At 42.1% G+C, this 144,179-nt stretch overlaps 1 protein-coding gene across 3 annotated transcripts; it reads right to left on the reverse strand.

Annotated features, from left to right (window-relative positions):
- Positions 1-3,856: 3,856 nt before the first annotated feature.
- On the reverse strand, positions 3,857-119,706 carry RECK (reversion inducing cysteine rich protein with kazal motifs). Of its 3 annotated transcripts, XM_056520738.1 has the most exons (21): positions 119,541-119,706; positions 92,635-92,690; positions 84,077-84,151; positions 74,105-74,141; positions 71,659-71,744; positions 70,004-70,051; positions 67,144-67,177; positions 64,768-64,965; positions 59,667-59,934; positions 57,716-57,895; positions 54,340-54,552; positions 40,182-40,318; positions 34,914-35,054; positions 31,830-32,009; positions 30,019-30,141; positions 25,461-25,632; positions 24,535-24,727; positions 13,545-13,755; positions 11,326-11,399; positions 8,891-9,046; positions 3,857-6,212 (listed from the first exon to the last, which is right to left on the reverse strand). In XM_056520738.1, the coding sequence occupies exons 1-21, from the start codon at positions 119,638-119,640 to the stop codon at positions 5,997-5,999; spliced, it is 2,898 nt and encodes a 965-aa protein (XP_056376713.1). In that variant the 5' UTR covers positions 119,641-119,706; the 3' UTR covers positions 3,857-5,996. The 3 variants fall into 3 exon arrangements, with proteins under 3 accessions (XP_056376713.1, XP_056376714.1, XP_056376715.1); XM_056520740.1 differs by lacking the exons at positions 3,857-6,212; positions 8,891-9,046; positions 11,326-11,399 and adding an exon at positions 24,397-24,449 and having other exon boundaries at positions 13,627-13,755; XM_056520739.1 differs by lacking the exons at positions 74,105-74,141; positions 84,077-84,151; positions 92,635-92,690; positions 119,541-119,706 and adding an exon at positions 73,802-73,876.
- Between the last annotated feature and the right edge of the window lie 24,473 nt (positions 119,707-144,179).

Consider the following 144,179-nt stretch of genomic DNA (forward strand, 5'->3'; position numbering starts at 1 on the left):
AGAACTATGCTTACACAGATTTTGTCACTGTAATCAAATACAATACTGCTTATAAAACAGGCCACGTGCATAGAAAAATCACATGCATATAAAATATATAGCAATTAAAATAAAAAAAAATAGAGGCTCTTATGCTAGCATATATTAAATGCAAAATGGCATTTACAATCTACAAAATTGCTAAAATACAAAATATATACAAGTTTACAAACATTTTGTAGTATAATGATTGTCATGTTATTGCTTTAATACTGTGTACTGTTTGTGAGTGTAAAACTCCACAACATATATAAAAACATACATAGTTAGTGTAAAATATTTATATATATATATATATATATATATATATATAAAATTCACATTGTAACAGCAGTTTGCGCTATGAAAATGTATCTTAGACCAAGTACTCACTATATTTTCATCCCGTTGAAAGGTGCTGTTTTTATTTTATAAGAAATGTACGGTTAAAACATGACACACTATATATATATATATATATATATATATATATATATATATATATATATATATATATATATAATTTATTTATTTTTGCAAAGGATGCATTTTTCAAACCCCTTGTTGACATCCACTGTACAGGTACAGTAGATGTGCGCTCAGGAAGTATGAAATGGGTTCAAGAAATAAGCCTCTTGCATACATGGTGGGTACTGGCTGTTATCAGCAGTCAACACTCGCCATCAGTTGCCATCAGTGAAGATCACTTAAAGGGGTACTCCGGTAGAAAACAATTTATTTTTATTTTTTAAATCAAATGGTGCCAGAAAGTTACACAGATTTGTAAATGACTTCTATTTAAAATCCTAATCCTTCCAGTATTTATAAGCTGCTGTATACTCTTTCTAAAATCCTTTTCTGTCTGATCACAGTGCTCTCTGCTGACACCTCTGTCCATGTCAGGAACTGTCCAGAGTACAAGCAAATTCCCATAGCAAACCTATCCTGCTCTGGACACTTCCTGACATGGACAGAGGTGTCAGCAGAGATCACTGTGGTCAGACTGCAGAGAACTCCAGAAAGAAATACAACTTCCTCAGGAGTATACAGCAGGTGATAAGTACTAGAAGGATTAAGATTTTAAACAGAAGTAATTTACAAATATATTTAACTTTGTGGCCCCATTTGATTTAAAAAAAAAATGTTTTCCATTGGAGTACCCCTTTAACTTCCTAGATGCTTTGGTTAATTGTGGTTAGATGGCAGGTGTTCAGGTTGTCATCCGTCCAATTATTTCCTCACCCCTGTGACCTAATCATGGTATGCCCAATAAGTTTTATGGCCTCTAGGGGCCTTCTCTAGGTCTCAATGACTGCTATGACAGGACTTCTATTAGAGAATTGGCTGTAATAGTAGATTAAGAGAATAGTACAATGGATACATGAAGTCATGAAGGAAACAAAAAATGTAATAAAAAAAGTTTTCAAAAATGTCCATATTAAAAACAGTACAAAAATGATATAAATTGGTTATCGCTGTAATCATACCAACCTGCAGAATAAAGGTCATGTTCTGTCATGTCATGTTAGCCACACTATGAATGGCATTATGACAAAAAAACACCAAATTCACAGATAATTTATTGGTTCTGCATTTTATAGTAAAATGAAGGGTACCATTAAGAAGTACAATTGGACCGACAAAAAACAAGCAAGAAACAGTGAAAACAAAGGAAAGGAACCTTTCAACGGGATGCAGAAATGTGGAGTGAACAGAGACTAAGCCTTTCCTAGATCATTCCAGAGCAAGCATGATTAATATAATTGTAATGTTCTTAAAGGGGTACTCCACCCCTAGACATCTTATCCCCTATCCAAAGGATAGGGGATAAGATGTCTGATCACGGGGGTCCCGCTGCTGGGGACCCCTGCAGTTTAGCATGCGGCACCCACCTGTTTCTTGTCTGGAAGCGCTGGAGGGTCTGGGTCACGACCACGTGAACGGAAGTCCGTGACGTCATGACTCCGCCCCCATGTGACGTCACGCCCCGTCCCCTCAATGCAAGTCTATGGGAGGGGATGCCCCCTCCCATAGACTTGCATTGAGGGGACGGGGCGTGACGTCACACAGGGCGGAGTCATGACGTCACGGGCTTCCGTTCCCGTGGTCGCGACCCAGAACCTCCATCGCTTCCGGACAACAGGTGGGTGCCGCATGCTATAATGCGATTTGGATAGGGGATAAGATGTCTAGGGGTGGAGTACCCCTTTAAATATCCCTCAAACATTGTTCTTAAATAGAACATACTGCATTTATAAATGCTGGTAAAAATCTAGTTTATTTAGTAAGGCACTTATATAATAATAATATAAAGCTACTTTATGTATAAATTACACATTTCTACTTGGTTTAACATAATGTCAATTCCTATTGCACTTTTCAATGTTATCTGGTACATTTGGTATTCCAATTTAAAATATTAAGAAACATTCCATATTATAAAGCCCATAATCCTAGTTTTACATATGAAATGTATCATAAATAAATTGGCCTGAGTTCTAAGAATAAAATGCTTCTTTGTTGTAACTCTCACAGACATGGAAAATGTCAAAATAAAGTACAAATTGACCTACTGACTTAGACTAAATGTACTTTATATCCAGGTAAACACATCCAAGGAAGGTACTGCATGCTTGGATAACTTTGCCTGAAGCCAAAAAGAATACCTATGGCTTCTCATAATAATGCAGATATATTAAAGAGGTACTGCAGCAAAAAGTAATCTGTCCCCTATCCACAGTATAGGGGATAAGTGTCAGATCGCGGGGTGCCCTGGCTCTCTGAGAGGAGTGCATGCTGGGGTCAGCACTCGCTCCATTCATTCTTTATGGGAGTGCCGAAGAGACTCGAGTGCTCCATTAATAGAAAAGAATGGAGCACGTGCTGTCACCAGCATGCGCTCTACTCAGAGAGCCTGGGCCAAGTGCATGAGATCGGGGGGTCTAGATGTGGGACCCCCTGTGATCAGACACTTATCCCCTATTCTGTGGATAGGGGATAAGTTAGTTTTTGCCGCAAACTTTACGTATGGTGGCTTCTAATTTGGGAATACATATAAAATGTTATGTTTTGGACATCTTATGTTTAAAAAGGGAACCGTCTAAAGAAAGGATCTTATTTCTACCAAAGCAGCCTTGGAGACTCATTCATGGATATAAAATGTATAGTCCAAAAATATGAATATATGAATGTATTTTCTACATAATAGGGATTATGCTACAGCACAAAATTAGATATTAGATATACGTTTATAGTTTTCTTATGCATAAGTGAACAAAAAGTACAATGACATTAAAGTATTTAAAGGGCACCCATCACCAGGACAGGTCCTTCTACATAAGCTAATTTATACAGTTACCCTAATAATACTTAATTGGTGGGTAGAACTGTGACCTCTAATGCGAAGTTCACACATTGCAGTGCTGCAACTAATTACTATTGCATTTTTGCCTTGAATGTCTGAAATAGCAATAATAAAATGTGCATACTACTGCAATTTACTGCATTAGCATAATCATGGTAAGGGTGCATTCACACAACGTTTTGTACATACGGGTGCCGGATCCGGCGGGGGGGAGGGGCAAACCGGGCTCTCCCGTACCCCGGCCGGATCAGCCCGTGATTCCATTTACTTTAATGACCCGACCGGAGTCAAACAATGACTCCGGTCGGCTCAGTTTTGACCCGTATGCGGTTTTGGACCGGACCTAAAACCGTAGTAAACTCCGGTCGGGTCATTAAAGTAAATGGAGTCACGGGCTGATCCGGCCGGGGTACGGGAGCGCCCGGTTTGCCCCTTCCCCCGCCGGATCCGGCACCCATATGTACAAAACGTGGTGTGAATGCACCCTAAAACAGCTATTTCAGACATTCACAGCAAAAATACATGCAGTAATTAGTCGCGGTACCGCAACGTGTGAACACTGCCTAATTAGCCTCCTAAAGTACCAATCAATGTTCTAGAAAACAGCTGGCTAAACTGATAGGCCCCTCCCCATAAGGACGCTCAGCTTTTTTTTGCATAGCCAAAATGCATTCTGTTTTTATAAAGTCTTAACTTTTCATCAAGAACATTTAAAAGGCCAATAATGGGTCCTCTTTGCCCCAATGCACAGATTAATACAGATGAGATTTTTTTTTTTTTAAGATACATAATTTAAATGTCTTATAATTAAACAAATAAAAAATATACATTGACAATGAGGTAACATCAAGAAATATTTGAATAAAAAAATAAATATAGGTAATAAAGTGTGCATAGAAATATCAGCGTAATGGTAAAAACAATATTCATCCATCCAGTATCTGGCAAAATACAAGATTTCCAAATTTATCACTTTTGGATTTTAGTCAGCAAATATTAAATTAAGGATACCTACATTTTTTTTTTCTATTGTGGATTGCAGTATAGAAAAAAAATATTTTGCTACTCAGAAACGATCAACAACGGGGCAAATGTTGTTAATAGATAGTATGGCTTTATTTTTATTATAAAGCTACCTTGATTCAACTGGACATAAAAATCTGATGGTTATTAACACTTGAACATCCAAAATAATCAGATTTGTAAACGGATACCTAACACTAGTATTGAATAAAAATGCTTCCAACATTAGAAAACGGCATGCTATTTTACTTGTATAAAAACATGTAAAACCCTTACTTTGTTTCAGCCGTTTATAAACAATATTCTCTCAATGTACTACAGACAATTAATAAAAGTAACATATCCTTCAATTGCATATTGTTGATGGATTCTGGGTAGCAACAAAAGTTTTTTCTCTAAATACCACAATACAAACAACATGATCAATAGAAAAACAGCATTAGGGTAGGGTCACACTTCGCATCATGTTTCATGCTGCGGATGTGCTGACGGCAGTCAGTACTGCGAGCTGTAGACACAGTGCCTGCTTGTAGCAGATGCACATCGGGAAATCCACCGCTATGAGCAGACACACAGAGCTACACAGCCACATCAGGGAGCTCACGCTTGTGACTGGCGTTGGAGCATCCGCAGTGTAAAATACAAAGCAAGATGCGCTACATGTGACCCTGTTGTAGGTATTGTGGTATAAGATATGACCCTACCCTTAAAGGAAGTCTGACAGCAGAACAGGGAGAGCACTGAAAACATACTTTGGCCTATGGTCGTGCAGGTTGCATGACTATGTTTTGATGCCCAGACCTACCATTATTCTAAGTGCCCAGAGCTTTTTTGCACTAAACAGTTGCCTCTCCTATCAACTCCCTAAAGGGGTACAGACACATGTTTGTCTCATTTACATTGAAAAATTCGGGGTCAATGATTTACCACAGGCAAATCCACAGGCAAGTTTTTCTTCATTGTGCAACCTGCAAGGTATGTTTACATTGCTCTCCCCCTCCTTTATATGGTGGTGTCAGCAGTTTCGAGTCTTCAGAACTACTGATAGATTCCTTTTAACTATAATGAGATTATTTTACAAAGATAAAAAAATATCTGCTGACTGTGGAACCAAAGCTATTCACAGGTGGATATGCTCTATAAAAGGGGTTGCCCAAAAGTAAAAAAAAAAAAACAGTAACAGCAAATCTTACAAAATCTTACTCGGTAAACCCCCCAACACTCTATTGCCAAACTTTTGATTGTCTCGCGCCAGTTTTTGTTAACTTTTTTGGAGTGATATACCATACTGGCATGTGACTGTTGCAGCCAATCAGTGGCCTTAGCGGAGATGCTTGAAGTACAGCATGTGGTTACTGAGGCTAGTGATTGGCTTCAAGCCACCATGTGACCTTAAATCGACCAGATCATCAGTCAGGAATTTAATGTAAAACTCCTTTTTTAAATTTAATCTTATTTTGTAACATTTGCTGCTGACCTTTTTTCATTTTTTATGTTTTTTTTTAATTCTTGGACATCCCTTTAAAAACTCTGGGACGTTAAGTAATATATATTTTTTACACTATAAACAATATTTTTAAATTACAGCATATCATACATTGCAGAGGACATGAAACAGAGTAATAAAGATATATATACATAAATAATACATATTACACATTATTCTATTACAGTTAGAAGGAATTGTTGGTGATATTTGAACCTCAGACGTGATGAGAGCTGATAATGGCACCTGGGAGGCCAGAGTCGGGCTGTCAGAATTAATAAGTGAATTTATCTTCTCTGCTTCTTTATTACATGCATCAATCTAAACAAAACAAAAGTACATGCTGAGAATTTAGATTCATCTTGTATTATAGAGTCATGAATAGGACTTAAAATATGCATATTTTTCTTAACATCTGTCTGCGCATCAATATTTGTTATGTAGTGTAAAAAGATCTTAGATAACTTTTTATAAATAATCAGAAAGCACTTGTTCTTATACATACAGGGTAACATTTGTTTTATTACTAGATATTTAATATAGAAAAACTATTATTCATATATTTTTGACAGCATTATAGATGAAACCAATGTATAACAGTATACGGGAGGGTTGGGAGACTGCCCTGGCCTGGGCTGTCTCCCGACCCTCCCAGATACTTCTATCCATGAATAACCCCTGGAATCCTTGCTTTTTGCATTACGACTCCTGTAACGAATATATCCGAGAGATAGGACTGCAGAATATCGCATCTGCAGCGGCAGAATGTTGCACCATGAACTTACAAGTAAGTCTCCTACTTCATTGCTAGAAGCCTGATGTTATAATCGCTATGTCATAGATAAACACTTGCAAAAATATTACGGCAAGTGGTAGTGGATTCCTCTGGACCACTGTGGAAGATGACGTGAGCCGTACCAGGGAGCGAAGTCTAAGGGGCCACTGGTTTTCACCAGAGCCCGCCGCAAAGCTGGATGTTCTGGATGTGCAGCAGGCAGCACCCAGGTGGCTACCCCTGGCACGACTCAACCACACAGGCTGCTAAGTGTATCCTGACTCAGGAGAGATGACACGTAGAGAGGCTGGCAGGAAGGCAGAACAGGCAGTACAGAAGCGTAGTTAGGACATAGCAAGGTCAGTAGGCTGGGGGCACAGGAGCGTACTCAGATCACAAGCGGAGTAGTCAGGAACACAGACTGCTTTCTCTGAGGCACTAGGCGCAAAGGTCCGGCAAGGGGGTGTGGGAGGTGATCACACTTATAGACAAGGCTCAGGTGAAAGCAACAATCAAGGGCGCACTGGCCCATTAAATTTTAAAGTACCGGTGCGCGTGCCCTAGGAGGCGGGGACACGCGCGCTGGTGATGCAAGACTACAGGAGGAACAGCAGATAGGGAAGGTGAGTGACGGCCCGAGATTCGCATGCGGGCACGAGCAGGGGAGCGCTCACGGCCAACGTGTCCGGCTAGAGCGCTAGGTGTAACAATAGAACATCTATTCTAGTCATTTTTTCATGTCCCTAATTCTCAAATAGTGCTGGTTATATAAAACATATGTACATTTATTTCCTAATTATATGACCTACGGGGATCCATATACTAATTAGCAGCAATTTGGGTTAATTTCCATCCCCTCTTGGAAGCGTGGGTGTTATGCATAATTTTTCTAGCAAACCTATATGAACTTGTATTCCAACTTTCACTACTAGTTGCTATTTTCCCCTTTAAAAATACAACTGTAAGAGAATTGGGAATTAATAAATATTTGGTTTATACATTAAAATTTACAATGTTTGGGTCCGTTTGCATCTGCAACAGAGGTTCTGCCACATTTGATAAAGAACAGATACCAAGCGGGACCCATTATAAATCAATGGGCTCCTTAAAAAGCCGGTGGTATCCATCGTGTAACATAGCTGGCTCTTCCTCTTGGTTTTCTGTTATTAACAACACAGGTGTAAACAGAGCATTACCGGTAAGGCTAGGTTCACACTGCTGTTGTGCTCCGCCCTGTTTAAAGGCTAGGTTCACACTGCTGTTGTGCTCCGCCCTGTTTAAAGGCTAGGTTTACACTGCTGTTGTGCTCCGCTCTGTTTAAGGTCCATCCAGTTCAGTTTTTATTTTTTGCTGACCGTTCGGAACACAACTAACACCGCTAGTAGCACACAGTGGTAGCACACAGACCACTAAACAGATAGATGGGATGGGAGGTATGTATCACTAAGGATTCTTGCCTCAGTGACATAAGACTGGAGTTTTGGTCCGGGTTTTGGCAGGTGACTGCAAATTCTGGAGATAAAGTCACTCCCATACTCCAGTTCTGGCGTGTGTTGGTGTCCTGAACCTGATCTCACAGGTGTGCGAGAACTGCCAGAGAGCAGAAGAGATAAGATGTTGTAAGGCAAGACCAGTTTGTCTCTGGTATGTTGATACACTGCACCAAAAAGATTTTTGGGACTGAACCGGCCAGGTTTTGGGTGAGACGCTTAGAAGTATATGTTTACTTAAAGAACGTTTAAGTTTTTATTATACTGCATACTATATGTATGCAGAAGCATACCTTTTGTTTGGCAACAGATCCAGGCAAAACCACCCCCACATGTGATGTCCAATAGCTGCATGATATCGCAGCAAAATCAGTCACGTCATGCAGCTATTGGACATCGTGTGTGGTCGTGGTTTTGCCCGCACACGATTATCGGCCCACAAAGGATTTTAGAAATCTCCCAATGGCCCTCGGTACAAAAAAAGTTTCCCCACCCCCTCTGTAAAGCATATCTCTATACTGTTAAAATGCCCCCTACTACAAATTAATACTACAATTTTTTTTTACTTAAAAGTGTTACTGTTTTAAAAAATAAAATTCATAAAAAAATATATATATATAGTCATGTCACAAGACATGTCAAATGTTTTGATTGGCCCAAGTCTCAGTGCTGAAACCCCCACCCAGATCTCAAGATGTAGGCAGGTGAAGCATAAAATAATGAGTTATTCTTACCTGTATTGGTTTTGTTTGATTGTCGACTGGCACGATAAGGACAATAATCTCTGATTCCACACTGAGGTATCCAAACACATCACACTGAGGTACAGATATGTGAAGTCTTATTTTCTGAAGTATGTCCAATATAAGAATAGGCCATTTTTTTGTTGCCTGTGAAAATTTATTTTTTATTCACTCTCAAATTTCAGACAAATATATCCTATTGTTTTCACACAGATAGATGGCACCAGAAGTGTCTGAAAGCGTAAATAAAATGCCCTTCCACCTGAGATGAACATGCACGTTTATGGGGGACTGAGCAAAGATAGATGCTGGTCATCGTTTGTTTGACCACGGTCTTGTGTCTGTGGCCTGGCTTTCATGCTTTTATAACAATATTTTGTAAATTACCAATCTCTCAGCTGAAAATAATATTCTGCATGCACAATACCATGGATTAATATGCTCACTCTAGTTTCTAAGGCCAGGTTCACATATATTTTTGGCACGTATTTTGGTATGTATTACACACCTAAAATACATGCCTTACAATGCTGCAATGTGTGCTTCCACTGTTTTCAAGGGGAATACGCAACACAGTTCACTCTGTGACCATGAAAAGAGGTGTTACCTACAAGAAGATATCTATCTGAATGCGGAACACATCTGTAGCAGCATACTTCTACATTCAGATAGATCCTATACATTCATCTTCTCATGGACATAGCTGTGCCTTGGCAGGTACCCCTTCCCCCTCTATTTCTATTATTCAACATGCACCGATCTAATGCTCAGGATCGTAGATATACAACATACTAATAAACAGACTTCAGATGATTTATAATGCCTTTAGAGAAGCTTTCTGGCACTTTCTTTTATTAATGGACAATCCTTAGGACCGGCCATCAATATCTGATTGTATCTTATGTGAATCCAGAAAGATACAAAAGGCGTTCTGCACTCACCGCTTCAATGCTGGCTATATGGCTTCCATCTCGGGCTGTTAATCCGGCACGGTTCCCAGGACGGCGTGGGGAGCTCAGAGGCGACTGCCGGCGGTTTCACGCATAGGAATGCGCTTCTTCCGGCCTCCAGAAGAAGCGCAATACTATGCGTGAAACCGCCGCCAGTCGCCTCTGAGCGCCCCACGCCGTCCTGGGAACCGTGCCGGATTAACAGCCCGAGATGGAAGCCGTATAGCCAGCATTGAAGCGGTGAGTGCAGAACGCCTTTTGTATCTTTCTGGATTCATATTAGTGATTGCTGTTCGTTTTGTTCTAGCACCGCCGCTGCTGAATTGTTTGTTAGTTACCTGTCCAGGTGCCATATTGTCCATCTTGAAGGTCTGCAGAGTAAGGTATCGGTGCCACTTGTTTCTATTATTTTTTATCTGATTGTATCTTGTTGATATGTACTGTTAAGCCATTTGTCAGTCCTGTGGCACCTGCAGCACATAGTGAACGCAGCAGAGAGCAGACAGCTCTGAAAGTTGTGTAGTGATTGCTGCAGTAACCTTGCACAGGCCCTACACAATGTGCAGTGCTATCTGCTTGAAGCCCTGTTCACTGAGTGTCGCAGGTGTCACACCTCCAGCAAACTGCTGATCAGCAAAGTGTCAAGTTAGGCATCAATAAAAAAAAAAAGAGCTGTCTGTCTAAGCCCATTTAGTCTGATACTACCCAGACCCATGTATGTAAGCTCATTCAGTGTTATAAGGCCCAGAGCCATGTATCTAAGCCCATTCAGTGTAATACTACCCAGAGTCATGTATCTAAGCCCATTCAGTGTAATACTACCCAGAGTCATGTATCTAAGTCATTTAGTGTGATGCTGCCAGAGCCATGTATGTAAGCCCATTCAGTATGCTACTGTTCGGGGCATTGTATTTAAGCCCATTCAGTGTGATGCTGCCCAGGGCCATGTATGTAAGCCCATTCAATATGATACTGCTCAGGGAATTGTATCTAAGCCCATTCAGTGTGATACTGCCCAGAGCTGTGTATTTGTTTTTATAAGTATATTGATAGATCAGTATAGATTATTGGGTTACATGAACATTAGTTAATATAAATATATAGATTTGTTTGCATAAAGTTTCTTCTAGGAGAAAAAAAAGGAAGAAATAATAAATATTTCTACCATTCTGAAGTAGTAGAAGCAGGCATACAGCTGCTTAGGCACTTACGATCATGTGACCACACAGTGCCGAGGAGGGATGAGCGTGTACACTAAGAGCAGTGTGGGAGGTGATGGGTGGGGAACATGTAAGTTAGAGGCGGTGATTTATCAAGGTGGCTACTAAACACGCAGGAAACAAGCAAGAGTACCCCACATTCTGGAAAATGCAATTATGAGCAATTTATACATTCTACATGTCAAAAATATGAAAAGCCTTAAAATTATTAGTGTATATTGTATCTATTTATTTCTACATGGAAATTAAACTGTACCTCAGCAAATCTGTCTAACTTTTCTTTGTCATACAAGATCCTTAGAACTCCAGCACACAAAGGACAGCATGCACCTGTATAGAAAACAGCAGTTCATAAATATTCAATAGAAATACAATTAAAGGAGTACTGTGGTGCTAAACTATTTTTTCCCCTATCCAGCGGTTGGACATCCCCTGTGATCTCCTGCCCAACACCCTGCTCTCCGCTCCATGCAAGGAGACTGTCGACCCTAGCATGAAGCTGTGGTCAACATGCCACCTTCGTTTTATCTTCGGCTTTCCTAAATGAATGGAGGTGGGAATGGAGGGGGAATGTCGGGCACTGCTTTGTGCGGATGGTCAACACCACTCCATTCATGGGGAGATCAGGGTGCTGGGCCGGAGATTGCGGTGGGGTCCCAGTGGTCAAACCCCCTGTGATCAGACACTTATTCCCTATCCTTTGGATAGGGGGAAAAAATTGTTTAGCACCATGATACTCCTTTAAATGCTTAACATCTTATGCTGCAATACATAATTTGATAAAGTACAAAATATACAGTGAAGGAAACAATTATGTGATCCCCTGATGATTTTGTACATTTGCCAACTGACAAAGAAATGATCAGTCTATAATTTTATGGTAGGTTTATTTGAACAGTGAGAGACAGAAAAAAAACTATATCAGGAAAAACACATTTTAAATAAGTTTCAAATTGATTTGAACCATTTGAATCCATATCAGTCAGCAGGATTTCCAGCTCCAAGGTATCTTTTATACAGGTAAAAAGCTTAGATTAGGAGCACTCTCTTTAGAGTGTGTTCATACACTCATGTATTTCATTGCAGTTATTAAATACAAGGACAGGAATGGATTTAAACAGAGCAGGAATTTTCTTTATACGTGTCCTACATTTACAACCTGTTTCTGGCTTTGTACTCATAAATTGCAATTAAAAACCTTAACATGTAAACAAAGCCAAAAGGGAGTGCTTCTAATCTCAGCTTGTTACCTGTATAAAAGACACCCACCTGTCCACAAAAGCAATCAAACAGATTCCAAACTCTCCACAATGGCCAAGACCGAAGAGCTGTCCAAGGATGTCTGGGACTAGATAGTAGATAGACCCACTTATAAAATTACTGTCAATCTCCCTCGGCCAGGGGCTCATGCAAGATCTCACCTCGTGGAGTTTCAATGATCATGAGAACGGTGAGGAATCAGCCCAGAACTACACAGGAGGATCTTATCAAAGATCTTAAGACAGTTGGGACCATGGTCACCAAGAAAATAATTGATAACACCCTACTCTGCAGAGCCTTCAAGGTCCCCCTGCTCAAGAAAGCACATGTACCTGTCTGAAGTTTGACAATTAACATCTGAACGATTCAGAGGAAAACTGGTTGAAAGTGTTGTAGTTAGATGAGACCAAAATTGAAGAGAATTGGAGGAGTAATGCTGCCTATAAACCCAAGAACACCATTATAACCATCAAACATGGAGGTGGAAACATTATGCTTTTTGGCATGTTTTTTTTTTTTACTAAGGAGACAGGACAACTTCACCCCATAGGGACGAGTGGAGGGGACATATACATAAACCTTGGGTGAAAAACTTTTTCCCTTAGCCAGGGTTCTGGTTGGATATTCCAGCATGACAATGACCCAAAAACACGACCAAGGCAACAAAGGAGTAGCTCAAGAAGAGGCACATTAAGGTCCAGGAGTGGCCTAGTCAATTTTCAGACCTTAATCTCATCTATGGAGGGAGCTGAAGGATTGAGTTGCCAAACATCAGCTTCAAAACTTTAACGACTTGGAGAGAATCTGCAAACCTGGTGGCCAACTACAAGAAACGTCTGACCTCTGTGATTGCCAACAAGGGTTTTGCCACCAAGTACTAAAGTCTTTCAAAGTTTTTCAAAGGGGAAAATACTTATTTTACGGCGTAAAATGCAAATCAATTTATAATTTGTGTTTTTCTGAATTAGGTTATTTTTGTAATTCTGTATCTCACTATTAAAATAAAACCTATCATTCAAATTATAAACTGATCGTTGCAAACATACAAAACATACTTTTTTCCTTTCACTTTACACATACTTCCAAGTTCAAATGATTACAAATGCTTTTTTTTTTTTTATATATATATATATTTGAATTCAAGAACAAAAAAATTATTGTTGACACTGTTTAATTGTCTGAAGGAAGTTTTGCACAACAAATACATGTACTTACCAGGAGGTATGACTGCTTTACAGCCAAACTTTGGCTTGGTAGGGCACTTAATGGAAGCACATTCTGAATGAAAACTGTTCTCTGAGAAAATCCCAACATCTTGACAGCTGCCATGATAATCCACAGCAACGCGGTCGGCATAAGCACTGCATACATTACTGTATGTTTCTCCATTGTGTCCACAGACTGGTTCCGTAGACTTGCAAAAATGCTATAAAATTTTAAATGATCTACAGTTAGATAATATTTTACATATTAGACTGTGGCAAACACCTGATGCATCTGAATTCTGAAATCATAAGAAAAATAAGACAAAGGCTCAAATTTATTAATGCTGTCCTCAATTTAGAAAGGATTAAACTAGATGTAACGGGCAGATACTGGGACAAATTTATCACAATGGGGGACACTGTATAATACATCTTTGGCACATCTTGCTAGACATATTTAACATTATTCTCTTTCTTACACCACCACTTGGCTGGCTTACTTTACACCAGTATTTTGCACCAAAGAATGGTCTCTTTCATTTACAAATATAGAGCATATTAACTTTCCTCCCTTTCAAGACACTTTTTGCACCTTATCCCCAGATTTAAAAAGTATGTAAAACAGAAAATAAACTTAATACATGCCATGCACAATTACTTAGGGCACAATTTGTGCCAGACAGTTGATGCATTTTCCCTGGATCTCTGCCTATACCCAGGCAGTTTACTTTTAATAAAGGCTGATAGGGTGAATCAACCAGCACACCCCAGTGACTCGAAGTCCCAATCCTTGCCAGTATTATAAGGCTAGTTCACACTACGGAATTTCCGCCTGCAATTCCGCTTTGAAATTTCAGGCAGAAATTCCGCTTGCTAAAATGTATAGTATAGTGAATGGGTTTCCGTTCACAAATTCACACTTCAGAATTTGTGAAGCGGAATTTGTGAATGGAAAATCGGCTTGGAAATTTCCGCCTGAAGAATGGCGTTGCTCATTCTTCAGGAGGAAATACTTGCGGAACACATTCCAGTCTATTGGAGACTGCAGTGTCCGCACTGTCCTAGCGCTGAATGATTCAGTTGGCGCTGGCCGCACTCAGAATCTCAAGGTGGAAATTTTCTGCCCGGAGATTTCGTAGTCTGAACCTAGCCTAACTATGATTTCTCTGAAATACCACAGCCTTTCAGAATGAATCATACACCTTTGTAACAAATGGGGCCTGTCATTGTTTCCTGCCGCCTATGCAGCAGGACTTGTTGAACTTGACTTGTTAATGGTTTCATCTATTCTTTACACACAAAAAAAAATCTCATGAACTGAGCCAGATAACATAAATGACAGAAATAAGCCGCACTCTTCATTCAATATAACTTGCTTAACACAAAAACAAGACTAGTAAAGCACCAGGCTGAGATGGTATAGATCCATGTTTGCATGTAATGCCCTGAAATTGATGGGCCATTGTGTCAAATTTTCTTTACGTGTTATTGTCAGTTAAAAAGTTTTGACATGTCATGTAGACATATCAAAAGATTTGACCAGTTAGGGTCTTTATATCTAGCAATCGGTGGGGGTATCAGCGGTGAGACCCAGATTGATCTTTTCACATGTCTGCGTGACGTATCGAATGATTAAGGTGACAGTGTTGCTTTATTATTTATTTTTATTTACAGCATACGGCTATGTTCACATCAGCATTGTGAAGCTCCTTTAGGGAGCTCCGTTACAACAGCTGATAACGGGGTTGGGACGGAACCAGAAAGATTCCATTCCCTTTAAATGGGGTCCATCGGGGTTCCATTAGATGCCCATTCTTTTACATGACTTTTGTGGACAAAAAAACTGACATGCCGTCTTTTTTTTCCCTGCTAAAGTCATGTTATTATAACTGAATCCGCCAAAGGAGCTCCATAACACTGATGTGAACCTAGCTAAAGAAGCACAGAATGTTTACATAGTTCAAACTATATCATTTTATAAGAGGAATACAGTAAATCTAATTCCAGGGGTTCATAAAAAACAGGCAGTGTCTAGTTAAAGATAGGTTTACATGTCTTTTTTAGGGCTGCCACACTGAAATGAGAAAAATGTATCAAGAAACAACTGAACAACTGTAAACGTCTGTGAATTCAATGTACAAACACTTGGTCCATCTCAACTACTGTTACGCCTAGCGCTCCGGGTCCCCGCTCCTCCCCGGAGCGCTCACGGCGCCTTTCTCCCTGCAGCTCCCCGGTCAGTCCCGCTGACCGGGAGCGCTGCACTGTCATGGCCGTTGGGGATGCGATTCGCACAGCGGGACGCGCCCGCTCGCGAATCGCATCCCAGGTCACTTACCCGTTCCCGTCTCCTGCTGTCATGTGCTGGCGCGCGCGGCTCCGCTCTCTAGGGCGCGCGCGCGCCAGCTCCCTGAGACTTAAAGGGCCAGTGCACCAATGATTGGTGCCTGGCCCAATTAGCTTAATTAGCTCCCACCTGTTCCCTGGCTATATCTGAGCTCCTCCCTTGCACTCCCTTGCCGGATCTTGTTGCCCTTGTGCCTAGTGAAAGCGTTTTGTGTGTCTAAAGCCTGTGTACCAGAACTTCTGCTATCCACCCTGACTACGAACCTTGCCGCCTGCCCCCGACCTTCTGCTACGTCCGACCTTGCTTCTGTCTACTCCCTTGTACCTCGCCTATCTTCAGCAGTCAGAGAGGTGAGCCGTTGCTAGTGGATACGACCTGGTCACTACCGCCGCAGCAAGACCATCCCGCTTTGCGGCGGGCTCTGGTGAAAACCAGTAGTGACTTAGAACCGGTCCACTAGCGCGGTCCTCGCCAATCCCTCTCTGGCACAGAGGATCCACTACCTGCCAGCCGGCATCGTGACAACTACTCATGTAAACCAAATATTGTCCAATTAAGGATAGTGTATTAAATGCAGAATCACAGGGGAATTATAAACCAGGAATGTACTAACGGCTAGAAACATCATTATAAAGGATGTGCCTGGCTGAAATGTTGTATTCCTGGTTTACAACTCACCTCTGATTTTGCATTGAAAGCATGGGTGTAAATAAGTCCATTGCTTGATAGGGCTAGTCATAGGAATTCCAGAAATATTTTTTATATTTATTACTTTTTGTTATTTACAAATGAGGCTTAAAAGCCCAGATGTTCCCCAGCATGGTAAAATCTCAGGTAAGTGCAGCCCATGTCCTCTTTATTACCACCTACTGACCCGCTTGTATCCGCCTACTCTGTTTAATTGGGGAGAGAGATAAAAGACAGAAACGGTGCTAAAATAGTGCATAGTGGGCATAGGTCATATGGAAATTAACTTAGTTATGCTCACCTTAGTGTGTTGTGCGGGCAGGCATATCACTGCGCTTCAGGTATGCATGAGAGTCGGGAGGCAGCCGGCTGTCGGTCCCGCTATGCAAGCGGTGGGGTTGCAGATGTACTGTAGCGGACAAGGGTTAACCTGGCAGGGTTATCCAGATGTCCGGATGAAATTCCAACTTAATGGTTTGAGCGGCACACAACTGAAGAGTCACAGAGATGTGGTGATGAAACGGCCTTATTAGGTGCGCGGCACACAACTGAAGAGTCACAGAGATGTGGTGAAGAAACGGCCTTATTAGGTGCGCGGCACACAACTGAAGAGTCACAGAGATGTGGTGAAGAAACGGCTTTATTAGGTCCGCGGCACACAACTGAAGAGTCACAGAGATGTGGTGAAGAAACGGCTTTATAAGTTGCAGAAGAAGGTTGCACCTTCGAAATGTGTTGTTCTGCACCTAAAAAAGCCGTTTCTTCACCACATCTCTGTGACTTCTCGGTTGTGCGCCGTTCAAGCCACTAAGTCGGAATTTCGTCCAGACATCTGGATAACCCTGCCAGGTTAACCCTTGTCCGCTCCAGTACATCTACTCTGTTTAATTGAGATCGACTAGACAACATGGGCAGGACTTACATGGCAATGCGGGGGAATGCCAAATGGGCTTTTGAGCCTCATTTATATCTTGGTGCTGGAAAGGACTATGAAGATATAAGATATGCCCAGGATCCTGATCACTAGCTCTCTAGCCATGTGATTATTTATACCTATGTTTTGCAATGTCTTTTTCTTCACTTTCTAAATAAACTGCAACTGTGGGCTGTGATAGGTTGCGTTGGTTTATGTTTACCACTTTGCATATATTAGGCATCACAGGACAGTTCCTTACTCCCTTACAAGGCCTTTACTCCACCCCCACAGCATTATTAATGACCTCATCATACTTCTGGAAGGTTAATGCAGTATAAAGGTACTCGCCAGGGTTGCCCTCCTTCCCCCTCATCATTTTTGTTTTATGTGTTGAAACCCTAGCTATTCTGATTTGCAGATGATGTCCTTATGATTTTTACCCATCCCTTAAAGGGTAGCTCCCACCATCCTATTTTTTTTTTCTATCCCTGCCTATTGCACATCTATCCCTAACCCCCTCCCTGCTTTAAATTTTTATTTTTACTATATTAAAAATGCTTTTTGTCTGCCTGGCAGTGTGCTCACTACCAGGCAGACTTCCCCAGCAGGCACCACGTCACTCATGCCTGCTGGGGGGGACTTCCGCCCTTAGTTCCTCTACACAGGGTGCCTCCAGCTGTTTCATCACAACATCTATTGGCTGTCAGGGCATGCTGGGAGTTGTAGTATTGAAACAGCTGGAGGCACCCTGTGTAGATAAACTACTAGTTATATGCGGCGCTATCCTGTCCCCTCCGCAAATCTGACCACTGTCAATTTAATGGGGTATTCCAGGAAAAAACTTTTTTATATATCTCAACTTGCTCCAGAAAGTTAAACAGATTTGTAAATTACTTCTATTAAAAATCTTAATCCTTTCAGTACTTGTGAGCTTCTGCAGTTAAGGTTGTTCTTTTCTGTCTAAGTCCTCTCTGATGACACCTGTCTCGGGAAACGCCCAGTTTAGAAGAGGTTTGCTATGGGGATTTGCTTCTAAACTGGGCGTTTCCCGAGACAGGTGTCTTCAGAGAGAACTTAGACAGAAAAGAACAACCTTAACTGCAGAAGCTCATAAGTACTGAAAGGATTAAGATTTTTTAATAGAAGTAATTTACAAATCTGCTTTAACTTTCTGGAGCCAGTTGATATATAAAAAAAAGTTTTTTCCTGGATAACCCCTTTAAGCATTAATAACTTGGATTCTTTAACTCATAAATTTGATTCCGATTTAAGTTAGTGGCAAATCTTTGTCGATACTTGCATAATATTTTGGGAAAAAATGCCCAAATGTAATGAAAAATGTGAAAATGTTGCTTTTTTTTTTTTTACTTTGAAGCTCTCTGCTTGTAAGGAAAGTGGACATTCCAAATAAATTATACGTTGATTCACATATACAATATGTCTAGTTTGTGTTTGCATCATACAATCGACATGTTTTTACTTTTTGAAGACATTAGATTTTTCACAAAAATGTAAAAAATCTGAATTTTTCAGGGATCAGTTCAGTTTTGAAGTGAATTTTAGGGTCCTTGTTAGAAATAACCCATTATGAAAACTGAACCCCTTAAAGTATTCAAACTGACATTCAGAAAGTTGGTTAACCCTTTAGGTGTTTCACAGGAATAGCAGCAAAGTGGAGGAGAAAATTCAAAGTCTTAATTTTTTACACTAACATGTTCTTGTAGACTCATTTTTTTTTCATTTTTACGAGGGGTAAAAGGAGAAAAAGCCCACGAAATTTGTAACCTAATTTCTCTCGAGTAAGAAAATACCCCATATGTGGATGTAAAGTGCTCTGCTGGCGCACTACAGGGCTCAGAAGGGAAGGAGCGACAATGGGATTTTGGAGAGCGAATTTTGCTGAAATGGTTTTTGGGGAGCATGTCGCATTTAGGAAGCCACCATGGTGCCAGAACAGCAATAAAAAAAAACACATGGCACATTACTTGGGAAAATACACCCCTCAAGGAACCTAACAAGGGGTATAGTGAGCCTTAACACCCTACAGGTGATTGATTAACTTTTGTTAAAATGGGACCTGAAAATGAAAAGTTTGGCTTACTAAAATGCTGGTGTTACCTCTAATTTTTCATTTTCACAAGGGGTAATAGGTGAAAATGTCCCCAAAATTTGTAACCTTATTTCTCTCAAGTAAGAAAATACCTCATGTGTGGATGTAAAGTGCTCTGTGGGTGCACTAGAGGGATCAGAAGGGAAGGAGTGACATTGGGCTTTTGGAGTGCGAATTTTGCTGAAATGGTTTGGGGGGGGGGGCATGTCATATTTAAGAAGCCCACATGGTGCCAGAACAGCAAAAAGATAAAAAAAAAAACACATGGAACATTATTTGGGAAACTACACCCCTCAAGGAATGTAACAATGGATATAGTGAGCCTTTACGCCCCACAGGTGTTTGACGAATTTTCGCTAAAGTTGGACGTGAAAATAAAAATGTTAATAATTTTTTTACAAAAATGCTGGTGTTACTCCAATTTTTTATTTTTACATAGGAGAAAATAGACCCCCAAAATTTGTAACCCCATGTCTTCTGAGTATGGAAATACCCCATATGTGGATGTTAAGTGCTCTTCAGGCACACTACAAGGCTCAGAAGAGAAGGAGCGCCATTGGACTTTTGGAGATAGAATTTGGTTGGAACTGAAGTCGGGGGCCATGTGCGTATACAAAGCCCCTGTGCTGCCAGAACAGAGGACCCCCCCACACACATGTGACCACATTTTGGAAATGACACCTCTCACGGAATGTAACAAGGGGTGCAGTGAGCATTTACACCCCGCTGACGTTTGACAGATCTTTGGAACAGTGGCTGTGCAAATGAAAAATTTAATTTTTAATTTTCACGGATCACTGTTCAAAAAATTTGTCAGACACCTGTGGGGTGTAAATGCTCATTGCACCCCTTATTTCATTCCATGAGGTGTGTATTTTCCAAAATGGGGGGGGGTCCACTGGTCTGGCAGCATGTGGGCTTTGTAAATGCACATGGCCTTCAGTTCCAGCCAAAATCTCTCTTCAAAAGCCCAATGGCGCTCCTTCTCTTCTGAGACCTGTAGTGCGCCCGCAGAGCACTTTACATCCACATATGGGGTATTTCCATAGTCAGAAGAAATGGTGTTACAAATTTTGGGTGGATTTTTCTTCTATTACCCCTTGTGAAAATGAAAACATTGGGTTAACACCAGTATTTTAGTGAAAATCGAATTTTTCATTTTTACGTCCAACTAACTAGAATTTGTCAAACACCTGTGGGGTAAGGCTCACTCTACCCCTTGTTATGTTCCGTGAGGGGTGTTTCCAAAATGTCACATGTAAGTGTTTTTTTTTTGCGTTTATGTCAAAACCGCAGTAATCAGCCACCCCTGTGCAAATCACCAATTTAGGCCTCAAATGTACATGGTATGCTCTCACTCCTGAACCCTGTTTTGCGCCAACAGAGCACTTTACATCCACATATGGGGCATTTTCACTCTCAGGAGAAATTGCATTACAATTTTTATGGGTCTTTTTTTTCCTTTTACCTCTTGTGAAAATGGGGCAACACCAGCATGTTAGTGTAAAAAAATAATTTTTTTTACACTAACATGCTGGTGTAGACCCCAACTTTACCTTTTCATAAAGGGTAAAAGGAGAAAAAAAAAATAAAAATTGGAACGCAATTTCTCCAGAGTATGGAAATCTCATATATGGCCCTAAACTGTTGCCTTGAAATACGACAGGGCTCAGAAGTAAGAGAGAGCCATGCGCATTTGAGGCCTAAATTAGGGATTTGCATAGGGATGGTCATGGCAGTGTTCCACAAACAGGGTACCACTAGCTGTTGCAAAGCTCTGGAGGCTCCGTTTTGGAAACAGTGCCATATGAGGCGTTTTTCATTTTTTATGTGTGTGTGTGTGTGTGTGTGTGTGGGGGCAGTGTTAGAGTGTGTATATGTAGTGTTTAACTTTTTATTTAGTGTAGTGTTTTTAGGGGACATTCACATGGCGGGGGTTCACAGCGAGTTTCCCGCTGGGAGTTTGAGCTGTGGAAACTTTTCAGCTGCAGCTCAAACTCCCAGCGGGAAACTCTCGGTAAACCCCTGCCCGTGTGAATGTAACCTGTGCATTCACATGGGAGGGGGGAACCTCCAGCTGTTGCAAAAGCACAACTCCCAGCATGCATTGACAGACCGTGGGTGCTGGAAGTTGTAGTTATGCAACAGCTGGAGGCACACTAGTTGGGAAACACTGAGTTAGTCCAGACCAAAATTATAAATCACAGAACAGGACCTATTCTATTCTGTGATTTATAAAACCAGCTGTTGAAAAACTACAACTCCCAGCATGCATGGTCTGTCAGTGCATGCTGGGAGTTGTAGTTTTGCAACAACTGGAGGCAGACTGGTTGTGAAACACTGAGTTAGGTAACAATCCCTAACCCAATGTTTCGCAACCAGTGTGCCTTCAGCTATTGCAAAACTAAAACTCTCAGCATGCACTGACAGCTACAGGGCATGCTGGGAGCAACAGCTGGAGGCACAACTACAACTCTCAGCATGACCTTTGGCAGTCTGTGCATGCTGGGAGTTATATTTATGCAACAGCTGGAGGCACACTTTCATAGAAAAAATGTGCCTCTAGCTGTTGCATAACTACTCACAGCATGCACAGAAAGTCAAAGGGCATGCTGGGAGTTGTAGTTGTGCCTCCAGCTGTTGCAAAACTACAACTCCCAGCATGCCCTTTTGCTCTGCATGCTGGGAGTTTTTGCTAAGCCCTTTTCTCTGCATGCTGGGGCGGCGGGGTCCGGAACGGCAGAGTGCGGAGTGGCAGCAGCAGGATCCGACAGCAGCAGGAGGTGAGGCATGTGTGCCTCCTGCTGCTGTCGGATCCTGCTGCTGCCACTCCGCACTCTGCCGTTCCGGACCCCGCCGCCACCACTCTGGATCCTGCCGCTCCTCCGGACCAGCCGGTAAGGCGACCACCGCCGCCCCGCCGATCACCTGCTCCAGTGTCACCTCACTCCTGGTGAGCAAGGGTGATTGGTGCCGTCTCTGATAGCACCAATCACCGTTATTTTCCGGGTCACCGGTGACCCGATTGACCCAGAAAAGCAGTCATTCGCCGGTCAGAATTGATCGGCGAATCACGGCGATTGGCGACAAGGTGGGCTCTCAGGACCCCCCTGGGCGATATGCAGCCAACCCGGTCCGATCACCGTGTCCGGAGATGCGGTAATCAAGGAACGAAGCGCCGCAAATGTACGGCGCTGTGCGCTAAGTACCTCTTAACAGCACCGTACATTTACGGCGCTCGTCCTTAAGGGGTTAAAGGACCGATTTAATGTATTTACACTTGCTTAACTCTCCGACTGGTGGCCGCAGTGGTAACGCACAGAAATATGAACTGCTGGAAATTTGCATTGGGGTCTACGTTTTCGATCGATAAATAGAAGATCGTATGGAAACTCCCTTCTAAGGCCTCTATCTGTACTGCGTTTAAGGGTTTGGGGTGATAGTTGGTTCTCCTGGTTCCTCTTGATCCGATGGTTTATTTGCTGCACCTTTCACCCGGGGAAACAGTGCATAAAATTCCTATTCTATGCCCTTTTAGCTGCTTACCGTTGTTTTCAAAGTTCTGAAAGAGCGCTCGAAATGCGTCAGGATTGTTCAGACCATGTGAAGTGTGTGTTGCCATGCCGGTTTTAAGAGGATCTAAGAGGATATAAAGTTGGGAATTTCTTCAGTGCTGGATCGTTTTGTTCTTTTCTTCAGTGTACTGTACAGGACCCTGAAGAAGCTCCTGTCCTCTACATAGACAGTGATTTACAGCTTCCAGCAGATCTTTCTTTTATATGTAAGGACTTGCTTTATCTGATTAGTTATCTACTTGTTTTTCTTTAATCCTCATGTTTTCCTATTTTTGGATGACATTTGGGGCTTATGATCCAATTACCAGGTTTCCATAGAGTTAAAATCTCAACATACAATGGTTTTAACATAAAATGCTCATCCTGGAACCAATTAATATTGTAACATGAGGGACCACTTATAAATCTTTTGGATCCTGGAAAGACATGCTCTACAAAAAAGTAATACGAGCAGTGCAAAAAAAAACCTTAAAGTCACTAAATATTTGCAAATGCCAGAAAATGGGAATCCATGGGAATCCATGGTTACGTTAACCCTCCAACCCTGTCCCACTTCTTTAAAATGCATTTAAAGAAGTAAAACAAGTAGGTGTTTAAAAAAAAAATGTTTTAGATGTAGCTGCTGCAAAAGTAAACAACACATTAGTAGGCATAATAATCTACCAATGATAATCACTCACAAGGACATATGTCCAATGAGGAACAATGGTTATTTCAGGTATATTGTGCAGTTTGCAAAAGTACAGGTTTATATATTAATATAATGACATGGGTGCATATAGATAGTTAGTGTTGTGCTAAAGTTACAACTGCCTTTATCTTGTGAAGGTTTTCCGCTAATATTTTCATATTTTAAAGAACAGGTACTAAAACATATAATGAAAAATGAATTAATGTATTTTAGAATATATTATATGCAAAAAACTTCAGATTACTACTGAAAAATGCAGCATTTTTTCCACCACAACAATTACAAATATATAAATCAGCCACTACAATAGCCGCTTATGGGAAATTTACATAGCTTTACAGCTTTCAGAGGTCATCTGCACATGCAATCTGAAGTTAACTGCATTAAATTTACACATGGAAACAGACATCGTGCTAGAATCTCCTAAACTCAGCAATATATTTCTCATATGTATGGATGCGATTATGAGACAATGCGAACATATAACTGGATGGAGACATGATGGGGGTTGTTTTATGGTAACAAAAGTTCCTTACTTAAGAACTTAAGCACTCGTATCAGTGTCTGTTTCAGTGATATCCATTGCAGTCTTGGGAGAGAAAAAGCAATATGTAGTCAGAATCACTAAATACAATAGACTTTCATGAACTGTTATGTTAAATATATTATCTTACCTGACATGAGCCTTTATAGGACAGTTGTTTTCCCCTTTGATACAGCGTGCATATATTGGTGTGTTCTGTATTGTCACTGTCGCATACAGGGTCCCTCACATGCTCACACTTCAGCTGTCTCGGAACGCATTCATATTGAAGGCAGTCAAACTTTTCAAAGCTAGTCAGGCAAACTTGTCTTTTTGGAATACATCTGTAAGAAAAAAGTTTGTTTTTGCATGATAAATATCAAAGTCTTCAAAGTAAAAAAAAAAAAAACAAACACAAACAAACACAATAACTGTTCAATAAAAAAAAAAAAACAGATACACTATAATCAGGAAAAGAAAATGATGTTAGGAAAAAATAAAATAAAAAAATAAATAAAGCATATTCACCTGCCCTGATGCCCTTCTGCTGCCAATCTGACAACTCCCAGTCCCAGTTCTTCCTGCTTCTGATGACGTGCCAATCCTGCAGGAACTGCACCACTCAGCCTATCACTGTCTAAGATGGGTCACTGCCGTGGCCTATGATTGGCTGAGCAGGCAGTTCCTACAGGGATAGAGAGCGACAGGGTATTTGGGAAGGTGGGTAAGCTTTATTTTTTATTATTACAGCACCTAGGCCTTTTTAAAATAAATTTTGTCCGCGAACAACCCCTTCAAAGGGATTTATATATAATATAAAGAATAGGTGTATGCTTTTGGGCTGCTGAGTATACTTTTATATTTTATTTTTGTAGCATCTGGGGGTTTTTCTGAAAAAATAACATCCACACAGTCATTGAAGATATTGGCATAGGGATCTACATTTCTTACAATACAACTTCCTGAATGACGCCAACATATTTTGCAGTGCTGTACAGATATCATCAATCACATCAGACTCTCTCCCTAATAGCACTCACAATGTAATTTTTTATTTTTATTTTAACAACCATTTACCTTTGGTTTCTATGACAGGGGTTCGGATTACAAGGATCCTTTAAAGAACACTCTCCAAACTCAAATTGGTGGTCCAACAATCCCACACATCTTGCTATGCATGCACTTGGATATGTGCGTCCATTTTTTCCGCATACAGGAACAAATTTATCTGCACAATTGCAGGGCAATCCTAAAATATGAGATTCATAAAACATTGGTTAAATTACAAAACCATCTTGTCAACATAAGCATTAAATATTTTAAAGGTTTGCATGAGATCAGAAAAAGTCCTTATTCCCACCCATACTAGGCAGGGGTACTACAAACCTTTAACACTAATCAGACCTTAAAGTGTACCAGTCATTAACAAAAACTTTTTATATAATGCAGATAATACTATTTGTATATTTGTAATATACATTGGTAAAAAATACAGGAAGTGTGGGTGGACAAGCAGGGCTCTGTGCAGTGAGGACAAGCAGGGCTCTGTGCAGTGAGGACAAGCAGGGCTCTGTGCAGTGAGGACAAGCAGGGTTCTGTACACTGAGGACAAGCAGGGCTCTGTGCAGTGAGGACAAGCTGGGCTCTGTGCAGTGAGGACAAGCAGGGTTCTGTGCAGTGAGGACAAGCAGGGTTCTGTGCAGTGAGGACAAGCAGGGTTCTGTGCAGTGAGGACAAGCAGGGTTCTGTGCAATGAGGACAAGCAGAGTTCTGTGCAGTGAGGACAAGCAGGGTTCTGTGCAGTGAGGACAAGCAGGGTTCTGTGCAGTGAGGACAAGCAGTGTTCTGTGCACTGAGGACAGGCAGGGCTCTGTGCACTGATGACAAGCAGGGCTCTGTGCATGGAATACAAGCAGTGCTCTGTTCACTGAGAACAAGCAGGGTTCTGTGCACTGAGGACAAGCAGGGCTCTGTGCAGTGAGGACAAGCAGGGTTCTGTGCAGTGAGGACAAGCAGGGTTCTGTGCAGTGAGGAAAAGCGGGCTCTGTGCAGTGAGGATAAGCAGAGCTCTGTGCAGTGAGGACAAGCAGGGCTCTGTGCAGTGAGGACAAGCAGGGTTCTGTGCAGTGAGGAGAAGCAGGGCCCTGTGCACTGAGGACAAGCAGGGCTCTGTGCAGTGAGGACAAGTAGGGCTCTGTGCAGTGAGGACAAGCAGGGTTCTGTGCAGTGAGGACAAGCAGGGTTCTGTGCAGTGAGGAAAAGCGGGCTCTGTGCAGTGAGGATAAGCAGAGCTCTGTGCAGTGAGGACAAGCAGGGCTCTGTGCAGTGAGGACAAGCAGGGTTCTGTGCAGTGAGGAGAAGCAGGGCCCTGTGCACTGAGGACAAGCAGGGCTCTGTGCAGTGAGGACAAGTAGGGCTCTGTGCAGTGAGGACAAGCAGGGCTCTGTACAGTGAGGACAAGCAGGGCTCTGTACAGTGAGGAAAAGCAGGGCTCTGTGCACCGAGGACAAGCAGGGCTCTGGGCAGTGAGGACAAGCAGGGCTCTGGGCAGTGAGGCTCTGTGACATGCTCACAGCTCACACAGCAGGATGATTGACAAGCCAGGAATCTGCACAGAGCCCTACTTGTCCTGCCTTCGCTTCCTGTATTTGGACTCCTCATAGAGACAGCTATTTTTCACCCACAAATATACAAATTTTAAATCAATGTATATTACAAATATACATATAATAGTATTATCTACATTATATAAAATGTTTTTTGTGAACGACTAGTATACTTTAAAAAAGACAGAAGGAAAGAATGTGCACACCCTGAAGATATCTGGATTATGCAATATAAATTTTCATGAACATACCAAGAAACTCAACAAGCATTAAAAACCATGTATCATGACCCTGCTTAATAAATGCTAAATAAAGGCTACTCCATACAGGTACAAATGCCATAATAGGCCATGGGCAATCATGCATAAATACAGTTTTAGAGGGTAACAATTAAATACAACATCATTGCATGTGCTACAGAAATACAAAATATACCATATATCCCAATTAAATATAGATCCAAATATAATATACGATCAAATAAGTATGATGTAGTGCTATGCAGACGAAAACCTAGGAACCAAGTATAGAACAAACCTGCCTTACAACTTATCAATAATAGCTGCCCATGATGGCAAAAGCCACACGTATATGGTACCTATGGGTATGTTTTTATTACTATTTATATTGTTATTTTTTTTTTATTACTATATATATATATATATATATATATATATATACACACACACATACAAATGCCACTGTGGTTTTTGAGCAAAAGCAGAAGTGTATTCCAAAGGAATGGAAAATATAAAGAAATGACTTATAATTCTCCTTCCTAATGGATCCACTTTGGCTTAAAGGGGTTATCCAGGAAAAAATGTTTTTTATATATCAACTGGCTCCAGAAAGTTAAACAGATTTGTAAATTACTTCTATAAAAAAATCTTAATCATTTCAGTACTTATGAGCTGCTGAAGTTGAGTTGTTGTTTTCTGGCTAAGTGCTCTCTGATGACACGTGTCTCGGGAACCGCCCAGTTTAGAAGCAAATCCCCATAGCAAACCTCTTCTACTCTGTGCAGTTCCTGAGACAAGCAGAGATGTCAACAGAGAGCACTGTTGCCAGACAGAAAACAACTCAACTTCAGCAGCTGATAATTATTGAAAGGATTAAGATTTTTTAATAGAAGTAATTTACAAATCTGTTTAACTTTCTGGATCAGTTGATATAATTTTTTTTGTTTTTTTTCCTGGAATACCCCTTTAAAGACTGCAGTGGCAGTTTTTCAAAAAAACTCTGTAGAGTTACTTGGTGTTAATGCTATAATTTTGGGTACATGTTTACATAATAGTGATATTTTATTCACTATTTATTACATTTTTGGCAAGTTTATTTATTTATTTATTTATTTTTTATTGCATTCACGGTTTGCTTTAAAAAAAATGCCATAGTTTTATACGCTGGGTCGCTATGGGTGCAAAAATACGAAAGATGAATATATTCCTTGTTTTCTAAAAAAAAATATTTATAATGGGGAGGAAGAGGAATGTATATTCTCATTTATTATTTTTATTTATTGGGGGGGGTTGTGTATTTTTTGCTTTATTTTTACTTTATTGACCCCCTAGGGGACTAAACTTTGTCTTCTGAAGGCCTCTACGTCCCATGGCTTCCATCTGCTACTGTTGGTGAACAGAGTACCGTTCTCTTACCCTGTTTGATGCTGCAGTCACACTGACTTGTCTCCCTTGACTTTCCCTTACTGCTGTTCTCCACACTTTCCAATGGCGCATACCTGTTCTTAGCCCTTAAAGGAGTAGTCCAGTGGTGAACAACTTATCCCCTATCCAAAGGATAGGGGATAAGTTTGAGATCGCGGGGGGTCCGACCGCTGGGGCCCCCTGCGATCTCCTGTACAGAGCCCCGACAGCCCGCGGGAAGGGGGCGTGTCGACCTCCGCACGAAGCGGCGGCTGACACACCCCCTCAATACAACTCTATGGCAGAGCTGAAGCGCTGCCTTCGGCAATCTCCGGCTCTGCCATAGAGATGTATTGAGGGGGCGTGTCGGCCGCCGCTTCGTGCGGAGGTCGACACCCGCTATCTGGCCGGAGAGCCTGGCCCCCGTACGGAGAGATCGCAGGGGGCCCCATCGGTCGGACCCCCCGCAATCTCAAACTTATCCCCTATCCTTAGGATAGGGGATACGTTTTTCACCACTGGACTATCCCTTTAAGACCATAGCTGCAATGGCTCAAGATCTAGTAAGAGTAATGCTTGTAGCTTTATAAAAACTGTAATACTGGAACCTTCATATACGGTATAATAATGGTTATTTTAAATACCAGTCCCCAAAGGGGTACACCAGTGGAAAACATTTTTATTTCATTTTTTTTTAAATCAACTGGTGCCAGAAAGTTAAGCAGATTTGTAAATGACTTCTATAAAAAAATCTTAATCCTTCCAGTACTTAGCTGCTGTATATTACAGGGGAAGTTGAGTTGTTCTTTTCTGTCTGACCACAGTGCTCTCTGCTGACAGCTCTGTCTATGTCAGGAACTGTCTGGAACAGAAGAGGTTTGCTTCTACTTTGGACAGTTCCTGACATGGACAGAGGTGTCAGCAGAGAGCATTGTGGTCAGACAGAAAAGAACAACTCAACTTTCTCTGGAGCATACAGCAGCTGATAAGTACTGGAAGGATTCAGATTTTTTTAAATAGAAGTAATTTACAAATCTGTTTAACTTTCTGGAGCCAGTTGATATGAAAAAAATTTGTTTTCCACCGGAGTACCCCTTTAATGCTCACACCGTCTCCAGCTTCCATTCAACTTGTTTTTGGGGTGGCACTTTTTTTAGGGACATGCTTTACTCTTTTCAGACTTGTATAAAGGTCAGCAGGTTTTGGATATAGCATTTTTGATTACAACAGTTATCCATTTACTGAATTTTCAGTATATTTTTTAACTATGTTTTTTTATTATGATTTATTCTGTATTACACGCTTCTGTTATATTGATGGTTGTTTACTGTCTGTTCCTTCTGTTGTTTTTACTTTTAAATATAAAAATGTAACTTAAGTTCTTACCAGTAAACATGCTTCTATCACCATCAGAGCCTGGTTCATTTATACACTGACGTTTAGAACAGCGGACTTTACCGGCAACACACGAACAGCTATTACAGCCAACTTTGAAGGATGTTCCATGATCTATAAGACATTTAGACATTATGTAAATCTGCATGCTTATAATGGCAATACAAGACATAAAGGATTTCAGAATTATTAATGTTATCAATATTATTATAAATATTTACATGAATATATTTCTTTAAATGGGCACGGTCATTAAAACACATTTTTGCTATTGCACTCCTGTTGATAAATAACACATTCGTCTAATGTACTCTGTTTTAAAAAATGAAGTTTTCTATGTTTTATTTGTGTTTTAAAAAACTGCCACTAGGTGTCTTCCAACTTGTCCAGAGCACATTTCCCCCCATCTCTTGCATAGACTTTGGACTCTGCTGGCCTGGCAGAAGTCCAAAATCAGGAAATGCAGTCTGGAGTGCTGGGGAGGGGGGTGCAGCCTTTGCCAATCATAGTTCATCTCACACTGCACTGCTCTGGGCTGTGTGTAGCAGAGTGAGGGAGGAAGTTCTACCCTGTATTGCTTAAGATGATGTCACATCTCCTGGGGAACGCCCCATTACAATCTGTGAATCTGACTGAGCAGAAAATACAGAGCAATATCAAGGTAGAAAATTTAAAATAAAATAAAAATAAAGGCAGGGGGAGGTTTATCATGATGGGGGCAGTGATCTTGGAGGATTATACCATTTGAAAAAATCATGGCAGGTACTCTTTAAGGGCAGAATAATTTTTAATCGCAGTGGTCTCTAAGCTCTGGCTAGATTATGGCTATAGCCTTGGCTTTAAAATAAGACCAGGACTGCAGTACTAGCCATGAGCTAGAACAGTGTAAAGTGGAAGCTACATATACTTGCAGCTTATACTTCAGCCTATGCAAAAAAGGAGAGGAGAATAATTAAAGAACATTTTGGATTTGTTATCCTCTTGCTTGTCTTTAGATTTTCCTACAAAAAGGGTAACATGGGCCATTGTTCATGTGGCAAGGTGAGCAACTGCTCATAAAATTATTTAGTAGCCTAACTGGGCATTTATAGGCCCCCCTGCTGCCATGTGTTTCCTCCCTATGTCACCGCTGGGACCGCTGCCAGAGGTCCTCAACACGTGCGCCCCTGATGTCCTGGATGTGCGCGTGGCTCGACAAGACTTACCAGAGCGAGCGCTCACTCCCTCCGCGAGCACTGGCTCCTGTTGGCTGAAACCTCCGTGCGCCTATGCTGTGCTAGAAGCAGGGAGCGAGCGCTCACTCTGGTAAGTCATGCCAGGTCGTGCGTGTCCAGGACGACAGGGGTACATGTGCTGAGAACATCTGTCTCTCTGGCAGCGGTCGAGTTGTGACGTTTTCGGAGATCGCATGGGTCCCAGTGACCGGACACCCCCTCCCTCCCCCACTGGGGATCAGACATCTTATCCCTGTTTTACATTAGAGGATACCATAAAGTTGTTAGTGAACTTCTGACAATGTGCCATGTGTCTGCTCTAAAAAATATCTAAGTATTGGAATTTAGTATGAATATATATATTTTATTTTTTATTTTTATTTTTTTGTACACGTCATAAGTGTAAAAAATGCCCTGACTTCCAGAGGTGCAAATGTCCAAAATACCCTGGTAAATAAGGGGTTAAGTTTACATGATTTGTATACTGTATTTTAAAAGTGTCAGCTTAATATAAAGGACATTATCATTTTACATTTCAGTGTTAATCTGATATCTAGTGTAACTAAAAATCTGTTGTGTTGTACGTACTTTTGTGTTGCCCACCAACATTGCATGATATCTGATCAACACAACTCATTTCCATGCAGGATTCCAAAGTACCACTTTGTCTACAAGTGCAGATCTTATAGCAGCCCACTTTCCCTGAAGGAACTTGAATAAGGTCCCCTTGTCGTACAAGAAAGTCAGATGCTTCTCCCAACTTGCATCCTATGTGGAAAAGAACGCACACATCATAAAACTGATAAAGAAATGCTAAGAAACATCAGCGCATTAAACAAGATTTTGGAATCTATATATATAAAACTCAACGGCCTTCATTTACTGACAGGATTCCTACTCTTTTTGTCGGGTTTTGCGCCTAAATTCTGTCGTACAGACCATGCGACAGAATGTGCGACAGAAAAAACCCGACAATCAGAATCACTCAGAGTGAGAAAAAAAGGCCAACAAAATGGGCGTGGATTTCGGGAAAAGGGGCGTGTTCCCTACATTTCATCCAAAATCACTTGTCTTTTCTGAAAACCACTTTGAAAATCATGTGAATTTTCTGGGAAGAAAACCCTACACTTTAAAGTGGAGTAAATTAGTAAATACTATGGAAAAAAAAAGGTCGGAACAGAAAAAAACACAACAAAACCTACATTCCACTCTTAGTAAATCAGGGCCAATGTGTGTGTGTGTGTATGTATGTGTGTATGTTCCAGCATCACTTCCAAACCGCTAAAGATATTTTCATGAAACTTGGTACACGTTACTAATATGTCAACTACAAACATAGGCTAGATAAATTAACCCTTACGCACCCACATTTGCGACAGTTGGGGTTTTTGTTTAAAGTCCTATACAAGTCTATGGGAAATGTATGTTTCAGCATAACTTATTTTGATTAAACTCAGTACACAACGTGAAGGATGGGGTTTTTGTTTTAAAGTCCCATGCAAGTATATAGGACTTTCAGTTCCATACTACAAGCTCTGCTTGGCATCTCCTGGTGAGTGTATCAGTCTAGCCACACCCCATTTCACAAAGTCACACCCACCATTTAAGCCACACCCCTTTCTATTTTTCTACCCTGTTTGTGCATTGGTCCAGCTTGCAAGTTATGCCCACTTCCACAAAACCACATCTCCTTCTATTTTCACCCTACAATCTCTTCATCACAGCTCAGCCCCACCTGAGGACGGGATATGAGGTCGGGATATGAGGACAAGATATGAGGACTGATATGAGGTTGGGATATAAGGTTGGAATATGAGGAAGGGATATGAGGACAGGGTATGAGAGCAGGAGATAAGGAAGGCATTTGAGGATGGGATATGAGGTCTGGATATAAAGACAGGATATGAGGATGGGATATGAGAACAGGGTATGAGAGCAGGAGATAAGGATGGGATATGAGGATGGGATATGAGGTCGGGATATAAAGACAGGATATGAGAATGGGATATGAGGACAGGATATGAGGACGGGACATGAGGACGGGATATGAAAACAGAATATAAGGACGGGATATGAGGACAGGATATGGGGACAGGGTATGAGAGCAGGAGATAAGGATGGCATATGAGGATGGGATATAAGGACAGGATACGAGGTCGGGATATAAAGACAGGATATGAGAATGGGATATGAAGAGGGGACATGAGGACAGGATATGAAAACTGAATATAAGGTAGGGATATGATGACGGGAACATGAGGACGGGGACATAAGGACAGGATTTGAAAACAGAATATAAGGTCAGGATATGAGGTCGGAATATGATGTCGGGATATGAGGATGGGATATGAGGTCGGGAAATGAGGATGGGATATGAGGTTGGGGTATGAGGACGGGATATGAGGATGGGATATGAGGTTGGGGTATGAGGACGGGATATGAGGACAAGTACTTCCTCCTATGTTGCTTTTCCTCCACCACAAGGATTAGGTAGAAAAACCGGGCAACGCCGGGTACTCAACTAGTAAGAATTAAATAGCAAATATACATACCCCCCAATATATATAATCCCTTTTTCCCCCTAAAAAAAATTAAACAAAATAAAAATGAAAAACAAACATATTTGGAATCACGCATGGGTAAATGCCAAAATTACAGATTTTTTTAACACAACATGTCATGAAAATTTAACAAAAGTGATCAAAAAGTTCAAACAAAACAAAAATGGTACTGGTAAAAACTACAAATCACGGCGCAAACAAATAAAATATATATACTTTATTGCTTTGCGATAAATTGTATGTCAATATGTAAGGTGTCATTGTAAAGTATAATTAATCCTGCAAAAAATCGAGCCCTCATATGGCTCTGTGGTTGAAAAAAAGGGTTATGTCTTTTAAACGGTACTCTGGTGGAAAAAAGTTTTAAATCAACTGGTGCCAGAAAGTTAAACACATTTGTAAATTACTTCTATTTAAAATCCTAATTCTTTCAGTAATTATCAGCTGCTGTATACTACAGAGGAAGTTCTTTTCTTTTTGAATTTCTTTCCTGTCTGACCACAGTGCTCTCTGCTGACACCTCTGTCCATGTCAGGAACTGTCCAGAGCAGGATAGATTTACTATGGGGATTTGCTCCTACTCTGGACAGTTCCTAAAATGGACAGTGGTATAAGCAGAGAGCACTGTGGTCAGGCAGAAAAGAAATTCAAAAAGAAAAGAACTTCCTGTGGAGCATACAGCAGCTGATAAGTACTGGAAGGATTACAATTTTTAAATAGAATTAATTTACAAATCTGTCAAACTTTCTGGCATCAGTTGATTTAAAAAAATAGTTCTCCACCGGAGTACCCCTTTAAAAGGCCAGAGTAAAACATAAATATTAGTTATAGTCACCTCATCTTTCAAATAAACTGAATAAAAAAGTCATATCGACATCAAAATGCTGGTCAACCAACAAAAACAAGGCCTCCATTGTATTTATTTATTTTTTAAAGGATCTTTATTTTCAAAAAATAGGAAAATATAAAAAGTTTCTATTCTGGTGACAAAAAAAAGAAGACACATACATATTATGTGTCGCCATACTAATTACATATATTATACAGCCAATGTATTATAGTTTTATTATAATGAGGGACAAAAACGTTAAAATTGGCATTAATATGTTACCTTTTGTACAAACATATGGAAGGCATGGTTCTCCAGGAAGACATTCTTTTCGGTTTACCTCACATATATGATTAGCAGGACATGGATTTGGATTGCATGGATGAGTAACATCCTCAGTAATGTTGTCAAGTGGACTTGATCCTAAATTAATTAAGACAAAAACATAGTGATGAATATTGTTACTAGGCTAATCTAATGGTCATACTAATGTAATGGAAGCGACCAAAAAAAGGACCTTTCTTCAATGCAAATGAAAAGTTCTTCTACAAGAAATGATAAATAGTGGAGCTGGGTTTTCTCTTTTTTTTTTTTTTTTGATTAGCTACTACATTCTTTTTATTTTTGCTAAGGCTATTTGCTTACAGTATAGGCTATTATTAAATTACGGTACCATTTGATATGACCCTCCTAATGCAGCCTATATTTGCCATGATGCATTTGGCTTTATAAAATATTTATGTACAGTATTGTATTTATTCAATATTATGCCTTTTTTTTTTTTTTACTATAAATTATCTCTAGAGTATATGGAAAACCAATCTGTTTTCTATTTATATTAATATTGTTTGTATCTATGTTAAAGGAGTAGTGCAGAGAAAAATAATAATATAAGAATATATCCAAAGAACAGGGGATAAGTTATAGATGGGACCCCCGTGATCTCCTGAACGGGGCCCCGCAAGTCTGTGGTCAAAATAAAAATTTATATAAGTTATATAGATATGTTCATCATAACTCCACGGGGCATCAAAGCTGATTTGTTTCAAAATTGGACCCCCGCATTTAAACAGCCTTTGTAAATCCAGGTCCTGGTTTGTGCAGGGAACTGAGAGCTGAAAAAGACTACACAGACCATGAGCCCCTGCTGAGCAGGTCACATGGTTAGAGAAGCAGTGACTATATGAAGGAGGTGTCTGCAGCCTCAGCCAATCACTGCCCATCACATACTGAAGCACTCTCGGCTCTCTGAGAGCTGAGTGGAAGGGAGTGTGATACTGCAAAGTGACCTGTTGTCTACTATAGATGACATTCATCATGTGTGATAAGAACTACTGGACTTCCTGTGCGCCTGGAGGAACAGCTGAGAGAAACAAGCTATGTGCTCAGCAAAGGTTACATTTGTACAATACAAAGTTAAATAACTATAGCATGTACGGCTATATAAAAATTATTTCATTTGGCTGGAGTTCTCTTTTAAACACCTATTTATATTAAGCTATTGAATCTATAAGGAGAATACCTCTTTAAAGCTACCTAGGAGGAAGGAAGCAAACTATGTCTGCAACCCCCAGAGCTAACTAAGTTTATAGCTGAGCTACAAGTGCTGTTTTTTTTTTTTTTTTCTTCTCTATTGTATTGTTCCATCTGGACCACATTTTTTGGATCTGGATGTAAACCAGCGCTCTCCACAGCTTGCAGTGGATGATGGGAAAATAGTATCTATTAATGTATTGTCACGATTCGGCTTACGGGTAGTGGATCCGCTGTGTCAGCGAGGGATTGGCGTGGACCGTGCTAGTGGACCGGTTCTAAGAGGCTACTGGTTTTCACCAGAGCCCGCCGCAAAGCGGGATGGTCTTGCTGCGGCAGTAGCAACCAGGTCGTATCCACTAGCAACGGCTCAACCTCACTGACTGCTGAGAAGGCATGGGACAGAAGGACTAGGCAGAGGCAAGGTCAGACGTAGCAGAAGGTCGGGGGCAGGCGGCAAGGTTCGTAGTCAGGATGGATAGCAGAAGTTCAGGTACACAGGCTTTGGACACACTAAACGCTTTCACTGGCACAAGGCAACAAGATCCGGCAAGGGAGTGCATGGGAGGAGGTCAGATATAGTCTGGAGCAGGTGGAAGCCAATTAAGCTAATTGGGCCAGGCACCAATCAATGGTGCACTGGCCCTTTAAGTCTCAGAGAGCTGGCGCGCGCGCGCCCTAGAGAGCGGAGCCGCGCGCGCCAGCACATGACAGCAGGGGACCGGGACGGGTAAGTGACCTGGGATGCGATTCGCGAGCGGGCGCGTCCCGCTGTGCGAATCGCATCCCCAACGGCCATGACAGTGCAGCGCTCCCGGTCAGCGGGACTGACCGGGGAGCTGCAGGGAGAAAGACGCCGTGAGCGCTCCGGGGAGGAGCGGGGACCCGGAGCGCTAGGCGTAACATGTATGTGATATACTTCCCTGGCATATAGGTGTTGTGGTGGAACAGTGGTATACATCTACTGACAGTCAGTGTGAGTAAGGAAATCAGTATATAGACTCACCTACTTTTTCAGCAGAACTCTATATGTAAAGGGACATTTAGATGAACAAGGAGATCTTTTTGCCATTAGTTTGTGGGTGCATTGCACAGAATTTATACATGGGTTATACTATTTACTATTCTACTATGCAAATGTGGTATGGGGTGTGATGCAATGCAGATGGAATTACCCTAGGGGCAGATGCCATTAACCCCTTGTATACGTGACACCAGGGCATGGTTTATCCTTAATACCACCCAAAGGCATACAGCTGGATTCTGGGTTAGGCACGGGGGGGGGGATAATGACTCCAACGCCAAGTTACGGACAATGGTAGCTTTACTGAGGTTAGACAGGTGGAAAAGTCTATACAGTTCAGTCAGGCCCACGGAGGTGACCAGTGACTTCAGAGACCTTAAGGGCTTGCTAAGACTTGTAGTAGAGGTGGACAATTTAGTACAGGCCACGTTGACTAGATGAATGACTTTGATTTGATTTGACTGGTGACTGACAACACTGTGACTGCGGCTTACTTGCAGGTTTGTAGCTTGTGGCTGCAGACTGGACTTGAGGCCCCCTATGACTCTGGACACACACTTAGGCACGACTTGACTGGACCTCAGCAAAGAATAAGAGAGCGAGCAGAGGCTCCACCCAGGGCTTATATGGGGGAGGCTCTGGTGGGGTCCCATTGGTAACCCCTAAGTCACCTGGTCACTGATACCTCCTGGGTAACAATCACATGACAAATCACATGGAAAACAGTCTCTTAGATATAACCCTCTTACATATATAACATAGGGATTATATACAATTACAATAAACAGATGCAAGGGGGGAGGAGGGGGCAGGGAACACTGCAGGAGGCTGCCTGACAGGGCAGCAAGGGTACAGGGTAACACCTCCCGTACTGGGCCACCACACAAACAGAATTTACAACACTGGTATAAAAAAGTATGCAAGCAGGTACAGTATATACAGCGCATTCAGGAAGTCTTTAAGGGGTACTCCGCCCCTAGACATCTTTTCCCCTATCCAATGCTGCACACAGCATTCGTCTAGAGCATAGGGTGCAGCGCCGGAGGCCCGTGACATCATGGTCACGCCCTGCTCGTTACATCATTGCCACGCCTTCTCAATGCAGGTTTATGTGAGGGGGCGTGATGGCCGCCACACCCCCTCCCATAGATTTGCATTAAGGGGGCATGACCGTGACATTGCCAGTCATCCAGCATGGAGTTAGCTCTGTTCACCGGATGTCTGGGGTGCCGCAGCCGCAGGACCCACACGATCAGACATCTTATCCCCTATCCTTTGGATAGGGGATAAGATGTCTAGGGGTGGAGTACCCCTTTAAGATCCTTTTATTTCTTTCACATTTTGTTATGTTGCGGTTTTGTGCTAAAATAAAATAAAAAAATTACTTTTCCCCCAATCATTCTACACTCTACTTCATAATGACAAAGTGAAATTTGAATATTAGCAATTTTTCTAATTTATTGAGAAGGAAAAACTAAAATATTGCCTTGACATAAGTATTCACACCCTTTTCTCAGTACTTAGTGAGGCACCTTCGGCAAAAATTACAACATCCAATCTTCTTCGGTATGAAACCACAAGGTTAATTTACACCTGGATTTGGGGTATTTTTTTTTAATTTTCATTCTTCTTGCTCTGATATACATTGTCAGCTGTGAGACCTCATATAGACAGGGCTGTGTCTTTCCAAATCCTGTTCAGTCAACTGACTTTACCACAGGAGACGACTAAAAATTTTAAAACAAGAGGTATGGGAGACCCTCAGAACTAAATTTCAAGGGTCATGGCAAAGGGTCTGAATACCTACCTCCATGCTAAATTTTATTTTTTCATTTTTAATAATGTATCACAAATTTCTAAAATTCTGTTTTTACATTTACCGTATATACTCGAGTATAAGCTGACCCGAATATAAGCCGAGGACACAAATTTTACCCCGAAAACCCAGGAAAAGTTATTGACTCGACTATAAGCCTAGGGTGGGAAATACATCATCCCCCCATGTAATCATCCAGACCCCGTCATCATCCCCCCCTTCATCATGACCGCCTGTCAATCCCTTCATCAGTGGTCTTCAACCTGCGGATCTCCAGATGTTGCAAAACTACAACTCTCAGCATGCCCGGACCACTGCGGCCTTCGTCATCATCCAGACCCCCCCCCCCCCCCTTTTTTGTTTTGTACTCACCTCCCCTCGGCGGGAAGTTAGGGTGAGCTGGTCTGGGCCATCTATGCTGCAGGGACCGTCCGGGGGGGGGGGGGGGGGGAGGATTAGTCGTTGCGGGCTGTCCATTTTCACCGGGGGGCCTCTTCTCCATGCTTCGGGCCCGGCCCCGTACTAGTGGCGTTGCCTTGACGACGACGCCAGGGACGTTGCGCATGAACGTCCCTGTGCCTCGTCGTCAGGGCAACGTCACTAGTCCGGGGCCCGAAGCGCGGAGAAGAGGCCCCCCCCCTGGTGAAAATGGACAGTCCGCAACCACTAATCCTCCCCACCGGGACGGCCCCTGCAGCATAGATGGCCTGGACCAGCTCACCCTAACTTCCCGCCAAAAAGGGGGGGGGGTCTGGATGATGACGAAGGCCGCAGTGGTCTTCAACCTGAGGACCTCCAGAGGTTTCAAAACTACAACACCCAGCATGCCCGGGCATGCTGGGAGTTGTAGTTTTGCAACATCGGGAGGTCCGCTGGTTGAAGACCACTGATGAAGGGATTGACAGGTGGAGAGTTCACTCGAGTATAAGCCGAGGGGGGCGTTTTCAGCACGAAAAATCATGCTGAAAAACTTGGCGTACATACGGTACATTACAGGGTATTGAATGCAGGTTGATGGGGCAAACCTTTTTTTTTGGCACAGGGTTGCAACACAGCATAATGTAAAAAAAAAACTTACAGGGTTTGAAGGCTTTCCGAATGCACTGTATATATAGACAGCCCCTTACATTAGGTGTGTCACGTAGGATTTTATACAAAGGTTACTTGAGTGACTTACGGAGATATGTATCCAGTGGAATACAGTCATCTGAATCATCAGTGGATGAAAGCCGCTCACATATGCTTTCTGCAGTCTCGCTTTCTGGGAATTTACTATGGTCACCACACTTTCTCAGTATCTCAATACAATCTGTTCTTCAAGAAAAAAAAAAATGGAATGCAAAGTTAATTTCCATATGCACCAAAACTGTGATACATCCATCCATTATTTCTTTATACCTCGCAAGCAGATATTTTAGATATGCAGTGATATGTTTTCTTCAGATTTTTTCCAAGAAGCTGTATAAATATGTATGAAGTCAGCATACAGCAGAATATGTATGAAGTGATTGCAGACATGAGAATTTTATCCTTTACACCAGTGGTCTTCAACCTGCGGACCTCCAGATGTTGCAAAACTACAACTCCCAGCATGCCCGGACAGCCAACGGCTGTCCGGGCATGCTGGGAGTTGTAGTTTTGCAACATCTGGAGGTCCGCAGGTTGAAGACCACTGCTTTACACCTTTATGCTTCTATTGCCCCTTTATATTTTTAATCAATGCTCCCCAATTACAGTAGTTATGACCTATCCCAGGATTATTGCAGTGTCCCCAACTTTGGGAAGCACTGCTCTAGATGCTGTGGTCAATAGCAACCATGCATGTATACATTTATTGGACAGATGCTGCACCTGTCAGAACTCCATTGGCACCCCTATAAAAAAAATTTTAAGAGATATTTAAAAAAAATTCCCAATAAAAATTTTAATCACCATCCTTTCGCATTTTAAAAAAAAAAATGTAACAAAAAACAAACCTTTTTTGTTGTGACTGCCCTGTACAGAGAATACAGTAAACGAAAAAAAAAAGCAAAAATAGCAATTTCTCATCACATGACAGAAAAAAGGAAATTTTTAACACTTACCGTAAAATCTCTTTCTCAAAGGATCCATTGGGGGACACAGACTGTGGGTGTATGCTGCTGTCTCTAGGAGGTGTGACACTATGGCAACAAGAAAGTCGGCTCCTCCCAGAAGGATATACCCGCCTCCAGACCCTGAGCTAATCAGTTTTAGTACCAGAGCAATAGGAGAGGACCGACAGGTCAAGGAAAAAAGCAAAAAAAAAAAAACACGAACTGTCCGAGAACCAGAAGAAAAGATATAACTGAACCCACCCTCGGACAGAGAACCAAAGAGAAACCCAAAAGGGTGGGAGCTGTGTCCCCCAATGGATCCTTCGAGAAAGAGATTTTACGGTAAGTGTTAAAAAATCTCCTTTTTTCTATCGGCTCCATTGGGGGGACACAGACCGTGGGTAAGGAAACAGACAGGTGTACGGTGGGACCACCGCCATCTGCAACATCTTAAAGCCCAGAGTAGCATCAACTGATGCGAAGGTAAGAATCTGGAAGCACCTTGAGAAGAGTGCGAAGACGACCGCGCGGACGTCTTACAGAACTGCAAGGCTGAAGCCACGTAGCGGTGGGCCCAGGATGACCCGAAAAAAGGGTCGAATGAGCCAAACCCCAGAAGGGTGGATCTTCCACTTGCAGCGGTAAGCGCTCAAAAAAAGAGCAGACCGGATCCACCAAAAAAATGGTGGTCGTAGAAGCAAGTTGTCCTATACACTGACCTATACACCAAAGGAGAGAAGTCCGAACAGCCCTCGCCACAACCAGGTTGTGGAACAAACGCTCCCAGACGTGAGAAGAGACCGGACAAAGGACGGTAGGACGATGTTCTCATTGAGATGACAAAGTCAAAAACCATCTCAGGTAAGTAGGACGGACCATGACGGAAAACAACTTGTCCTGGTACACAACCAGGAAGGAAGAACGGCAGGAGAAAACCACCAGCTCTGACACCCTCCTAACAGAGGTAAGAGCAATAAGGAATGCCACCTTCCGGGGAAGGAGGCGAAGAAAAAATGTCCCTGAGAGGGTCAAAAGGAATGCCTTGCAGTGCACCTAAGACCAAATGTAAGTCTCAAGGGACTGATAAGGAGGGGCAGTTTGTGCCACTCCCAGAACCAGGTTCGGACATGAGAATTGAACGTTAGAGGACGTCGAATGGAAAAGACCGAACCTTGACCCATAAGGAAGCTGAAAGCCAACCCTTGGGCCAGCCCCGACTGGAAAGGGAAAGGGGTCGGGAAGGAAAACGGCGACTGGAGAAAAAGCTGAGTTGCACACCACCGGAAACAAGACCGCCAGGTATGGTGGTAAGTCTTTCAGAAGAAGGCTTGTGAACCCTCAGCATGGTGCGAACCACTTGGGAAGAGAAACCATGGGTCCCCAGAACCGCTGTCTCAATCGCCACACGGGCAAAAGCAGAGACGGTAAATAGGGTGGGACAGGAGACCTGAACTAGGAGGTCTGGACAATGGGGAAGGCACAGCGTTAAGGAGTCTGACCATGACACCGAACCACGGCTGGGCCACGAGAATGGTGGGAACGCCCTACTATGAGTTTCCTCAGAACCCCGAAAAGAGAGGAAGGGGAGGAAAAACAAACAAGGTAGGGCAACGCCCGACCACTAAACAGATAAGGTAGGGCAAAGCCCGACCAAGAGAGAGGAACGCTTCGGTTGTGGCGGAAAAATCAGAGGTCCACGCCAGGAGCGCCCCAGGGGTTGCAGATCACTGCAAACAACCCCAGATGTGGGGACCACTCGTCTTGGACGACTGAGGACCAACCGAGAAGACCACATCCCAGGGACGGCCGGAAAGAAGATAGCTGAGATGGCCGGAAACCTGAGTTCCGCCCAGAAGGGAAATACCCAAGAATCAAGCAAAGAAAAAATTGCCCTAGACCCCAACATGTTGAAGGGGAAAAAGGGGGCTTCTCGGGGGACCAAGGTCCCAGACCGGCCGGTCCCTGAAAAACACCTCCCCAGCCCGACAGACTGGCAGAGAGGGGCAGGAAGGAACGCCCCTGAAAAATCAGGGGGAAAACGAAGCCACCATAGAAGGGACTGACAAGACTGTCAAGAGCCAATGGAGACTTGTCCCACCGGAAGAGAATCAGCAGGTGGAAAAAAAGTCAGTGATGAAAGTGGGTAAATGGCACGGCCTCCACCAATCGACCCAGGACATACATGTAAAAGCGAATCAAAAACTGGAGCAGGGTGCCAAAGTCACCGGACTCTAGATAAGAGAGTCGGACGATTATTCGGCGGAGTCGAAAGCGGGCAGAGGCCGCGTCGAACTGGAGCCCCAGGAGAGGGTCGAACTTGTCCCGATAGACCATCCAACCAAAGTGAGACAAGGACTGGAGGTTGAGACCAAGATTCTCCAGGATCTGGGCCCTGGCTGGAGCTCTGATCAGGAGGTCGTCCAAGTCGGAGATCACGGAAACAACTGATGTCCGTATTAAAGGGCTATCACAGGCGCCAGGACTTGGAAAGGGTCCGAGGAGAAGTGGCCAGACCGAAATGGAGGGCCACAAAGGAAATGACCGTCCGGAAATGCAAAGCGGAGGTACCACTGATGACCGGGAAATAATGAGACGTGGAGGCAGGCACCTTTGATGTCCACCGAGAAGGGAAAACTCCACTTGAACAATGGGCGCCAGCACCAAATGGAGAGACTCCATTCGGAATGAGAAAGCAGAAGATGCTGGCTGAGATACTCGAGAACCAAGATTGGGCGAACAGAAACGCCTTTCTTGGGGACCACAAAGAGGTTGGAATAAACCTCGAAAACGTTCCTCTGAAGGAACCGGAACAATTACTCCCCGAATAAAAAAGAGCTGGAGCGTGACCCAAACTGCCTTCATTAGAGAGTGGGAAACAGAGGGTCCAGGAAAGAAAAAGGCAATCCCAAGGAAGGGAAGCAAATTCGATCCTGTATCCGTTGACTACCACATTCCTGACCAAGGGATCCTGAATGTGCGTCATCCAGGCATCCCGGAAGAGTAAGAGGTGACCAACCACTCAAGAAAAGGTCGGTGGGTGGGGCGACCCGTCAGGCCAAGGAAGGTCTGTGGGTGGGATGGGTCCGGAAGGGGGAAACCCTCTACCCATGAAGGTGCCAGGCTGGACCATTTGTTGGAACCAAAGGTCTGCAGGAACGGAAGGAGGAGGCTTCCGATGGAAAGTGGTTCTGCGAGCCTTATCCAGAGGTATAAGGAACTCTTACCGCCCGTCGCCACCCTTCTTGAAGGCTGTGTCGGCATTCAGGCTATAAGCCACATGGAGCGACGGAGGGCTACCAGGTAGCCTGTGGCAAAGGAAGCACAGTGGCTGCGCATGGGAGCAGAACACAGAAAAAACTCTGGCAGAGGAACATCGGAGAGCTAGTTCAGATAGATCCTCCGGAGGAATCCTGAATACTACCTGGCGGAGTTGGGAGACCATATTGAAAGGGCATCTGACACCCAGGCAGAAGCAAAAGCAGGAAGAAATAAGGGACCTGCTGTTTGAAAGGCAAATTTTGCCAAAGTCCCCACCTTTTTGTCCGCTGGATCCTGAAAGGCAGCCGCATCAGTCAACGGCAGGACAGTCGCCTTAGAGAGGCGGGAGACCGGTAGATCCACAGTTTGAGAGGAGGTCCACCAAGCAATGAGGTCCCTGGCGAGGGAATACCATGCTTGAACCTTCTTCATTTCCTGAAACTTCTTGTCAGGACGCCTCCAGGCGGATTCCAGCAGGACGTCAAATTCAGCGAGAAAGCTGAAAGTCTTGCGTGCCGGTCGGGTATGAATAAAGGAGACTTCTGGAGCTACGTCCGAAGTTCCTGGGTCCTTTAACTGGAAGGTGTCTCTTATGGCCGAAACCAATGAGTACACCACATCAGGCATATCCATGCGGTCCTCTGAGTTGGAGACCGAAGCCGAAACCTCATCCACAAGTTCTCCAGGTGAATGGGAACGAGGTGAGGCAGCCCTGGAAGAGGTCGGGCACAATGAAAGGTAACTTCTGGAGCCTCGTCCGAAGTTCCTGGGTCCTCTAGAAGGAAGGTGTCTTTTATGGTTGAATCCAATGAGTGCACCATGTCCGACATATCCATGCGGTCCTCTGAGTCAGAGGCCGAATCGGAAACTCCAACCACAAGTTCTCCAGGTGAATGGGGACGTGTGAGGTGGTCCTGGAAGAGGGAGAAACTGATCTGGTACGCGGGTCTGGAGAGCCAGAGCGGCGACCATAGGAGCGTCCTCCAGGGGAGCTACTAGCTGGAGTAACAGGGCGATGCCTGTGAGGGGAGCGCCCGTGCCTGCCAGGAGACTCGGGGGATGAGTCAGATGAAACATCCTTATGACGCTGCAAGAGCGTCAGTATAGGGGAGAGCGGGACCCTCTGGAGGGCTGGAGTAGGGAGGATCCCTCCAAAGGCAATCCCCACAGAACTGGAGCTCATCACAGGGGAGTCTGGGGAAGCAGTGTGTGGGTAGAACCAACGGCTTCAGCAGAACCATACATTCCAGGGATACAGCCCCTAAATGTGTAAAAAGTAACCTCCTGAGCTGTTTAGAGGGAGGAATCTGTCTGGGCATGGACACAAGTCTCACCCAGCAAGGGCATCCTGATTAGCCCTGAAAACCCCTCTGCGCGCACACAGTACCGATAACGCGCTCTGGGGAATGCCCGCCGGCCACGGGTCCGTAAGTCCGTACAGGGCCCGCAGTCAAAGTACATACGGCCGATAATGGCGCCCGCTCCCGGCCCCAAACACATATGTGAATGACAGGGGAAGGGAGCGGGCAAACATACCTCCGGCAGCCTCCGCTGCAGATAACAGCAATATGCAGCTGAAGCTGCATATTCAGAATAGTAAAAAACTACAGCCGCGGCTCGCAGGTGGGCGGGGCTTAAGACCGTGCGGAGCCCGCGGCTGATACATGAGGCCGGGAGATAATGGCGCCCGCACTCAGCTCTAAGCCCATATGCGGTCACATGTGCGAGCGCAATGGGAAGAGAGCGGGTGAAAACACAGTCGGCAGCATTTACACGCTGCCGACGGGAGGGAGAGACAGGCGCAAGATGCGGCTAAAACTGAAGCTGGCACTCGCAAGTGAAGTCGGCAGCTGCGGCTGCTGAGGGAGGGAGTTGGCCATGGTGCCTGAACAGTCCTCACACCAACGCACTGTCTGTTAATATTTGTTCCCTGTCTCTGCCTTATCCCTATATCTCTCTCTCCATATGTCCCCAAACCTGAAACTAAGAGAGGGCTGCAAGTCCCTCTTGAATAAGCCCCAAGACCACCATGAAGGGGTTGCCCTGGTAAAATAAAGAGTGGGCCAAAAACTAGGGGTCTCCAGAGGTTGCAAGTCCACACCTAAAAGGGGGAAATACTCACCTCAGTCTGAAGAACTTACCTCATGAAGTCTTCTCTATGAAGTCTTCAGTCAGCTTTAGTTACCTGCATCACGCCGGGCTACCAAGTGCGAGCGAGGCGAGCAGGGAGATAGGGTGACCCGGACCCATGAGGTACAAACCCAGGCGCTGACCGTTGGCGAGAGGGGGTGAACAGCGCATATACGCAATGTCTGTGTCCCCTTACTCGCAATGGGGAAACAGTGAGCCGCAGCTCCTGAGTCCCCACCTGAAAACATGAAAGAAAAAGAAACAAAAAAATCTAACACATTCCCTAACTAGGAAAATAATAAAACATAAGACCTGGTCTGGAGAGAATTCCAGACCGTGTCTACCTCCTTAGACACTGAGCTTAAACTGATTAGCTCAGGGCCTGGAGGCGGGTATATCCTGCTGGGAGGAGCCGACTTTCTTGTTGCCATAGTGTGTCACCTCCTAGAGACAACAGCATACACCCACGGTCTGTGTACCCCAATGGAGCCGATAGAGAAAATTTTATAAATAGGAACAAAAAGTCCCATGTACTTCAAAATATCACACAGACATGTCAAAAGTTAAAGGGGTACTCTGCCCTTAAAGGGGTATTCCACAGAAAACAAAAAATGTTTTTTCATTACAACTGGCTCCAGCTCTCAGTACTTAGCTGCTGAAGTTGAGTTGTTCTTTTCTGTCTGAAAACAGTGCTCTCTGCTGACACCTCTGTCTGCCTAAGTACTGGATGGATTAAAGGGGTTATCCAGGAAAAAAACTTTTTTTATATATCAACTGGCTCCAGAAAGTTAAACAGATTTGTAAATTACTTCTATAAAAAAATCTTAATCCTTTCAGTACTTATGAACTGCTGAATTTGAGTTGTTCTTTTCTGTCTAAGTGCTCTCTGATGACACCTGTCTTGGGAACTGTCCAGAGTAGAGGCAAGTCCACATAGCAAACCTCTTCTACTCTGTGCAGTTCCTTAGACAAGCAGAGATGTCAGCAGAGAGAACTGTTGCCAGACAGAAAAGAACAACTCAACTTCAGTAGCTGATAATTATTGGAAGGATTAAGATTTTTTAATAGAAGTAATTTACAAATCTGTTTAACTTTCTGGAGCCAGTTGATATATAAAAAGAAATGTTTTTCCTGGAATACCCCTTTAGGATTTTTTTAATAGAAGTAATCTCTAATCACAACATTAAAGTGACCAGGATTAAAAGTGATGTGACTCGCATTGCCCAACCGCATTACATTATATAAGCTGCTTAAAAGTTATAACTCATGTTCTGCTGGGTGCCAAATGTATTGCTCCTAGGATGAGGCCACAGGTGACCAGGATTACATTTTATCTGTTTTTTTCTTTTGTTTCTCTAGGACACATTAAAGGGGAACTCCAGTGGAAAACAAGTGGGAAACAAATGTTTTCAAATAAACTGGGGTAGAACAGTTAAACAGATTTGTAAATTACTTCGATTTAAAAATCTTAATCCTTCCAGTACTTATCAGCTGCTGTATACTACAGAGAAAATATAAAGGTCTTTCCAGTCTGGCAACAGTGCTCTCTGCTGACACCTCTCTGTGTCAGGAACTGTCCAGATTAGAAGCAAATCCCCATAAAAAACCTTTCCTGCTCTGGACAGTTCCTGACATGGACAGAGGTGTCAGTAGAGAGCACTGTTGTCAGACTGGAAAGAACTACACACATTTTTATCTGTAGTTTATCTGTAGTATACAGGAAGAGTTAAGATTTTTACATAACAAGTAATTTACAAATCTGTATAACTGTTACGCCGAGCGCTCCGGGTCCCTGCTCCTCCCCGGAGCGCTCACGGCGTCTCTCTCCCTGCAGCGCCCCGGTCAGACCCGCTGACCGGGAGCGCTGCACTGACATTGCCGGCGGGGATGCGATTCGCACAGCGGGACGCGCCCGCTCGCGAATCGCATCCCAAGTCACTTACCCGTCCCGGTCCCCGGTTGTCATGTGCTGGCGCGCGCGGCTCCGCTCTCTAGGGCGCGCGCGCGCCAGCTCTCTGAGACTTAAAGGGCCAGTGCACCAATGATTGGTGCCTGGCCCAATTAGCTTAATTGGCTTCCACCTGCTCCCTGGCTATATGACATCACTTCCCCTGCACTCCCTTGCCGGATCTTGTTGCCTTGTGCCAGTGAAAGCGTTTAGTGTTGTCCAAAGCCTGTGTTACCTGAACTCCTGCTATCCATCTTGACTACGAACCTTGCCGCCTGCCCCGACCTTCTGCTACGTCTGACCTTGCCTCTGCCTAGTCCTTCTGTCCCACGCCTTCTCAGCAGTCAGCGAGGTTGAGCCGTTGTTAGTGGATACGACCTGGTTGCTACTGCCGCAGCAAGACCATCCCGCTTTGCGGCGGGCTCTGGTGAACACCAGTAGCCTCTTAGAACCGGTCCACCAGCACGGTCCACGCCAATCCCTCGCTGACACAGTGGATCCACAACCTGTAAGCCGAATCGTGACAGTAGATCCGGCCATGGATCCCGCTGAGGTGCCGCTGCCAAGTCTCGCTGACCTTACCACGGTGGTCGCTCAGCAATCGCAGCAAATTGCCCAACAAGGACAGCAGCTGTCGCAGTTGACCGCCACGTTACAGCAACTTCTGCCTCTGCTACAGCAGCAACCATCTCCTCCGCCAGCTCCTGCACCTCCTCTGCAGCAAGTGGCCGCTCCTAGCCTCCGCTTGTCCCTGCCGGACAAATTTGATGGGGACTCTAGACTCTGCCGTGGATTTCTGTCTCAATGTTCCCTGCATATGGAGATGTTGTCGGACTTGATTCCTACAGAACGGTCTAAGGTGGCGTTCCTAGTGAGCCTTCTTTCAGGAAAGGCCTTGTCTTGGGCCACACCGCTCTGGGACCGCAATGATCCTGCCACAGCCACAGTCCAGTCCTTCTTCGCTGAAGTCCGTAGTGTCTTCGAGGAACCAGCCCGAGCTTCTTCTGCCGAGACTGCCCTGCTGAACCTGGTCCAGGGTAATTCTTCAGTGGGCGAGTACGCCATCCAATTTCGTACTCTTGCTTCCGAATTATCATGGAATAACGAGGCTCTCTGCACGACCTTTAAAAAAGGCCTATCCAGTAGCATCAAGGATGTGCTGGCCGCACAAGAGATTCCTGCCAACCTGCAAGAACTTATCCATTTGGCCACCCGCATTGACATGCGTTTTTCTGAGAGACATCAGGAGCTCCGCCAGGAAAAAGACTTAGATCTCTGGGCACCTCTCCCACAGTATCCTTTGCAATCTACGCCTGGGCCTCCCGCCGAGGAGGCCATGCAAGTGGATCGGTCTCGCCTGACCCAGGAAGAGACGAATCGCCGTAGGGAAGAAAATCTTTGTCTGTACTGTGCCAGTACCGAGCATTTCTTGGTGGATTGCCCTATTCGTCCTCCACGTCTAGGAAACGCACGCACGCACCCAGCTCACGTGGGTGTGGCGTCTCTTGGTTCAAAGTCTGCTTCTCCACGTCTCACGGTGCCCGTGCGGATTTCTCCTTCACCCAACTCCTCCCTGCTTGGACTCTGGTGCCTCTGGGAATTTTATTTTGGAGTCTTTGGTGAATAAATTCTGCATCCCGGTGACCCGTCTCGTCAATCCGCTCTACATTTCCGCGGTTAACGGAGTTAGATTGGATTGCACCGTGCGTTACCGCACAAAACCCCTCTTAATGTGCATTGGACTCCATCACGAAATGATTGAATTCTTCGTCCTTCCCAACTGCACCTCTGAGGTCCTCCTCGGTCTGCCATGGCTCCAGCTTCATTCTCCCACCCTTGACTGGACCACCAGGGAGATCAAGAACTGGGACTCTTCTTGCCATAAGAAATGCCTCTCCCCCCCTCCCAGTCCCGTCAGGCAAGCCTCAGTGCCTCCTCGTACACCTGGTCTCCCCAAGGCTTACCTGGACTGTGCCTTGCCTCCTCATGGCCCCCGTCCTGGTGACACCCTGTCCCGTGCCATGCTTCACCCCCTGCCCTCCCTCCCCATTCCCACTCCTGCTGTACGGCCTGCCTTTGAGGAAACCCTTCAATCACTCCCGTGTCCTCATCCCATGGGAAGCAGTTGCCGGACAAAGAAAGGGGGAGACCTAAGGGGGGGGGGTACTGTTACGCCGAGCACTCCGGGTCCCTGCTCCTCCCCGGAGCGCTCACGGCGTCTCTCTCCCTGCAGCAGCCCGGTCAGACCCGCTGACCGGGAGCGCTGCACTGACATTGCCGGCGGGGATGCGATTCGCACAGCGGGACGCGCCCGCTCGCGAATCGCATCCCAAGTCACTTACCCGTCCCGGTCCCCAGCTGTCATGTGCTGGCGCGCGCGGCTCCGCTCTCTAGGGCGCGCACGCGCCAGCTCTCTGAGACTTAAAGGGCCAGTGCACCAATGATTGGTGCCTGGCCCAATTAGCTTAATTGGCTTCCACCTGCTCCCTGGCTATATCACATCACTTCCCCTGCACTCCCTTGCCGGATCTTGTTGCCTTGTGCCAGTGAAAGCGTTTAGTGTTGTCCAAAGCCTGTGTTGCCTGAACTCCTGCTATCCATCTTGACTACGAACCTTGTCGCCTGCCCCGACCTTCTGCTACGTCTGACCTTGCCTCTGCCTAGTCCTTCTGCCCCACGCCTTCTCAGCAGTCAGCGAGGTTGAGCCGTTGTTAGTGGATACGACCTGGTTGCTACTGCCGCAGCAAGACCATCCCGCTTTGCGGCGGGCTCTGGTGAACACCAGTAGCCTCTTAGAACCGGTCCACCAGCACGGTCCACGCCAATCCCTCGCTGACACAGTGGATCCACAACCTGTAAGCCGAATCGTGACAATAACTTTTTGCCACCAGTTGATTAGAATTTTTTTTCCCCACTGGAGTTCCCATTTAATTCTGGGGCACCACTTAACCCACAGACACTATAGGGGTCATTAACTAATGTCATCTCAATTATTTTTTCTTGGGTTTTGCATCCCAAATCGTGTTACACGTTTTGTGCGTTATATTTTGCGTAAAAAAAATCCATCCAACTCTCCCAAAAGGGGCATGTCCCTGACAGTTTTGAAAAATCTCAACAAATTTACCACTGTTTCCACATAAAATGTGGTGAATTTGAGCTCTGGACTGCTTTTTTTATTTTTTTTTACAAAATTTGTAAAAAAAAAACTAAAGAAAAAGAAAACTCCACTCCACTTATAGTTAATCAGGACCTATATATACGCCACATTGAAATTCTCATATAAAATGGCAGTGTTTGGGATTAAGATGGCCATGTGCTTTATAATGGATGCCATATATACTTAAATGTATGCCAAGTATAAAGGATGAAACAAGCCATAAGAGGCCAAACTGATCACCTCTAAGGAGATACCCCCATGCTATTCATTACTGCCGGGGTCCAGCAGTAGCACCTTAGTACCATTATGGGTGAGTGAGGGTTTACAGTACGGGAGTTATGCAATATACTTTTAGGGACATCTAGCTACTATTTGTATATAGGCTACCACTTCACTATTGTTTCTCCTAAAGATTGTATATTTCATGTGTTTACTATTCTGTGCACGACTCATAAACCTTCCCTTATTGGTATATGTTATACGATTACTTTTATATGTTTTATACAAAACTTTGTATATCTTTGTATAATGAAAAATCTTCAATAAAACTTGTTGAACCATAATTCATTGTATTTAAATTTATTAACCTATGGTGTAAAACTGGTTTAACATTGTCTAGATCCTATGGCTGATGATATAGTCTATTACTATTGATATTGGTACATATGTTTTTAAGTTTAATATTTAATAAAGATGGTATTTTATTTTATTATACTAAAGGGGTACTCCACTGGAAAACATTGTTTTTTAAATCAACTGGTGCCAGAAAGTTAAACAGATTTGTAAATTACTTCTTTAAAAAAAAATAATAATAATCTTAATCCTTCCAGTACTTATCAGCTGCTGTATACTACAGAGGAAGTTCTTTTCTTTTTGAATCTCCTTTCTGTCTGACCACAGTGCTCTCTGCTGACACCTGCTGTCCATATCAGGAACTGTCTGGAGCAGGATAGGTTTGCTTTTGGGATTTGCTCCTACTCTGGATAGTTCCTAAAATGGACAGAGGTGTCAGCAGAGAGCACTGTGGTCAGGCAGAAAGGAAATTAAAAAAGAAAAGAACTTCCTCTGTAGTATACAGCAGCTGATAAGTACTGGAAGGATTAAGATTTTTTAATAGAAGTAATTTACAAATCTGTTTAACTTTCAGGCACCAGTTGATTGAAATTTTTTTCCCAGTGGATTACCCCTTTAAGATTATGGCTCATATTTTCTTGGTATATATCATTACTAGCATGGGTGTATCTTTTTGGTCCATTGTTTGCTATTAGTACATCTATGTGGATACTCTTAGTGATAAATACTGAGCAGCATAAATTGACCTGTTGGAGTCTATTGCTCTCTGCAGTATTTTGGAGTGTTGCTGGAACACACAGTTTTTTATGGGGTTGGGTGCAATGTGGCAAGGAATATTGGGACTGCACAAATAGGAAGGGGGAGGAGCTTGCAGACATTTTACAGTCGGAGAGTTTACAGCTTAGCTTTTGTCTTACCAGGGCTTGTTAAAATATGAAAGCTGTGATTGGTTGTTACGCAAAAAAACAGTACTAGGCCATTTTTGGGTATAGATATAGGATGGATTTTAGAGGAGGAGTAGAGAGGTAGTAATAGTAAGAAAAGAAAAGAAACCTCCCAGAGAAAAGAAACTTGAGAATTTGCGCCAAAACTTACAGACAACTTATATTACATAGCATAATTTTTTCTGTTAAAGGGGTTATCCAGTTTCAAAATCTCATTGTTATACACTATATTAGGGAATACAGGGTTACAGAGAGCAATTACCAAGAGCGTCTCAGGCGCTGAAGGACCCGTGCTGTCCTGCATTACACAGACAACTACCGTATATACTCGAGTATAAGCCGAGTTTTTCAGCACGATTTTTCGTGCTGAAAACACCCCCCTCGGCTTATACTCGAGTGAACTCTCTGCCCTCAGTGGTCTTCAACCTGCGGACCTCCAGAGGTTTCAAAACTAAAACTCCCAGCAAGGGAGTTGTAGTTTTGAAACATCTGGAGGTCCGCAGGTTGAAGACCACTGCGGCCTTCGACATCATCCAGATGACATAAGGGGATGATGACAGGCAGTGATGATGAAGGGGGGGTGGGATGATGACAGGCAGTGATGATGAAGGGGGGGTGGGATGATGACAGGCGGTGATGATAAAGGGGGGGATGAAGACAGGCGGTGATGATGAAGGGGGGATGATAACAGGGTGATGATGATGAGGTTGTTAATGACGGGGGTCTGGATGATGACAGGGGGGATGATGTATTTCCCACCCTAGGCTTATACTCGAGTCAATAACTTTTCCTGGGTTTTTGGGGTGAAATTATGGGGCCTCAGCTTATATTGGGGTCGGCTTATACTCGAGTATATACCTTAACCGATATGAATGGGCACAGTGTAATGCTTCACTTCTGTAGCGGCGCAGCAGGGAAAATAAACATTTAATGCCAGGTTGTCCCATAAATTATAACTGATCAAGGGGGACCCCAGAAGTGGGACACTTTTTGATCAGCTTATTGCCAAGGGGCCAATCTAACAAGTAGGGTTCGTATAAAGCAGAGAACCCCTTTGATTTTTGGTTGGAACCCACAAATCAATTGTATACCCTCCATTACTTATGAAAAGACATATAATAATAATCAGGAAACATATTAACATACTTATTTCATGGTTCTAACGCTGCAGCCTCAGCCCCTAGAGCCGTGGCACTTTTATTGGACTACACCTCTGCCTAGTAATTTGCATAGTAATTAACACCCCTTACTTGCAGATGATACTTCCTCTAGATTTACTATGACACGGTTTAATCTGGAGTGAGCAAGCAATTGCCTTCCACATTTCTGGATGACATTTCCTTATATCTAGAACAGGAATATTCATAAAAGGCATTTTAATGGTTCCTTTTTCCCACAACTTCATGTCATTCATTGCTCCTTGGTCTGATTGGGCATTACAGCTCCGAAATAATTCAGTTGGCCTAAAAAAAAGAATATGCAAAACAACATTAAATTTTATATATATATATATATATATATATATATATTTATATATTTATTTACTTTCAATAAAGTAAGTTTTTACTAACAGTAAATAGACATTGTTGTTTCAACAACATTGCACAGATCAGCTCGTACAAGCAAATATAATAAACTTTGTGATATATCTTATTAGACAAAAAATGCTTCCTTCCTTTGCACAGATTTTGATAAATCTACCCCATAGAACAGCTTATCCTTCACCTTAAATGATAGGTTCACTTTATCTATATATATAAAACTCAACTTGTGTGTGTATGTATATATATATATATATATATATATATATATATATATATGTATGTGTGTATGTTCCACAAAAACTTTCAAACGGCTAAAGATATTAACATGAAACTTGGCACACATGTTACTTATATGTCAACAACAAACATAGGATAGGTAATTTAACCCTTAACAACCCCCATTTGTGAGGGTCAGTTTTTTTTTTTTTTTTTAAGTCCCATGCAAATCAATGGGAAATGTATGTTCCCATCTAATTTCCGTTAGGCTGGAGCTATTTAATTACCTGGTCACATATAACGAGTCAGGATATGAGGACGGGATGGGAGGTCGGGATAGGAGGACAAGATAGGAGGACGGGATATGAGGACGGGAGAGGAGGTCTGGATAGGAGGTTGGGATAGGAGGTCGAGATAGGAGGACGGGATAGGAGGTCAAGATAGGAGGTCGAGATATGAGGACGGCAAAGGAGGTCAGGATAGGAGGACGGTATAGGAGGTTGAGATAGGAGGTCGAGATAGGAGGTCAGGATAGGAGGTCGGGATAGGAGCTCGAGATTGGAGGACGGGGTAGGAGGTCGGGATAGGAGGTCGAGATAGGAGGACGGGATAGGAGGTCGAGGACGGGATAGCAGGACGGGATAGGAGGTCGGGATAGGAGGTCGGGATAGGAGGACGGGATAGGAGGACGGGATAGGAGGACGGTATAGGAGGTCGGGACAGGAGATCGGGATAGGAGTTTGGGATGTGGGGTCAGGATATGACAACAATATATGAGGACTGCATATGAAGTCAAAAGCTTCCTCCTTTGTTTATTTTCCTCCCCAAAAAGGATTAGAAAGGAAAAACGGGGCAACGCTGGGTACTCAGCTAGTAATCTATATATATAAAACTCAACATGTGTGTGTGTGTGTGTATGTATGTATGTATGTATGTGTGTATGTTCCAGCATCACGTCCAAACGGCTAAAGATATTAACATGAAACTTGGCACACATGTTACTTATATGTCAGCAACAAACATAGGATAGGTGATTTAACCCTTACTCACCCCCATTTGCCAGGGGCGGGGTTTATGTTTAAAGTCCTATACAAGTCTATGGGAAATATATGTTACTGCATAACTTCCAAACGGCTGGAGATATTTCCATAATACTTGGTCACATGTTACTTATATGTCCACTTAAAATATAGGATAGTTAATTTAACCCTTAACTACCCCCATTTGTGAGGGTCGGGGTTTTTGTTTAAAGTCCCATGCAAACCAATGGGGAAATGTATGTTCCCACACACCTCACGTGCGGCTGGAGATATTTCAATACCTGGTACACATATTACAGGTCGGGATATGAGGACGGGATGGGAGGTCGGGATGGGAGGCCGGGATGGGAGGTCAGGATAGGAGGTCAGGATAGGAGGTCGGGAACGGAGGTCGGGATAGGAGGTCGGGATAGGAGGTCGAGATAGAAAGTCAGGATAGGAGGACGGGATACGAGGACGGAATAGGAGGTTGGGATAGGAGGTCGAGATAAGAGGACAGGATAGGAGGTCGGAGTAGGAGGTTGCGATAGGAGGTCGAGATAGGAGGACAGGATAGGAGGACGGGATAGGAGGACGGCATAGGAGGACGGGATAGGAGGACGGCATAGGAGGTCGGGATAGGAGGACGGGATAGGAGGTTGAGATAGGAGGTCGAGATAGGAGGTTGAAATAGGAGGATGGGATATGAGGACGGGATAGGAGGATGGCCTAGGAAGTCGGGATAGGAGTTCGAGATAGGAGGTTGAGATAGAAGGATGGGATAGGAGGACGGGATAGAAGGATGGGATAGGAGGACGGGATAGGAAGTCTGAATAGGAGGTCGAGATAGGAGGTCCAGATAGGAGGACGCGATAGGAGGATGGGATAGAAGGTCAGAATAGGAGGTCGGGATATGAGGATGAGATATAGGGTTGGGCTATGACAACAATATATGAGGACGGGATATGAAGTCAAAAGCTTCCTCTGTTGATTTTCCTCCACAACAAGGATTAGGAAGGAAAAACCGGGCAACGCCGGGTACTCAGCTAGTAATCTATATATATAAAACTCAACATGTGTGTGTGTGTGTGTGTATGTATGTGTATATGTATGTGTATATGTTCCAGCATCACATCCAAACGGCTAAAGATATTAACATGAAACTTGACACACATGTTACTTATATGTAAACAACAAACATAGGATAGGTAATTTAACCCTTACTCACCCCCATTTGCCAGGGTCGGGGTTTTTGTTTAAAGTCCCATACAAGTCTATGGGAAATATATGTTACTGCATAACTTCCAAACGGCTGGAGATATTTCGATAATACTTGGTCACATGTTACTTATATGTCCACTTAAAATATAGGATAGTTAATTTAACCCTTATCTAACCAAATTTGTGAGGGTCAGGGTTTTTGTTTAAAGTCCCATGCAAATCAATGGGAAATGTATGTTCCCACATAACTTCCGTACGGCTGGAGATATTTCAATACCTGGTACACATATTACAGGACAGGATAGGAGGACGGGATGGGAGGACGGTATAGGAGGACGGGATAGGAGGACAGAATTGGAGGACGGAATAGGAAGAAGGAATATGAGGACGGAATAGGAAGAAGGAATATGAGGACGGAATAGGAAGAAGGAATATGAGGACAGGTCGGGATAGGAGGTCGAGATAGGAGGACGGGATAGGAGGTCCAAAGCCCAGCTGCACAATGTAGAAGGGTCTTTTAAAACCAGTACCAAATGATATATTTGACATTTGTCACATAAAAAGTTGTCATCAAGGTGACACTTAAAAAAAAAAAAAAAAAAGATAATATTTAACAATAACTTTACCGGTTGTTAAAATTGGTACAGTATGTGAGATTCCGGCATCCCAGTTGACAAGGTTCTCGCACATCTGCTAGGCACGTTAACATTTGTGTCTCCATTGGATTGTATTCACATGAAAGATCAAACTCTTGCCAGTTCAGTGTGTTTCCCCAGCTTGTGTTATAAAGTTTTGTACACAAATCCCTGTAGTCAAGAGAAAATAATACAGTAAGTATTCTGTTAGTGGACACACACACTAAGCAACTTTGTTGCAGAAATTTCTTAGGAGTAAAAATTCATTCCTTCAAGCATGCGTGCGCATTTTCGCAAGGTCATTTAGACAGAAAAGTTGCAGAAATTTCTGCAACAAATTGGACACATGTGAATTCACCACTATGTATCAATCACATATTGCAAAGCTCTGTTCAGTCTGGGTGGTCACAGGAAAAAAAAATCTAATAATTATAACAACATTTTCTTTATCATACACAATTGGGATGTACAATGAAGAAAATAAGTATTTGATCCTCTGCTGATCTTGTTCATTTGCACACTGCCAAAGAAAAGATCAGACTATAATTATAATAGTCAGTTTATTTCAACAAAAACCAACCATTAAGATATTCTTTGGCAAGTTTCAGCTGGGCCTGTACATGTGCTTTCTTGAGCAGGAGGACCTTGCATGGAGCCCAGACTGAGACACACTGACATTTATTTTGTGTTTCTTTCATTTGCAAATAATTGCACCATCATTTGTAAACCTCTCACAGAGCTGGCGATTTTCTTGTACCCCATTCCAGCCTTATGCAGGTCTACAATCTTGTCCCTGACATCCTTGAACTGCTCTTTAGTCTTGGCCATGGTGGAGAGTTTGGGATCTGATTATTTAATTGCTTCTCTGGACAGGTGCCTTTTATATAAATAACAAATAAGCTTAGATTAGGAGCCTTCCCTTTAACCCCTTAATGACCACGAGCATATATTTACGCTCGTGGCCGGCTCCCGTTATGTGAAGCGCGCTCAGCTCCTTTATAACGGCAGCTTTATAACCTGCAGGTCCCGGTTGCTATCAGCAGCCAGGGCTCGTGGCTAATACCGGACATCGCCGATCGGGCTGATGACTGGTATTAACCCTTTAGACGCTGCAATCAAAGTGGACCGCAGCATATAAAATGGAAGAAAAGCGTTGGCGATTAGCTCAGTGGGCTGTTCGGGAACGCCACGGTGAAATTGCGGCATCCCGAACAGCTGAGAGGACGGCGGGAGGCTTCTTACCTTGTCTCCTGTTGTCTGATCATTGCTCTGCTGCTCCATTCCTGAGATCCAGGCTGGAGCAGCAGAGCACAGATAACACCGATCAATGCAATGCTATGGCATAGCATTGATCAGTGTCTGCAATCAAGGTATTGCATGTTATAGTCCCATATGGGGGCTATAACCTTTCAAAAAAAGTGTAAAAAAATAGTTAATAAATGTGATTTAACCCCTTCCCTAATAAAAGTTTGAATCACCCCCCTTTTCCCATTTAAAAATAGGGGATTAGATGTTTAGAGGCAGAGTACCCCTTTAAAGACATCCTGTTACATTGACCATCCTATCAAGTAGCAAGTGATGAAGCATAAGAAGCTCAATAGACTGATGTACAGATTTGTGATAAAAGTTTCAGTAGAACTTGTAATCTAGTCATTTACCTTGCTGCTGATTTCATCTTTGGAGTCCAGTGGGTGGCCTCATCAGTTATTGACAGCCTTCCTTGTATAAGTGTACATACAGAGATAGCTGTCAGGTACTGAATAGGACCACCCCCTGGACTCCTAATCCAGAACGAGCAGGAAACTTTCTACTGCAACTTTCCATACAAAGTTATATATCAATATTCTCAAGTCCTCCTGTTCTACAACATGATCCTGAAAGGTTAGACTGCATGTTCAAAATGAAAGGTTCCCTTTAAAATGGTCAAAACTCAGGAACTTACCGGCATAATGAAGAGTTTGCTTTTGAGCAGCAATGAAGTTTTGCACCATCCAGTCCTGTGGAAGGTTGATGAGCAATGGTGACCCCATTTTGGACCGACCTAGAACTCTCCAGGAAGCACTGCCAGAGTGGATCTTGAGGAAGAGGAGATTTTTTACACTCTCTAATAAGGTCTTCAACAATATCATGTTCAGATTTATTTGACATGAGAATCATTTTACAAGCATTTTGGCAGGCTTTTTCCTCAGCCCTGTCACAGCAGTGTACACCTAAAAAAAAACAACAAGGGTTCAGGATTATCATCACTAAAATTATTCGGTCTGCATAAAAATATGGTAAAAGATGGTAATAAATATGGAGGATTCAAGACTGGTTAAATACAATGATCTATCTTTTTATAGCACCAACCAAATCTGCAAGACTGCAGAATGCAATCATAAAATCTTAAAATACAATCTTAAAATTTTCAAAGACGATCACTATAGACATTAAATGAAGTGGAAATGTACACTCAACTACTCCTTCATTTACATTCCTGTTAGCTGCGATTATACGGCTGTTGATGCCAAAAATTTTGCCTCTGACTAAATTAGTTTAGTCAGAACCAAACCATATACAATTCCTTACAAGAGACAAGTACAGATCTCCTTGCACACTTCTCACACCTGTGCTCAGGTCCATTGGCACCGCCTCCGGCTTCATACAGATACTGGCAAAACAAACACTTGTCTGGCATCCAAGGTGTGGGAAAAACTTCTTGCTTTATTGATGGATCATATAAAAAAGAGGTGACAACAGGTACATAAAAACCTCTAACACGTTTCACGCTGTTAGCGCATAGGTCTATGAAACACTTTCAAGGTTTTTATGATTAAGCGCTAACAGCGAGAAACGCTTTAGAGGTTTTTATGTACCTGTTGCTACCTCTTTTTGATGTGATCTATCAATAAAACAATACGTTTTTTTCACACCTTGGATGGCGGTCAAGTGTTTGTTAAACGTTATACAATAGCCCTAAAATTTATAAGGTTGTCTAAGAGAGGAAAAAACCTAATAGAAAAGAAAAAGAGAGGACAGCGCCTTGTGTATTACCCAAGGTACCGTAGTCCCTGTTAGTGGCAGGGCAAAGCAGGCTCTGTAAGATGTCCGCTCACCTGACTACGGTGAAAATACGCATATCACCCCTATGGGGTCTGAAGAGATCCTCTAAGTTCAAACTGCTGGGCCCAAGGTGCTAATGGGTAGAAATGGACTTCTCCCATGTGGAACAAACAGACTTATGTAGAAATAAACCTTATCAACGGGCGCTGTTCAAACCTCCAAAAGAATCCAAGTAGAAGCCAAGTAGGGATAAAAGTGCTAGAAAACACTAGATTTATTAAATACCAATAAACGCATTTCAGAGGGTCAATCCTCCTTCCTCAGAATGGCAACTGCCATTCTGAGGAAGGAGGATTGACCCTCCAAAACGCGTCTATTGGTATTTAATAAACATAGTGCTTCCTAGCACTTTTATCCCTTCTTGGCTTCGACTTGGATTCTTCTGGAGGTCTGAACAGCGCCCATTGATAAGGTTTATTTCTACATAAGTCTGTAAGAAAGAAAAAAAAGCATCCAAGGTGTGTAAGGCTAGGTTTCCAGTAAATAATTTTTAATTTTTTTTGCAAAAACGTCAATAAAAACGTCCATTTCTGCCGCATGGCTTTTTTTGGTGAAAAAACGCTGCGGCCAGATGTTAGCTGCAAGTCAATAGGGAACTGCAAAATACCATATCCACTTGGTGTTTTTCAGTTTGCCATTTTTTTTTTTCATCCTTTTGGCGTTTTTCAGCGATTTTTGGCTCCTTGGCAGTTTTTCAAAAACGACCTCTTGTTGAGACTTTGGTGGGGTTTTTTTTCCGGAAAAATCTTGGTGTTTTCCTCCCATAGAAGTCTATGGGTGTGAAAAAAAAGCCAAGAAAAACGCCAAGTGGGTTTTAACTTTGGAGATACCTTTTTTGTAGGGTACCATTTAAAAAAAAGATACAGTAGTTATGGAAAAAATTGTATTTAACTAAATTTATATTTTTTATAATGACATTTTTATACATTTTTAAACAGGGATCAATTTATGTGGGCGGGCAGGGAACTAAAAATGTAGCAGACAATAATAAAAATGTTGAAAGGGGCCATTTAACTGTAAAAATATTATATATTTTTTAATAATTTTGTAAAACTTTTTATTAGTATTATATTTTAATAATGTGTCTCCAGACAGGGAGACTCCAGCTGTTGCTAAACAACAATTGGAGTTGTTGTTTTGCAACAATTGGAGGCTCTCTGTTTGGGAAGACATTGCATTTTGGGCGCTCTCCCAGGCGGAGGGCGACATAAATTTCCTAACCCATTTTTTGTGTTTCCTTTTTCTTCTCGTTTCAGATCCGTGTATGCAGAGGATTGCAGCGGATTAAGTGGATTACGGTGATGATCTAGATTTTTTTTCATTTAATAAAATGGTTAACGATGGCTATGGGGGAGTGTTTTTTAAAATAAAATAATTTTCCAATGTGTCGTTTTTTTTTAAATTGAATTTTCAAGCTTAGTAATGGAAGCCATCTTATTGACGGAATCTATTACTAAGCCGGGGCTTAGCGTGAGTCACAAAAACACTAGCACACACCTCCAATTATTACTCCCGTACCCACCGCCACAGGGGTGCCGGAAAGAGCCGGTACCAACAGGCCTGGAGCATCATAAATGGCGCTCCTGGGCCTAGGCGGTAACAGGCTGGTGTTATTTAGGCTGGGAAGGGCCAGTAACAATGGTGCTTGCCCACCCCGGTAACATCTGGCTGTTGCTGCTTGGTTGGTGTCTGGCTGAGAATAAAAATACTGGGAACCCTCTTCGTTTTTTTTTTTTTTTTTCATAAATAAAAAATGCATAGGGTTCCCCATATTTTTATTCTCAGCCAGATACCAACCAAGCAGCAACAGCCTGACCTCATCACTGTCTGGAAAGACACTGGCAGAACGGTCTGTTCACATTATACAATATGTACAATGTGAACAGAGCCTCATACTTACCACTCTGCCTCCTGTGTAGCTCCGCCCCCTAATGACATCATCACTAGGAGCGGGGCCACACGGACCCGGCACAGACAGGGACCGAGGAAGGTAAGCGGATCTCGTCTTCTGAATACACTATATACAGCTATCTATTGATAGCTGTATATACTGTATACCGCCCAAATTGGCTATAGGACCAGGGAGTCTTGTCAGTATAGTGACTGGATTCCCAGATCCTGTATAGTATACACGGGTACACTAAGCACCCCTGTATACTATATGGCCTTGGGAGGTAAGTAGTGATGCTGTACATCACTCCTGATCTCCTTACACTCTGTGGACCGGGCGCTCAGTTGTACCCTGACGGCCATGAAAAAATGCCAAAACGCACGAAAAAGCTGTAGCAGTTTTGCTGGCGTTTTTGAGGTGTAAAAAAAAAAAAAAAAACAAGTGGAAGCCTAGCCTTATACAGATAGGTCACCTAGGGTTGGCTCCAAGTACTTCTGAGCTGTTTTGAAGGCTAAGCTAATGTAACACTTATGGCTATAATATAAAATGGTACCTGATGTAACAGCTATTTTAGGAACACAATAAGTATAGTTTTTATACGTTTTAAAATGAAAAAAAAAAAGATCACTTTTGAACTGTGGTTGTGCAGTCCTGGTAGCAGTAGCATCAGGGGTGGTGAAGTGGTGGTAGTAGTAGCAGCACGAGTCAGCTGCAGGGGTGAAGTTAGTATTAGTCAGTCAGCACTAGCAATGGCTCACCAATGGATACCTGATTTATTTTAACAAACTTGAGTTTTGCCATATTTTTTGTGGATAATCTTGTACTGAGTACTGAGTCCAACGCCACCTACTGCACTGAATACCCTCTCTGAAGCTACACTGGAGGGTGTACAGGACCGTACACCCATGACAAACTGGAGTAGTTCTTGGGGTGCATTCACACCACGTTTTTGCAATACAGTTCCCGTATAAGTTTTCAATGTGAAAACCGTACAGAAACGTATTGAAAACCGTATGCATTGACTCTCCATTGAAAACCGTATGCCAAACGATTGCATCCGTTTTGCGTTTGTACGGTTTTGTCCATTTTTTTCCATACCTAAAACCGTAGCCTACAACAAACCGTATTAAACCGTATACGTTTTTTACATGGGAGTCAATAGGAACTGTACAGAACCATATGTGCGTACGGTTCCATTCGGTTTGCACCATACAGTTTTTGACTTTGCACAGTTTTTTTTTCTTTGAATTTCAATCAGACAAGTGAAACTTTATTCATAATGGAGTGAAAAGTTAAAAAACGTATACGTTTTTTTCTTAAAAAACAGAGGCAACCGGACATCATTTTTCAAACTTTATATGGTTTTTAACTGTATACAGGTAAAATGTGTACACACGCTTTGATACAGTTTAGTCCGGTTTTAAGGAATTCGTTTTTAATCAAAAACCTGATGCAGGAACTGTATGGCAAAAACGTGGTGTGAATGCAGCCTTACTAATGATCCAATCTGCTGACTAGAAGTCCATGGGGTTTGTGAGAAAGGGCACAGTCCAGGTATTACTCAACCTGATTGTTAAGATGATGGTGAACATCCCTACGCTGATGATATTTGTCAGGGCAGTCTATTGGATGTAAAAACTTTGTCATCCTGTAATCCAAAGTGAATTATCAGAAAGAAAAAAGAATTAAAAAAAGAAAAAGTAATTGGCTGCTGCTACCTGTTGAAGTGGTAGCAGTGGCAGAGGTGGTAGAGCATTGACTCAGTGAGGAGTGGAGAGTAGACTCTCCACCACCACATCCTTGGCCAGTGATTGGCTGAGCAGCAATTTCTGGTGCTATTCCAGTGGATAGGGGATAAGATAGTTTTCACTGGACAGCCCCTTTAAGTTACAGCCAGGCAATGCACTAAATAATTCATTTATTTTGCTCTATTCCTTTATGTGCAAAAAGTGCTGAATCATTTGTCTTTGCTATTAGAACTGTACCTAATGATTTCCTATCAAAAATACTTAACTGGTAAAAAGCGCAATTATACACAAGGTCAACTTACTATCACTCGCATTTCTCACTGGGTATGATTGCGTATAGTTATTTACACACTCCAGCAGCTGAGGACTGATGGACGCACAGTAATTTTCCACTGCTTTTATCTGTGATGGACCTGGAGATGAATCAGTTCGAAATATGGCTTGGCAGTATTCCCGACAGTTGGTGTGCCGACCAGCATAACTGCAGCAAACAGAGCCCACTGAAAAATAAAAGAAAAAAGTAACAATAAACTTTTAACCCATGACTTAAATGTCTAGATTTTTGAAATATGTACTATATAGTATACATATAAAGTCATTTCCTTTCCAGAAAATAAATTGTTGTTTAACCTTCAAATGCCCTGAAAATTGTATTCCAACAAAGTCTCTTCAGACTCGGGGAGTAGTGTGTTTCCTTAAGAGACTGCCTAACTGGCATATGGAGTCTTATAAGCCTTGCAGTGCTCCAAGGGAAAATAATATGCAAAGTAGCTCATTTTCAGAAAAAAAAACTTGCTCTACAGTGCCACCTAGTGAAGGTAGCTTCTTATACAATCAATGTCTGACCCTAAAGAGCTTTAAAGGGGTACTCTGGTGAAAACCTTTTTTCTTTTAAATCAACTGGCTCCGGATAGTTAAACAGATTTGTAAATTACTTCTATTAAAAAATCTTAATCCTTCCTGTACTTATTAGCTGCTGAATACTACAGAGGAAATTCTTTTCTTTTTGGAATGCTCTCAGATGACATCACGAGCATAGTGCTCTCTGCTGACGTTATTATAATAATAATAAGTCTTTATTTATTTATTGTTGTCCTTAGTGGGATTAAAAAGCTTTTTACATGTCCTAGAGACATGTCAAAAGTTTTGATCGGGAGGGTCTGAACACTCAGATCACTAGACCAATCACTAGATTAAAGGGGTATTCCAGGATTTTTTTTATTTGACTATGCTACAGGGGCTGTAAAGTTAGTGTAGTTCATAATATAGTGTCTGTACCTTTGTGTGACAGTTTTGTCACAATTCTTCCGTGATTTTCACCCCACTATCTATTTTTAACAGCATACAAAATGACTGTTGTCTCAGATTTTTCCAGGTTGCAATGTGGCCGAGACCTGACTCACTAGTCAGCTGATGACAGGGAGCCTGTCTACTTCAATGGGTGGAGCGATCGCTTGGTGGGAGAGAGATAAATCTGCAAGTAATGCAACAGTTGTAGGCACCCTGATTGAAAACCACAGGTCTTTTGTTTCAATGGATGGGGTGGCTGATGTGTGGGAGGGAGGAAAATGGAATTGTGGGATTTGTAGTCAAAAAAAGAAAAGTCAAACAGGAAACACAAGTTCACAAAAAGCTAGTCACAGTATTATGGTAATCTCACAACATAGCCATTTAGCCCCAAGACAAGCGCAGATCCTTCCTAAGAATGTCCATTACTGTCTGCCAGGTACGTACTAAAATCACCTTAAGGTGGAAAACCCCTTTAAGCCATGAGAAAAGCATGGCTAATTGAGACAATCCAATAGACTTACATTGTAAGTTTGTCTTACTTAGTGGGCCCTTCTCCTGGCTCATTCTAGCAGTCAGTCACTGGCCAGAAACTCAGACCCCGACCAATCAAAACTTTTGACATGTCTCTAGGACATGTCAAGAGTTTTTTTTTTTTTTAAGTGACGGTGCCCACTCCAGGCTGTTGTATTTTATGGTGGTTGGTCAAGTGTAGAGATCCCAGCATGGGTCAGGTGGAAAGAATTAACAATACCCTAGTCGAGTAAAACCCTATGTAAACCAGGATAAAGAAATAATAAAAGAAAATAGTGCAAAGTATATTTCCCTGAACTGTATTTCAGAACTAAAAACGGCAAAGTAAACACATTAAATAATATTATGGCTGCTCTTACACATTCTGGTTTTGGGATGCAGTTTTTTTGAATAAAACCTGGAGTGGATAAAAAAGGCCTGGGGAAGAGGTAGTATCTGTCTTTTATATTTGTCCCTTTATGATCCACACCTAGATTGGGCTTCAATATTGCATCACAAAAGCTGACTGAAGCCTGAACATGTAAGGTTTGGTTCAGTTATAATATTTTAGTCAACACAGAGAAAAATTGTAATGGAAAATCTGCACCTTTTTCAGTGTTTTGGACCCACTTGTGGTTTCCACTAAAATGCCGAACCAAATATTCTATTCACACGTACAGTATTCTGCGCAGATTTGATGTGCAGGATTTCAAGCTGTGTTCAGTGTACATTGAAATCTGCAGCAGAAAATCCTGCGCATCAAATCTGCACAGAATACTGTACGTGTCAATAGACCATAAAAGACTAAATATAAACCCAGCCATACACACACACACTTAAAAGCCACTACACAAATATATACATAAAAAAATACTTACTTTCATTCCTATTAACACAGCTCATTAGTGAATTCTAAAAAGAAAAAGAGAAACATTAGTTTTTTTCAAATTTCAATGTTTCATGAAGGCTCTGTTCACACTGCCTCTGAGCTCCTGGGTGTATGGCTGGGTTCAGTGTTTTTTATTTCATGCCAGAATAGTTTGCGTGTATTTTTGTTGTCATACACATAGGAAAGATGATGATCTCCTATCATATATAAATGGAATTGTTCAGGATTCATACGGACCCATTTAAAAACAAATCAATCATAGCAGTAAAGAGTTCCTAGTTATAATCACGCCCAGGGTGAAATAAAAAAAAAAAAATACTTACCTGCTGCCAATCCCTCATCACTGCTGTTTTAACAGTGCCAGGTTCCTGCCGCTCAACGTGCAGGAAATGGTCGCTCAGCCAGACTGACCCATCATTTTTAAGCTCCCAACTGAATAGTCACTAATAAAATTGCTCTCTTTTGTTGGTTTTAAACAGATATAATTATTGTCCAGCTTATCCCTTATAGATTATGCCATTACGTATTAGTTGGTGGGGATCTGACTGCCATTAACACAGATACTGCCATAACCACTAAGAAGAAAGGAGCAGAAGAGTCCTGTATGATCAGTGCACAAGAAACTGGAAGCTGCACTGTGATTTTCCTAACACATATAGCTACTGTCAGGAAAAGGACAGTTCACAGTAGATATTGCTGGAGCTTGTGGAGAGGAGTACATCACTAGACTTGAAGCATTAAGCTGGGTTCACACTACGTTTTGTCCATACGGGGACTGGATACGGCTGGGGAATGGGAAAACGGGGTGCTCCTGTATCCCAGCCGGACCTGGCCCCCATCTCACTCATTTGAATGAGCTGACCGGAGTCAGATAGCGACTCCTGTCGGCTCATTTTTGTGCCGTATCCAGTTTTCTGGCTGGACTGAAAACTGCAGCATACCACGGTTTTCAGTCCGTCCAGAAAACCGGATACGGGGCAAAAATGAGTCGCTATCTGACTCCGGTCAGCTCATTCAAATTAATGAGATGGGGTCCGGGTCCAGTACGGACAAAGTGTAGTGTGAACCCAGCCTTAAAGAGAAACTGACAGCAAAATTTGGGGGGAAACTGACAATAGTTATATTGTGGAGACACCTGTATATATGATCCTATATACTGGTGTCTCCTTTTATTGTAAATCTGCCTGTAGCTGCTGAAGAGTTTTCTCTAAGATCAGAAAGGGTCAGATTATTATAAGTCTTAGTGGACAGAATGAAAACCACAACTCTCTGGTACCTTCACCCCACTATTGGGAACTGCAGTATTAGTTTACCAAGTCGATATCTATACTTCCCAAATCTGAGCTGTGATCACATACGTACTGTTAAAAGCAGTAAGACATACAGCTATAACTTGCCCCAGGGGGGAAAAAAACACAAACTAGTGACAAGAAGGACTAGAGTAAAGAGGACCAGCTCCAGGAACCCTATTAACATTAACATCTTTGCTTAAACTGCTTCAGCCTAAAGCCTGTGTGTTCTACTGTTTATAAACTGTACTTCTTTTGTGAAGGAACTTGCTAAGTTGCTTGCTTGCTAAGAAACATGAGTTATTTTAAACAGAACCAATCAGCAGATTTTAGCATATATAATGCTTGACAATGCGTTATATATGCTAAAATCAGTATACTCACCATCCCCGGGGGATGTAAACTTCCCCAGCGGATGGTGACGATAACAATTTTTGTAACTTAATATCTTCACCATCCCTGGAGGCAAAAACTTCCCCAGGGGATGGTGAGGATAACAATGTTAGTATATATAACGCGTTGTTAAGCATTATGTATGCTAAAATCTACTGATTTGTTTCCTTTAAGTTCCAACAGTGTCTAACTCAATTATTGCAAACAACCATAAAAGGCATCCCAATAAAGCAGCACTTTTCCATAGGGTGTTCCCTGGAAAAACTAAAAGGTATCACATCTTTAGTGCAGCTCCCCATCACTGTGCAAGCCTATAGATTATAAGGAGCCCTGTGGAAGCCCTCAATCTATTGTGACAACTGAGATCTAAAACATTGCTGGTAGAGACTACTAGCCTCAGCCATCTCAAAGGCCATTCTCCTTTATACCACTTGCACTCCCTCTGGGTTTCCACATTGATGCAGGAGTGATCTGGTGAAAAATAACTTATCCCCTATTCAAGGATAGAGGATAAGTTATAGATTGTGGGGGGGTCCAACCGCTGGGGCCCCCCGCGATCTCCTGCATGGGGTCCGGGCAGTGGGCTGGAAGGGGGGAGCGTGCCGTACCCCACATGGAGTGCCGGCCGACACGCCCCTCCATGTGCCCCATAGAGATACATGGAGGGGGTGTGCCAGCCGTGGCTTCCTGCGGGGTACGGATGTCAGCTTCTGGCAAATTGCCGGGGCCCGTGCAGCAGATCGCGGGGGGTCCCAGCTCTTGGATAGGGGATAAGTTCTTTTTCACCAGACTACTCTCTTAAAACGTTCTCTCTTAGAATTGAATGTTCTCAACTTCCGTAATTCTATAAGAACAATTTTTTTGTTTATTATTTTTTTCAATGTAGAAAATAGCACTCAATACAACAGGCTTGATTGTTTTTTTTACATCAAATATGATTGTTAGCCCATATTATTATTTTGTGCCACTTGTTCTGGTGCACTGGCTTAAGTAAACCTACCCCAATCTGCCAAGGAGTGCCATAAATTATCTTTATCATCATGCCTAAGGGATAATATGCTGTATTTCATTTTAAAGTATTTTTGAACTGCATGACTAAAAAAAGTTTTCTCAACTATATAGTTAAAAAAAAAACATTCTGATGGAAGTGTGCCTCTAAAGTCTTACCTCATATTCTTTCCTGCAGTGTTTTAAAATGTCATTTGTGGAAGATGCCTACATAAGAAATGAATAATTAGACTGATAAGTATAAGAAAATATCTAAATAAAATGAGAAAATAAAAGAGCACTTACAACTTTAAATTCTTCTTGGTATTTATTAAAAAGGTCAATATTATTGTTTATTAAGCTACCTTAGTATGAATATGATGCAGTTGAGGACATAAGGAATAACCACCTGCTTATAGCCTTGATCCGTTATGGTTGAGGTCTCACTATTATATATTAATGAAGAAAAAAAAGTTGCTTGCACATGTTTTGGGGATATTATAAGTTATAGGACTGGTGTAGCAGGAGAGCCTCCAAATTTTATGCACTCTTGCAGAAGCTAGTTAAAGGGGTACTCTGGTGAAAACCTTTTTACTTTTAAATCAAATGGCTCCGGAAAGTTAAACAGATTTGTAAATTACTTTAAAAAAAAAAAAAATCTTAATCCTTCCTGTACTTATTAGCTGCTGAATACTACAGAGGAAATTCTTTTCTTTTTGGAATGCTCTCTGATGACATCACAAGCACAGTTCTCTCTGCTGATGTTATTATAATAATAAGTCTTTATTTATTGTTGTCCTTAGTGGGATTTGAACCTAAGGCCCCAGCACTGCAAGGCAGCAGTGCTAACCACTAAGCCACCCTGCTGCCCTTAGCATACATCTGCTATGCACGGTTGCTGAAATGGACAGAGATGTCAGCAGAGAGCACTGTGCTCGTGATGTCATCAGTGTTCCAAAAAGAAAGGAATTTCCTCTGTAGCATTCAGCAGCTAATAAGTACTGGAAGGATTAAGATTTTTATAGAAGTAATTTACAAATATGTTTAACTTTCTGGCACCAGTTGATTTAAAAGAAAAAAGGTTTTCACCGGAGTACCCCTTTAAATGGTCTAAATTGTTATGTGACTGTGAATTGACTTAACCAAGAAACTTCTGCTCATGGTTACTTGCAAACCCACTTAAGGCATATGTTAATAATCAATCCTTCCTTCTGAAAAAAAAACTTGTTTACTGTCCTCCCTTGTTCCAATAATGCAGTGCTCCGGAGGTTGACTGACTGTCATGGGAATGGTCACACGGAAGAATGTCCATGTGGAATTCCTCCAGAATATTCCACACGGACATTCCACTGCTGCAGTGTGCTATTCACTGCTGCGTATCTATTCTTTCTGCAGATTTAGTTAGAAAATGCATTGCCGTCTATGAGACAGCATATTTCTGAGCAGTCTTACCGCCAGATTATTCAAATGTGTGGAATGTCCATATGTGTTTCCCGTGTGGACATCCCCCACATTTTATGCCATGTGAACATGGTCTAACTCTGCTACATCTGTTATCACAGAGTACTGGGTGGGTGTTTATATGTGGGGTAACAAGGAATGCACCACCACTGTACCATATTTCCTCAAGTGCTATATGACTATAGTCTATATTCTGCCAGCTCATTTATAAGTATGCCATCTGAGTTTATTTTCCGTAAATCATATTCATGAGTATTTACAGTGCCATGATACATACATGTTCATGAGGCCTTATTTTGGTTTGCATTTTAAAAAGAGAACTACTTTGTTTTATCATAATATGAACGAAACAAGGAATATATTTAGTATCTGACCTGTTTGCAGGTGCGTCGGCACTCCGCTGCAATTGCTAGTTCACAGCATCCAAGGCCAACCCAACCATCTGATTTCTTAGAGGCCCCTTTAAATGAAGATGTTAAAAATGAATACAGGTAAATGCATAACATATTCCATACAACAATCAGAAGCATTTAAAGGGGTACTCCGCTGCTCAGCATTTGGAACAAACTGTTCCGAACGCTGGAGCCGGAAGCTTGTGATGTCATAGCCCCACCCCCTCATGCCATCACGCCCCCTCCCATAGACTAGCATTGAGCTGGCTGGGCGGGATATCATGAGGGGGCGGGGCTATGACATCAAGAGCTCCCGGCGCCGGCTCCAGCTTGTTCCAAATGCTGAGCAGCGGAGTACCCCTTTAACAAAACTCATCAAAGGCACCTACTTTTTAAAGATCCCCTATTTATCTAAACCTTTTCCACTCTCCTTACATTAGGACAAGTCCTTTATTTAAGAAATATATTAGCAAGATGCAAGTTACAAACCAAAAATGCTAATAGAAACAACTGGCAGCTTCTACTGTAACATGTAAGGGTACAGAGAGTCATGGTCGATTCACAGCAGATCTACTGTTCAATGTTTACAGTGGAAGGAAAATTGATTGACAAAAAATCAGTACACATTTTAAATCTGCAGCATGCCAATTGTGAACTTTCCCCATTGACTGTAATGGGGGAAGTCAAAAATCTCAGAAAATCTCAGTAAATCTGCAGGCTTTCCAAAATTTCTGCTGTGTGTAAATGAGATTTTAGAAATCACTTACACTGGTTGGTGCTGGTTGAAATTCCTCAGCAAATCCATCTAGTGTGCATTTAACTCTTGGGCTATGTTCACACTTCGGAATGTCCGCACAGAAAATCTTGGTGCAGACATTCCGAAGACTGCGGGTGCTGGCATAACATGGTGGCACTAGGACCGCACAGGAATGCGCTGTCTCATAGACGGCGATGCAATTCCTGTGGAGTTGGCAGAAAGAATGGACAGGTTCATTCTTTCTACCGACATGGAATTAGTAACATTGGGACTCTACTACTGAGCTCTGTGCAGAATTCCGCACAAAAATTCTGAAGTGTATACAAATCGTCAGGCTTGGTTCAAACGGCGGAATACCCACAATTCTGCACAAATTCTGTAAAGTAAAGCTTGCTGTGAACAGAATTGTGGAATTCCCACTGAATTATTTGTGCTCAAAACACAGAATTCCGCAAAAAAAATGTTTTCATATCAACTGGCTCCAGAAATGTAAACAGATTTGTAAATTACTTTTATAAAAAAAATCTTAATCCTTCCAGTACTTATCAGCTGCTGAAGTTGAGTTATTTTTTTTGTCTAACAACAGTACTTTCTGTTGACACCTCTGTTTGTCTCTGGAACTGTTCAGAGTAGGAGCAAATTCCGTTAGCAAACCTCTCCTGCTCTGGACAGTTCCCGAGACAGACAGAGGTGTTAGCAGAGAGCACTGTTGTCAGACAGAAAAGAACAACCCAACTTCAGCAGCTGATAAGTACTGTAAGGATTAAGATTTTTTTAATAGAAATAATTTACAAATCTGTTTAAACTTAACTTTAAACCAGTTGATATGAAAAAAATAGTTTTTGGAATACCCATTTAAAGCCCCATTGAGTTCAATGGGATTCTGCCTGCACTTTTGCAAAATTTAAAGACAGGCTTTAATGCGTAATGCGGAATTTGTATATGAATGGACAGCGCAATCCCATTAAACTTTATGGGCAGTAAATTTCAGCTGAATTCTTCCGCAGAATTCCACAGCCTCAAGTTTCTATTCCACATTCTGGTTCTGATCAGGTGGAACAGATAGCAATGGAGGACCAACAAGGTCACAATAAAGGTAAAAACACAATCACAAAGCATGACAGGTAAATATGTACCCAAGTTAGCATCTCAGTAATTAACATAAAATACAAGAAAAAGCCACATAAATAGACTTTAACATTAAAGAAAAGATAAGAGAAAAAAAGAGAAAGAATAAAGAAGAGGAAAGGAAAAAAAAGGAGGTGGGTCGGCATGGGAGCCAGGGGGTAGGGGGCTGGATCCACACACCCAGTGCAAAATGCAAAACTTCAAATAGACACCAGCCAATCGACCATACCCTGACTATACCTTATGGAAGTGAATTGAATCTTAATAAGGTAATTGCCCTTGGTTACCCATTCTTCTAGCATAGGGGCTGTGGGAGATTACCAGTGTCTGGGCAGTATCATACGGCAGTAAAGAAATAGAGAAATAATAAAGAGAACATTAGCTCACACGCCACCTTCTCTACATCTAAGCATTATTAACATGTGGAAATGTCAGGAACTAAGCTATTTATTAACAATTATTGACATGTAGAGCAGAACCATTTATTTAATTATGTTTTAGAGTACTGCAAATAAAAGGACAAAGAGAAGATTTTACTTTTACCTGGTAATGAAGAATTCATACAACTCCAAAATTCGGTCTAAAAAAAGCCAGAAAAGCAATATTAATCATACTGGAATTCTCAGCCATACCCAAGTGCACCAGATCTCCTTTTCCACATATTCAATATTTTCCCACGGCTGTTTATAACACATTGCTCCAGTGCGGCCAATACTCCATTCATTGTTTATAGGCCAATGCCTCTCTAAAAAGAGAATAAATGGAGCGCTGATCCACTCCCTTTATTTTAAGGGACATTTCACACCTCCATTGTTATAATTGTCGGGGTCCCAGCAATCAGACCCCCACCAAACCCCCACCTAGTTATTTAAAATTGTAGGTATACCTCTTCAGGGTGTATTCAAATGTGCAGTATTCTTAATGTATTTTATGCTGCAGATGTAAACTAAATGCCTGAATGCAGCTTGAAATCTGCAACAAATATGCACAGAATACTGTACATGTGAATAGGACCTCCAACACTGATAGACTGACAACAACCATTACCAGGACAGACCATATAAGTGATTACAGTACATTTATATCCAGTGATATGCCTAAATAATACCACCACACCATTACCATGTCAAAGCTATAAAAGTGATTACAGTGCAGTGCAGATATCCAGTGATGATGTCAGGCTGCATTTACAGTTAAATATCCAGCTAGCACTGTGGGTGAGAAGCAAGACAAGTAGGGGCAGTCCTGGGACATTGGGACATCACTCAAAAATTTGAGAGCGTTAGGAGGCGTGGCCCAAGGACTCACCTCATAATTCTTCTGTATGCTACATGTACAGTATGTGTTTGCAGATGGACAAAATGTGATCCCAATGTATACATGCATGTACTGGCATGGTCCCTATTGACTTTAATGGTACGTACTCAACTAGTTACTAAATAGTGAGTACATTTGGTCAGTTCCCGCATACGTATATTTAATGGAACTCAAAAGTCTGTTCTATGCTTTAGTGTCCTGAAAAAAAAACTTACACTTGCAGAAAATTACCCAAATGTAATTATGTTCAGGCAATTAAAGCCAATTTGTATATACGAGTAAGTATACTCCATGATCACATGGGGAGATTTATTAAAACCTGTGCAGAGGAAAAGTAGTGCAGTTGCCCATAGCAACTAATCAGGCTTTTTTTTAACCAATGAAAGAAGTTATTCGATTGGTTGCTATGGGCAACTGTGCCACTTTTCTTCTGCACAGGTTTTGATAAATCTCCCCCAATGTGTCTGCTGACAGGCCTGAAAACACAGAATACTAAAACGATTGTTATTCCTCCACTGATGCTCTCCTGCACCTGAATGTAAACTATTTCCAGGAGTCACAGATCTGAGGAGAATCCAGGAGTTCCAGCGTCTGCTTCTTCTCCCATATTCAGGGCTTGTGTTTTAGGCAGGTTGAGATTTTCCCTTCTTTTGTGTCTGCTCACTCCTGACCTCCTCCCATCACTAATTATGCTCCGACACACATCCCGTGCGATCTGTTGCTGCCCTCACCCAATCATCTAAGGCTGCAGAGTACAGAGCTGTCTATATTAGCAGCCAGAGCACATCAAGGAGCTTACACCTAGTGCGCAGTAGGCCAGAGGCAGGGGAAGAGCACCACCATTGAGGGACAGTGTGCTGCTGATTAGCAAAGCGAGGCCCAAGACAGACCCAGAGGGCAGCACTGAAATACGGGACTGTCCCGCAGGATAATTATAGGATGGTATAATTATTTTTATCATGCTTCTGCCCCGGCCCCCAGTTATTAAATTTTAACTACCTGGGGCAAGGCACTGGCAGCCAGCTGCATATTCTCGGGCTAGGAAAGCTCTTTTAGATGGCGCCGCTCTCCTCTTCTCTGCTTTGAGGTGAGTGGCATCAGGCATCTGGGGCATAGCGCTGTTGACTTGCCTGCCCGCTGCACTTTTTAATTACTTTACCTCCCAGCGGCCACTGCTGTTTTTAAGGTGGCAGCGGCTGCCAGTCCCAGATGAGAGGAAACCTGAGGAGGCATATTGTGCATGATGGTGACTGACTGTACAGAATTCAATCGGCAAGTGTCGGGTCTGGCCACCAGCGGGGCCACCCAAGGATCCGGGCCCCTTACTAGAGTACCAGTTGTACCCCCCTGATGGCAGCCCTGGCCACACAGGAATAGATACTGGAATATAGTGTGGGTAAACAGCATTACAACTTACTTTAATTGGTCCTGTAGTGGCAAAGCTCTGGCTGCTTAAACCCCTATTGCTATAGCGCTTCTCTGTGCAATGGAGGTGGGGAGCCAGCTGGCTGTGGATACATTGGGCAATATTTAAATGATGGATATAACCATCCTGTACCGGATTTATCTATTGGTCATTTATGAGATAACAAACATACAGATAACATAGTAACATATTATACCTATAGTATGATCTACCAACAGCATGTTACAGAGCAGGAGGAAAGCAACAAGATACAGCAATCGGCAACTGCCGTATATTAGCACAGGTATTCCCAGGGTTACCACTTTTAGAACAGCAGCAGTCCCTCAATTGCGGTCTCACTTAATACAGCATGATCCTCCCGTGCTGCAACCTCATAGAATGCTGATTCAATTCATAGAAGTGTAAGAAACAGAGGGAGCACTCACGGTTTAGGAGAAAAAGCAAGTGGAAGCTTTATTCGGCAAACGGTGCAATGAACAGGCTTCAGACAGCGGGACGCCACGGACCCTCGGACGGACAGGTGAACAGCTGCTTTCGCACTGATCAAGCAGTGCTTCGTCAGACCATCCCCTTCCGGCACCTGGGTCCAGGTAAGTACACTTCCTAGAGCCACATCACGGAAGGGGGTGATACAAAATGATTACAGTGAACATAAAAAAAATTGTGATTAACAAACAAATTTGAACACTAATATAAGACACTATTTCAAAAAATTCTTCTTGAACAAGACAGCCAGGGAGAACATCAGAGTTGAGGGAGAGATTCCAGTCAGCATAGGACCCTTAGGCTTCATTTAATGAAGCCCCACAGGCAGAACTTGACTGTCTCTTCACTCTGATGGATCTCCTTCCAGATGATCCGGGGGGAGAAGAGAATGGGACAGTCATAGAGGCGGTAGAAGTCCCTAAATTCATGGGCGGAAACAGATCAACATTCTGCCCACCTATAGCCCCAGGGAGCAATCTAGATCTATTTCATAAAAAGGTGCTTGAAGAAATAAAAGCCCTATGTCCCACCAAAGACACCGACAATCTTTCTAGGGGGGAAAAATCCGCCCTTGAGAGATTGAGAAAAAGGGAGGACATTATTGTGAAAAAAATCCGACAAGGGAGGTAATATAGTTCTTATGAATAGAGAAGATTATATAAATGAAGCCACTAGGCAATTAAATTACTCTACATTATCGTAAATTGAGCAGTAACCCCCTTGTCGGAATTAACAAAATTAGAACACACCTAAGGTCCTACATGGAAAAGGGCACTATTTCAAAAAGATTTGATGAAAAATTGCTCCTTAAAAATCCTAGAGAGGCGGTATGGTATTTTCTTCCTAAGAGTCCCCACTTGGGAGACCGATTGTCTCCGGGGTGGGGACTCCAACGGAACCCCTCTCCCAGTACATCGACTGGCTGCTCAACCCCCTTTTACTAGAGATCCCAGCTTTTGTTAAGGATACAAATTATTTTCTCAAAGCACTCCGTAATCTCACTGTACCAAAAAAAATTATTTTAGTCTCAATCGATATTGAGAGCCTCTATACCAGTATTCCACAGGAAAAAGGGGTAGAGGCCATTAGAGAATTTTTGGAGAACTCTGAGAAAAGCTCCACCTTTATCTTTACCTGAAATTAGTCTTGTCTTCTAATGCATTTAAATTCAACAACGAATGGTACACTCAGGTGGGAGGCGTGGCCATGGGAACCCCAGTGGCCTGTACCCTAGCGAATTTGTACGTGGCTATGTTGGAAAAAAAGTTTATTTTCTCAGAGAGGAATACATTTCTTAGTTCCATAGCATGTTATCACAGATTTGTGGACGATATTTTCATCGCTTGGACAGACACGGAGTCCACCTTTGTGGACTTCGTGTCTGCCCTGAACGATGAAAATGATCTAAATTTAAAATTTACTTGGAAAATTGGGGGTCCGAACTCGAATTCTTAGATGTTAAAGTAATTCTGTCACAAGAAGGTTTCATAACTCAGGGCTATCGAAAACCCACCGCTTGCAATTCACTGCTGCACTACGAGAGCTACCATCCACTACATGTGAAAAAAGCAGTCCCTTATGGACAATTCCTCAGATTGAGGCGAATCAACAGTCGTGAGGAGGATTTCATGGTGCAGGCTAGGGAATTGCAGGGCAGGCTAAAACAAAGGGGATATCCAGAAAAGGTACTAAATTAAGCCTTTTATAAAGCCTATAACTCTGATAGAAATAAATTACTTAAAAATAAAAAGTTCCGAAAAAATCTGACATAATGCAGAAAAGAACAAGGCAAGTTTTTCTTTTTCTTTTGTTTACAGCCCTCTAGCTGAAAAAATCAGAAAAGCTATAAACAATAATTGGTTTCTGCTACAAAACGATCCAGATTTAAAACAATGGTCCAACAGTCGTCCCATAATAACTTTCAAAAGGTCAAAAAATCTTAAAAATGTTTTGGTAAAGAGTGACCTAAAAAATAGCCCAGAACAAACCTGGTTATCAAAACAGATGTTGAAAGGGACCCATAAATGTGACAGATGTAATTGGTGGGCGTACTGCTGCATGGATAAATTTGTGTCTTTGGGGGGCATAGAAGTACCACAGAAGGACTTTATGTGTTGTCGCACAAAAAACGTGGTCTATGCCATTCGCTGCACTTGCCATAAATTTTATATTGGGTGTACTAGCCGGGCTTTAAATGTTAGATTCTGGGAGCACGTAAATTCCTTTAGAAGGGGAAAAGGCTCCCCAAGACTTATTCAACATGTAAGGGAATCACATAATAGTGACCCTTCGGCCCTAAAATTTCTAGGTTTTGAAAGAGTGCATGCAGCGAATGGCATGGATACACGGAACAACCTTCTGAAAAAAGAAGGAACGAGGATCCTCAAGACTAATGCCCAGGGAAACCCAGGACTTAATGAATGTTTTAATTTAGTTTCAGCCGAATACAGCCGAGAAGAAATAGTGTTATATTAGTGTTCAAATTTGTTTGTTAATCACTAGGTTTTTTATGTTTACTGTAATCGTTTTGTAACACCCCCTTCCGTGACGTGGCTCTAGGAAGTGTACTTACCTGGACCCCGGTGCCAGAAGGGGATGGTCTGACAAAGCACTGCTTGATCAGTGCGAAAGCAGCTGTTCACCTGTCCGTCCGAGGGTCCGTGGCGTCCCGCTGTCTGAAGCACTGTTTGCCGAATAAAGCTTCCACTTGCTTTGACAGAGCAGGAGGAGTTGACCAAATTAATACATAACTTTATAGGAAAAGATTTAGGGGACAATGTATCATCAGAGCTGTTTTGATGCGATATATATATATATATATATATATATATATATATATATATATATATATATATATATATGCACTTTCATGGTGACAAGTTCCCGTAAGGACCCGGGGTTTTTCGGTTTTTGCATTTTCGTTTTTTCCTCCTTACTTAAAAAAAAAAATCATAACTCTTTCAATTCTGCGCCTAAAAATCCATATGATGGCTTATTTTTTGCACCACCTATTCAACTTTGTAATGACGTCAGTCATTTTACCCAAAAATATATGGCGAAATGGCAAAAAAAAATAATTGTGAGACAAGATTGAAAAAAAAATTTTGTTTTGTAAATTTTGGGGGCTTTCGTTTCCATGCAGTAAATTTTTCGGTAAAAATGACACCTTCTCTTTATTCTGTAGGTCCATACGATTAAAATGATGACCTACCTATGTAGGTTTGATTTTGTCATACATCTGGAAAAAATCATAACTACATGCAGGAATATTTATACATTTAAAATTGTCATCTTCTTACACCTATAACTTTTTTATTTTTCCACGTATGGGGCGGTATGATGGCTAATTTTTTGCGCCGTGATCTGAAGTTTTTAGGGGTACCATTTTTGTTTTGATCTGACTTTTTGATCGCTTTTTATTAATTTTTTTATGATATAAAAAGTGACCAAAAATACACTATTTTGGAATTTGGATTTTTTTTGCGCATACGCCATTGACCGTGCGGTTTAATTAATGATATATTTTATAATTCGGACATTTCCGCACGTGGCGATGGTTATATACATATGGTTATTTTTATTTACACTGTTTTTGTTTTTTTTAAATGGGAAAAGGGGGGTGATTCAAACTTTTATTTGGGAAGGTGTTAAATGAACAGGAGCGGACTTATGGGTCCTTAAGGGGTTAAGGACATAGCATTTTTCCATTTTTGCACTCTTTTTTTCCTCCTTACTTTTTAAAAATCATAACCCTTTAGATTTTCCACCTAAAAATCCATATTATGGCTTATTTTTTGTGCCACCAATTTTACTTTGCAGTGACAGTCATTTTAAGTAAAAATGCCATTTTGTAAATTTTGGGGGCTTCCGGTTAAAATGGTACTTATATAGGTTTGATTTTATCGTAGTTCTGGAAAAAATCATAACTATATGCAGGAAAATGAATACGTAAAAAAAAAAAATTGTCATCTTCTGACCCCTATAACTTTTTTATTTTTCCGCATATGGGGATGTATGAGGGCTCATTTTTTGCGCCGTGATTTTATCGCACCATTTTTGTTTTGATTGGACTTTTTGATCGCTTTTTATTCATTTTTATTATGTATAAAAAGTGACCAAAAATATGCTATTTTGGACTTTGGAACTTTTTTTTACATGTATGCCATTGACCGTGCGGTTTAATTAACAATATATTTTTATAGTTTGGACATTTACGCATGCGATGATACCACATATGTTTATATTTATTTTTATTTACATAGTTTGTTTTTTTAAAGGGGGAAAAGGGGGGTGATTCTGACTTTTATTAGGGAAGGGGTTAAATCACATTTATTAACACTTTATTTTAACTTTTTTTTTTTTGCAATGTTATAGCCCCCATAGGGGGCTTTTACACTGCACTCACTGATTTCCTATACTGATCACTGCCATGCAATAGCATGGCATTGATCAGTGTTATCGCCGCTCGACAACTCCTGCCTGGATCTGAGGCACTGAGCAGTCATTCGGCAATCGGACAGAGTGGAGTCAGGTAGGGATCCTCCTGCTGTCCTGCAAGCTGTTCGGGAAGCCGCAATTTCACCCGAACAGCACCACTGAGCTAACCAACAATGTTTACTTTCACTTTAGACGCGGCGATCAAAGTTGATCGGTGATGTCCGGTATTAGCCGCGGGTCCCGGCAATTGATGGCCGCCGGGACCAACGCTATACGTCCTGTAGCGGGAAGGGGTTAAAAGGGGTATTCCAGTGGAAAACATATATAATTTTTTAAATCAACTGGTGCCAGAAAGTTATACAGATTTGTAAATTACGTCTATTTAAAAATATTAATCCTTCCAGTACTTATCAGCTGCTGTATACAACAGAGGAAGTTGTGTAGCTGTTTTCTGTCTGACCACAGTGCTCTCTGCTGACACCTCGGTCTGTCTCAGGAACTATCCAGAGCTGGATAGGTTTGCTATGGGGGTTTGCTTCTGCTCTTGACAGTTCCTGAGACAGACAGAGGCAGGGGCAGACTGACAACACTTAGGGCCCCCAGACCAAATAAAGCAAAGGCCCTCTGCAAAACTCTGCACCTGGCCACACCTCTGCCGCACCCTTATGCCACCCAATTCTTCCTCATGCCCCAGCCCTACACACAAAATGAAAATTTCAATGACCAATAATACCAGTATACAAAGAGGAAATATATACCACCACACAATAACTGGATAATACTGCCATACTGTACTGAATAATGGTGGTAGATATCAACTATACACAGGATCTGTATACCATATAAGTGATTACAGTTACATCTAGGGAACTCACAGACATCTTTTCTGATCAGCGTTGTCCTTTAATTCTTTCCTTCTCCGTCTGGGTCAGACTGCCATGACAACTATTTCCATCCAAAACTCATCTCTTCAGCATCTGCAAGACAAATATGTTAGATTCTAAATTTTTCCAGTGCCGTCCCCTCCTCTACACAATCCCTCCATCTATAGACCCTGAACTGTTATAATGCCGCTGTGAGGGATTTTTATGCGCCCTGTACAATTTTGCATCCGCTCCTCTCCTCAGCTCTCCGAACCATTTCTTGGTTCAGTCTTCGTGCAAAATTGTCCAGGGTGCATTGCCTCTGCCTCCCCGCAATGTACTGCATCTTGCACTGTATAAGTGTTTCAAAACAGTTTGTAGGTAGATCCGAGCATTCTGCAAGGTGTAGTTTTGCAAAAGCTTGCAACACAATCTTTGAAAAACTGGAAAACTGAGAAATATATATAACTAGCAGAATGCTCGGACAGGTTTTGGCTGTCTGGGCATGCTGGGAGTTGTAGTTTTTAAAAATCTACCTACAAGCTGTTTTATAAACACTTATACAGTCCAAGATGCAGTACATTGCGGGGAGGCGGAGGCAATGCACCCCGGACAATTTTGCACGAAGACTGAGCCAAGAAATGGTTCGGAGAGCTGAGGAGAGGAGCGGATGTAAAATTGTCCGGGAGCATAAAAATACACCCTTACAACCAGGAGCAGGTATATGGGGGGGGGGGGGGGGGCGAGCAGGTTTATGGAGGGGGGGAACCAGGTATTTGGGGGAGCAGCCAGGTATAGGGAAAGCAGTCAGGTTTATGGGGGGGGGACCAGGTATATGGGGGTGCAGGCAGGTATATGAGTGGACTGCCAGGTTCATGGGGGCGCAGCCAGGTTTAGGAGGTGCGGCAGCCAGGTTTATGGGAGGGGGGGGGGGGATTAGCCAGGTTTATGTGGGGCAGCCAGCCAGGTTTACTAGGGGGCAGCCAGGTTTATGAGGGGGGGGGGGGGGGGGGGGGGAGAGTCTGCCACGTGTTTTTTTTTTTTTTTGGGGGGGGGGCAGTCAGCCAGGTTTATAGGGAGAGTCAGCCAGGTTTATGGGGGGTGGGGGGGGGGGGTCCATCAGCCAGGTTTATAGGGGGGGCAGTCAGCCAGGTTTATAGGGGGTGTGGGGCAGCCAGCCAGGTTTATGGGGGGGGGGGCGGACACACAGTCAGCCAGGTTTAACGAGGGGGGGCACAGTCAGACAGATTTAAGGCCCCTCTCCCCTGTAAAATAAAAATAAAAAAAGGTTAAAAAAAAATAAGTAAAAGAGATACTCACCTGTCCCACACAGCGATCTTCTCAGCATGTCTGCTGGCCGCATTCTTCAGCCTTCACAGTGCAGGCGCTAATGAGTGATGTCATCGGCACCTGCACTGCGTGCTGTGTGGGGGCAGAGGTCACGCCTCCTCTCTGTGTTTGCCACAGATGCGGCTCACACAGAGAAGAGGCTCTTCAACTGTGTGTGTGTTAGCCATGCACACAGCTGAAGAAGCAGCGTTAGCCCCAGATCCCCAGTAGCGGCAGTGGTGGGCTCTAACCCGGACAACGTCTGAACAGACCGGCAGGGAATCCTCCCCTGGACAGAGGTGTCAGCAGAGATAACTGTGGTCAGACAGAAAAGAAATTCAAAAGGAAAAGAACTTCCTCTGAAGCATACAGCAGCTATAATTTTTATATAGAAGTCATTTACAAATCTGTTTAACTTTCTTGCACCAGTTGATTTAAAAAAAAAAAAAAAAAGGTTTTCACTGGAGTACCCCTTTAAGTTATTAAAGGAAATTATAATTTTACACTATTTTAAAACTTTCATCTTGTGTTTATCCTTACAAGAAGCTCTTTTTAGCAGGGTTGCATAATACATTTGGCATAAAGTATAATGTTATACCATCTTGAAACTTTCAACATACTTTGCATTTATTTAATTTTACTGTGTATGTCATTTACCATTGATGATGGACAATAATCCGGAGCCCTTTGCAATAAATGTTTTTGATGTGACTCACTTTTCGATGACAAAATCTGCAAAAAAAATAAAAAGGAGATTTTTTTGTACTCACCGTAAAATCTCTTTTTTGTAGCCTTCATTGAGGGACACCTAACTGATGGGTATATGCTCTTGCCACTAGGAGGCGCTGACACTAAGAAAAAAAGTCGACTCCTCCCTGGCAGGATATACCTGCCCACTTGAAGTGAGGTAACCAGTTTTGTCACAAAAGCAGTAGGAGAAGCCAACAAGGAACATGTCCGAAGGACTCTAGAAAGAATCCTGGATAAAAAAAAACCCAAAAACCTGTCCCATGGGCCCACCGCGAACACCTGGAAGCCTAAAGAAGCTCGAGTAGCGTGATCCAGATGACCGGAACACCCTCCACCTTGGAAAAACATGGACCCCAAAGGGAGACGGGAGGAATAATGGCCAAAAAGTGAGCGGAACGGCCTGAAAAGAGGCATCCTGGAACATCGGGTCAACCAACATGGGAATTGGAGGTTCCCAAGTCTCCTGGAAGACTTACAACTGTATGGGAAGTAAACCCAAAGTCGCTTTGGGCGACAAACTTCTAGGTCGAGACAAGAAGAAGCGGGATACAGAAAGACCTCCCCACAAATGGGATTGCGGAGAAGTCTGGGCAGGAGGGCTAACCTGCCCAAGACCTCAACCATCACTAAGGCCCAAAGAACCAGAAGGGCCTACCTAGAAAATAAGGCACTCCACAGCAAACTAGGATAGTGTCCAAGACAAGAAGACTAACCATTCATGAACCCCAGCGGTCAGAGCGGACCGAAGTAACATCCCATCAGGATGGGAACGGAGATGGAAACAAAAGCAACGGTTTCTCCAGAAGACCGTAGAGTCAGTGTAGCGCAACTGACACTGACAAAGGGAAAGATGAACACACCCCTCCAGAGAGAAAGCACCGGGGGAGAAGAGCAATGGCAGGACACAAACACAGCCATACATGGAGTGCATAGACTCCTCCAACAGAGCAGAATGCAAGACTGCATGAGCAAGAAGAGAGCCAGGCTGCAAAAGTGTGCAGCCCTGCTGAGAGCTCTAGGCAAAAAACAAGGGCCCAGCCAGGTACCCCACCTATATAGAGGAGGGGAAAACAAAGTGTGGTCATGATGAAACCCAGGCACTGACCAGCCAAGCTCCCTGATCTCCATACCCCCTGTGGAAGGGGGATTGTCAAAGTGCGCCAGGCGCTATAGGAGCAGGGGAATGCCACCTGAAGGCAAGGGGACAAAGTACTGGGTGGACGTAGCCTCCAGGAAAACTGCAACAACATATCAAGGTAGCCAAGTTGTGTCCTCAGAGAGACCAGTATTAGTGGACACTGGTGCTGGGCAATAGGTACAAAGATGTGACTGCGAATTCAAGTAAGAAGCACACACACAGCAACCTAAGCATTGAGAGGAACACCCCAACATAGTGAAAACCTGGACCAGATGGGGGGCAATGAAGCCATCCTGGTTGTTGTCTAAGGCAACAGAGCCAGCAACTGAACCACCCTGCACAGGAACTCAGGACAGATACCCATGCCAGAACAGAGGTGCTCAACCGCCGTAGACCTGTGGAAACAAGATCACAGGAGGGCCCGTGGCACGCAGACATCCAAAAGTCCGGCAGTATGGAAGACCCGTTCAGCACCCAACGGTGTGTCGCAACCATGCCCCTAGCAGACCAACGTTGCACTCTCGGAAAGGGGAACTGAGAGTGCTCCTTTTGCAGTGAAAGTCCCTGGATCCTGCCGGAAACACCCACACCCCAGCTCCAAATGGTGCACACACCAGGACTGCGGTTGCAGACGTAAGAGATGAAGGATGTATGTAGGAAGGAAAGCATGCAGACACAGTCTGACAGACAGGTATAAAAGGTCCAATGAACCCACTGAGACACACTGTTGCAACTTCACATGGAAAATGAGTCACCGGACTGCAGCCACAGTAGCGACAAGAATGGGGAAGGTGACCTGGCGGATCAGAAAACCAGGTCCCATATTCAGAACCATACACAGAAAGTGGGTTACCAGCCTTCAGTCGAATTAACTGGCGACCTGGCGGTGCAGGAGACCCTGCAGACAAAAGTCCGGCTGACTGGCATCAGTCCCGGGGACCAGCAGAGACCCTAAGTCAGATTCCTTACACCAGCAGTGAGGTACGGGAAACCTGATCATGCCCGCGGCAGACCAGAGATGGGAGACCAACGGTGGCGGCGACCATGCAGACAACAATCTGGCTGAGTAAGTACACCTCCAGGTGCTGGCAAAAGGGGACAGCCAGATAGGCGATCACTGTGTCCCTCTGTGACCTGTGGAAGGGAGAGGAGGCTTAGGAGCCATGGATAGAATCCCCGCCACCCTGGGAGATCGGGGGAGGCTGAGTAGCCATGGTTTGCATTCCCCGTTACCCTGTATAAGGTCCAGAGGAAACCCTGGGTTACTTCTTCGTACGCCTCACGCAGCAATGGGGTACAGGAACTTCAGCCACAGATACATCAGCCATGAGATGAGTGACAGGCAGAGGAGGAAACCAAGCAGAACCCTGTTTGGCTTACTGGTATGGGTCCATAGTATACATCGGTTACTCCTTCAGATACCTCGCACAGCAGTGGGGTACCGGACTCCATCCGCAGATACATCAGCCGTGTGATGAATGACAGGTGGCAGAGGAACCACGCAGACCACTGTCTGGCTTACTGGTATGGGTCCATAGTAGACAATGGGTCACTCTGGTGGACACCTTGCACTGGCAGTGGGGTACCAGAGTGCCTGAGTGACAGATGAGACTACAGTCTGGCATAATGATATCAGGTGCAATCCATGCCCATGCAGGGACACTTCCATGAAGACCTCGCACTAGATGTGAGGATGTGGCATTCTGTGGAGGGGGAATCAGTTTATGAGACGCCAAGAACACCCCTTGGTGGATGATCGTCGAACCTGGCAGAGCGTCCTCAGTGTCTGCCAGGATCCAAAAGCTCTGCAAGGGCCCCTATCCAGCCTCTTGTCTTGGAAGGGGGAGGGAGTGGAAGTTGGCCGTGGGCACGACGGGCATGGTATGGCACTCAGTGGTAAGCGGGGGGAACAGTCTCTGAATATATCCCAGATAGGTTCTAAGGGATTGGGAATCCCTGGCAATAACCCGCCACGTCGGTGCACATGTGCACCCTGACAGAGTGAGAACCCTGCAGAAAATATATACGCTGGAGGCATACCTCACCTGACAATGTAATTAGGCCATAGCCGGTCACTGTACATGGTGACTGAAGGAAATAAGACGACTCCCAAAACCATCCCTGGAAAAGGGACCCTGCAGATATTAAACTGATAAAAACAGATGTGACAGACCAAGGCTGTAATAGTGAATAATCGCCACAAGGGGGAACTCACTAGAAGCAATGGAAAAAAAATCCAGGGTGTAATACAATTTATACCACCACCAAATGGTCCGAGTGACTTTTTTATTTTTTTTTTTTAACTGTGAAGAAGCGCAGCCCTCACAGTTTAAAAATACCCCCCTAGGAGACGGCCACATGCTATAAGGAGAACAGGGGAGGGGGGGCCAGAGAACTTGTAGCAGGGCGCGGCCGCCCCCTCCATCTCCCGAATGCATGAATGGGTGCCAGCTGCACAATCGGTGGCTGATAAAGGTACAGGGATGGGGAACAGGTAGAATGATGAGGCAGGTCCCTCCCCCGCTGGGGAAGTGCCTGGCCACGTGGGATCGGAGACCCGCTGTCCCAAGAGAACTAACAAGGGGGCAGCTGCAGAGAGTCTCCGGCAGCACATAAGAGAATGTGGTCAGGACACTGCGCCTGGCCGCAGCTAAGAGCAGTAAGCAGGCTGGTGTGCCCGCACTAAGGAATGCGGTTGGCCACGTGGAACCGGAGACCCGCTGTTGCAGCTGTAGGTCTCCGGTCATTCTACTAAAGGACACGGCCAGGACACTGCGCCTGGCCACAATAAGAGTAGTAAGTGGGTGTATTGCGCCCGCACTGGGCAAGCAGACGGCCGCGTGGGACTGGAGACCCACTACCCCAGAGTCTGAAACTAGGGCAGCAGCATGAGTCTCCGGCCAAATGAGAAGGGAACGTGGCCAGGGAAGTGTGCCTGGCCGCAATACATGTGGACATGTGGGGCCCGTAGAGGGGGGAGGGCAGGCCCATGGGACTGTCCCCTCCAGAATGGCGCCAGAGGCCATGAGGGGTCCGGCCCAGCAAAGCCACGTGTAATGGCGGCTGAGGAGCTGGGCACATCAGAAAAAGGGGACCCTGGATGAGCAAGGGAGAGGGAGAAGGGGGATTGTAGTACATAATCACCCACGGCTCCATCTTCTCATACGCACCCTGAAATCTTCAGCCAGCATAAGGCCACGCTGCATCACGCCAGGCTGCCATAGCCAGACCTGTGTCTTGCCTCCTACTGACACTAGCTAAAACTGGTTAACTCACTTCCAGTGGGCGGGTATATCCTGCCAGGGAGGAGCTGACTTTTTTTCCTATTGTCATCGCCTCTTAGTGGCAAGAGCATATACCCATCAGTAAGGTGTCCCCCAATGAAGAGCGGAAAAAAAGGATGATAAACAATGGATTGATGAGAGGATATAAAAGTCATAAGCAAAACTTAACTTTTTGTTGTTAATAAAATAAACACTTGCAGATTACAAAATGCAGAAAGCTTTTATCTTAAAAAACAGTCAGTCATTCACTGAATGTGAAAGTTTGGCATGAATGTTTTCTTATTTCAAAATGTTCTTCCTTGGAAGTCATTTGAAGTTTAACAAATCAATTTTAATGAAGTATTCTGTATGTCAACTTTTCAATCTAGTCTTTTATTTAGGCATAAAATGAATCTTACAGATAATGTTACACATAATCACAGTCATAGCTAGGCAATCAAGTTTAACCTGTTATATTTCAACAACATTTTACAATAATACCAGTATCTTTGTATTCTTTTTCTTAAAGGAAAACTGTAGTGGTATTAACTTATCCCCTATTCTTCAGATAGGGGATAAGTTATAGATAACGGGGGTCTGAACGCTGGGGTCCCTCGCGATCTCTTGTACAGGCACCCGGCAGTGGGCAAAAAGGGGGCATGTCCGTCCCCAGCATGACGCAGCGGTTGACACATCCCCCCCCCTATTAATGCCATAGAGATGCAAGGAGGGGCGAGTCAGCCAATGCATCATGTTCGGACGAAACACTCTCTTCATGCGGACTGCCGAGGCCCCGTACAAGAGATCACATGGGGGGTCCCAGCGGTCGGAACCCCCACGATCTATGTTATCCCCTATCATTTGGATAGGGGATAAGTTATATACCACTACAGTTTTCCTATAAGGCCAGCTGCTTATTTTATAAAGCGTACCTGTTTCAAAAGCTTTTCAAAATCCTACATGGTTTTGTTAGATTGACTCTTCAGAGTGGTGACAAGACGATTTTGCTCTCATTGTTGCTATTGAGCTACTGAGAGTCTCTTCCATGGTGCACAGTTATTTCAAATTTTTTGCATTTCCAAAGGCAGGACCATAGCTCCAGGGACATGCACATACTGACATAAAAGGGGGCTTAAGCCCCTGCCCTTTTTCTGCACTTGCCCTTTTATGCCCTATTGACAGGCCTGTTATTGCATTCTGCCCAGAAAAGCCGACAGAGCTCATAGAGCAGCACAAACCCTCTGGACCTTTAAAGCACAACTGTCATGAGGTTTGTGCATATCCCCTTACCACAGTGTGTGTATGGTGTGTAAAATATGTCTGCAGCCTTGCTTTTATACCTCTTATTACAGCTTTTATTAGCTCAAAACCATTTTTATATGTAGCTACTGACAGTCGGATAGGCGTGGCTGGGGTTTGCTATGCCCCTCGGCCGCCACACCTATCCCCTGTACACCAGCGCTGGGACTGCTGTGTGATTGACACACAGGTCCCAGCACATGCACCCCTTATCTTTCATATGTAAGCGATGACCGACATTTCTTTACAGAGCGAGCGCTCTTTCTGACACCTCCGTGCGCCCGAGCAATACTGGAGGCAGAGAGTGAGCACGTTTCCAGCACGGGAGAAGTAAGGCATAGAAGGCGGGAGGAGAAGGCGCACAGAGGCTCCAGACAGTTGAAGTGAGCGCTCACGCTCTGCAAAGAAATGTTGGCGCTTACATATGAAAGATAAGGGGCGCATGCACTGGGACCTGTGTGTTAATTACACAGTGGTCCCAGCGCTGGTGTAAAGGGGATAGGCGTGGCGGCTGCAAGGCATAGCGAACCCTTGTGCACACCTATCAGGTCTTTTTGAGCTAATAAAAGCCGTAATAAGAGGGATAAAAGCAAGGCTGCAGACATATTTTACACACCATACACACACTGTGGTTAGGTTATATGCCCCAATCCTCATGACAGTTGTGCTTTAAGGACCTGCAATGACATTATCAGGTCCTGAAATGTCCTGCATACATGCACCGTGGAAGGATGTAATAAGAAAAGTATAGGGGGGTAAGGTATAGAACCCAATGCATGTGTGAGTTGGGAGATCATAGGGAACAGCATATAGGGGAGATAGGGATACACTCCAGGTGAGGTAAGAAGCTGTATATAGGGGGTATAGGGAGCAGTATATAGGAGGGATAGGGAGCAGGGAATTTTAATGGTTTAGGATAACACACTTTATCAATGGTGGACTTTATTAGAGATCTATTAAAGGTTAAGTTTTATGCAATGCCCAGTCACACAAGCATTTCCTACTTAATGATTTGTGTTTTCTCTTAGATCTCTCTTGCTGGGATTGAGCAACCTAGTGGAGTCCGCACAAGGCCTAAACAATTATTGTGCAGACTTTAAGGTGCTTTGTGAGCATACATGAAAGAAATAGCAGCAGCAAAGTAAGGAAAGGGTAACACTAACTGTGGATACTCTGATGGGTTTACTGATTGGCCCATGTTTCCTATTCCTGTCCTCTGCAGATAGCAGATAGAACATGTTCATTCTTTCAGCAGAATGAAGTGTTGACTGCATTGCCATAAATGGTGACGGTGCAGGTCCGCACAGTCCTATCGCTGAAGGATTTCATCAGAGGCCACTGAGACGGAATCTCCGACCCAGACTAACCTCAGGCAGAGATTCTTAAAGGGGTATTCCAGGCCCAAACTATTTTTTATATATATCAACTGGCTCCGGAAAGTTAAACAGATTTGTAAATTACTTCTATTAAAAATCTTAATCCTTCCAATAGTTATTAGCTTCTGAAGTTGAGTTGTTGTTTTCTGTCTAACTGCTCTCTGATGACTCACGTCCCGGGAGCTGTGCAGTTCCTATGGGGATATTCTCCCATCATGCACAGCTCCCGGGACGTGACATCATCATTGAGCAGTTAGACAGAAAACTTCAGAAGCTAATAACTATTGGAAGGATTAAGATTTTTTAATAGAAGTAATTTACAAATCTGTTTAACTTTCCAGAGCCAGTTGATATATATTAAAAAAGGTTTTGCCTGGAATACCCCTTTAAGTGTATATATACCCTTAAAGGAAGGCTGAATGGAATTAAGTACATGGACATTCCTAAATGGGCAATGTCAGATCCAAAACAATTTTATTATTAAGCAGTTACTGGTGAAAATGAACCCCTTAAGGACCAAGGGTTTTTCCATTTTTGCGCTTTCATTTTTTTCTAATCACCTTCTTATAATCATAATGCTTTTAATTTTGCACCTACAGACTCATATGAGGGCTTATTTTTTGCACAAACAATTGTACCTTGTAATGACAGAAAATTTACAAAAATTGGAATTTGGGAAAAAGGGGGTGATTTAAACTTTTAATAAGGAAGGGGTTAATGTTTGTGTGTTTTTAAACTTTTTTTAAGCTTTACGGCCACCTCAGAAGTTGATCAAACCCCCCACCCTGCGCGATCGTGCGGGGGGGGGTTGGGGATTGCGATCCGCTTCTGAGGTAGCTGTAAGTAAAAAAGTTTTAAAAAAAGTTTAAAAACACACTGGACCATCAGGGAGCAGTTAAAGGTACCTTTAGACGCCGCTGCTGGCTTTGACAGCAGCGATCTAAAGGGTTAATAGCCGCCAGCGGTGATCGCCGCATGTCGGCTATAAACGCAGCCCCCCAGCAAAAGGAATCAGCAGGGGGGCGGCCAGTATGACGGGGTCTCGAGTCAGGAGCCTGCGCCATACCTGCTCAACGGCACATAGACATGTATACACGTCCATGGTCGTCAAGGGGTTAAAGACCTTTTGAAATATGATTGTTTAAAATTTCAAATAAAATAAAAATGAAAATCCCACCACTAGGGGTGTTTTTACTACCAAGCTTCTTGTAAGCTTCTAATAATGTGTCTCTTTGCAAACTTGCCCTACGTTTCCCAAAGTAACTCGTAGAGTTGTAAATAAAGCTTTAACTGTAAAAAGAAGTGTACAATGTTTAGAAAAGTGACCATTTTAGCATTTGTCATTTCCTTATTTTTTACAATGATCAAGTTACACTTGGAAATATTTACCTGCTTACAGGTTTCACGGCATGTTAGTTCCTTTGCCTGAAAGCAGCATGATGTAGCTAAAGATAGAGAAAGAAAAGATTGTAAATAATTAGGAAAACTATAATACAATGCAGGCAGAATATAAGTCTACATTGTCTACATTGGTCATTTTACCTCTAAGTAGGAAAGGAAAAAATCTTTAGCATGTTGCAGAATTTTATGCTAGATTTGTGTGTTTATGTCCACTGTAACTAAGAGATAGACTGGAACAGAAACCCACTAAAATAGTCAACAACTGTGCATTTATACTGGTAACAAGTTGTCCAGATAAAATATTAAAGCAGTTTACACTAAAAAGCCAAAACCTTTAGCCCTTTAAGGACACAGCCCATCTTGGCCTTGAGGCATTTTAGTTTTTTCCATAACTCTTATTTTTCCCACTTCAGGAAAAGGACTTGTTTTTTTGGGCAACCAATTGTATTTTCTAATTACCGTACATCGCATATTTTACCATAAAATGTACGGCAAAACAAAAAAAAATATGTGTGAGAGTTTCATTTTAATGCTGTACATTTTATGATAAAAATCATATGTATCGGAGGGTCAATTTTTCTATTATTGTACCCTTTTTTTAAACAAAATAATTACATTTAAAATTATCCTATTTTGGTCACCTATAACTATCTAATTTTTCCATATACAGGACTAGGTCCCACAGTGCATGAAGAGAGCACAGTTACTGCACTCCCTTCATGTACTGGACATAAATGTACATCCTGGTGTGTTAATAGAGTACTCCAGGATATAAAAATTTATCCCCTATCCTAAGCATAGGGGATAAGTATCAGATCGCAGGGGGTCTGAACGTGGGACCCCCCACAATCTCCCGACCAGGACCCTGACTCTCCTCCTCAATGCATCTCTATAGGAGAGCCGGAACACTGCACCTAGGTATCTCCAGTTCTCCCATTGAGCTGCAGAGAGGGGACCATTCGGCCACAGCTTCGTGTGGTGGCCACCATGGCTCTTTTCATGCAGAGAGCCGGGGCACAATGCGGGAGATCCCAGCGGTTGGACCCCCCCCGCAATCTGACACTATCCTTATTAAAGACTTTTTTTAAATTGATCAACTATCTTTCTTTGAAGTATTAGTTTAATATTGAGGGGTACCTTATAAAGACTTTCACAAATACCTACAACTCAACATACAATAAAAGAAGGCTGGGTCCGGGCCCGTTACATGACATTGCCGCTCAGTATACCACCGGCCGTGGCTGGACATCACTGTGTCCGGCGATATGCTCAGTGTACCGGGAACACCAGGGGAGCGACGGAAAGTGAGTTCAAGTTTAATATTTTTCTTTTTGCAGCCCAGACATAATGGAGAAAGACGACATTTCAGTGGAGTACTCCATTATCTAATAAATCAACATAGACATAAAAAAAGTAAAGAAAAGAATGGCACTTGTTTTAGGGTGCTTTTTGTAAAGTTACACTTTACATTGTATCATTTTCTGTTGCCTTTGGCAGCAGCTCACACTTGCTCTGCTTGGATACAAAACTATAAATCCAGATTAAAACATTTAGCTCAGAACCACACCCAAGTCTAAATCAAACATGAAATCATGTCTATGTGGCAGATCCACTCCAACTCCGAAGATAAACTCTGAAAATGTCAGCACTCCAAATATGTTGTTAAAATATTTGAAATGAAAATTTCAAAGGAAAAACACACAGAGAGCCAACTAGCCGACATAAGAAAAAATGTGGAGGTCACATGGACCACAGATGTTCTGTGTGATGTAGAGAATTATATGTCCAGAAGATAAAGTAACAAGATAGCTTTGAAGTTAAAATGTGATTTATGTTGTCTTAAAATGATTTGCAAATGTTTTCTCTAACACATAAGCCCATTAAAAATATTTAAAAAGAATAGTAGGCCAACTTGAGGGAAGTAGTAGTACAGGTGCACCAATAAAAATAATATGTACAAGCAAATGATGGCCTTACCGTAATGAGAGGATGTTCATTGTCTATTTTACTTCTTAACAAATACACAAATCACAGAAAACAATGTTTATTTAATAGATGAACATTCTAGCTTCTAAATACATAAATTTTTATAAGCAACATACAAGCTCACAGAATCCCTCAATGTTGAGAAAAAGAATGTGGAATCACCCTTTTTAAAATATATACTACAAATACTAATTATTCTGAATTTAAAAAGCTGTGGACTTGGTAAAGCATGGTCCCAAGCTGACTATTGTCAAGTGAGACAATCGAAAAAACTCATAAATCATACAGGTATATTAAGAAGGATGTCAAATCATCAGGATAGAAAATGAAAAGTAATACGCTTGACGATACAAAATGCACACTATTACAACTGAAAAACTAATGAACGAAACCAGGAGTCATTGCTTGTGAAAGAGCTATAAGGAATCTGATCATTGTATCAAGATTTTATACAGAAAACCATTAACCCCTTAACGACAACGGACGTAAATGTACGTCATGGTGACATGGTACTTAGCGCACCATGATGTACATTTACGCGCCGACACGATCGCGAGTACCAGAGCGGTGCTCGCGTCATGCCCGGCAGGTCCGGGCTGATATCAGCAGCCAGGGACCCGCCAGTAATGGCGGATATCCGCCATTAACCCCTCAGATGCCGTGATCAATACAGATCACGGCATCTGCGGCATTGCGGTAGTTTGAATGGATGATCGGATCGCCCGCAGCGCTGCCGCGGTGATCCGATCATCCAGCATGGCAGCCGGAGGTCCCCTCACCTTGCTCCGGCCGTTTCCCGGGGTCTTCTGTTCTGGTCTGAGATTGAGCAGACCAGAGCAGAAGATGACCAATAATACTGAGCAGTGCTGTGTCCCATACATAGCACTGCACAGTATTAACAATCAACTGATTGCAATGAATAGTCCCCTATGGGGACATAAAAAGTGTAAAAAATAAAAAATAAAAAAAAATGTACAATTAAAAAAAGGAAAAAAATTGGAAAAATCCCCTCCCCAATAAAAAGTAAAACGTCCGTTTTCCCCATTTTACCCCCAAAAAAGCGTAAAAAAAATAAAAGTATGAACTATTAAAATATATTGTTAATTATCCCGTACGGTGAACGGCGTAAACGTAAAAAAATTTAAAATGTCCAAAATTTCAGCTTTTTTGTCACATTTTATTCCAAAAAAAATGAATAAAAAAAATGAATAAAAAAGTAAAACCTAAGCAAAAGTGATACTGATAAAAACTACAGATCATGGCGCAAAAAATGAGCCCTCATATCGCCCCATATACGGAAAAATTAGAAAGTTATAGGTGGTCAAAATAGGGCAATTTCAAACATACTAATTTTGTTAAAATGGTTTGAGATTTTTTTTTAAGCTGTACAATTATAGAAAAGCATATATCATTGGTATCATTTTAATCGTATTGGCCCACAGAATAAAGAAAACGTCATTTTTACTGGGAAGTGTACAGCGTGAAAACAAAACCTTCCAAAATTTGCTAAATTGCATTTTTCTTTTCAATTTTCCCACACAAATAATATTTGTTTGGTTGTGCCGTACATTCTATGGTAAAATAAGTGATGTCATTACAAAGTACAATTGGTGATGCAAAAAACAAGCCCTCATATGGGTCTGTGGATGGAAATATAAGAGAGTTATGATTTTTAGAAGGCGAGGAGGAAAAAACGAAAATGCAAAAGTAAAATTGGTCTGGTCCTTAAGGCCAAAATGGGCTTGGTCCTTAATGGGTTAAAGGGGTACCCCGGTGGAAAACTTTTTTTTTTATCAACTGTTGGCGGAAAGTTAAACAGATTTGTAATTTACTTCTATTAAAAATGCTGCTGTTGCTGAATACTACAGAGGAAATTATTTTCTTTTTGGAACACAGTGCTCTCTGCTGACATCACCAGCACAGTGCTCTCTGCTGACATCTCTGTCCATTTTAAGTACTGTCCAGAGTAGGAGAAAATTCCCATAGCAAACATATGCTGCTCTGGACAGTTAATAAAATGGAGAGAGCACTGTGCTCGTGATTCAGCAGAGAGCACTGTGTTCCAAAAAGAAAAGAATTTCCTCTGTAGAATTAAGCAGCTAATAAGTACTGGAAGGATTAAGATTTTTTATACAAGTAATTTACAGATCTGTTTAACTTTCTGGCACCAGTTGATAAAAAAAAAAAAAAAACCTTTAACACCTACACAGAAGAAAGAAGTTAAAATATGCTAAAGAAAAGCAATAATGGTTTTGATAAAGTAGTGCAACATTTCAGGTGGAGGTTTGGGTTTCATGTTGGTTTTAGTGATGATGTGGTAGTTTTTTTTTTTCTTTTTCTTCAGGATGATAATAATACAGCTTGTTACAGAGAAAAAAGAATAAAAATATACAGTGCTTTGCATATATATATATATATATATATATATATATATATATATATATAGCTACGGTATATATATGTAATAAATAAAAATAAAATCTGAAAAGTGTTGAGTGCATATGTATTCATCCCATTTACTGTGAAACCCCTAACACAGATCTGGTGTGACCAACTGCCTTCACATGTCACATAATTAGTAAAAAAAAGGGTCCACCTGTCTTCAATTGATCTCAGTACAAATACACCTGTTCTGTGAAAGTCTCAGAGTTTGTTAGAGAGCATTACTTTATAAACAGCAGCATGAAGACAATGGGATCACCAAACAGGTTAGGGATAAAGTTGTGGAAAAGTGCAAAGTAGGGTTTGGTTATAAAGAAAGAAAAAAAAATATCCCAAGCTTTGAACATCTCATTTAGCACCATAAAATCCATCATCAGAAAATGAAAGGAATACGGCACAACCACAAGCTTAGAAAAACAAGGCCGTCAACACGGACAAGAAGAAAATTAAAGGGGTACTCCGGTGAAAAACTTTTTTTTTTTTTTTTTATCAACTGGTGCCAGAAAGTTAAACAGATTTGTCAATTAATCCTTCCTGTACTTATTAGCTGCTGAGTACTACAGTGGAAATTCTTTTCCGTTTGAAACACAGAGCTGTCTGCTGACTTCACGAGCACAGTGCTCTCTGCTGACATCTCTGTCCATTTTAGGAACTGTCCAGAGTAAAAGGAAATCCCCATAGCAAACATATGCTGTTCTGGACAGTTCTTAAAATGGACAGAGATGTCAGCAGAGAGCACTGTGCTCGTGATGTCAGCAGACAGCTCTGTGTTTCAAAAAGAAAATAATTTCCGCTGTAGTATTCAGCAGCTAATAAGTACAGGAAGGATTAAGATTTTTTAACTTTCTGGCACCAGTTGATTTATTAAAAAAAAAAGTTTTTTGCCGGAGTACACCTTTAATGACAGAAGCAACCAACATGCTCATGGTAACTCTGGAGGAGCTGCAACCATCACCAGCTAAGGCTGGGTTCACACTACGTTTTCTCCCATACGGGAGCGCATACGGCAGGGGGGAGCTAAAACCTCGCGCTCCCGTATGCCTTCGTATGCGCTCCCGTGTGTCATTCATTTCAATGAGCCAGCCGGAGTGAAACGTTCGGTCCAGTCGGCTCATTTTTGCGCCGTATGCGCTTTTCCCCCGGACCTAAAACTGTGGTCAACCACGGTTTGAGGTCCGGTCGTAAAAGCGCATACGGCGCAAAAATGAGCCGACCGGACCGAACATTTCACTCCGGCTGGCTCATTGAAATGAATGACACACGGGAGCGCATACGAAGGCATACGGGAGTGCGAGGTTTTAGCTCCCCCCTGCCGTATGCGCTCCCCTATGGGAGAAAACGTAGTGTGAACCCAGCATAACATGGGAGAGTCTGTCAATACAACAATTTGGAAGAAAGGCAAGAAGAAAGCTGTTGTTGAAAGTGAGCCACAAGAAATCCTGTTTGGAGTTTGCCACGAGCAACCATGAGAATGGAGGATCGTATTTCAACAGGGCAATGATTTATCAAAACCTGTGTAGAGGGAGAGTGGTGCAGCAACTTCACCACTCTTCATCTACACAAGTTTTGATGAATCTCCCCCACTGATCATAAACATACAGCCAGAGCTATAATGGAATAGTTTAGATGAAAGAATGCTAATGTCCTAAAATGGCCCAGTCAAAGCCCAGACCTTAAAGGGTTACTCCGCTGCTCAGCATTTGGAACATTAGGTTGGCAGTGTAGTTCCCCCCACATTAGGTTGGCAGTATAGTTCCCCCCTCATTTGGTTGTAGTTCCCCCACATTAGGTTGGCAGTATAGTTCCTCCCACATTAGGTTGGCAGTATAGTTCCCCCACATTAGGTTGGCAGTATAGTTCCCCCCACATTAGGTTGGCAGTATAGTTCACCGCTCATTTGGTTGTAGTTCCCCCACATTAGGTTGGCAGTATAGTTCCCCCGACATTAGGTTGTAGTTCCCCACATTAGGCTGGCAGTATGTTCCCCCACAGACATACAGCCTCCAGCCATACAGTGTATGGCTGGAGGCTGCATGCCTGCGTACTGCCTCACTGACGTGCCGCTGGTAACACTTACAAAGCTGGCCAAGGCACGTCCTGCTCGCTGCTCCGTGCTCCATTGCTATGGGCGCACGCACGGGACGTCAGTGACCACAGAGAGTTAACAGGGGCATCCCTGTGTCCCGAAAACATCTTTCAGGACACGGGATGTCCTTTGGCAGCGGTGGCGGCAAAAACACCCGGCGGGCCATATAAATGTCCTCGGCGGGCCGCACATGGCCCGCGGGCCGTAGTTTGAGGACCCCTGATGTAATGTGATGATCTCTACACAAAGTAATATACTGATATCTGAACTAACATACTTCTGTGACTAAGCTTAATATTATTGAATAACTTCCTAATATATCATTGGTTTATATCTGACATGACGTCATTGATATTCTTTATATAATTTCATTTACATTATGAACTGTTTTTATTACTCTTTAATATTAATCAATTGTAACCAATAAATGTATATATAATTTTTATAATAACTGGGTTATTATTTTATTATATTGCAAAAGCTACTTCTCCCACTACTTCAAAGAACTCATATCTGGGAAAATAGTCAGGCCCAGATATGGGGAATTGCATTGTTTGTATATTTTAGGCAATTCATAACGGTCATAATATTTTTCATATTTTTGTTGACCATAATTCATAACTGAGTTATTGACCCCGACAGGGCGGAGTCCTGATGTCACGATACTCCGTCCCCTGCATCGCCTGTCATCAGCCACAGAGCGTTCCTCAGCTGAGAAACAGGGGTGCTGAAGGAGAGATTGCGGGGGTCCCCAGCAGCGGGACCCCTGCAATCAGACATCTTATCCCCTATCCTTCGGATAGGGGATAAGATGTCTAGGGGCGGAGTACCCCTTTAAGGGTGCCATCTTAAAAGCTTATGAAAGTATACTCCCTGATCCTGCTTGCATGCCAACTAGATACCTTTAAATATATCCACCTAAAACATTTTGTGGAAGCTAATTTGCTGCATTCCTTACTTTCCTTTGAGGGCCTTATCACATCACCCTCACAAGTAACTAACATCCCTTATAGAGTCCCTTCGTGCCTTTATGTGGAGCTGGGGCGCGGAACTGGGTTGTACATTCTAAGTGACTGATGGACCAAATTCATTGTCCTGTGCCCAGGAAATGAACTACAAATTATTGAGAGGATGGCCTAGAAATCCTGTGACATTGCATAGAATATATTCCCAAAAACTTTGGATTTCTATTGGGGTAGTGGTCGAGACCAGGTAAAGATGACCCAATAGAGACCTTTTGCTACAAGGTAGTCTTCACATTTACCAATATTACAGGTACGGCATTCCAAAATGACTCTGCTTCATCATGTTACGACTTTTATTGCTGCCAGCTAGAAATATAATTTCCAGGAAGTAGAAAAAAAATACTCAACCACCAACGTTGTCCAAGCGGTGTGCAGAGATACTGTATGTCAAAAGAATGGAAGAACTGTAAGCAGACACAACTTAATCTGCTAATCTATATAACAATGTATGGATTGCCTACTTATAGGTCCTCACAGTGATTTGTTCGCCCCCGCCTGTTCTATCTCCTTCCCTTATTACAGTATTTTTTTAAATGTTTCCATTACACAAAAAATATTAAATGTGGACAAAACATCTAATAGGTACCACAATTCCATATGGGCAGTATGAGCAGATTGTAAGAAGAAATTGCTATTTAGAAAATAGCAGTATTACTAAAAACACCCTGTCACACATGTAAATGTAAACCTCAAAATTTGCATCTGTATTCATAATAATAGAATAAATGGACAAATTCCAGGATCCTGAAAGCCAATGAGCTTAAATATTTGCCGCTTACTCCTAATTTTGTTAATTTTCTTTTCCGGTCAACTATTCATAGCAGACGATTAAAAAAATAAAAAGGTGGCTCCTGATGTGTACAGTATTTTGTCCACCCATATAATAATTATATAAAAATAGCACGATGACTTCAAGGCAGCCTGTCTGCAGGACAGACAGACATTCTTCTCTATACAAGCATACACAGCCCACCATGAGCTCTGTAAAGGGTTGTCAACCAACCTTAAAAGGGGTACTCCGGTTAAAAAAAAAAAAAACTACTTTTTTTAAATCCACTGGTGCCAGAACGTTAAACAGATTTGTAAATTACTTCTTTTTAAAAATCTTAACCCTTCCAGTACTTATCAGCTGCTGTATGTTCCACAGGAAGTTCTTTTCTTTTTTTTAATTTCTTTTCTGTCTGACCACAATACTCTCTACAGACACCTCTGTCTGTCTCAGGAACTGTCAAGAGCAGGAGCAAAACTCCACAGCAAACCTATCTTGCTCTGGTCAGTTCCTGAGACAGAGAGAGGCGTCAGCAGAGAGCACAGTGGTCAGACAGAAAATAAATTTAAAAAGAAAAGAACTTCCTGTGGAGCATACATCAGCTGATAAGTACTGGAAGGGTTAAGATGTTTCAATAGAAGTAATTTACAAATCTGTTTAAAGGAAATCTTTAACCAGTGTCACCTGCACTAACCTGTAAGTACCTACAGGTAGTGCAGGTGACACTGATGACAACGGTACTTACCTTGTCCCATTCCATGCAGTCGTTCTCTGGTAATCTTCTCCGGTATCTTCAGCTCCGGGCCCAGCTTGGAGCATGGGCGGAGCTTAGTGACATCACCGCTGCTGTCTGCTAGCAGCGGGGCCCAGCAGAGAAAAGCATCGGTGACGTCACTAAGCTCTGCCCATGCTCCATGCCGGGCCTGGAGCTGAAGATACCGGAGAAGATTACCGGAGAATGACTGCATGGAACGGGACAAGGTGGGTACCGTTCTCATCAGTGTCACCTGCACTACCTTTCGGTACTGACAGGTTAGTGCAGGTGACACTGGTGACAGATTTTCTTTAACTTTCTGGTACCAGTTGAGTTAAAAAAAATAGTTTTTCCCCAGAGTACCGCTTTAAGTTAATAGGCAATCTGTAAAATAGGGGACTTTAAGGTGTTTTTCCCTTTTTACAAACTTAGAGCTATACTACTGCTAGCAATGTATAAATCAAGATACAAACATGTAGGCAGGATGTGCATCATACCGACATAATGCTGCTCACCCATAATCCCCTGCAATTTGCCTCGTAAACTGTAACCCATGTTTCAGTGGGTGCTAGCGGCCCTCTGCATTTGCCATTAGCAGCTGGGATTAAAAATAATTCTTATCCTGTCTGTTTATCGCCTTAGAAGCCATGGTCAACAGCAAATGTGGCATCTATGTAATTAAGTGCCAGTCGTTTCTGCCCTCTAGTTGTCACTTCAGCATGGGGGCATTGTGAAGGAAGCCATGTTATTTCTCCTAAAAGGAAATCAGCTATTTGAAAGTACACTGCAAGCAATTGCATGTTCATGTGCCCAAGTCCACTAAAAAAATATTGTAAAACAGCTTTAAAAAATGTTAAATAAATTAAATACACACACATATATATATATATATATATATATATATATATATATATATATATATACACACACAAAAATGGAAACCTCTTTTTTTTTTCTTTTTTTTATAAAAGAAAAATCTAACAAAAATTAACATAACGGGTATTACTACATACTAAAATGTCTACAACTATTGAAAATATAAATACTGTATATAGATTGTGATTAAGCTGGATTTACTTAGCACAACAGCTGCCATTACCACATATGCCCATTCAGACAGACTGTGTTTATGTGATCGCTGCACCATTGAGCTAGTAGGAGGGGCAGTGCCGACATATATACTCAATCTTCGCTGTTGTATATAAAGAAAATATAACATTATTTATCTCACACATTGAATGCCATAACAGGAAAACAGTAACTACCCATTGCCAGAATTGTTACCTTACATCCCAAAAAACATGGATTAGAAAGCCAAAGGGGCTAATGTTCTCCAATATGGTATCAATAAAAACGAAAGCTTACCATAAAAAATAAAAAAAAGGAGACCCCTTACACCATTCCATAGATAAAAAAGGAAACAAAAGCATACATTTGTTATTTCAAGGTCATACTGACCCACAGAATGAGGATAACAAGTTATTATTCCTGCATGTTGATCCCTCCCCTACAACTATTTGCATTTTTTATTTTATTTCACACCATACTTATTTTTTTTCTTTCGAAATACATTATATTATAAAATTTATAGCGTCATTGAAAAGTACCGATTGTTCAACAATACAATAATCTCTCTTATAGCAATGTCAACAGAAAAATAAAATGTTATGGTTAGAAGGTGTGGAGATAAAGAGATACAAAAAAGAAAACTGCTACAGTGGAAAGGAGTTCCATGTGATTATTTTCATAAGATCGACTTAGTAAGCGAAATTTACTGCATATATTAATGGAAGCCTCTGTATGGCCAGTGCTCTGTTCAGGTTATTGGGATTTAGAGCCTATATAGTTATCAAATCTTTATCATTTATTTTTTACTTTTTACTTTATGTTCTAGTTGTCTGCGAATTCTGACAAAGTTGTCCAAAGATCGAAAAAAAAGAAAGAAAAAGGGCACTGTGTATATAATATATCAGGATAGGTAATCATAAAATTTAGCAGAGGTGGAAAAACCATGTGACCCAGCTACATCAGCTATCAGCACCATGACCAAAGGTCCTTCCTTACAGCTGTCCATATCTTAGAGATTATAAAAGAGCAATTTTCCGAATTATTTGTCATTCACAGTGTGTATCTGGCAGGTTTTTAAAGGGGTTATCCACTATAAGGTGGCTTTGATACTTACCTGCCAGACAGTAATGGACATGCTTAGGAATGATCCGTGCTTGTCTTGGGGCTAAATGGCTGTGTTTTGAGTCAAAAAAGGATAAGTTGGCCAGCACATACTGATACCAAACTACTGCATGGACCTGGCGTACAGGAGCACGGTGCTAGGCTAAATATACATAAACAGGAGAATACGGCAGCACACTGCTAGCACAAAGATATAGATAAAACATGAAATGCTATATTGCTACAATGCAAAAAATGAAATATTTGAGGTGGTTTGCTGAATGTTCCAGACCTTACAAGCCTGGTAACTGACTGCACAGAGGCCTATTCACAGTGTAGGGTCCATCCCAATGAGGTCACCTTATCGTGGTGGGATGGTCCAAACTATTTGGCCGCCAAATGGTGAGCAAAGCACCTCAATTTTTTTATTTTTCATTTTTTGCATTGTAGCAATACAGCATTTCATGTTGTATCTGTATCTTTGTGCTAGCAGTGTGCTGCTGTATTCTCCTGTTTATGTATATTTAGCCTAGCAGCGTGCACCTGTACGCCAGGTCCATGCAGTAGTTTGGTATCAGTATGTGCTGGCCAACTTATCCTTTTTTTGTGTTATACATATGGGGGAGTGGCTACCTCCATGTTGGCTCCTGCACCCCACCCATCTTTATAAGGTGCTGGATGTTCCAGACCTTACAAGCCTGGTAACTGAATGCACAGCGGCATATTCACAGTGTAGGGTCTGTCCCAATGAGGTCACCTTATCGCGGTGGGATGGTCCAAACTATTTGGCCACCAAATGGTGGGCAGAGCACCTCAATTTTTTCATTTTTCATTTTTTGCATTGTAGCAATATAGCATTTCATTTTTATCTGTATCTTTGTGCTAGAAGTGTGCTGCTGGATTCTCCTGTTTATGTGTTTTGAGTCAACCATCTTTTTGTGAAATGGCTATTTTCTGTTGGAGTTCCCTTCCTCCAACTACATGTCCCAGGATCCCTTGTTTGTAAGTGTGAGGTCACTTTTCTCCCTCCCACACATCAGCCACCCCACCCATTGAAACACACCTGAGCTCCCTACCATGCTGTGCTGTACACAATAGACCAGTATTTCCTTACCAGGTACCTTCAGTTGTTGCAAAACTACAATTCCCTGCAGAATGATCTCCAACTCAGTGGTTGCTCCACCCATTGAAGCAGACAGGCTCCCTTTCATCACCAGACTAGTGATGTAATATCTCGGGCTGCAGTGCAACCTGGGAAACCTGATTTTGTATGCTGCTTAAAATAAACACTGGGGCAAAGATCACATAAGAATTGCAAGACCACCATCAAACACAGGTAAAGACACTATATTATGAACAATGCATACTTCACAGCCCCTCTAGCACAGTCAAATAAAAAAAAATCTGGCCAACCCCGCTGCCGCTGATAGGTTCAGTTGACTCTGAACCTACCTCCCAACTCCCCACCAGCAGATAATGTTGGTTGAGAGAAGGGTTGGGAGTGGTGTGATTTTTAACCCCTCTATCTCTTGTTCTTAAAGGGATAAGCTGGTGCTACAGCTTTCTGGATATGGCTTACCCCTCCCCAGAGGTCTTCTATGTATTTTATTGTAAGCTAGGAATAAAAGTTATATTTTATTATTTTGTGATGTCCGCACCCTAGATTTTAGGATTTTTTCGTAGAACTAATTTTTTTTTTTGTGGGGATCAGATAAAAAAAACAAAAAAAAACAATGTGGCTACATGTACTGTGTCGTATTAGTTTTTATGGGAACACTATATATATTTTAAAACTTTTGAAGGTCATTGGTGATAACATGGCTGTTACATTTACTTCATGCTACATAGCAAGTCTCCCTTTTTCCATATTCTTTTCATGACAAGCGTCCTAATAACAAACCATATTGGAGCAATATTGAGACTGATCAACATCATGATTTACACCAATTAAACTAAGTAGTTCTAAAAGAACAAGAACATGCTGGTAGCACATGATAAAGCCATTCAAAGCAGCAGTGAATAACAAAGGGAGCAATGCATTTTAACACCTACTACTCTTCTATTGACCTGTTTTGCATCCTACTGTGTACCATTTGGTTGTATGGGTAAGTAAGACAGTTGTGACTAGCTTTGGGGAAGAAGGGGCAAGGACTGCTGTGATTATACAGAGGGAATCACTGTTGACGAATGGAAGCGCAACAGCATGAAACGGTTCCGTCATCTTCACCTCTGTATCCTGCATATCCATTTGCTACTTGAGTCTTTTCTCTTAAGATCTTGAGTCCTGTCTGTGAGTCCATTGATGAAAGAGGGATAAGGCAACTGTTCTGATTACTGTCGGGGAAGGGAGCAATCAACTATCATTTAAGAAAACAGATAAGGGAATAAGGGGATGGATAGGGGAAGGGCACCTTATTGATAATTAAGGGACTAAGAGGTGATAAGAACTGCCATTAACTTCTAGGGGGAGGGGAACAGTATAAGGTCTTTTTATTAACTGTTGTTTATTTTACGATTACACCGTTAAGGTCTAACATAGAAGAAAGAAATGTTTTTTTTTTTTACACTTGTTTTCCTATTTACATCTGATCTGAGTTTTGGGGAAACATTCCTGGAGAAAGTTTCAGCTAACAGGCATTGTTAACCCAGCCCATGGAAATGATCTTCTTTCAGCCAGAGCCAAGAATGGAAAATATAAGAAAAAGTATACAATAGAAATGTAAACTATACTTCTCTTTTTTGGATCCACTCCTGGCATTGGCTAAACAAAAACATTAACAAAAACTGTACGGTATAAACCTTATCCAGGTGTTATGCAAACTCTTAAAGGGGTACTCCGGTGGGAAACAACTGTTGCCAGAAAGTTACACAGAATTTGTAAATTCTATAAAAAAAATCTTAATCCTACCAGAACTTATCAGCTGCAGAAGTTGAGTTGTTCTTTTCTGTCTGACAACAGTGCTCTCTGCTGACACCTCTGTCTCGGGAACTGTCCAGAGCAGGATTGGTTTGCTATAAGGATTTTTTCCTGCTCTGGACAGTTCCTGAGACAGACAGAGGTGTCAGCAGAGAGCATTGATGTCAGACTGAAAAGAACAACTCAACTTCAGCAGCTGATAAGTACTGGTAGGAGTATGATTTTTTTTTATAAAAGTAATTTACAAATCTGTTTAACTTTCTGGAGCCGTGGTTATGACATTTTTTTTTCCACCAGAATACCCTTTTAATTTATAGGAGCTAGCTCCTTAGACCTGAGAAGGGTTTATCTACGTCTTTAGTAGGTAACAGAAAAATCATTTGTAAAATGCAGCTTTTATACCTTTTGTGCAAAGGTGTTTGAGGGTAGGGTCATACATACAGCATTCTCAGCGCACTTTGCTGCATATTTTCTGCTACTTATTTTCCTACAAATTGACTTCAAAGGGTAGAAAAATCAGCAGCAGAAAATATGCAGCAAAATATGCTGTGAATGTGTGACCCTTCCCTTAAACACCATAGCACAGAAACATCTTTTTCGAGTACCTCAAAGTCTTGGTCATTTTGCAAATATTAGAACTATACTTATAAGAACTGCCACATTGACCTTTGAAATACTGCCAACATTTCTAGAGTGAAAAAGACCATACTGTATGTTCTTAAGAAGTAATAAAGAAAAGCACTGTCTATATTCAGGATCTTGTAGAGCGGCAGATTACCCACAGTTTATTTTCAGTATGTAGTTCTCATAAGCTCATTTTTAAGGTTTCTAGAAAGTTTATAAATGTCATGGTAGACGGAGAAAATAACAGTCATTTACCAACTATACTTACAGCAAGATGCATTTGATCTTTGTGCTAGCTGGCCGTCTATTATGTCTAGCCTTGTTTATTTGCTGCTCAGACACATTCTATTTATAACTTTAAGAGATCAGAAAATGAAAAGTCTCTACAAGTAAACAAGGATAAAGTTTTAGATTATACCGTGTTTCTCCGAAAATATGACCAGGTTTTATATTAATTTTAGTCACAAAAAACACACTAGGGCTTATTTTCAGGGTAGGGCTTATTATTTATGGGGGGGGGGGGGGGGGGGGGGGGGCTGCAGGAGTGTGGCGGATGGGGGTCTGTAGCAGTGTGGAGGATGCCGCCCCCCCCCATATTCCACACTCCCGCAGCCCCCCATCCTCCACACTCCTGATCACGGGGGGTCCGCCCGCTGGGACCTCCTGCGAACTCTGGGCCGGCACCACGGCGTTCTGAACATTATGTTCAGAATGCCGGCTTCGGGTTGCCGTTCTCGTGATGTCATGCCATGCTCCCAACATTCATGTCTATGGGGGGGGGGGGGGGGGGGGTGACTGCCAAAGAGTTCTATTCAATTTCTTCCCACAAATAGTAATTTTCTCATTGCGCCATACATTTTGGTAAAATGGAAAATGAAAGGGTGTCATTGCAAAAAATCCCTCATATGGGACTGTGGATAAAAAAAAAAAAAAGAGATAAAGGGGTACTCCGGTGCTTAAACATCTTATCCCCTATCCTTTGGATAGGGGATAAGATGTTTAAGCACCGGAGTACCCCTTTAACTCTTTTATTTTTTTTTATCCACAGTCCCATATGAGGGATTTTTTGCAATGACACCCTTTTATTTTCCTGATCGCGGGAGTCCCGCAGCTGGGGACCCCCGGGATCATGCACGCGGCACCCCGTTTGTAATCAGTGCCCGGAGCGTTTTCGCTCCGGGACTGATTACCAGCGACCGCAGGGCCGGCGGCGTGTGATGTCACGCCTCCGCCCACGTGTGATGTCACGCTCCGCCCATCAATGCAAGCCGAGGGGAGGGGGCGTGATAGCTATCACGCCCCCTCCCGTAGGCTTGCATTGAGGGGCAGAGCGTGATGTCACACGGGGGCAGAGGCGTCACGTCACACGCCGCCAGCCCTGCGGTCGACCATAATCAGACCCGGAGTGAACACACTCCGGGCACTGATTACAAACGGGGTGCCGCGTGCATGATCCCGGGGGTCCCCAGCTGAGGGACTCCTGCAATCAGGCATCTTATCCCCTATCCTTTGGATAGGGGATAAGATGTTTAAGCACCGGAGTACCCCTTTAAGGCTCTTAGAAGGCAAGGTTTAAAAAACAAAATTTAAAAAACAATTAAAAAATCCTCTAGGCCAAAATAGGCTGTTTCCTCAGGGAATTAAAGAGGACCTGTGACAAACCTGTGTCAGACAACTGTGAACTTAATAAAAAAAACAGGAGATTATATTGTGAGTATACTGTCAGGGGTTTTCAATTGTACTAACTATGGGGGTGATTTATCAATAGGCCTGAAACTCTAATTGTCTGGTTTTTACCACAGCAACCAATCACAGCTCAACTTTCATATCCTAAACAAGCTCTGGTAAAGTGAAAGTAGAACTGTGATTGGTTGCTATGGGAAAAACCAAACAATTAGCGTTTTAAGCTGATATGGGCCTATGTAACTATGTAAAAAAGGCAAAAAAGTATTTAGTCAGCCACCAATTGTGAGAGAGAGGCCTGTAATTTTCATCCTAGGTGTACCTCAACTATGAGAGACATAATGAGAAAAAAAATCCATAAAATCACATTGTCTGATTTTAAAAGAATTTTTTTTGCAAATTATGGTGGAAATTAAGTATTTGGTCCCCTACAAACAAGCAAGATTTCTGGCTTTCACAGACCTGTAACTTCTTCTTTAAGAGTCTCATCTGTCCTTCACTCGTTACATGTATTAATGGCCCCTGTTTGATCTTGTTATCAATATAAAAGACACCTGTCCACAACCTCAAACAGTCACACTACAAACTCCACAATGCCCAAGACCAAAGAGCTGTCAAAGGACACCAGAAACAAAATTGTAGACCTGCACCAGGCTGGGAAGACTGAATATGCAATAGGCAAACAGCTTGGTGTGAAGAAATCAACTGTGGGAGCAATTATTAGAAAATGGAAGACATACAAGACCACTGATAATCTCCCTCGTTCGGGGGGTCCACGCAAGATCTCACCCCGTGGAGTCAAAATGATCACAAGAACGGTGAGGAAAAATCCCAAAACCACACGGGGGGACCTAGTGAATGACCTGAAGAGAGCTGGGACCAAAGTAACAAAGGCTACACCTCCAGAGACTCAAATCATGCAATGCCAGACATTTCCCCCTTCTTAAGCCAGTACATGTCTCGGCCCGTCTGAAGTTAGCTACAGAGCATTTGGATGATACAGAAGAGTATTGGGAGAATGTCATATGGTCAGATGAATCCAAAGTAGAACTTTTTGGTAAAAACTCAACTCATCGTGTTTGGAGGAAAAAGAATGCTTAGTTGCATCCAAAGAACACCATACCTACTGTAAAGCATGGGGGTGGAAACATCATGCTTTGGGGATGTATTTCTGCTAAGGGACCAGGATGACTGATCTGTGTAAAGGAAAGAATGAATGGGGCCATGTATCGTGAGATTTTAAGTGACAACCTCCTTCCATCAGCAAGGGCATTGAAGATGAAACGTGGCTGGGTCTTTCAGCATGACAATAATCCCAAACACACCGCCTGGGCAAGGAAGGAGTGACTTCATAAGAAGCATTTCAAGGTCCTGGAGTGGCCTAGCCAGTCTCCAGATCTCAACCCCATAGAAAACCTTTGGAGGGAGTTGAAAGTCTGTGTTGCCCAGCGACAGCCCCAAAAGATCACTGCTCTAGAGGAGATCTGCATGGAGGAATGGGCCAAAATACCAGCAACGGTGTGTGAAAACCTTGTGAAGACTTACAGAAAACGTTTGTCCTCTGTCATTGCCAACAAAGGGTATATTTTAGTTTTGTACTCACCTCCGCTCGGCGGGACGTTCAGGTGAGCTGGTCCGGGCCATCTGTGCTGCAGGACCATCCGGTGGGGAGGGATAGTCGTTCCGGGCTGTCCATCTTCACCGAGTGGGCCTCTTCTCTGCGCTTCGTGCCCGGCCCCGGGATAATAACGTTGCCTTGATGACGACGCACAGGGACGCAACGTCCCTGTGCGTCGTCTTCAAGGCAACGTCATAATTCCGGGGCCGGCGCGAAGCGCGGAGAAGAGGCCCACCCGGTGAAGATGGACAGCCCAGAACGACTATCCCTCCCCACCGGACGGTCCTGCAGCACAGATGGCCAGGACCAGCTCACCCGAACGTCCCGCCGAGCAGAGATGAGTACAAAACTAAAGGGGGGAGGGGGGGCTGGATGATGACGAAGGCCCGGGCAGTGGTCTTTCAACCTGCGGACCTCAAGATGTTTCAAAACTACAACTCCCAGCATGCCCGGACAGCCGATGGCTGTCCGGGCATGCTGGGAGTTGTAGTTTTGAAACATCTGGAGATCCGCAGGTTGAAGACCACTGAGGGCGGAGAGTTCACTCAAGTATAAGCCGAGGGGGGGTGTTTTCAGCACGAAAAAGCTTATACTCGAGTATATACGGTATATTGATCCCTCTTTAAAAAATGTATAAAAATTTTGTTAAATACATTTTTTTCATTCACTACTGTATCTTTTTTATTTTAATTTTTTAATGGTACCCTACGAAATTTTATTGAAAAAGGTATCTTCATCACTTTTATGGATCGCTAAAGTCCAAAAAAGAATAAAAACCTCCTGCAAAAATGCCAAAGTTAAAACCTACATGTCCTTTTTCTTGGTGTATTTTCACTCCCATAGACTTCTATGGGAGAAAAACGCCACGACTTCACGGAAGAAAAGGCCATTGGCTCAACATGTTGCGACTTTGCAAAACTGACAAGGAGCTAAAAAAGAGTGAAAAACGCCAAAAAGATTAAAAAAACGCAAAACTGAAAAACGGCAAGTGGAAAAAGAATTTAGCGGTTTCTCATTGATTTACAGCTAACATCTGGCCGCAGCATTTTTTGGCCAAAAAAAAGCCATGCGGCAGAATTGGCATTTTTCTTGGCGTTTTTCACACAAAAAGAAAAAAAAAAGTAGAAACTTAGCCTTACAACTCACATGATGTTGGATTTGAACTATCTGACCACAATGGTTTCTGAGAGATACAGTAATTTCTTACAGGCCAGTGAATGAATATTGGTCATGTTAGACATATGCAGATTATCTATGTCTATATCTATGTCTATATTTTTTTGAAACTAGTACATATTGTACACAACAAGTGGTTGAATAGGGCACAGTGCTGGAACTTGTGGTCCGTGGATGCTCAGTCTTCAAAACCCGACTAAGGTTAAATCATCCAAATGTGGAAAATGGCACTCCAGGCCGAAGTTTCAGTGAAAAGTGATTTTATTCACCCATGAAATAGTAAATGCAACTTTCAACCTTACTATGAAGTCTTTCTCAACCCCACCATGAAGGTAAATCTTTACATAGGTCACCATAAGGTGCAGAAGAATGAAAAGGAGTTGAGTTTAAAAACCAAGGATATACCGCTAGAGTAGGAAAAAAATGGATTTCTCCCATATATGTCAACAAAGAAAAGGCTTAAAGGAGTTCTCTAAGCTAAAACTTTTAACCCCCGCTGTGCCCGGGCTGTAAAACTATACATAATAAACTTTCACTTACCTGCCTACGATCCCCCCGTCCCGTTCTCCGGTCCCGGTCTCTTCCACTTCCTGCGGGTCGGTGACTTCACTCTGTGGTCAGCCTATCAGCGGCCGCAGCAATGTCCCGTTGCGGCCGCTGATAGGCTGAGTGCAGAGTGAAGTCACCGACCCGCAGGAAGAGGAAGCTGACAGGGACCGGAGCACGGGCGGCGATATCGGAACAACGGGGGATAGTAGGCAGGTAAATGAAAGTTTATTATGTATAGTTTTACAACCCGGGCACAGCGGGGTATAAAAGATTTTAGTTGGAGAACTCCTTTAAAGGGTAACTCCGGTGGAAAAAAAATGTTTTCAAATTAACTGGTGCAAGAAAGTTAAAGGGGTATTCCAGGCAAAAACTTTTTTTTATATATCAACTGGCTCCGGAAAGTTAAACAGATTTGTAAATTACTTCTATAAAAAAAATCTTAATCCTTCCAATAGTTATTAGCTTCTGAAGTTTTCTGTCTAACTGCTCAATGATGATGTCACGTCCCGGGAGCTGTGCATGATGGGAGAATATCCCCATAGGAACTGCACAGCTCCCGGGACGTGAGTCATCATAAATCAGTTAGACAGAAAACAGCAACTCAACTTCAGAAGCTAATAACTATTGGAAGGATTAAGATTTTTTAATTGAAGTAATTTACAAATCTGTTTAACTTTCCGGAGCAAGTTGATATATATATATATATAAAAAAAAAGTTTTGGGCTGGAATACCCCTTTAAACAGATTTGTAAAATTACTTTTATATAAAAATCTTAACCCTTCCAGTATGTATCAGCTGCTGCATACTGCAGATATACTACAGAGAAATTGGTGAAGTTTTTTTCAGCCTGACAACAGTGCTCTCTGCTCTCTGTCAGGAACTGTCCAGAGCAGGAGAGGTTTTCTATGGGGATTTGCTCCTACTCTGGACAGTTCCTGACACAGACAGAGGTGTCAGCAGAGAGCACTGTGGTTAGACAGAAAATAAATTCACAAATGTTTTTGTATTATACAGCAGCTAATAAGTACTGAAAGGATTAAGATTTTTTTAATAGAAGTAATTTACAAATCTGTTAACTTTCTGGCACCAGTTGATTTGAAAATATTTTTTGTTTTCTACTTGTTTCCACAAGAGTTCCCCTTTAACACATTTTGGTTGTTAAAAAATACACATAAATACTCATAAGGGGACATTTATTATTGGCTTTACACCACTCCAATGTTCTAAATGTCCCTGCAAATTTTGCGCAATTGCATTTTTTCAAAGTTGTCTACTGTTTGGTGCACCGTACCCCTATTTTGTTGCGCAAAGCATACTTTTTTTGCGCAAACCTACACCATGTAATAGGACTCATACAAAAGTGTCAGATACCAGAGCACAAAGCTTAAAGGGGTACTCCACCCCTAGACATCTTATCCCCTATCCAAAGGATAAAGGATAAGATGTCTGATCTTGGCTGCCACACCCCAGACATCTGGTGCACGAAGCGAACTTTGCTCCATGCCGGATGACTGGCGATGCGGGACATTGGCTCGTGACATCATGGCCATACCCCCTCAATACAAGTCTATGGGAGGGGTCCGTCATCAGCGGCTCCACAGCGTAAGATACGCTGCTGATCCGTTCTGTGTGACCCTACCCTAAAAGTGACTCGGGCAAGCACAGGTGTTGGGAGCCTATATTAATATTCATGTTTATTTGCTTTCAGATTTGCTTATAGAAATTTACCAACCCAATTATTTGGATTTATTCATTTACAGCGTTTCTCTTTGGAGCTATTGCTGTTGGTTACATGTATCCTTATATAGCTTTTTTATTTATGATCGCTTTGCTGTTGTCTGGCTTTTGTAAGGCTAGGTTTCCACGCAGGTTTTTTTCTAGCATTTTATAGAAAACTTCCACTGTAGTTTTTGAGCCAAAGGCAGAAATGAATTTAAAAAGGAAAATATATAGGAAGGACTTATACTTCTCCTTCCTGCTGAATCTACTTCTGACTTTGGCTCAAAAACGGCAGTCACAATTTTCCAAAATAAACGTCAGAAAACTTTGATAATGATTACATATATTTATGTCACTTGAAAGCATGATGTCATCAATACGCACCTGTATGTGCAATCTGTATACCATGTACATAAAAAATCTATACATGTAAAACTCAACATGTGTGTGTGTGTGTGTGTGTGTGTATGTATGTATGTGTGTATGTTCCAGCATCACGTCCAAACGGCTAAAGATATTAACATGAATCTTGGCACACATGTTACTTATATGTCAACTACAAACATAGGATAGGTGATTTAACCCTTACTTACCCCCCCCCCCCCCCCATTTGCCAGGGGCGGGGCTTATGTTTAAAGTCCCATACAAGTCAATGGGAAATATATGTTACTGCATAACTTCCAAACGGCTTGAGATATTTCGTTAATACTTGGTCACATGTTACTTATATGTCCACTTAAAATATAGGATAGTTAATTTAACCCTTAACTACCCCCATTTGTGAGGGTCAGGGTTTTTTTTTAAAGTACCATGAAAATCAATGGGAAATGTATGTTCTCACACAACTTCCGTACGGCAGGAGATATTTCAATACCTGGTACACATATTACGGGTCAGGATAGGAGGTCGGGATAGGAGGACGGGATAGGAGGACGGGATAGGGGGATGGGATAGGAAGACGGAAAAGGAGGACGGGATAGGAGGACGGGATAGGAGGATGGGATAGGAGGACGGGATAGGAGGACGGGATAGGACGTCGGGATAGGACGTCGGGATAGGACGTCGGGATAGGACGTCGGGATAGGACGTCGGGATAGGAGGACGGGAAAGGAGGACGGGAAAGGAGGACGGGAAAGGAGGACCGGATAGGAGGACGGGAAAGGAGGACGGGATAGGAGGACGGGATAGGAGGACGGGATAGGAGGACGGGATAGGAGGACGGGATAGGAAGATGGGATAGGAGGACGGGATAGGACGGGAAAGGAGGTCGAGATAGGGGGTCGAGATAGGAGGACGGGAAAGGAGGACGGGAAAGGAGGACGGGATAGGAGGTCGGGATTTATGTCGGGATATGACGTCGGGATATGACGTCGGGATATGATGTCGGGATAGGAGGACGGGAAAGGAGGACGGGATAGGAGGACGGGATAGGAGGACGGGATAGGAGGACGGGATAGGAGGACGGGATAGGAGGACGGGATAGGACGGGAAAGGAGGTCGAGATAGGGGGTCGAGATAGGAGGACGGGAAAGGAGGACGGGAAAGGAGGACGGGAAAGGAGGACGGGAAAGGAGGACGGGATAGGAGGACGGGATAGGAGGACGGGATATGTCAACAATATATGAGGACTGGATATGAAGTCAAAAGCTTCCTCCTTTGTTTATTTTCCTCCCCAACAAGGATTAGGAAGGAAAATCCGGGCAACGCCGGGTATTCAGCTAGTAAATAAATAAATAGATAAAAATGCGCTGATATAGCTGAAACATGTCACCTGATGGGACCTTGGATACCATGCCTGTCTGAGGTTAAAATATTCACCTGGATTTGTGAGCGAGTGCCAGTCTATTTTTTTTTCTACTGAATTGTAAGGATAGCTACCTTAGGCTGCACTCACACGGCCGTCTAGACCTGTCCCGTTCTTCTCCTGTCAAAAATAAAAACTTTAACTCCTTAATGACGCAGGACATATTTACGTCCTGCGCCAGCTCCCGCAATATAACACGGGGTCACGCGTCATATCGGTTTGGTCCTGACAACCATCAACAGCCAGGACCAGCGGCTTATACCGGACATCGCTGATTGCGGTGATGCCCGGTATTAACCCTTCAGACATGTCTGAAGCATTCCGGCAGCTCAGTCGGGCTGTTCGGGACCACCGCGGTAAAATCGCTGCATCCCAAACAGCTTGCAGGACACCAGGAGGATCCCTACCTGCCTCCTGCGTGTCCGATTGCCGAATCACTGCTCCGTGCCTGAGATCCAGGCAGGAGCAGTCAAGAGCCGATAACACTGATCAATGCCATGCTATTGCATGACAGTGAACAGTGTAAGAGATCAGTGTGTGCAATGTTATAGTTCCCTATGGAGGGTATAACATTGCAAAAAAAAAAAAAAAAAAGTGAAAAGAAAGTGTTAATAAATGTGATATAACCCCTTCCCTAATAAATCAGAATCACCCCTTTTCCCATAAAAAAAAAAAACTCTGTAAATAAATATAAATATAAACGTATATGGTATCGCCGCGTGTGGAAATGTCCAAACTATAAAAAATATATCATAAATTAAATTGCACGGTCAATGGCGTACACGTAAAAAAAATCCAAAGTCCAGAATAGCATATTTTTGGTCACTTTTACATACCATTAAAAAATGATCAAAAAGTCCAATCAAAACAAAAATGTTACCGATAAAAACTTCAGATCACGGCGCAAAAAATGAGCCCTCATACATCCCCATATGCGGAAAAATAAAAAAAAGTTATAGGGGTCAGAAGATGACAATTTTAAACGTATACATTTTCCTGCATGTAGTTATGATTTTTTCCAGAAGTACGACAAAATCAAACCTATATAAGTAGGGTATCATTTTAATTGTATGGACCTACAGAATAAAGATAAGGTGTCATTATTACCTAAAAATGTACTGCGTAGAAACGGAAGTCCCCAAAATAAAAAAAAATTGTGTTTTTTCTTCAATTTTGTTGCACAATGATTTTTTTTCCTGTTTCGCAATGGATTTTTGGGAAAAATTACTCATGTCACTGCAAAGTAGAATTGGTGGCCAAAAAATAAGCCATAATATGGATTTTTAGGTGGAAAATTGAAAGGTTATGATTTTTAAAAGGTAAGGAGGAAAAAACGAAAATGCAAAAACTGAAAAACGCCTTAAGGGGTTAAAAAAAAAAGGACAATAACGATGCAAACGGATGTTATCCATTTGTAGCCATTTGGATCCATTATTGTTCAGTTAGTAAACAAAAAAAAAACGGATCAAAAAACGGATTGAAAAAATGGATGACATTAAAGGCTCATCCGTTTTCTGTAGTCTTCAATATTACATTTACTGTATCCGTTTTTTTGACAGAAGAAAAAATACTGCATGTGCCATTTTTTTCTGCCGTCAAAAAAAATGGAAATGGGTACAAATGGATGTAAACGGATTGTAAAAAAAATCCCGTTGACATGAATGGGATTTTTTTTACAACCGTTTTCAACCCGTTTACAGCCTGCAAGAACTGAAATGGGGATAAAAAACGGAGACAGACGGCTGTGTGAACGCACCCTTAGAAACTAGCGCCACCTCTGATACTGAGTGTTGGCTGACTTCTTTTTTAGATTATGCTATAGAAGTCAGTGATCTACTTTGATGCCAACTACAATGAATTTGACTTATTCATATACTTATTTATATTAGCTAAAAGTCAAACTCATTGTAGTGGGCAAGTCAGGCTGCCAAACAAAGAATGCAGGTTCTGATCCATAAGAGAATTATAATCCCTGATGTATCAGAATCTGTATTTTTTGGTTTGGCAGCCTGACTTGCTTTATGTAAATGGGTTATAAATTAAGTAGTCTTTGGTTATGATTTTACATACACCATATTGTTTTGGACAGTATGTACTGTTTTGAACCAGTAAAGACAAATATCAAGTTTTTAGGCTGCATTCACACCACGTTTTTGCAATACATTTCCTGTATCAGGTTTTTGATTTAAAAAAACTGATTCCTCAAAATCGGACTAAACTGTATCAAAACGTGTGTACAAATTTTAACTGGTATACGGTTAAGAACCATACAGGGTTTGAAAAATGATGTCCAGTTGCATCCGTTTTTTAAGAAAAAAAGTATATGTTTTTAACTGTTCACTCCATTATGAACAAAGTTTCACCTGTTTGATTGAAATTTGAATAAAAAAAACGTATGGTGAAAACTGGATGGAACTGTACGCACATACGGTTCTGTACGGTTCCCCTTGACTCCAAGAAAACCGTATACAGTTTAATATGGTTTTTCACCCTGCCCAAAAACCGTGGTACGGGGGAAAAAACTGACGAAACCGTATAAGGCTACATTCACACCTCGTTTTTACGTTACGGGTGCCGGATCCGGCTGGGGGAGGGGCAAACCGGGCTCTCCTGTACCCCAGCCAGACCAGCACTTAACTCCATTTACTTTAATGAGCCAAGCGGAGTCAAACGGTGACTCCGGTCCGTTCATTTTTTTATCTGTATCCAGTTTTGTGACCGGACCGCATATGGGTCAAAAATGAGCCGACCGTTTGACTCCGGTCGGCTCATTAAAGTAAATGGATTTCAGAGCTGGTCCGGCTGGGGTACGGGGGAGCCCGGTTTGCCCCTCCCCCAGACGGATATGGCACCCGTAATGTAAAAACGAAGTGTGAATGCAGCCTACGATGCAAAATGGACCCAACCTGATGCATCGTTTGGCATACGGTTTTCAATGGAGAGTCAATGCATACAGTTTTCAATACGGTTCTGTACGGTTTTCACATTGAAAACGTATACGGGAACTGTATTGCAAACACGTGGTGTGAATGCAGCCTTACAAGGGAAATAGAAGTCATTGGTATATATTGGGACAGAATGTGAAGTGCCTCATTCAGCGCCACAACAGAAAATAAGCATCTGGCACATTTCCTTCTTGTTATCACAAAGTCCTGATGATTCCAGTGGGGGAGGGGCAGCAGGACTTCCTAAACTATGCAGCTCCCTGATCTAGAGCTCCAGCCATCTGTGCTGTACATTCACTGGGCTCTGACCTAAAGTTCACAGACTGAATTCTTCTAGAACTTTTCCAGTAACTATTTCGTGTGTCTCCATCATTGTTCCCTGCAGATCATCAGTACAGTCACTGCCACTCCAGAACTGTCTGATGCCCTGTAGGTTCCACGATCTCTCCATCACTGGTCCCATTCTCCAAGGCTTCATATAGATCATCCAGTAAACCTATAGGAAAGCTTCATCCCATGTAGGATATTACTGGGTGCGATCTGCACACTTCCCATAACATCCCCAGAAGATGAACAGTGACAGGGATGATCCCCCACAACAATGCTGTCACCATTGCCATCACTCACCCACAGCCTCCGGGAGCAGCACGGCCACCAGGAGTAGAGACAGCCCGGGCAGTGTTGAAGTGGCAGCTGCCGACATGACCCTCACAGAGGCTGAGACCATCACATCACATCAGTGCTGCTCTCCCTCCTCCAGCTCTGTTATTAGGCAGGGGAACCTCTTGCTTCCTTCCTTCTCCACCTCTTCCACTTCCCCTCACTCCTCCTCTCAGTCTGGATTTCTTCCTACCCACCCCCTCTTCTCCCCCTTCATCTCTACATCCTCCCTTTCTTCTCCTTAAACCCCTGTCAGCTGGAAGAGTTCCTAAAGTTACTTACTGACACTTACAGGCTCTATTCTCAAGTGTGAGCCTCTCATAGAACCAACAAAGACAACCCTCCATATCAAAACCATAAGCCTTACAACACTGTTTCCCAACCAGGGGGCCTCCAGCTGTTGCAAAACTACAACTCCCAGCATGCCCAGACAGCCAACGACAGCCAACAAGTTTTGCAACAGCTGGAGGCACCCTGGTTGAAAAACACTGCCTTACATTAAAGGGGTGGTCCAGTGGTGAACAACTTATCCCCTATACTAAGGATAGGGGATAAGTTTGAGATCGCGGGGGTCCGACTGCTGGGGCCCCCTGCGATCTCTCTGTACGGGTCCCCGGCTTTCCGGCCAGATAGCGGGTGTCGACAACTGCACGAAGCGGCGGCCGACACGCCCCTCAATACATCTCTATGGCAGAGCCGGAGATTGCCGAAGGCAGCGCTCCGGCTCTGCCATAGAGTTGTATTGAGGGGGCGTGTCGGCCGCCGCTTCGTGCGGAGGTCGAAACCCCCCCCCCCCTCCCGCGGGCTGTCGGGGCTCCATACAGGAGATCGCGGGGGGCCCCAGCGGTCGGACCCCCCACGATCTGCAACTTATCACCCATCCTTAGGATAGGGGATAAGTTGTTCACCACTGGATATCTCCTTTAAGCTAGCCTAATACATTTTATTATACAATATACAGTGGTCCCTCAAGTTACAATATTAATTGGTTCCAGGACGACCATTGTATGTTGAAACCATCGTATGTTGAGATTATAACTATATGGAAACCTGGTAATTGGTTCTGAAGCTCCAAAATGTCATCCAAAACAGGAGAAAGTGAGAATTAAAAGAAAAATAAGTAGATAACAACTAATATAGATAAAGCAAGTCCTTATATATAAAAGTAAGAAAGATCTGCTGGAGCTGTAAATCATTCTGTCAGTGTTTCCCAAGCAGGGAGCCTCCAGCTGTTGCAAAACTACAACTCCCAGCATGGCCCGGACAGCCTAAGGCTTGTAATACCTCCCTGTACTGTAGGGGGCGCCACCAGACACCAGTCAGTGCATACACTTCAGTAATACAGGGGTTTTACCAGTGAATGCCCATTCTGATTGGTCGGTTCTTCCAGCCATTGACATGTTTCACAGATCTGGACTGTCTGTAGTATTGTATGTTGAGTCTGGTTTCAACTTACAATGGTCCAGATTAGACCATTGTATGTTGAAACTATTGTATGTTGAGGCTATTGTAGGTTGAGGGATCACTGTGATGGTTAAAAAGTAACTAATAATATTAGCCTAATACATTTTATTATATAAATAGTTAAAAAGTAAGTTATAATATACACAGAATGGGGGAGATTTATCAAAACCTGTGCAGAGGAAAAGTTACCCAGTTGCCCATAGCGACCAATCAGATCACTTCTTTCATTTTGCAGAGGCCTTGTTAAAAATGAAAGAAGCGATCTGATTGGTTGCTATGGGCAATTGGGCAACTTTTCCTCTAGACAGGTTTTGATATATCTCCCCCAATGAAGCTAGCCTAATTCATTTTATTATACAATATAATGGTTAGGCTGCATTCACACCATGTTTTTGCCATACAGTTCCCGTATACGTTTTCAATGTGAAAACCGTACGGAACCGTATTGAAAACATATGCATTGACTCTCCATCTAAAACCGCATGCCAAACGATGCATCCGTTTTGTGTCTTGTACGGTTCTGTCCATTTTTTTTCCCCGTACCCAAAACTGTACCTGCCTACCACGGTTTTTGGTCCGGGTGAAAAACTGTACTAAATCGTATACGTTTTTTTTTATTAAAATGGGAGTCAATGGAAACCATTCAGAACAATGTGTGCGTAAGGTTCCATCCAGTTTGCACCATACGGTTTTTGACTTTGCACTGGGTTTTTTCTTGGAATTTCAATCAAACAAGTGAAACTTTATTCATAATGTAGTGAAAAGTTAAAAACGTATACGTTTTTTTTCTTAAAAAATGGATGTGACCGGACATCCTTTTTCAAAGCGTATACGATTTTTAACTGTATACGGGAATAAGTTTTTCCTCAAAAACTTGTTATGGGAACTGTATTGCGAGAAACGTGGTGTGAATGCAGCCTTAAAAAGTAACTAATATACACAGAATGAAGCTAGCCTAATACATTTTATTATACAATATAAAGGTTAAAAAGTAACTAATAATATACACAGAATGAAGCTAGCCTAATACATTTTATTATATAATAGTTAAAAAGTAGTGTTAAGCGGCATAGGCCATATTCGAATTCGCGATATTTCGCGAATATATGGCCGAATAGTCGTCATATATTCGCAAAATTCGCATATTCCTAATATTCGCGTTATATTTTCGCATATGCGAAAATTAGCATATACTAAAATTTGCATATACAAAAAATTTGCATACACGAAAATTCACATATGCGAAAATTAGCAAATGCAAATTTTCGCATATGCGAAAATTCGCACGCCAGTCTCACACAGTAGTATTAGAGCCTTCTTTACACCACCCAAGCTGGAAGCAGAGAGGGGTGATCACTGTGATGTGTACTGTGTAAAAAAAAAAAATTACGAATATTCTTAATTACGAATATATAGTCCTATATTCCTGAATATTCATGAAATCGCGAATATTCACGAATATGCGATATTTGTGAATAAAATTTGCATTGCGAATATTCGCGAGCAACACTATTAAAAAGTAACTAATAGTATAATGTATTAGGCCAGCTTCATTCTGTGTATATTATTAGTTACTTTTTAACTATTTATATAATAAAATGCATTAGTGCTCCTGTCACAGGTATCTGTTGGCATTCCAAAACAAAGAGTATTGGATGTCATTCATTTGAGTGGCCTGAATAGAGTCACTTAATCTATGCTATTTTAAGCGGACTGGACAACGCACCAAATCACACTTAAAAGGAGTACTCCGGTGGAAAACATATTTTTTCTAATCAACTGGTGCCAGAAAGTTAAACAGATTTGTAATTACTGCAATATAAAAATCTTAAAAGGGCACTGTCATGAAAACAAAAAATTGATATGTTGTAGTACTTAAGTACTACAACATATCTCTAATATAGTTTAATTTAAAAAAGTGATTTTAAAACAGTTTAAAATCACTTTTAAATTCGGCAACTAGGGGTCGCCCTCCTAGTGGCCGAATGTATTCAGCAGTGACGTCACCACTGAATTTCGACTCGTTGAAGCCTGGAAATGAGTCGGAATTCAATCACTGCTGTGCTCACTCCCGCCTGTCAATCAGACAGGCGGGAGCGAGCGCTTTGAAGGAAGAGGACGCGCGCAGGCTCGGGGACAAGGTAAAGTATTATGTTCACTGTATTATGTATACTGTTCACCTACACAGTATGCCTCCAGTTTCCCCACTACAACTCCCAGCATGCCCTGGGAGTTGTAGTGGGGAAGCCTGGAGGGGCACTGAATAGGTGAACTGAGGGGGAGTGGGTTGAGCGGAGCGGCGAGGCCGGGGGAGGGGGATGCGGGCTGCGCGGCGGGGAGGGGGTACTCTGGATGAACTAAGGGGGAGGGGGAGTGAGTTGAGCGGCGCGACAGGGCCAGGGTGGGGGGTTTGCGGCGGGGAGCGGTATGTGCTCCGGTGTTCACCTATACAGGGTGCCTCCAGTTGTTTCCCCACTACAACTCCCAGCATGCCCTGACAGCCAATAGATGTCAGGGCAAGCTGGGAGTTGCAGTGGGGAAACAGTTGGAGGCACCCTGTATAGGTGAACTACGGGCGGAAGTGTCGGCCCCAGCAGGCATCAGTGACGTAGTGCCTGCTGGGGAAGTCTGCCTGGTCGTGAGCACGCTACCAGGCAGACAAAAAAGCATTTTTAATATGTAAAAAAAAAAAATGAAAGGCAGGGAGGGGGTTAGAGATAGATGGGTAATAGGCAGGGACAGAAAAAAAAAAGTGATGGTGGGAGCTACCCTTTAATCCTTCCAGTACTTATCAACTGCTGTATGCTCCAGACAAAGTTGTACAGTTATTTTCTATCCGACCACAGTGCTCTCTGCTGACACCTCTGTCCATGTCAGGAACTGTCCAGAGCAGGAGAGGTTTGCTATGGGGATTTGCTCCTACTCTGGACAGTTCCTGACATGGACAGAGGTGTCAGCAGAGAGCACTGTGGTCAGTCAGAAAATAAATATACAACATCCTCTGTTGTATACAGCAGCTGATAAGTCCTGAAAGAATTAATTGAATATACGTAATTTACAAATCTGTATAACTTTCTGGCACCAGTTGATTTAAAAAAAAAAATAAAATTTCACTGGAGTACCCCTTTAAGTCTACTAAAAATAGCGAGTATGGCTAGAGCACTGAAATAAATGGCACCCGTTGCTCTACGCCACAGTATACATCGCCACACCATTTCCAGTGGGATGCAGCTGATACCTGTAAGGGAAGCCCTAAACGCTTTATGAACCTTGCCTTACTTATTATTGGGGAGGTTTTTGGTTTTTTTTACTTGAATTTATCAAGAATTATTTCTTAATCTCATTATTTGAGTTTTTTCTAACTATATATGACATATAGTTATCAAAATAATGACTAGGGTAATTTCACTAACAGCTTTTTATTTTTATTTTTATTTTTTTAAACCTCCACTGCAGTTTATGATTCTGTTTTTTAAACCAACGCCAGACGTGAATCCAGAAAGAACGAGACGTATACGATTTATATTTCACAATCATTTTGAATCCACTTTTGGCTTTGTAAAAAAGAAAAAAAAAAGTTAATGCAAAAACTCACAAAAACAATTCACAAATACCGCACCATTATTCAAAGAAAAAAATATTCATCACCATTCACCAACATACGCTCATAGCGGCATTGACCATGCAATTATAGTGACACAGAGCAGGTTCAACGTTGACAACTACCTGCATCCTTCTATTATGCAATTATCAATGGGGTTAATAAAATGCAAAAAAAATAAGAAAAAAATGATAATTCTATATATATTATATAAATTGGATACAATAGAAAATGCAAGTGTTGGTACAGCAATTTCATGCTCAAGAACGTATATGGTAAACTCAATAATATGTGATAGTAAGGACCAGTCAAGCAATTGCTATACAACAAACAAACATGTTGTTAACCCCTATTTGAGCTAATTCCATATAACCAGAGCCATATTTACAGCCTGTGCTTCCCTTGGCACTTGGAACGCAAACGTCCCCTTAGGATAAATCCACAAGCGTCTAATTTTTTTTATGAACATCTCCAAGATGTCCAAATACACAGCAACAACTGCAAGCGTTACATGCAGATTTTGTTGCAGATTTTGTTACAGATTCACTATGGATCTCAACCCTATACAGATAATGTAAATCAATCATGAAACCACATATATAATATAATATTAAGGTTTGTCTTCCATATAAAAAAAACTATTAAAGGGATACTCCGGCACTAAGACATCTTATCCCCTATCCAAATCCCCTGCCAGGGGATTTAAAAATTAACATTGTGAGTATCGGGGGGGCATATCTATATTAAAAGCGCTGTGGGGGGCAAAATATATAGTGCTGCAGGGGGGGGGGGCAGACATATAGCCTATATATCTTGCCCCCCTCCAGTGCATTTATAATAGGCCCCCTGCAGCGCATTAATAAAGATATACCCCCTGCAGTGCATGTATAATGTACCCTCTGCAGCGCATGTATAATATACCCAGTGCAGAGCATCTATATACATATGCCACCGCAGAGCTATATGTGAAAAGCATTCTAGCAGCAGCATCGGCCAGCCCAATGCTGCTGATAGAAATATATTTCATACATAGTGCTGCAGTGGCATATGTATAGCGCTGGGTACATTATACATGCGCTGTGGAGGGTACATTATACATGCTCTGCAGGGGACATATTATATATGCACTGCCGGGGGGGGTATATATTAATGCGCCGGCGGGGGTCATATCTTTATTAATGCGCTGCAGGGGGCATATTATAAATGCGCAGGGGGGGGGGGTAAATATATAGGCTATATGTCTGCCCCCCCGCAGCGCTATATATCTTGCCCCCCACAGCGCTTTTAATATACATATGGCCCCCGCGGCCACTCACAATGTTCATTTTAAAAAAGCCCTGAATGGCTCCTCAGTACCGGCCATTCAGGGCTCCCCATTGGGGATTCAAAAGTGAAAGTTAAAACACACTGATACATCGCAGGGTTGCGGAGCTTGCCACCCGCTCCCCTGCTTTATAACTTTGGATCGCTTCGGGTCTCAGAAGTGAAACTCGGTGCGATCAATCCCTCAGCCCCTGCACTACAACCCCTTTCATGGGATGGGAGTAGTAATACAAACACTATTGTAGCCTCCCCAGCTGTCTGCAGACTCCCACAGCCAGGGAATTACTACTCCCATCATGGAAACAAGTCTGTTCCATGATGGGAGTTGTAGTAGTCCCTCAGCACTGCAGGAGTCTGCTGATGTCACCTCTTCTGAGCATGCTCAGAAGTAATAACGGATATTATAAACCAGGTGCAAACGGATGACATAAAGGCTCATCCATTTGCCATAGACTTCAATGCTAAAAATAACGGCCATTAATTTACCTGTTTCTTGTGACGGAAGAAAAATAAGTTCCGTTAATTCTTCCGTCGCAACTAACGCCCGTTAGTCATGACGGACTATAACGGGTCATAACGGATAATCATAAAACCCAATAGACTTTAATGGGATTTCGTAACGGACGATTAACATCCTTTTTTAAAGCTTTTCTAACGGACGTTTATAACGGATCTTTTAACGGATGAATTTTATAGTGTGAAAGCAGCCTTAGATGTAACCTGATGTAAATATGTATTTGTAAATATGTATCTTTGCAGCATTGACTTAATAAGGGTTAATACTATCTGCTTTTCTCTGTCAGTGAATCCCATTTGTGGAGACCTAGACACTGCCATGTGCAATTTGTTTGTCATCAGTGCAGGGTCTATTTTAGGCAATCACAAATTACATTCACTAGTGCTTATGATTAAGGGGTTAACCCCCCCCCCCCAAAATGCGTAAAGCTTTTCTTTTTTTGAGACCACTTTGTGTACACCCATGTCTTTTACTTGGATCTAAATAAAAGCTAAATTCCATCCTTATCCCTGGAACACTGGACATTTTTTGTACTTCACTTGGGCATATCCACTCATAGCACCTATAAGAGGTCCGGGCGCTCCCATGAAGAGACCCACAGAGGATGAGCTGACTAAACCTGTGTGTTTTTTATAGGTATCATCGATACACTTAGCTTGAGTTACATAAAAATAATAGAGGATTCACATAGTGACATTGCAAGCTAAATGGGAAGAACATTGTGATGCTGTAATGCCATCTTTTGGAGAGAGCTGCTAACTCCAGTGTTGATGCATATTGTAATACACTGACAAACGCAAGTTATTTCATGAATTGTTTATTATAATGTATTAACTAAAAAAAGTTTTTACATGGTTCATATGAAAAAATAGGACCAGAACACATTTTCACCAATCAGCCATAACATTAATAACACTGAAATCATCTGACAATGGAATCTGTTGAATGCTATGAATTATTAGGCAGGAAATTAACAGTCTCTGTAAGCTATGTGCACATACAGTATTTTGGTCCTCATTTTGGGATTTTTTTTTCCAAAACCAGATATAGGTTCATAATACAAAAAATGGTGCAAATTTTTTAATTACGGTTTTCCTCTGTGTCGGTTCCACTCCTGGATTTAATGAATATAGTGACCAAAATACTGTGTGTACATAGCCTGAAGCTAATGTGCTAGAGGCAGGAAAAGTGAACACGCATATAGCTAGACATCTGGTTCAGAGCATCAACAAAAGGGCAGCTCTTGTGGGATATTGCTCCAATGCATTATTTACTACCAAAAGTATTACATAGAAAGCAAAATGTAAACAGTCAGAGGGTCATGGGCACCTAGGGCTCATTAAGGAGACTTTGTGGGTAAGGTTAGCAATTCTGTTCCAATTCCACAGCTACAGTAGCACAAATTGATGAAAACAACAATATTGGCTATGACTGAGAGTATCACAGCTTGCTGCCTATAGGGTAGAGCAGCCCTAGACCAATCCAAATGCCCATGCTGACCCCTGTCCAGTTCCTACAATATGCATGAGAACTGGACCATGGAGCAATGGAAGAAGGTGGAATGGATTTGCTGAATCAAATTTTCTTTTACATCATGAGGATATCCGAGTGCGTGTGCATCATATATCTGGGGGGAAAAATGAATCAGAATGCCCTTATGGGAAGAAAGTAGTGTGATGTTCTGCTGAAAAACTTTGGATCCCAGATCATGTGGATGTTATTTTGAAAAGTACCAACAACCTGATAATGGTTGCAGCCCAAGTACATACCTTTATGGAAACAGAATTTTAGCTGGATAATGAGCTTTGCCGCTTTGTCATTCTCCCCAAACCATTCCTGAACCATTTTTCCAAAGAGTTTATGGTGATTACTTGGCCTTTAAATTTCCAAAATCTTAGAATGATTAAACATATGTGGGCTATGCTGAAAAACTTTGAAACCTACCTGATTAAGAGGAATTGTAAACAAAAAATGTATCCTATGGATGGGGATAAGTGTCTGATCGTAGGATTCCCCACCTTCAGAGATGATCTTGCTGAAAAGAAGTGACAGCCTGCTCAGCCAGACTGAGACTGGACCCAGATAGCCCTTTTAAGCTCAGGTTAGCTTCAAAATAAAAAGTAAGTGATACTCACTTGCCAAATCTCAGGCTGCTACCATTGTGACATTACCCGGTACTTTCTAGTGATATCTCAACAGGAAATGCCTGCTCGGCCACACTAGATGAAATGGGCCACTACTGCAGCCAGTTTCTACATGTTGAGACATGATCAGGACCAGGTAGCACTGACTAGGACTCCTCAAGTACCGTCAAAATGGCAGTGGTGCAGGATCAGGCAGGCATGTATTTCTTACTTTGTATTGTTAAGCCAGTTACAGCGCTTTAGAAAACCTTTAGTAACACTTGACCCTTTAAAAGGATCTGCTGCTAACATCTTGGTGACACATACCACAGGATACCTTCAAAGGCCTTGTGGAGCCTATGCCTTATTAGATCTGATTTGGTGGTATGAGTGGCCAGGGCTGGCCTTTGGGGTGTGCGAGCTGTGCGGCCGCACAGGGCGCCATAGCAATAGGCGCGCCAGGCGGCCGACACAGTTCGCAATAAGGGGCGGACTGACCGGCCGGTCCGATCGGACGTCATGCTACTGAGGATCCGGGACACTTGTTCCAGATCCCCAGCAGACAGTGCTGCCTTCTCCGGTATGTGCAATACACGCACATACAGGAGAAGGCGTCCCCTCTGTGTGAGCCGCATCTGCAGCTTACACAGAGGAGATGTGACCTTTGCCCCCACACAGCACGCAGTACAGGCACCGATGACGTCACTCACCGTGCCTGTACTGTGGAGGGGAGTAGATGCAGGCCCCTGCTGCTGAGGAGATCGCTGCGTGGGACATAAGGTGAGCATCATTTAAGGAAACAGTTATTTTTGTACTCTGTGGCAATTTTTTCACTGCCTTCAGGGTACCATGGGTCAGATGCAGAGCGCCCGGTCCACAGAGTGTAAGGAGGGGAGTAGTGATGTATAGCATATACAGGGTGCAGAGCATCACTACTTACCTCTGCCGGCTGTATAGTTTACAGGGGTGCATAGTGTACACATGTATACTATACAGGAGCCCAGCAAGGAAAGAATTAACCCACGCTGCTGCTGAGCAGTTGATAAGTCTTTGTGTGCTATCCTGTATATTCAGCTGTCTATAGATGACTGTATATACAGGATACAGTAGGCAGATGTCAACAAATTGAGGCTCCCTGTTTAGGAACACCCGAGGGGAGAGCGCCAAAAATGTACTAACCTTTTTTTTTTTCTTATTATTTTAGATACGTGAATGCAGAGGACTAAGTCAGATTCGATGAACAGCATTTTTAAAATATCAATAAAAGGGTTAACGAGGGTTGTGGGTTAAGAGTTTTTTTTAAAATAAATACATTTTCAATGTGTCATTCTCCCACTGCGATCCGCATTAATTAGGCAATCCGGCTCCAAGTCGGCGGCATATGCGGCTCCACTGCGCTCCCTGCCAGCTCCTGTATACAGCTCTCATAATTCATAATCCCCGCTGCTGGGAGACAGGAGCTCTGATTGGTGAATAGCTTTTCATCAATCAGAGCTCCCGTTTCCTGGTGGCAGGGATTATGAATTGTGACAGCGTATACAGTATTTCCCACCAGGAGCCGGCGGGCAGTGCAGCCGCATGTGCAGCCAGCTTTTACAGTTGATAAATGCGGATCGCAGTAGGTCTCTGGAGAATGACCTGTTGCGATCTGCCCCTCAGCCCCTGGACTATAACTCTCATCATGTGCAGAGTCTGTCCATGATGGGCATAGTAGTCCTAACTGTCCCAAAATAGTCCGGCAGCCGGGGGGATGTGCAAGTGCTGTCTCTCAGCGCTGCAGTATTACAACTATTCCCATCATGGGACAGACTCTGTCCCATGATGGGAGTAGTTGTAGTTTAGCAGTATTGAGGGACGGTTCCTACACCCCCCGACTGTCTTGGTAGAACACTTTCCTACGTGTCCTTTTTGATGGTGTATTTTTTGCGGGGAAAAAAACCCATATTTGTGCAAAAAAAAAAATTGTGTCTAAACAAAAAAAAAACGCACATGATAAATTAGTATCCATTGCAAAATGCATTCCACAATACACAAAAAATAGAGTACTTGCTTTTTGCTCTATCAAAAAAGACATAAGGAAAGTCACTGCGCAAATTTTTGCACAAAAAATAAACAAGAAAAAAGGGGTTAACTCAATGAAAACTCTCCCCCTTTGTGTGTATTGGAACTAAAAAACAAAAAAGGGAAGAAAAAAATGCAAATTGGACATAAAGTCACACCAAACTCTAAAAATGGTCTGGACAAAATTATTGGCACCCTTAACTTAATATTTGGTTGCACACACTTTGGAAAAAATTACTGAAATCAGTTGCCTCCTATAACCATTAATAAGCTTCTTACACCTCTCAGCCGGAATGTTGGACCACTCTTCCTTTATAAACTGCTCCAGGTCTCTCTTATTAGAAAGGCGCCTTTTCCCAACAGCAATTTTAAGATATCTCCATAGGTGTTCAATGGGATTTAGATCTGGACTCATTGCTGTCCTCTTCAGAACTCTCCAGCGCTTTGTTGCCATCCATTTCTGGGGGCTTTTTGACGTATGTTTGGGGTCATTGGGGGTTATTTATCAAAGGATTTATGTGGGGTTTTTTTCATGTAACTTTGGCACAATACTTTGGATCATCTTCTCCACTGTCATTTTTACAACTTTCTCAAAATCACACGGTCCTGTGTGTGATTTTAACTGTAGTCAATAATTCATCATTTGCGCCAATCGATCTTTGCCGCAATTTTGGCGCAAATCCCCGCCAAGAAATTTTGCACATGGAAAACACACTTAGCAATGCCAGAAAATGTAAAGGTGTAAAAATACATAAAAATTTTTTTTTTATGAAAGCAGCGACGCCTCCAGGGCTGCTCAATACTATCCTGCGACATAGTTGTCTCTGAGGAACCTTCACCCTCCGTTGAGCCAGCATTGGATATGGCCACACAGGTTCAGGAAAGATAAGCACTAAAGCAGTGGTCTCCAACCTGCGGACCTCCAGATGTTGCAAAACTACAACTCCCAGCATGCCCGGACAGCCAACGGCTGTCCGGGCATGCTGGGAATTGTAGTTTTGCAACATCTGGAGGTCCACAGGTTGAAGACCACTGCACTAAAGTAACAAAAAAAACAAAAACTACCCAAGTTGAAAATAAAATCCATTTCACATGGTGGCTATAAACCCCACAAAAGAAAATAACTCATGTCGCTTGCTGATATACTGCAGGAGGGACTCCGAAATGGCGGCTCCACAGGGTAAAATTCTCTGTCCTCTGTGGTGGTAAGTTCTGTGTAAAAGGCGCTGTGAACATCTGATTTCAACATTTGAGCCAAAATTACTAACAACTTGCACCAAATGATAAATTTGGTGCATGTCCACGAAAACCAAAGTGAAAAAAAAAGGGTAAAAAGAAACTGTCAACAGGCAAAATCGATAAATACCCCCCATTGTCCCTCTGGAAACCCAGCTTTCTGATACTGGGCTGAACAGTACGACCCAAAATCCGTTTGTAATCCTCAGATTTCATGATGCCTTGCACACATTCAAGGCACCCAGTGCCAGAGGCAGCAAAACAACCCCAAAACATCATTGAACCTCCACCATATTTCACTGTAGGTACTGTGGTCTTTTCTTTGTAGGCCTCATTCCGTTTTTGGTAAACAGTAGAATGACATGCTTTACCAAGTCTCATCTGTCCACAAGATGTTTTCCAGAAGGATTTTGGCTTACTCAAGTTCATTTTGGCAAAATGTAGTCTTGCTTTTTTTTTTTTTTATGTCTCTGTGTCAGCAGTGGGGTCCTCCTGGGTCTCCTTCCATAGCGTTTCATTTCATTTAAATGTTAACGGATAGTTCGCGCTGACACTGATGCTCCCTGAGCCTGCAGGAGAGCTTGAATATCTTTGGAACTTGTTTGGGGCTGCTTATCCACCATCCGGACTATCCTGGGTTGACACCTTTCATCAATTTTTCTCTTCCGTTCACGCCCAGGGAGATTAGCTACAGTGCCATTAGTTGCAAACTTCTTGATAATGTTGTGCACTGTGGACAAAGGCAAATCTAGATCTCTGGAGATGGACTTGTAACCTTGAGATTGTTGACATTTTTCCACAATTTTGTTTCTCAGACAGTTCTCTTCTCCTCTTTCTGTTGTCCATGCTTAGTGTGGCACACACAGACACACAATGCAAAGAATAAGTGAACTTCTCTCCTTTTTAATCTGTTTTCAGGTGTGATTTTTATATTGTTACTTGTCCCAGGTGGGTTTAAATGAGCATCACATGCTTGAAACAATCTTATTTTTCCACAATTTTGAAAGGGTGCCAATAATATTGTCCATCCCATTTTTGGAGTTTGGTGACATTATGTCCAATTTGCTTTTTTTCCTACCTTTTTTGGTTTAGTTCCCATAGACACAAAGGGAATAAACATCTGTATAGCAAAACATGTGTTACTGCAATCCTTTTCTGTGAGAAATACTTCATTTTCTTGAAACATTTCAGGGGTCCAACATATACGGCCAAGACTGTATGTATAAGGAACTCACTTGCCTTAGTTATGAGAAGGTCTGGTATATCCTGCATAAGCCTCAGAATTGCTCACTGTTACTGTAGATCAATATTTTTGTTTTGTTTCAGCCTGAACATTTAATGTTTCTGCAGCACTGTACAATCATGGAAAATTGATTACTTTATAGGGACTGGATTTAAACCTACACTACAAAGAAATAAAAACTAGTCAAACAATACAATAAGCTTTTACAGCCCCACATATCACCTTATTCACAACACAACATGAACCAAACCAAAAATCCATCTGCAAGACATGTCTCACATCTTTCCTGCTTAACCCCTTAGGGACTCAGCCCAATTTAACCTTAACCCCTTCATGACCCAGCTAGTTTTGGCCTTCATGACCCAGTCCTTCTTTTCAAATCTGACATGTGTCTCTTTAAGTGGTAATAACTTTGCACTGCTTTTACCAGGCAAAGTGATTCAGAGACAGTTTTTTCAAGACATATTGTACTTTATATTAGTGGTAAATTTTTGTTGATACATGAAGCGATTTTGGTGAAAAACTCTAAAATATTGTGAAAAATTTGAAAAATGTTAATTTCTCTATGTTTGAAACTCTCTACTTGTAAGAGAAATAGTCATGCCAAATAAATGTAGTTATTAATTCACATACGCAACATGTCTACTTTATGTTGGCATCATTTGTTAAACATTCTTTTACTTTTTTACGACATTAGAAGGCTTATATCATTACGAGCAATTTTTCTAATTTTCTATAAAAGTTCAGAATCACATTTTTTGGGGAACAATACAATTTTGAATATATATGTGTGTGTGTATATATATAATATACACACACATATATATATAAAAAAAAATTATTTTTTTATTTTTATTTTTTACTACTGTTCAACAGCTCCCCCCTAGTGTCTAGTGCACAAAACATGCAGTACCAGGTTTAGGACACATGGGGGAGCTGTTGTACAACTAAACAGCTCCTTTACACAGCGTTGGCAGCTCGGGACGGGTAAGGGACGTCGGGGGAAGGGGGATAGATAAAGGACACTGGGGCCTCCTAGCAGAGAAGTCTGTGCACCAGATCCCCTTGATCGGGACGCACACACTGCACTGCTCAGGATTTTTCTATGCGAAACGCTGCCATCAGCTAGTCAGATTTAACTAGCTGATAGGAGCGATCGTGTGAGGGGGGGGGGGGGGGCAAAACCCCCCCTAGGTCCCGAGGCAAGATGGCTGGCTATCAGTGATAGCCACCATCTTACCGGGAGCAGCGGGATGCCGTGAGTGGCGGCCAGTATCTGCATGATGTGTGTCACAGGTCGGGAAGGGGTTAAAGGGGTACTTCGGTGGAAAACTTTTTTTTTTTAAATCAACTAGTACCAGAAAGTTCAACAGATTTGTAAATTACTTCTATAAAAAAATCTTAATCCTTCTAGTACTTAGCTGCTGAATACTACAGAGTAAATTCTTTTTTTTTTGGAACACAGAGCTCTCTGCTGACACCATGACCACAGTGCTCTCTGCTGACATCTCTGTCCATTTTAGGAACTGTCCAGAGCAGTATATGTTTGCTATGTGGATTTTCTCCTACTCTGGACAGTTCTTAAAATGGACAGAGATGTCAGCAGAGAGCACTGTGGTCATGATGTCAGGAGTACGATGTCCATTTTAGGACATCATCAGTCGTCAGCCGTACCTCCGTCCGGCAAAACAGCATCCTGCCTCCTCCCTCGGACCAATCTCTGTCAGGCGTCAGCCGCAACTCCCTTTTCCCTCCTAAAGTCTCTCATCCAAAACGCTGTCATCCTAAAGTCTCTCATCCAAAACTCCATCATCCTAAAGTCTTTCATCCAAAACTCCGTCATCCTAAAGTCTCTCATCCAAAACTCCGTCATCCCTCAGACGAAAAACCTTCCTGCCGTGTAGCAGAGCTGAGTCAGTGTCGAGTCTCTGCTATACGGGTTCTGCTGTACATGCTATTCAATGTCGGCTCTGCTATACAGTGCTATGCAGCGTCGGCTCTGCTATGTGGCAGGAAGTTGTGTCTGAGGGAGAATCGTCTGAGGCATGACGGTGTTTTGGATGAGGGACTTTCGGATGAGGGAGTTGTGGCTGAAGGATGACAGCGATTGGTGTGAGGGAGGAGGCGGGACGCCGTTTCGCCTGACGGAAGACGGAATTGCGGCTGATGACTGACGGCGATTGGTCCGAGGGAGGAGGCGGGATGCTGTTTTGCCTGACGGAGTTGCAGCTGACAAATGATGGTGATTGGTCTGAGGGAGAAGGCGGGACACGCTGTTTTGCCTGATGGAGGACGGAGTTGCGGCTGACGACTGACGGCGATTGGACCGAGGGAGGAGGCGGGACGCTGTTTTGCCGGAGGACAGAGGTATGGCTGACGACTAACGATGTCCTAAAATAGACACTGTATAGCAGAGAGCTCTGTGTTCCAAAAAAAATAAAAAATTTCCTCTGTAGTATTCAGCAGCTAATAAGTACAAGAAGGATTAAGATTTTTTTATTTATTGAGTCACATATAAAATATGTCTACGTTATGTTGGCATCATAAAGTTGACATGTATAAACAAAGATAGAGTAAAGACTCGGCACTCCTGTCAGTTCGCTGTTATCGGATACAGGTATGTTAAGGCAGAGTAAGGAGAAGTGTTGTGGCTTCTCGGGGGTGCAAAAAATCCTACTATAGCAAAAAGGCAACAATGGAAACATACAAAAGATTGCAAGGAATGCACTCACCCGTATTAGAAGTTTCAGGAAGACTTTATTCCATTATGGGGTACAAAAAGCAGTGCGGGAGGGAGAAGAGAGGAGCTCCGTGGAAGTGTAAAGTTGACATGTTTTTACTTTTTGAAGACATTAGAGGGCTTCAAAATATTGCAGCAATTTTCCAATTTTTCATGAAAATTTCAAAATCTGAATTGTTCAGGGACCAGTTCAGTTTGAAGTGGATTTGAGGGTATTTTATGAAATACCCCATAAATTACCCCATTAGAAAAAACACATGCATACTATTTGGGAAACTACACCCTTCAAGGAACGTAACAGTGAGCCTTAACACCTCACAGGTGTTTGACAACTTTTCGTTAAAGATAGATAGATAGATAGACAGATAGATATGAGATAGATAGATAGATAGATATGAGATAGATAGATAGATATGAGATAGATGGTTAGATAGATATGAGATAGATATATAGATATGAGATAGATAGATAGATATGAGATAGATATGAGATAGATAGATAGATAGACAGATAGATATGAGATAGATAGATAGATATGAGATAGATGGTTAGATAGATATGAAATAGATATATAGATATGAGATAGATAGATAGATAGATATGAGATAGATAGATATGAGATAGATAGATAGATAGATAGATATGAGATAGATAGATAGATATGATATAGATAGATAGATATGAGATAGATATGAGATAGATAGATATGAGATAGATGGATAGATAGATATGAGATAGATAGATATGAGATAGATAGATAGATATGAGATAGAGAGATAGATATGAGATAGATGTGAGATACAGAGATAGATATAAGATAGATATGAGATAGATGGATGGATATGAGATAGATAGGTATGAAATAGATATATAGATATGAGATAGATAGATAGATATGAGATAGATAGATAGATAGATAGATGTGAGATAGATAGATATGAGATAGATAGATAGATAGATAGATATGAGATAGATAGATAGATATGAGATAGATATATATGAGATAGATAGATAGAGAGATAGATATGAGATAGATGTGAGATACAGAGATAGATATAAGATAGATATGAGATAGATGGATGGATATGAGATAGATAGGTATGAAATAGATATATAGATATGAGATAGATAGATAGATAGATAGATATGAGATAGATAGATAGATGTGAGATAGATAGATATGAGATAGATAGATATGAGATAGATAGATATGAGATAGATATGAGATAGATAGATAGATAGATATGAGATAGATAGATATGAGATAGATGGATAGATAGATATGAGATAGATAGATAGATACATATGAGATAGATAGATAGATATGAGATAGATAGATAGATAGATATGAGATAGATATGAGATAGATAGATATGAGATAGATAGATAGATAGATATGAGATAGATATGAGATAGATATGAGATATGAAAATGGCTGCTTACATGCAGCCGAAACGTTGCCTTGATGCCTAAGTTGGAATAAACTTCTACACCATTTTCCACTACTCTGCGAGTGCTACAGTTTCTTCTTTATTAGATAGATAGATATGAGATAGATATGAGATAGATAGATAGATATGAAAAGATAGATAGATATTAGAAAGATAGAGAGATAGATAAAGAGAGAGGAGATAGATAGTAGATAGATATGAGATAGATCAGTGTGGTGCCTCGAGCTGTTGCAAAATACAACTCTCAGCATGCCTGGACAGCCAAAGGCATGCTGGGAGTTGTAGTTTTACAACAGCTGGAGTCACATGGTCAGAAAACACTGAGATATAACATAGATATTAGACAGATAAATAGATATCAAAAGAATAGCGGAGCCGCAGAACAACCAAATGTAGTAAAATAAGGCAGTGCAGGCGGACCAATGTACCCCGATCACAGGTCCAAAAATTAAGACAAAAAAGACAGAACAGTTGCAGCACTCAGGATAAGGTGAAAAAACAAATTGGTAGCTTTATTCCATGGCACAATACAGATGCAACGTTTCGGCTGCATAGATAAATAGATAGATAAATCAGTGTTTCCCAACCAGGGTGCCTCCAGCTGTTGCAAAACTATAACTCTCAGCATGCCCGAACAGTCGAAGGCATGCTGGGAGTTATAGTTTTGCAACCGCTGGAGGCACTGTGGCCAGGATGCACTGAGATATAAGATAGATAGATATGAGATAGATAGATAGATATGAGATAGATAGATAGATATGAGATAGGTAGATAGATATGAGATAGATAGATAGATATGAGATAGATATGAGATAGGTAGATAGATATGAGATAGATATGAGATAGATAGATATGAGATAGATAGATATGAGATAGATAGATTGATATGAGATAGATAGATAGATATGAGATAGATATGAGATAGATAGATATGAGATAGGTAGATAGATATGAGATAGATATGAGATAGATAGATATGAGATAGATAGATAGATATGAGATAGATAGATTGATATGAGATAGATAGATTGATATGAGATAGATAGATATGAGATAGATAGATAGATATGAGATAGATAGATAGATAGATATGAGATATATAGATATGAGATAGATAGATAGATAGATATGAGATAGATAGATAGATAGATAGATATGAGATATATAGATATGAGATAGATATGAGATAGATAGATATGAGATAGGTACATAGATATGAGATAGATATGAGATAGATAGATATGAGATAGATAGATTGATATGAGATAGATAGATAGATATGAGATAGATATGAGATAGATAGATATGAGATAGATAGATAGATAGATATGAGATAGATAGATTGATATGAGATAGATAGATTGATATGAGATAGATAGATATGAGATAGATAGATAGATATGAGATAGATAGATAGATAGATAGATAGATATGAGATATATAGATATGAGATAGATAGATATGAGATAGATAGATAGATATGAGATAGATAGATATAAGATAGATATGAGATAGATAGATATGAGATAGATAGATATGAGAGAGATAGATAGATAGATAGATAGATATGAGATAGATATGAGATAGATAGATATGAGATAGATATGAGATAGATAGATATGAGATAGATATGAGATAGATAGATAGATATGAGATAGATATGAGATAGATATGAGATAGATATGAGATAGATATGAGATAGATAGATATGAGATAAATAGATATGAGATAGATAGATAGATAGATAGATATGAGATAGATATGAGATAGATAGATATGAGATAGATATGAGATAGATAGATATGAGATAGATAGGAGATAGATATGAGATAGATAGATATGAGATAGATAGATAGATAGATATGAGATAGATATGACATAGATATGAGATAGATATGAGATAGATAGATATGAGATAGATAGATATGAGATAGATAGATAGATATGAGATAGATATGAGATAGATAGATAGATATGAGATAGATAGATAGATAGATAGATAGATATGAGATAGATAGATACGAGATAGATATGAGATAGATAGATATGAGATAGATATGAGATAGATATGAGATAGATAGATAGATAAATAGATAGATATGAGATAGATAGATAGATAGATAGATATGAGATAGATAGATATGAGATAGATAGATATGAGATAGATATGTGATAGATAGATATGAGATAAATAGATATGAGATAGATAGATAGATATGAGATAGATAGATAGATATGAGATAGATAGATAAATATGAGATAGATATGAGATAGATAGATATGAGATAGATATGAGATAGATAGATAGATAGATATGAGATAGATAGATATGAGATAGATATGAGATAGATAGATATGAGATAGATATGAGATAGATATGAGATAGGTAGATAGATATGAGATAGATATGAGATAGATAGATATGAGATAGATATGAGATAGATATGAGATAGATATGAGATAGATAGATATGAGATAAATAGATATGAGATAGATAGATAGATATGAGATAGATATGAGATAGATAGATATGAGATAGATATGAGATAGATAGATATGAGATAGATAGGAGATAGATATGAGATAGATAGATATGAGATAGATAGATATGAGATAGATATGAGATAGATAGGAGATAGATATGAGATAGATAGATATGAGATAGATAGATATGAGATAGATAGATAGATATGAGATAGATATGAGATAGATAGATAGATAGATATGAGATAGATAGATAGATAGATAGATATGAGATAGATAGATATGAGATAGATATGAGATAGATAGATATGAGATAGACATGAGATAGATATGAGATAGATAGATAGATAAATAGATAGATATGAGATAGATAGATAGATATGAGATAGATAGATATGAGATAGATAGATAGATATGAGATAGATATGTGATAGATAGATATGAGATAAATAGATATGAGATAGATAGATAGATATGAGATAGATAGATATGAGATAGATAGATAGATATGAGATAGATAGATAAACATGAGATAGATATGAGATAGATAGATAGATAGATATGAGATAGATATGAGATAGATAGATAGATATGAGATAGATAGATAGATATGAGATAGATATGAGATAGATAGATATGAGATAGATATGAGATAGATAGATATGAGATAGATATGAGATAGATATGAGATAGATAGATATGAGATAAATAGATATGAGATAGATAGATAGATAGATAGATAGATATGAGATAGATATGAGATAGATATGAGATAGATAGATAGATAGATAGATAGATATGAGATAGGTAGATAGATATGAGATAGATAGATAGATAGATATGAGATAGATATGAGATAGATAGATATGAGATAGATATGAGATAGGTAGATAGATATGAGATAGATATGAGATAGATAGATATGAGATAGACATGAGATAGATAGATTGATATGAGATAGATAGATAGATATGAGATAGATATGAGATAGATAGATATGAGATAGATATGAGATAGGTAGATAGATATGAGATAGATATGAGATAGATAGATATGAGATAGATAGATAGATATGAGATAGATAGATTGATATGAGATAGATAGATTGATATGAGATAGATAGATATGAGATAGATAGATATGAGATAGATAGATAGATAGATATGAGATATATAGATATGAGATAGATAGATATGAGATAGATAGATAGATAGATATGAGATAGATATGAGATAGATATGAGATAGATATGAGATAGATAGATATAAGATAGATATGAGATAGATAGATATGAGATAGATAGATATGAGATAGATAGATATGAGATAGATATGAGATAGATAGATAGATATGAGATAGATATGAGATAGATAGATATGAGATAGATATGAGATAGATATGAAATAGATAGATAGATAGATAGATATGAGATAGATATGAGATAGATAGATATGAGATAGATATGAGATAGATAGATATGAGATAGATATGAGATAGATATGAGATAGATAGATATGAGATAAATAGATATGAGATAGATAGATAGATAGATATGAGATAGATATGAGATAGATAGATATGAGATAGATATGAGATAGATAGATATGAGATAGATAGGAGATAGATATGAGATAGATAGATATGAGATAGATAGATATGAGATAGATATGAGATAGATAGATATGAGATAGATATGAGATAGATAGATATGAGATAGATAGATATGAGATAGATAGATAGATATGAGATAGATATGAGATAGATAGATAGATAGATATGAGATAGATAGATATGACATAGATATGAGATAGATATGAGATAGATATGAGATAGATATGAGATAGATATGAGATAGATATGAGATAGATAGATAGATAGATAAATAGATAGATATGAGATAGATAGATAGATAGATATGAGATAGATAGATATGAGATAGATAGATAGATATGAGATAGATATGTGATAGATAGATAGATATGAGATAAATAGATATGAGATAGATAGATATGAGATAGATAGATATGAGATAGATAGATATGAGATAGATAGATAAATATGAGATAGATATGAGATAGATAGATAGATAGATAGATATGAGATAGATATAAGATAGATAGATAGATATGAGATAGATAGATAGATATGAGATAGATATGAGATAGATAGATATGAGATAGATATGAGATAGATATGAGATAGATAGATATGAGATACATAGATATGAGATAGATAGATAGATATGAGATAGATATGAGATAGATATGAGATAGATAGATATGAGATAGATAGATATGAGATAGATAGATATGAGATAGATAGATAGATATGAGATAGATATGAGATAGATAGATAGATAGATATGAGATAGATAGATAGATAGATATGAGATAGATAGATATGAGATAGATAGATATGAGATAGATAGATAAATATGAGATAGATATGAGATAGATAGATATGAGATAGATAGATATGAGATAGATAGATAAATATGAGATAGATATGAGATAGATAGATAGATAGATATAGATCGATAGGTGTTTCTCAACCAGAGTTCCTTCAGCTGTAGTAAAACTACAACTCCCAGCATGCCTTTGGCTGTCCATGCATGCTGGGAGTTGTAGTTTTGCAACAGCTGGAGGCACAGTGGTTAGGAAACACTTATCTATCTCCTCCCAGAGAAGCATTGCGGCAGTGGCCTCTGCCCTCACATTAAAGGGCCAGGGGCTAAGTATTTTGAATAAGAAAACAGTGCTGCAGCGGAGGGCCCCCACCATCAGTTTCGGGCCTTGACCCGGGCCCCTTACTGGGATACCTGCTGTACCCCTCTGATGACGTCTGAACGGACTGGCCGGTCAGTCCGCCCCTGCTCCCAGGACAGTTACCCCGCTCTGCCCGGACTACCGTTGGTGGGCAGAGCGGGGGAACCGGACTTTAACCACCCCCGATCTGCTATTGGTCGGTTGCTTCTGACTGACCAATAGGAGGGGTAGCACCCCTGACACCTCACTCCTATCCCTTCAGGGGGATAGGGGGGTCTTGGACAGCCCTGATCCCTTTTATTTTCCAGGTCACCGAAGACCCGTATGACCAGGAATCGACAGTCTGAATTGACCAGCGATTTGCGGCGATCACCAACATAGGGGGGGTCTCAGGACCCCCCCAGGTATTGGTACGAGATGCCTGCTGGACGATTTCAGCAGGCATCCTGGTCCGGTCCCCGCCCAGCGAGTGGTGGGGACTGAAATTCCCACAGGCGTACAGGTACGCCCTGCATCCCCAAGGGGTTAAAGTAAATATTTCTCTGTATGTTCCATGTTAAAAGAAACCATACTCCACTCTAAATTCCTAAGAAGTCATCTAAAATTATAAATATAATAGCAGAAGCGGATAGGGGATAAGTTATATTGCACTACAGATGTCATTTAAATTCGCAGGCTGGGAGCCTCATTATTGAGTTTCGCCTAAGGCCTCACAAAGTCTAGTAAGCACTAATGGGCTGTCTTGACCCCGTGCTCCATTAAAAGGGTTGTCCAGTGGAATTTTATATTTTCCTATTGTCCCAAGGCTGCTGTCACGATGCCGGCTGGCAGGTAGTGGATCCTCTGTGCCAGAGAGGGATTGGCGAGGACCGCGCTAGTGGACCGGTTCTAAGTCACTACTGGTTTTCACCAGAGCCCGCCGCAAAGCGGGATGGTCTTGCTGCGGCGGTAGTGACCAGGTCGTATCCACTAGCAACGGGTCACCTCTCTGACTGCTGATGATAGGCGAGGTACAAGGGAGTAGACAGAAGCAAGGTCGGACGTAGCAGAAGGTCGGGGGCAGGCGGCAAGGTTCGTAGTCAGGGTGGATAGCAGAAGTTCTGGTACACAGGCTTTAGACACACAATACGCTTTCACTAGGCACAAGGGCAACAAGATCCGGCAAGGGAGTGCATGGGAGGAGGTTAGATATAGTCAGGGACCAGGTGGAAGCCAATTAAGCTAATTGGGCCAGGCACCAATCATTGGTGCACTGGCCCTTTAAGTCTCAGGGAGCTGGCGCGCGCGCGCCCTAGAGAGCGGAGCCGCGCGCGCCAGCACATGACAGCAGGGGACGGGAACGGGTAAGTGACCTGGGACGCGATTCGCGAGCGGGCGCGTCCCGCTGTGCGAATCGCGTCCCCAACGGCCATGACAGTGCAGCGCTCCCGGTCAGCGGGACTGACCGGGGAGCTGCAGGGAGAAAGACGCCGTGAGCGCTCCGGGGAGGAGCGGGGACCCGGAGCGCTAGGCGTAACAGTACCCCCCCCCTTAGGTCTCCCCTTTTTTTTGTCCGGTGACTGCCTCCCCTGGGATGAGGACACCGGGAAGGAATGGAT

The sequence above is a fragment of the Hyla sarda genome, chromosome 5 (genome assembly GCF_029499605.1).
Source record: "Hyla sarda isolate aHylSar1 chromosome 5, aHylSar1.hap1, whole genome shotgun sequence".
NCBI classification, from domain to species: Eukaryota; Metazoa; Chordata; class Amphibia; order Anura; family Hylidae; genus Hyla; species Hyla sarda.

Coding starts and splice junctions, on each gene's coding strand:
- RECK (XM_056520738.1), bottom strand. CDS start 119,640: ATGGTCTCAGCCTCTGTGAGGGTCATGTCGGCAGCTGCCACTTCAACA. Junction 54,553..57,715: donor TGTACCAATTTTAACAACCG/GTAAAGTTATTG, acceptor TCTTTTTTTTAG/GCCAACTGAATTATTTCGGA. Junction 35,055..40,181: donor TCCACTGGATACATATCTCC/GTAAGTCACTCA, acceptor TAATTAATTTAG/GATCAAGTCCACTTGACAAC.